General features: G+C 39.7%; 8 protein-coding genes across 8 annotated transcripts; all 8 read left to right on the forward strand.

Moving 5' to 3' along the window:
- Positions 1–21384: 21384 nt before the first annotated feature.
- LOC102391172 (olfactory receptor 7A17-like) lies at positions 21385–22308 on the forward strand. Its single transcript, XM_006073532.2, has one exon. The coding sequence runs from the start codon at positions 21385–21387 to the stop codon at positions 22306–22308; it is 924 nt and encodes a 307-aa protein (XP_006073594.2).
- A 5999-nt stretch (positions 22309–28307) lies between these two features.
- LOC123335176 (olfactory receptor 7A17-like) lies at positions 28308–29267 on the forward strand. The gene has a single exon (XM_044948255.2). The coding sequence runs from the start codon at positions 28335–28337 to the stop codon at positions 29265–29267; it is 933 nt and encodes a 310-aa protein (XP_044804190.2). The 5' UTR covers positions 28308–28334.
- An 8691-nt stretch (positions 29268–37958) lies between these two features.
- LOC123335295 (olfactory receptor 7A17-like) lies at positions 37959–38992 on the forward strand. Its single transcript, XM_044948737.1, has one exon. It carries the CDS (start codon positions 37991–37993, stop codon positions 38990–38992), a length of 1002 nt encoding a protein of 333 aa, XP_044804672.1. The 5' UTR covers positions 37959–37990.
- A 5081-nt stretch (positions 38993–44073) lies between these two features.
- LOC123335259 (olfactory receptor 7A17-like) lies at positions 44074–45030 on the forward strand. Its single transcript, XM_044948695.1, has one exon. The coding sequence runs from the start codon at positions 44098–44100 to the stop codon at positions 45028–45030; it is 933 nt and encodes a 310-aa protein (XP_044804630.1). The 5' UTR covers positions 44074–44097.
- Positions 45031–58079: 13049 nt separating this feature from the next.
- LOC102391845 (olfactory receptor 7A17-like) lies at positions 58080–59012 on the forward strand. Its single transcript, XM_006073533.3, has one exon. It carries the CDS (start codon positions 58080–58082, stop codon positions 59010–59012), a length of 933 nt encoding a protein of 310 aa, XP_006073595.3.
- A 12753-nt stretch (positions 59013–71765) lies between these two features.
- Positions 71766–72698, forward strand: LOC102392166 (olfactory receptor 7A17-like). Its single transcript, XM_025293699.2, has one exon. It carries the CDS (start codon positions 71766–71768, stop codon positions 72696–72698), a length of 933 nt encoding a protein of 310 aa, XP_025149484.2.
- A 28653-nt stretch (positions 72699–101351) lies between these two features.
- Positions 101352–102305, forward strand: LOC102392499 (olfactory receptor 7A17-like). Its single transcript, XM_006073534.3, has one exon. The coding sequence runs from the start codon at positions 101352–101354 to the stop codon at positions 102303–102305; it is 954 nt and encodes a 317-aa protein (XP_006073596.2).
- A 30882-nt stretch (positions 102306–133187) lies between these two features.
- LOC102392823 (olfactory receptor-like protein OLF4) lies at positions 133188–134174 on the forward strand. The gene has a single exon (XM_006073535.2). The coding sequence runs from the start codon at positions 133221–133223 to the stop codon at positions 134172–134174; it is 954 nt and encodes a 317-aa protein (XP_006073597.2). The 5' UTR covers positions 133188–133220.
- The last annotated feature ends 10005 nt before the right edge of the window (positions 134175–144179 follow it).

Raw genomic sequence — 144179 nt, forward strand, 5'->3', positions numbered from 1 at the left:
TTATTTATTTCTGTTTCACTTACATTTTTTTTTTAATTTATACAGACGCTTTTTCTTGCTCTTTCAAATGAGAATGCTGCTATTTAGTAACTTCAGGCACATGTAACTCTGTGCGTGTATTGGACCTATGGACTATGGACTGTAGCCCACAAGCCTCCACTTTCTATGGAATTCTCCAGGAAAGAGTACTGGAATGGGTTTCCATTCCCTTCTCCAGGGGATCTTACCAACCCAAGGATTGAACTCAGATCTCCTGCATTGCAGGCAGATTCTTTACCACTGACCCACCAGGGAAGTGGAGAAGGCAATGGCACCCCATTCCAGTACTCTTGCCTGGAAAATCCCATGGACGGAGGACCCTGGTAGGCTGCAGTCCATGGGGTTGCTAAGAGTCGGACACGACAGAGCGACATCACTTTCCACTTTCATGCATTGGAGAAGGAAATGGCAACCCACTCCAGTATTCTTGTCTGGAGAATCCCAGGGATGGGAGAGCCTAGAGGGCTGCTGTCTATGGGGTCGCACAGAGTTGGACACGACTGAGGTGACTTAGCAGCAGCAGCAGGACCAGAGAAGCCCTCATGAGAATTGTTCCTACTTATTTTCATTTTACTTAACTTTCTCTCTGTCTGTAATGAATTTCGGTGAAACAGTTACCTATTATAATCTTAAAGGGCTTTTCTTATTTAGCAGTGTCTCTATGTAGATTGCTTATGTCCAATACCTTTGGTGGGATGGCTAGATTTGACATGGATGACAGTCATATTTTTCCATAGGCAGTGCTGGCTGCTATAGCCTTGGTGATGGTAGAGCTAGAGCCTGGTGTAGAGTGTGACATGGGTCTTCCTCTCTGCTTAGTGGCCATCACCATCCTGTTAGTGTCACATTGCTCCCAAGTTGATAGAGCAGAAGGCTTGTTCATCAGGCTAGGGCTGGCTCTGTTCTCTTTAAGTGTAAGTTTTCCTTCTTCACACACTGGGGCCTTTGTCTCAATAAAGGGGAATACTGAAACAATAAGGGTTTGTGTGCTTATGGAGGTCCAATACTCTGCCTGTGTAGGCATCTTTGGATCCTCTCAGATGCAAGTCACAGTCACATCCTCTGCTTCAGCCACCCCAGATCTGTGCTAGGCTGTAGCATGGAGCAGTTGGGGCCAGAGCATTCACACAGCTTGGGTTGGGGTACACAGTGAAGTATTCATGGGAATTCACAACCAATATTATCAAATAACTTAAAGGGAGCATAATCTATAAAATTTTGAATCATTGTTTATATGCCAGAAGCTAATATGATATTGTAAGTTAACTATACTTCAATAAAAAATTTTAAACATGCAAATAAAAATACAGTGAAATAATTTGTCACAGTAATTATCTGATTGGTAATGGTATGATGAATGATTTTGTCTTTTTTTTTTAATACTTTAAAAAATTCTATTAAAACATGTTTACTTTTTGCTATCAGATTAACAATATAGGGACTTGCCTGGTGATTCAGTGGTTGAGAATCAGCCTTCCAATACAGGGGACACAGATTCAGTCCCTGATCTGAAAGCTAAGATCCCATGCACCACAACTAGAGAGCTACACACCACAACTACTGAACCCATGTGTTCTAGAGCCCGTGCTCTGCAACAAGGGAAATCTCTGCACACTGCAATGACAGAGAAGCCTGTGTGCCCCCAGGAAGACCCAGCACAGCCAAAAGGGGGGGAAAAGTAATTATATATGTTATGAATTAAATGAAACTAACAAAACATAAGGCATCACAAAAAAATGAATTGAGAAACTTAAATTCGATTTCTAAAAAAATTATTGAATAATTGTCCATATTACATGTATTAATACATTCATAGCTATGGTAAAAAATTACCACAATAGGGATTGAAATAAAAAAATATTTTGCTCTTACAATTGAAGATCAGAAGGCAAATATCTCAGTGAGCTAAAGTCAACATGCCTGCATGGTCTCTGAGGAGAATCTGATTCATTTCCTTTTCTAGTTTCTAGTGGCCACAAGAATTTCTTGACTCATAGGCCTTTCTCCAGCTTCAAAGACAGCTGCTGCTGCTAAGTCACTTCAGTCATGTCTGACTCTGTGCAGCCCCATACATGGCAGCCACCAGGCTCCCCTGTCCCTGGGATTCTCCAGACAAGAATACTGGAGTGGGTTGCCATTGCCTTCTCTGCAAAGTCAGCAATGTAACATTTTCAAATCTTTCTCTGATTTCAACCTTTTTGTCTTCCTCTTCTACAGAAACAGGTTCATTGTGATTACATTAGTCTCTTCCAGATAATAATAATCAATCTTCTTATCTTAAAGTCACTGATTAGCAACCTTCCTCCATCTGCTACAATAATTCCTTCTTGCTATGTAAAATAATATAATCAAAGGTTCTGGGGATTAGGATGTAGTCATCATTTGGAGGCCATTACTCTGATCATCAAAAGTAGGAGAGGGTGGGAAGATTTGGGAGAATGGCATTGAAACATGTAAAATATCATGTATGTAATGAGTTGCCAGTCCAGGTTCGATGCACGATACTGGATGCTTGGGGCTGGTGCACTGGGACGACCCAGAGGGATGGAATGGGGAGGGAGGAGGGAGGAGGGTTCAGGATGGGGAACACATGTATACCTGTGGCGGATTCATTTTGATATTTGGCAAAACTAATACAGTTATGTAAAGTTTAAAAATAAAATAAAATTTAAAAAAAAAAAAAAGTAATTTTCATAGGCCTTTTATTTGCTGTCACTTAAGGACCACGCTGGTTTTAGAAAAGGCAGAGGAACCAGAGATCCAATTGCCAACATCTGCTAGATCATCAAAAAAGCAAGAGTGTTCCAGAAAAACATCTATTTCTGCTTTATTGACTATGCCAAAGCCTTTGACTATGTGGATCACAATAAACTGTGGAAAATTCTGAAAGAGATGGGAATACCAGACCACCTGACCTGCCTCTTGAGAAATCCATATGCAGGTCAGGAAGCAACAGTTAGAACTAGACATGGAACAACAGACTGGTTCCAAATAGGAAAAGGAGCATGTCGAGTCTGTATATTGTCACCCTGCTTATTTAACTTATATGCAGAATACATCATGAGAAATGCTGGGGTGGAAGAAGCACAAGCTGGAATCAAGATTGCCGGGAGAAGTTTCAATAACCTCAGATATGCAGATGACACCACCATTATGGCAGAAAGTGAAGAAGCACTAAAGAGCCTCTTGATGAAAGTGAAAGAGGAGAGTGAAAAAGTTGGCTTAAAGCTCAACATTCAGAAAACGAAGATCATGGCATCTGGTCCCATCACTTAATGGCAAATAGATGGTAAAACAGTGGAAACAGTGGCTGACTTGATTTTTCTGGGCTCCAAAATCAAAGCAAATGGTGACTGCAGCCATGAAATTAAAAGACACTTACTCCTTGGAAGGAAAGTTATGACCAACCCAGATAGCATATTAAAAAACAGAGACATTACTTTGCCAACATAGATCTGTCTAGTCAAGGCTATGGTTTTTCCAGTAGTCATGTATGGATGTGAGAGTTGGACTATAAGAAAGCTGAGCACCAAAGAATTGATGCTTTTGAACTGTGGTGTTGGAGAAAACTCTTGTAAGTCCCTTGGACTGCAAGGAGATCCAACCAGTCCATCCAAAAGGAAATCAGTCCTGAATATTCATTGTAAGAACTGATGTTAAAGCTGCAACTCCAATACTTTGGCCACCTGATGCAAAGAGTTGACTCACTGGAAAAGACCCTGATGCTAGGAAGATTGAAGGCAGGAGGCGAAGGGAACGACAGAGGATAAGTTGTTTGGACAGCATCACCGACTCAATGAACATGAGTTTGAGTAAACTCCAGGAGTTGGTGATGGACAGGGAGGCCTGGTGTGCTGCAGTCCATGGGGTCGCAAAGCGTTGGACACGACTGAGCAAGTAACAGTTACTTACTTATTTACTTAAGGACCATAAGGGGTTTCCCAGGTGGCTAAGTGGGAAAGAATCCACCTGCAATGCAGGAGATAATAGATGTGTGTGCCATTTCTGGGCCAGAAAGATGCCCTGGAGAAGGAAATGGCAATCCACTTCGGTATCCCATGGACAGAGGAGCCTGGCAGGTTACAGTCGATAGGGTCCCAAAAGAGTCGGACATGACTTAGCAACTAAACAATAATGGATTGTAAATAAAAAGAAACACAAAATGTATTATAGCCTCTTAATGATGAAAAACATTCTTTTGAAATTGCATGGCAAGACAATTTTTGGTGCAAAGGAATCTACAACTACCTAGTCCAGACTTTAATACAGGACCACAGCCTTGCTAGTCAAAGAATAATCCACAGACCAAGACATGCATGCATTAGCAACGTTACCCAGAACCTTGTTGAAAATTCAGAACCTCAGGACAACCAGGACCTGTTGAATCAGGATCTGATTTAGTACTATAATCCTAGGGGATTCTTATGTACAATGTGTAGAAGTGTTGGCCTAGAATAGGCTTTCTCATCTTCTCACTGTTGGCATTTGTGGCATGATAATTATTTGTATTTGGTGCTATCCTGTACATCGTAGATGTTTGGGTGAAAGTGAAAGTGTTAGTTGCTCAGTCATTTCCAACTCTTTGCAGTCTCATGGACTGTGACCAACCAGGCTCCTCTGTCCATGGGATTTCCCAGTCAAGAATACTGAAGTAGGTTGCCATTTCCTTCTACAGGGAATCTTCCCAACCCAGGAATAGAACTTGCATCTCCTGCTTGGTAGGTAGATTTGTTACCACTAAGCCACCTGGGAAAGCCCCCCTCCCCACAATGGTGTTCTAGCAAGAGAACACAGTTTTCTTGAAGAAGAAATAGTAATCTCCTGGATATATCAGGTGCTGTATTCTTATAGCATGGCAGTTATGTTATGGCTCTTGAGACTCAAAGGATCTAGTCAAGACAAATTCCTCAGGCTTAGATTTGGAAGAAATATTGAGGGTTGTAAAAACTTTCAATGTTAGAATTCTGGGAGATAGGAGAGTTAGTAGAGTAGTAACAAGAATTGAATACACCTGATGTTTAACCTGGACTCTTGGGAACAGCGAATCAGCAGGTGGCGGGGGCAGGGGGTTGGGGGGGTGGGGGGAATCCATTGTGTCCAAACAGGTTCCCCTGAGGAAATGATGTCGTCAGCATTCAAGCAATAATGGAAAATGTGATAAAGAGATATAATGAGCAGATTATATACATATACAGAGCTATAAATATCTCCACTACTGCAAGATCTAAGCATGTTAAACCTTGAGCTGCAGCAGGGATGCTTTTTGCATTTGGACTCCTAAGTCTGGCTCAGGGACCAATGTATCACTCCTTCCTTCTTTCTTGTGAGGAGACAGAGCTTCGGCCTCCACCATCCACCATCCAGGGAGGAATTTTGAACTTCCACACAGAGACCTTTCAATCTGCCTTTCCATCCAGGTGAGTCCAAGAGCCCCACAGACACTGGAGGAAAAAGCTGGAGAGAATGAAACACAAGACGTACCTGAGGTCACCTGAGAACACAAAGAGTTGACCCAGGGCTGAGAAAACTCCATGTTTGTTTTCTTGTTTGATTTATTAATTTATAATCAATTTATTAAATATTTTTAAATGACAAATATCTGTTGGATTCAGCAATTCAAGGATTGCTGTTGACAACTAAGTAATGGGAATGAAAATCTAGTTGAATGAGATTCAGGAAAAAAATGGGGAGCCTAGTGGTATCATTAAAATTTGAACATTTCCAAGAAGTTTAGTTGCAGTTTAGGGGAGTAGGAAAATAAACTATTTGGTAGGGAGAGATTTGCAGTGAAGTGATTATTTTTTCTGAAATTTTTAAGATGGGGTGTATTTAAGCTTGTTCTATATTCATTAGGAAGATCTAGATCAATAGAAGTATCTACTACCTGAAAACTACACTTCTTGAGACACATATATCACTGAATCTTCTTTCATACTGAGTATTCATTAGGGGAAAATGCATTTAAAATACAAACTGACATATGATAAACAGTTTATCTTTGCAATTATTTCATTACCTGAAAGGCTAAATTTATCTGGGAAGAGAATCTGGGGTTTTTATTAGCCAATTGCTATCTCTATTGCAAATTGTCTATGCATGTTTGCTTTACCTCTGGTGTCTGAGTGTTTTTTTTCTTTTTTGTTTTGCTATATCATTTTCTTTACAATTTATTTCATCTCCAGCTCAGAAAGGAAAGGCCAGGAATTGCACTACAGCATGTGGAAGACCAGGAGAATGAGATGCGTTTTAAATACTTTGTCAATTCTTCTTGCTGAAAATAGAGAAATATGTAGCTTTTTTCTCCCTATTTTTCCCCTCCCCTACACAAGTGTGTCAGCCACTATTTCCATGGCACTATTTCACCCAAACTGCTCTTAGCTATAAATAGTTCAACTAATCTGGATTCCCTATTCCAGTCTCTATATTCATGGCGGGGTGGAGTAGGGTCAGGGAGGGGGGAACTGTTTGCATTCTTCTAAACAAAGAATTACATTTTTTTAAAGAAGCTTCCTATTAATATTTGCCATTTACATCTTGTATGTATGTAGTGTATAATGTATTTGTTGCGTTATGTGAGAGTGTTAGAACTGTGAGTGATCAAAGTTATCAGTTGGTCACATTTTGTCCTCCCTCTCATTGCTTTTCACACACAGAAAGTTCTTCAACATCCTTAGAAATAAGAAACCACCTTTTCTATAAATTGCCATCTTATTTCCCATTTTTGCCTAGTACTATAATTGCCTTTTGTGACTAGATCAATTTTTTAAATAATATTTTCTGCCCCCTTGTGGAATATGTGCTTCTGCACTCAAATATTTCTTCTTTTTCATAAGGATGGTTGAATCTATTTATGCTTTAAAAAAACAAGAAAAGTGAAAGTCACTCAGTCATTTTTGAGTCTTTGCAGCCCCATGGACTGTAGCCCACAAGGTTCCTCTGTTCATGGCATTTCCCAGGCAAGAATACTTGATCAGGTTGCCATATCCTATCCTACTCCAGGGGACCTTCTTGACTGAGGGACCAAACCTGCATCTCCTGCATGGCAGGCAGATTATCACTGTGCTACCTGGCAAGACCATTAATAGTGAACAAAGCATGAAGTCCCTGTCCATTTAGATCTAACATTTTAATGGAGAAATAGTACAGTAAAACAAATTCATATATGACCAAGTGTCCTCAGATATAAATTAAATGAAGGAAAAAGTAGGTTTTTGTGGTATGTAGGACTTTATAGAGCATATTGTGGGGAGGTCTTTGCATGTGGGAATAGAATCTGAAACAGGAGTAGTGTGGACCCACTGGATTTGTCAAAAGGAGATCAAAACTGAAAGGCCAAGAATAACAAAGAAAGATGCCACATAAGAAAAGTAAGAAAAGGACCAGTCTTACTCACTCATAAAAATTGAGTCAGTGGTCTGATGTGGATACAATAATTAAGAAAGTGGAGGAAAAAAGTGCAGTCAGTGTGAGGTCCCTTGAGTCTGAACACACTGTAGCCTGTTCTCTCTGCAACTTGCCTCTTTTGTTGAACTCTTTATTCACATTATTCTTCCATCAGCAGAAACTGATCTTCTTCAAAAACAATTTTTCCATTTAATGCAATGGATTAAAAAAATTTCAGATTGTGTCCCAGAGCACAGCATGCTTTTTACATGTGATCCAGCATATGTACACAGGCAAGCAAGAAATTCACATGCATGCACACTGCATGCACATTCAAACACACACGTACAGACATATGTGAACAAAAAGAACAACAACAACAAAAAAAAAACCTTACTATGTATGATGCACTCTGATATTTTCTTTTGTGTTTTATATATTCTATTCTATCTTATTCTTACAAACCACATAGTTGAGAAACTGATCATATTACTTTTTGTCTCCTGGCAGTCACCTCTTCCACATGGAACCAGAGAATGCTACACGAATTTCAGAATTTCTTCTTCTGGCAATTTCAAAAGAACCAGACGGCAGCCTCTCTTATTTTGGACATTTCCTCTCCATGTATCTGATCACTGTATTTGGAAACCTGCTCATCATCCTAGCTGTCAGCCCAGACTTCCACCTCCACACCCTCATGTACTTCTTCCCCTCCAACCTGTCCTTTGTAGACATCTGTGTCACTTCCACCACCATCCCAAAGTTGCTGTAGAACATCCAGAACCAGAGCAAAGTTATAGCCTATGAAGGCTGCATCACCCAGATGTATTTTTTCATGCTCTTTGCAGGGTTGGATATCTTTCTCCTGACAGTGATGGCCTATGACTGCTTCATGGCCATCTGTCACCCCCTGAACTACACAGTCATCATGAACTCTCAGCTCTGTGGATTGCTGGTCCTGGTATCCTGGATGATGAGTGTCCTGAATTCCTTGCTACTAAGCTTACTGATGTTGTGGCTGTCCTTCTGTAGAATCCTGGAGACCCCCCATTTTTTTCTGTGAACTCAATCAGGTGGTCCTACTTGTCTGTTCTGACATGTATCTCAATGACATAGTGATGTATTTTGCAGCTGCCATTTTGGATGGTGTTTCCCTCACTGGTATCCTGTACTCTTACTCTAAGATAGTTTCTGCCATACATGGAATCTCATCAGCTCAGGGGAAGTATAAGGCATTTTCCACCTGTGCATCTCACCTCTCAGTAGCCTCCTTATTTTATTGTACAGCCTTAGGAGCATACCTTAGCTCTGCTGCTACAAACAGCTCACATTCAAGTACAATTGTACACTGTGGTTACATCCATACTGAATCCCTTCATCTACAGCCTGAGGAACAAAGACATAAACAGGGCTCTGAAAAGAAGCATTGGGATGGCTGCTATAAAAGGGGCAATTGTCCTTGGGCCCAAGAAGTGCCCATGACTGTAGGGTTCAAAGCCTTAGAGCCAAATTCTTTGATCAGATTGTTAAAGAGTAGGACTTACTCCCTATATTTATTTTTTAGAATTTCCATTTATCTGAATTCAAATCTTCCACACAATTAAAGTGTGCTCATCCACCCTTCCCTGGTGGCTCAGATAGCAAAGAATCTGCCTACAATATAGGAGACCCAGGTTTGATCCCTGATTCAGGTAGATGCCCTGGAAAAGGGAATGGCAACCCACTTCAGTATTCTTGCCTGGAGAATCCCATAGACAGAGGAGCCTGGTGGGCTACAGTCCATGGGGCCGCAAAGAGTTGGACATGATTGAGTGACTGAACAAAGGGGAAATAAGTTCACAAGTTCTCTTTATCCAGGGGGTAAATCTAAAAGAGCCTTCATGGTTGGGGCGGGGGCAGGGGCAGTAGGGTATGTCACTGGATCCAAGTCTAGTAGCTGTGTTACATAGCTGCTGGCAATATATTTATTTGCCATAATTGTCTTTGAAGTGAATGCCTCAGAAATCAAAAGCTAAGTTTCTAGCACTCACATTACAAACATGTGCTTTATAATTGCTCTCCTGGTTTTATTCAATTATTCACCTTGGTGTCCAAATGCTTATCACAGTCACTGGCAAAAAAATTGATTATCAAATACGTGTCTTCTAGTTCAAATCTACATGGAAAGACAAATTGGAATAAATTGAACTTATATGATCATAGCATCAAGATGACCCATGAGGAGGCAAAATGTCAAGTCACACATTTGGTGACTATGCACGATGTTTCTTTATCATGCTGTACATCTATTTATTAAAGCCTTATACAGAGAAAGTGAGAAATACATTTAAGGGAATAGATCTGATAGACAGAGTGCCTGATGAACTATGGACATAGGTTCATGACATTGTACAGCAGACAAGAATCAAGACCATCCCCATTGAAAAGAAATGCAAAAAAGCAAAATGGCTATCTGAGGAAGCCTTAAAAATAGCTGTGAAAAGAAGAGAAGTGAAAAGCAAAGGAGAAAAAGAAAGATATTCCCATTTGAATGCAGTTCCAAAGAATAGCAAGGAGCGATAAGAAAGCCTTCCTTAGCGATCAATGCAAAGAAATAGATAAAACAACAGAATGGGAAAGACTAGACATCTCTTTGAGAAAATTTGAGATACCAAGGGAAAATTTCATGCAAAGATGGGCTTGATAAAGGACAGAAATGGTATGGACCTAAAAGAAGCAGAAGATATGAAGAAGAGGTGGCAAGAATACACAGAGGAACTGTACAAAAAAAGAGCTTCACGATGAAGATAATCACGATGGTGTGATCACTGACCTAGAGCCAGACATCCTGGAATGTGAAGTCAAGTGGGCCTTAGAAAGCATCACTAAAAACAAAGCTAGTGGTGGTGATGGAATTCCAGTTAAGCTATTTCAAATCCTGAAAGATGATGCTGTGAAAGTGCTGCACTCAAAATGCCAGCAAATTTGGAAAACTCAGCAGTGGCCACAAGACCGGAAAAGATGAGTTTTCATTCCAATCCCAAAGAAAGGCAATGCCAAAGAATGCTCAAACTACCACACAATTACACTCATCTCACATGCTAGTAAAGTAATGCTCAAAATTCCGCAAGCCAGGCTTCAGCAATATGTGAACTGTGGACGTCCAGATGTTTAAGCTAGTTTTAGGAAAGGCAGAGGAGCCAGAGATCAAATTGCCAACATCTGCTGGATCATCGAAAAAGCAAGAGAGTTCCAGAAAAACATCGATTTCTGCTTTATTGATTATACCAAAGCCTTTGACTGTGTGGATCACAATAAACTGTGGAAAATTCTGAAAGAGATGGGAATACCAGACCACCTGACCTGCCTCTTGAGAAACCTATATGCAGGTCAGGAAGCAACAGTTAGAACTGGACATGGAACAACAGACTGGTTCCAAATAGGAAAAGGAGTACTTCAAGACTGTATATTGTCATCATGCTTATTTAACTTCTATGCAGAGTACATCATGAGAAACACTAGGCTGGAAAAAGACACAAGCTGGAATCAAGATTGCCAGGAGAAATATCAATAACCTCAGATATGCAGATGACACCACACTTATGGCAGAAAGTGAAGAGGAACTAAAAAACCTCTTGATGAAAGTGAAAGAGGAGAGTGAAAAAGTTGGCTTAAAGCTCAACATTCAGAAAACGAAGATCATGGCATCTGGTCCCATCACTTCATGGGAAATAGATAGGGAAACAGTGGAAACAGTGTCAGACTTTATTTTTTGGGGCTCCAAAATCCCTGCAGATGGTGATTGCAGCCATGAAATTAAAAGATGCTTAGTCCTTGGAAGGAAAGCTATGAACAACCTAAATAGCATATTCAAAAGCAGAGGCATTACTTTGCCAACAAAGGTCCACCTAGTCAAGGCTATGGTTTTTCCAGTGGTCATGTATGGATGTGAGAGTTGGATTATGAAGAAAGCTGAGCGCCAAAGAATTAATCTTTTTGAACTGTGGTTTTGGAGAAGACTCTTGCGAGTCCCTTGGACTGCAAGGAGATCCAACCAGTCCATTCTAAAGCAGACCAGTCCTGAATGTTCATTGGAAGGACTGATGCTGAGGCTGAAACTCCAATACTTTGGCCACTTTATGCAAAGAGTTGACTCATTGGAAAAGACCCTGATGCTGGGAGGGATTGGAGGCAGAAGGAGAAAGGGACGACAGAGGACGAGATGGCTGGATGGCATCACCGACTCAACGGACAAGAGTTTGGGTAGACTCTGGGAGTTGGTTATGAAAAGGGAGGCCTGGCGTGCTGCGATTCATGTGTTCTCAAAGAGTCGGAGACAATTGAGTGACTGAACTGAACAGAACTGATAAGATGTCTCCCCACAAGTGAGAGGTTTTATTAATTGAGGTGAAGGGTGGGTCACTGTATTTTACATTTTGTCACTTTATTTTTGTTCTGTCTGTACTTGGAAACTCCTACTGCTACCTACTAACATGACTCTTTCTGTTGTTTTTTGAAATATCTCCTCTTTCCTGATGTGTCACAAGTACACAAAGATGGTGAGTGAACAACATCAATTCATCCATTTCCCATGTCTTTCAAACTCAGGAGTCTCTTCTTTCCTCATGATCAGAGGATGATAGACAAGAGAGGCTGACATCCTGCTCAGTCATAGGATTCAGATCCACCAGTTTTTCTGTAGCAACAGGAATGTCTGTCCACCTCTCCTAGTTTCCTAGAAAATAGTCACTTGTTACTATAGTTACCTGAAATAAGTTTGGGTAATGGAAGGACCATGGATGTTCTCCTCAAATATAAGAGCATATGCCAAAAATAAAATGCTGTAGATTATTATAATTGCTCTCGGTTCTGTTCATTTGGATTATTGTATCAGTTAGCTGTTGCTGCATAACAAGCCATTCTATGTCAATTTGGGTACCATAATATCCTTACTATCCAATGAAGTTTTATTCTGGGGAGTTGTATTGATTTCTTTGTGTAGCTCATGAGTGTGTAGTCAGCTGTCAGTCTCTATACTGTGGTTTTTTTTTTTTAAACTTTACATAATTGTATTAGTTTTGCCAAATATCAAAATGAATCCACCACAGGTATACATGTGTTCCCCATCCTGAACCCTCCTCCCTCCTCCCTCCCCATTCCATCCCTCTGGGTCGTCCCAGTGCACCAGCCCCAAGCATCCAGTATCGTGCATCGAACCTGGACTGGCAACTCGTTTCATACATGATATCTTACATGTTTCAATGCCATTCTCCCAAATCTTCCCACCCTCTCCCTCTCTCACAGAGTCCATAAGACTGTTCTATACATCAGTGTCTCTTTTGCTGTCTTGTGTACAGGGTTATTGTTACCATCTTTCTAAATTCCATATATATGCATTAGTATACTGTATTGGTGTTTTTCTTTCTGGCTTACTTCACTCTGTATAATAGGCTTCAGTTTCATCCCCCTCATTAGAACTGATTCAAATGTATTCTTTTTAATGGCTGAGTAATACTCCATTGTGTATATGTACCACTGCTTTCTTATCCATTCATCTGCTGATGGACATCTAGGTTGCTTCCATGTCCTGGCTATTATAAACAGTGCTGTGATGAACATTGGGGTACACGTGTCTCTTTCCCTTCTGGTTTCCTCAGTGTGTATGCCCAGCAGTGGGATTGCTGGATCATAAGGCGGTTCTATTTTCAGTTTTTTAAGGAATCTCCACACTGTTCTCCATAGTGGCTGTAGTAGTTTGCATTCCCACCAACAGTGTAAGAGGGTTCCCTTTTCTCCACACTCTCTCCATCATTTATTACTTGTAGACTTTTGGATTGCAGCCATTCTGACTGGTGTGTAATGGTACCTCATAGTGGTTCTGATTTGCATTTCTCTGATAATGAGTGATGTTAAAGAAACTAAAGACCTATATATAGAAAATTATAAAACACTGGTGAAAGAAATCAAAGAGGACACTAACAGATGGAGAAATATACCATGTTCATGGATTGGAAGAATCAATATAGTGAAAATGAGTATACTACCCAAAGCAATCTATAGATTCAATGCAATCCCTATCAAGCTACCAACAGCATTCTTCACAGAGCTAGAACAAATAATTTCACAATTTGTATGGAAATACAAAAAACCTCGAATAGCCAAAGTGATCTTGAGAAAGAAGAATGGAACTGGAGGAATCAACCTACCTGACTTCAGGCTCTACTATACTGTATTTTTAAGGCTCATCCATGATGTTAGTAAGGTTGTAGTGCTTTTTTGTCTTGAATTAATTTATCTTCAGTTTTCTATAGTTCTGTTAAGACTAGTCATATATTTACAGAAAAGAATGAATTTACCATGTGAATTACTTAAATTTAGTTTCACTGTCCCTACAACTATAAATAATACTTGGCTTTCTTCCCTGTTAGATGACATATCTCCTACCTTTGTTAAATGAGAACCAGCAATCTATGCTTACATCCTACCCTTAGCCATACACCATTGAATTCTTTAAATTTAATTAAATAATCAGAGTATAATTGCACACACAAAACTGCATACTTAGAGTGTACAATTTGATAAATTAAAGGAGTTATACAAAAATTAAAGAGCATATTGCATGTTTCCAATTCTGTATAATTGGATAGTATAATTTAAAGCATATCTTTAAATGCTTTGTTACATAAGTATGAGAAATTTCAGTTCCTTGAGCCTCAGTTTGCATATTTCTGAAGGTATTGTGGGGATACTAAGCCAAACTTCACGTGGATGCTCTGAGAAATACATGAAAGGTGTAGTTCATTTTTCAGTCCAAAGAACACAAGGGTAAATGTTGTATATGATTATCTGTGTGCTTGTATACATTTTTCTTTCAAATAAACACAATCATACACACACATATACACACATGGACACAACTGTTAATTCCTCTGTGTTAAAAGGAAACCTGAGAGAAATAGAAATGGAAACAATGAACATTTTGGGTTTTCACTGGTGATCAGATGGTTAAGAATCCGCCTTTCAATGCAGGGGACATGGGTTCAATCCCTAGTCAGGGAAGTAAGATCCCACATACCACGGGGCAACTAAACCCATGCACCACAACTAGAGCCTACATGCTGCAACTAGAGAAACCTACAAGCGACAACTACTGAGATTGCTTGATCTCGAGTTCATGCACAGCAAATAGAGAAGCTTGCACACCACTACAAAGAGCCTGTACACTGTAGAGACCCCCCCCCAAAAAAAAGGTTGAACATTAGAATTATCATGAAGCAGAAGAATGTAGAAATATAGACACAAAATTTTAAAGTACAATAGGTGACCTCAACTTGCATAATGGGTTCATTTTATACCATAATATCACAAGGCATCCTGGTCAGGCAATATTTACAATTATGTAATGCAGCCAAAGATGGAGAAGCTCTATACAGTCAGCAAAAACAAGACCAGGAGCTGACTGTGGCTCAGACCATAAACTCCTTATGGTCAAATTCAGACTGAAATTGAGGAAAGTAGGGGAAAACCACTAGACCATTCAGGTATGACCTAAATCAAATCCCTTATGATTATACAGTAGAAGTGAGAAATAGATTTAAGGGCCTAGATCTGATAGATAGAGTGCCTGATGAGCTACGGAATGAGATTCATGACACTGTAGAGGAGACAGGGATCAAGACCATCCCCATGGAAAAGAAATGCAAAAAAGCAAAATGGCTGTCTGCGGAGGCCTTAAAAATAGCTGTGAAAAGAAGAGAAGCTAAAAGCAAAGAAGAAAAGGAAAGATATAAACATCTGAATGCAGAGTTCCAAAGAATAGCAAGAAGAGATAAGAAAGCCTTCTTCAGTGATCAATGCAAAGAAATAGAGGAAAACAACAGAATGGCAAAGACTAGAGATCTCTTCAAGAAAATCAGAGATACCAAAGGAACATTTCATGCAAAGATGGGCTCGATAAAGGACAGAAATGGTATGGACCTAACAGAAGCAGAAGATATTAAGAAGAGATGGCAAGAATACACAGAAGAACTGTACAAAAAAGATCTTCACGACCCAGATAATCACGATGGTGTGATCACTGACCTAGAGCCAGACATCCTGGAATGTGAAGTCAAGTGGGCCTTAGAAAGCATCACTACGAACAAAGCTAGTGGAGGTGATGGAATTCCAGTTGAGCTATTTCAAATCCTGAAAGATGATGCTGTGAAAGTGCTGCACTCAATATGCCAGCAAATTTGGAAAACTCAGCAGTGGCCACAGGACTGGAAAAGGTCCGTTTTCATTCCAATCCCAAAAAAAGGCAATGCCAAAGAATGCTCAAACTACAGCACAATTGCACTGACCTCACACGCTAGTAAAGTAATGCTTAAAATTCTGCAAGCCAGGTTTCAGCAATATGTGAACCGTGAACTTCCTGATGTTCAAGCTGGTTTTAGAAAAGGCAGAGGAACCAGAGATCAAATTGCCAACATCCGCTGGATCATGGAAAAGGCAAGAGAGTTCCAGAAAAACATCTATTTCTGCTTTATTGACCATGCCAAAGTATTTGACTGTGTGGATCACAATAAACTGTGGAAAATTCTGAAAGAGATGGGAATATCAGAACACCTGATCTGCCTCTTGAGAAATGTGTATGCAGGTCAAGAAGCAACAGTTAGAACTGGACATGGAACAACAGACTTGTTCCAAATAGGAAAAGGAGTTCATCAAGGCTGTATATTGTCACTCTGTTTATTTAACTTCTATGTAGAGTACATCATGAGAAACGGTGAACTGGAAGAAGCACAAGCTGGAATCAAGATTGCCGGGAGAAATATCAATAACCTCAGATATGCAGATGACACCACCCTGATGGCAGAAAGTGAAGAGGAACTCAAAAGCCTCCTGATGAAGGTGAAAGTGGAGAGTGAAAAAGTTGGCTTAAAGCTCAACATTCAGAAAACGAAGATCACGGCATCCAGTCCCATCACTTCATGGGAAATAGATGGGGAAACAGTGGAAACAGTGTCAGACTTTATTTTTCTGGGCTCCAAAATCACTGCAGATGGTGACTGCAGCCATAAAATTAAAAGACGCTTACTCCTTGGAAGGAAAGTTATGACCAACCTAGATAGCGTATTCAAAAACAGAGACATTACTTTGCCAACAGAGGTTCATCTAGTCAAGGCTATGGTTTTTCCTGTGGTCATGTATGGATGTGAGTTGGACTGTGAAGAAGGCTGAGCGCCAAAGAATTGATGCTTTTGAACTGTGGTGTTGGAGAAGACTCTTGAGAGTCCCTTGGACTGCAAGGAGATCCAACCAGTCCATTCTGAAGGAGATCAGCCCTGGGATTTCTTTGGAAGAACTGATGCTAAAGGTGAAACTCCAGTACTTTGGCCACCTGATGCGAAGAGTTGACTCATTGGAAAAGACTCTGATGCTGGGAGGGATTGGGGACAAGAGGAGAAGGGGACGCCAGAGGATGAGATGGCTCGATGGCATTAATGACTCGATGGACATGAGTCTGGGTGAACTCCAGGTGTTGTTGATGGACAGGGAGGGCTGGCATGCTGCGATTCATGGGGTCTCAAAGAGTCAGACACAACTGAGCGACTGATCTAATCTGAATGAGGAGTTCACTGTATCAGCTAATGAAGTGGAAGACCTTGAAATTGATTTAAATGATTTTTTTTTCCTATGTATGCTTTTCCACATAAAATGTCCTTATCCAGTCAGCTAGCTAATGAATAAATTGAGAAGTTTATAATCAATTCTTGTAAACAAATTTTATTGAATAAATGTCTATATTAGATTCATGTTGCTGTTGTAAAATAATGCCAAATAAGTTGCTTAAAATAAGCCAATATATGCTTTTATAGTTCGGGTGTCAAAAGCTTTAAATGAGTCTTGCTGGTCTAATATCAAATGTTGGGGTGGCAGTACAAGATGGCAGCATAAAAAGATCCTAAACTCACCACAACCCATGGACACCCCAAATCTACAGCTACATGTGGATAAATTTCCTCAGAAAACTAGCTGAATATCTGTGCTGCTGTGCTGTGCTTAGTCACTCAGTTGTGCCCAACTCTTTGTGACCCCCATGGACTGTAACCTACCAGGCTTCTCTGTCCATGGGGATACTCCAGGCAAGAATACTGAAGTTGGTTGCATGCCCTCCTCCAGGGGATCTTCTCAACACAGGGTCAAACCGAGGTCTCCTGCATTCGAGGAAGATTCTTTACCATCTGAGCCACCAGAGAAGCCCATGAATACTGGAGTGGATAGCCTATCCCTTTCCTAAGGGATCTTCCTGACCCTGAAATCAAACTGGTGTCTCCTGCATTGCAGGCAGATTCTTTACCAGCTGACCTATCAGGGAAGCCCCAGCTGGACATCTGCTCCACAACAAAGGATAATAGGACCACATCAACATGGCAGAAGAGGCAGAGAAGTAGTCTCTTCAAAAACCCCACCCCCAGCATAGTAACCCACAAATGGGCTGGATTTCACATTTACAGGGATCTTTTCCTGGTGACTCAAGATGGTAAAGAGTCTGCCTGCAGTGCGGAAGACCCAGGTTCAATCCCTGGACTGGGAAGATCCCCTGGAGAAAGAAATGGCAACCCACTCAAGTATTCTTGCCTGGGAAATCCCATGGACAGAGGAGCCTGGCAGACTACAGTCCATGGGGTCACGAAGAGTTGGACATGACTGAGTGACTTCACTTTTTCAAGACGATAAGTTTGTGCAGTACATTTTATGTGTCAACCCTTGGAACCTGCACCAGAAAGACAAGTCACCAAAATATGTGACAATAGGGTTATTTCCAGAAGACCCCAAAGTCAGTGTGGAAGGGAAAACTTGGGATAAAATGCTAGAAGTTTGGAACTCAAGAAGGCAGAAGAGTTCGTGGAGAAGGATTAGTATAAACAGGATTCACCTGTCTTCTAACTTGGTCTCTGGGGAACAGAAAATCATTACGAGAAACTTCTCTCTAGACCAGTTCACTGGGAGAAATCACGTGCTTAAGGATGGAATAACAAGAGGGAAATGTCCCTAATGACCAAATCTAGGCATCCATAAATATCTCACATGCTGCAGTCCTTCTGCTTCTGCCACCTCAGAGTAGAGGAGACATGCTCATTGCTTTTGGAGTCCTGCATCTGCAAAGGGGCTTTAGTTCCTCTTACTGTCTTGTCTGAGAACACAGCTTCAGACTCCATCATAAACCATCCTTAAGGAATTCAGACTTCCACACAAGATCTTCCTTTTAAAGAACCTAACTAGGTGGGTCTAAGGACTCACAGATACTTCAGGTAAGATTCAGAGACAATGGAAGATGAAAAGTTTTACCCAAGGTCACAAGAGATTCTCAGGAGACTAGTTCAGAGCCAAGACTTGGACATGTCTCTTTGTTGGTTGGCTAATTTATTTATAAGTACTTTATTAATGGCTTTTCAGGTGGCACAGTGGTAAAGAATCTGCCTGCCAGACTTTAATTATATTTCACTTATTTTTTTAATACTGCCATATTTAACCTAGTTTTGTTTCCAGCTCATTTTCAATTTTTTCCATATATGTGCACACATTTATAAAAACCAAAATGTGAACCAAGCAGAAGAGATTCTTGCTCATGTGAATATTATAATAGAGAAAACAGAACACAATAAAATAAATGCATGAATAACATAACATCCTCAGGGATAATCCATCTGAAGAATAGAGACAGATAGTTGCGGCAAATGCAGTATATTACAGAGTATAAGCTGGGGAGAACTTTGCACAAGGTATAAGGAGCAGAACCTGGACTAGTGTCAAAAAGGAAACTTACTGGATATGTCCAAAAGGAAAAAAAAAATTACAGCCCAAGAGTAACAAAGAAGAATTACACAGAGAAAAATAAGAGAAAGGCCAACCTCATTCACTATTGGACCATATGAAAACTAGTGTGGTAAATAAATAGGAATAGGTACAGGATTAAAAACTAGATCAGGGACCTGACACTGATGACATGATGAAGCAAGTGGAGCAATAAAGGTCCAGTGGTCTGTGCTCCCTTGAATCCAAGGTACTTCAGCACCCAAACAGCTGCCTCTTCTCTCTGAAACCTGGCTCCTCTGTTGGGCTCTTTATTCATATTGATTTTCCCTCATTAGCAGGAACTGCCCTTTTAAAAGTTTTCTTGCCTTTACTGCAGTGCACTTCAGACTTTTTGACTAAGTCCCAAAGTAAGATATGCATTTTACATCATGATCCTGGGGTGATCGCAAAGATTCAGACTCCACAACTGCACATGCACACTGGCATGTCTGTATAGACAAACATAGACAAACACACATATACACACACAGACAGGTACCTACCCATGCATATGACTGAGCAAAGAGGGTCAGAAATGATTTTGTGTGTATCCTTACTAGTTATGATACACTCTGATACTTTTTGTGGGTTTCATTTATTATTTTCTATTTAATTTTTGCAAATCATAGTTCAAACCCCCAATGGGACCTAATCTGAGAACATGAAAACATTCCTCTTGCTTGTTCTCCATGCCTAGTCTAGTATTCCCCTGCATCTTTTCTGTCTCTCATTGTCTTTTATTAGCAGCAATTTTTGTGAGGCCATATTCTTTCAAGTCCATGCAATATATATTGAATTAGTTACAGTTCACCAGTAAATCTGCTTGGAATGGGGTAGGGAAAAGGTACTGAATGTGTATAACATTGCTCCATGTGTCAAGGTTCTCACAGTCTAGCAGGGGAAAAAGACACGGGATTAAATAAAAGTTACAGAGAGGAGAATAGCCCCACCACAGTGCTCTGTGTGTGTGTGTGTGTGTGTGTGTGTGTGTGTGTGAACTTGTGTACACCAAAATGTTCCCCTGAAAATACAGATGACAGAATGTCAACCAAATATGAAAACAAAAAGTGGATTTATTTTTGTGCTCAGGATTCCTTGGAAATAAAATTAATAAGGTGCAAAGAACAACTTGTGAATTACAGACTCCCTGTACCTTAGGGTCAGAGAAGGCAATAGCACCCCTCTCCAGTACTCTTGCCTGGACAATCTCATGCATGGAGGAGCCTGGTAGGCTGCAGTCCATGGGGTCACTACGAGTCAGACGCGACTGAGCGACTTCACTTTCACTTTTCACTTTTCACTTTCATGCATTGGAGAAGGAAATGGCAACCCACTCCAGTACTCTTGCCTGGAGAATCCCAGGGACGGGGAAGCCTGGTGGGCTGCCGTCTATGGGGTCGCACAGAGTCGGACACGACTGAAGCGACTTAGCAGCAGCAGCAGCAGTACCTTAAGGTTGAGTAGCAGCAGGAAGGTCACTTCATTTCTTAGCATCCTCTGGCCCCCTCTCTCATCACCCTCCCTCTTGTATCTTCCCCTTGGGAAACTGGCTTCTTTGGAACCTGAATATCTGAAACAGGTGTCTCCTTCAGGGCCTTTGCAGCGGCCATTCCTTCTACCAGGCAGGCCTCTCTTCCTTGAGATCTCTGTTCAAATGTTACCGACTTTGCCAGCCTACCTGAACACCTAGTAAAGAATAATACCCCAGCCTCTCTCCCTTATGCCCCCTTTTCCTTCATTTTACCTGTCACCATTTAACATGTTATATGATTTTATATGATTTTGCTAACATTATTTCTCCATCATCCAATTATAGGAACTTTTGTCTCTCAGCACTCTACCTCTTGCCTTGAAGCTGGTAAGTACTCAATTTATGAGCCCCAAAGGATTGACAGAAATCTCATTAAAAGTATGCAATACCTGAACTCTTGGGGAAATGGCTGCAAAAGAACAGGAATTTGTAATCAGAGATGGAATAGGGAATGCCCTGAAGGGGAAAGATTTCACCCCAAAATTCTAGGCATTGATTTCATGACTGCAAAATATAAATTGTATCATTTGACTATGCCAGTAATGCTCATTTTTGTGAAAAGTGGTCATATCATTTTGGGGGATTTAATTCCAGGTCATTCCCTCTACCACATGGAGCCAGAGAATGATACACATATTTCAGAATTTCTTCTTCTTGGACTATCAAATGAACCAGAACTTCAGCCCCTCATATTTGGGCTTTTCCTCACCATGTACCTGATCACTGTGTTTGGAAACCTGCTCATCATCCTGGCCATCAGCTCAGACTCCCACCTCCACACCCCCATGTACTTCTTCCTCTTCAACCTGTCCTTTGTAGACATCTACTTCACCTCCACCACCATCCCAAAGATGATGTGGAATATCCAGATGCAGAGCAAAGTTATCACCTATGAAGGCTGCATCAACCAGATATACTTTCTACTACTCTTTGCAGGGTTGGATGACTTCCTCCTGACTGTGATGGCCTATGACCGGTTTGTGGCCATCTGCCACCCCCTGCACTACACAGTCATCATGAACTCCCGGCTCTGTGGACTGCTGGTTCTAGTGTCATGGATGATGAGTGCCCTGAATTCCTTGATACAAATCTTAATGATGTTGCGGCTGTCCTTCTGTAGAGTCCCGGAGATCCCCAACTTTTTCTGTGAACTCAATCAGGTAGTCCGAAGTGCCTGTTCTGACACCTTTCTTAATGACATGATGGTGTATGTTGCAGCTGGGCTGCTGAGTGGTGGTCCTTTCATTGGTATCCTTTACTCTTACTCTAAGATAGTTGCCTCCATACGAGGAATCTCATCGGCTCGGGGGAAGTACAGAGCATTTTCCACCTGTGCATCTCACCTCTCAGTTGTCTCCTTATTTTATTGTACAATCCTAGGAGTGTACCTTAACCCTGCTGATGCCCACAACTCACACTCAAGTGCAATAGCCTCAGTGATGTACACTGTGGTCACCCCGATGCTGAACCCCTTCATCTACAGTCTTCGGAATAAAGACATAAAAGAGGCTCTGAAAAGATTCATTGAGCGATAAAAGGACAAACTCTTCTACAGCTAATAAGTGGATCCAGAAATTGCCATTCTTCCATTAGACTGTGAATATATAATTTCTCTTTTCTATTGCTTCCTTAATTTTACATTTTTTGACTTCAACTTCTGTTTATATGTAAATAATGCAATTTGTTAATCTTTCCCATTTATTTCATTTTCCTGCTTTCACATATTTTCTTCCAAACTTATATCAGAAATATTTGCAAATTCCCTTTTATTTCTTGAGTCTATGTGAATTTCTTAAGAACAGTATCTTTTCAAGTGACATATATCATTTCAAGTTTTTTTTCTTTTATTTTACTAAAAGAATAGTTAGAAGTTGTATTACTCATATTGAATAAGCTCTACTTGGCACCTTCACTATGTAATTTAAGTAACTCACTTTATCAGGCCTTTTCTTCTATCTCATACAGAAAAATGACTGAGAACCACAGACCTACAGCAAGAGAACTAGAAATTTTTCATGTTCTAATCACCACACACACCTTACTCACTTCATAGCTTTGTTTTTTTTTAATTTAATTTATTTATTTTAATTGGAGGCTAATTACAATATTGTAGTGGTTTTTGCCATACACTGATATGAATCAGCTATGGGTGTACCTGTGTTCCCCATCCTGAACCCCCCTCCCACCTCCCTCCCCATCCCATCCCACTGGGTTATCCCAGTGCACCAGCCGTGAGCACCCTGTTTCATGCATTGAACCTGGACTGGTGATCTATTTCACATATGATAATATACATGTGTCACTGCTATTCTCTCAAATCATCCAACCCTCGCCTTCTTCCACAGAGTCCAAAAGTCTGTTCTTCACATCTGTGTCTCTTTTGCTGTCTCGCATACAGGGTTATCATTACCATCTTTCTAAATTCCATATATATGCATTAGTATACTGTATTGGTGTTTTCCTTTCTGGCTTACTTCACTCTGTATAATAGGCTCCACTTTCATCCACCTCATTAGAACTGATTCAAATGTATTCTTTTTAATGGCTGAGAAATATTCCATTGTGTATATGTACCACAGCTTTCTTATCCATTCATCTGCTGATGGACATCTAGGTTGCGTCCATGTCCTGACTATTATAAACAGTGCTGCGATGAACTTTGGGGTACACATGTCTCTTTCAATTCTGGTTTCCTCAGTGTGTATGCCCAGCAGTGGGATTGCTGGGTCATAAGGCAGTTCTATTTCCAGTTTTTTAAGGAATCTCCACACTGTTCTCCATAGTGGCTGTACTAGTTTGCATTCCCACCAACAGTGTAAGAGGGTTCCCTTTTCTCCACACCCTCTCCAGCATATATTGTTTGTAGATTTTTGGATAGGAGCCATTCTGACCAGTGTGCGATGATACCTCATTGTGGTTTTGATTTGCATTTCCCTGATAATCGGTTTAATCACCTCACCCTTCTGAACCACAATTTTGCAAGTTTAGAATGAAGCTTATAATTGTATATCCTCATAAGATGTTCTGTTGCAAAGTAACAAATGAGACAACAGATATAAGATGCTATGTTCAGTCCATGGTGCATTAAAAGATCTATGTGGATCTCTTATCATTACCAAGTTTTTTTATGATTAAAGGACTGAACCCTAGCTTTTCACTTGTGTTAAAACAGAAAACACCTCATTGATGTGTCAAAAGTGTTTTGAAGTCAGGGATTATTTTACCTATGGTTTCAGAGCAAAGGAACACAGCTTTATCCCTTATTGAAGAGGAAATAATAATTTTCTGGAGATATCAGGAGCTGCATTCCCATCACAAAATAGTGCTTTTGAAACCCAAGGAACCTAGTCGAGACAGGTTCCTCAGACTTAGATTTGGAGGACACTTTGACTCAGGGTTGCAAAACGTGTCACTGTTAGAACTCTGGGATACAGGATTGTTCATGGAGTAGTAATAAGAATTTGGATAGACTTGACTTCTAACGTGGTCTCCTGGGAATGACCAATCAGCTGAAAAAATTCCATTCTGTCCAGACAAGTTCCCCTGAGGAAATGATGTATTTGAAGATTGAGGTAATAGTGGAAAATGTGCTGAACACGTATAATGAGCAGATAAAGCAAATACACAGAGCTATAAATATCTCCACTGCTGCAGTGTCTGAGCAGCTCCACCTTGAGCTGAACGGGGCATTCTTAAGTATGATTCAGAGACCCATGCTTCACTCTTTCCTTCTTTCCTGTCTGGATTCAGAGCTTCAGTCTCCACCATCAACCCTTCAGGAGGAATTTGGACTTCCACACACAGACCTTCCGCTCAGACTTCCTATCTGGGTGAGTCTGAAAGGCCAGCAGGAGAAAGTCAGAGAGCATGAAACCCAAAAACATTTACCTGAGGTCACAAGAAAGCCCAAACTGCTGGTCCAGAGACAAGGTTGTCTTAATAATCTGTAATCAATTTGTTTAATATGTAAAAAAGACAAGTGCCTATTGCATTCAGCAACTCAAGAATTGTTGATAATTATGTGATGGGGATGGAAACCTAGTTAGGGGAGACTCAAGAAGAAATGGCAGGAACAGTGGTGTCAGTAAAATTCGAACATTTCCAAGGAGATTTGCAGTTTAAGAAAGTAGGGAAACATACTATTTGGTCGAGTGGCATGCAGTGAAGTGATGACATCTTATGTATTTATTTTTGATTTTTGAGATGGGGTATATTTGAGCATGTTCTATATAAATAAGAAAGATACAGATCAATGGAATAGCTACTACTTGGAAGCTTACAGTTCTTAAGACACACATTTCATAGAATCTTTTCTCACATTGAGTATTCACTTGAAAAAAATGTATTTAGTATACAGAGTCACATTATGCTAAAAGGCTTAATTTTGCATTAGGTTCATTACCTGGGAGGCTGAATATATTTGGGGGATGATTAATCATTTGCTTCTCTATTACATATTATCTATACACATTGTTTCATATACTGGCATTTGAGTGTTATTGTTCCTTTCTTTTTTGCTCTATCATTTCCTCTGTAATTTTATTCATACCTCTATGAAGGCAATAGAATGTATAAAGCAGGTGAGGTCTTCGATGATTTGGATCTACCATTTTAATGGAGAAATATTTCAGAATAAAATAAACGCATATATTGCAAAGTGTCATCAGATACAAATCACATGAAGGAAGGGATGGGTTCTGTGGTGTTTATAGGATTTTTTAGGGTATATTATGAGGAGTTTATCACAGGTGGGACAAGTCTCAGAAACAGAGGTAGAGTGTGACCAAGGGGTTTTCCACCCAAAAAAAAAAATCAAAGCACAGGATTAAAAAAGAAAAATGTATACCTGTGGTGGATTCATTTTGATATTTGGCAAATCTAATACAGTTATGTAAAGTTTAAAAATAAAATAAAATTTAAAAAAATAAAAAAAAAAAAGAAATGTAAAAAAGAAAAATGATAGGGGACTTACATATTGGCTCAGTAGTGAAGAATCCACCTGCCAGTGTAGGAGACATGGTCCAATCCCTGATCCAGGAAGATCCCACATGCTGTGGAGCAACTAGGCCTGTGCACCACAACTATTGAGACCATGATCTAGAGCCCAGGAGGTGCAACTACTCAAGCCCACACACACTAGAGCCTGGACTCTGCAACGGGAAGTCACAGCAATGAGAAAGCCGCACCACAACTAGAGAGTAGCCCCTGCTCGTTGCATCTAGAGAAAAATCCGCACAACAATGTAGACCCAACACAATCAAAGTTAAATAAATAAAAGTGTTAATATATGACAAAACCAATACAATATTGTAAAGTTAAAAAATAAAATTAAATTAAAAAAAGAAAAATAGGAAAAAGCAGAAAAATAAATAAATAAAATAAAAAGAAAGAAAGGCAATAGAAGGGAAAGTCTCATTCCCTACTGGACCATATGAAAATAAGTGTGGACAAATACACAGGAATAAATATGGAATAAAGAATTGACCGAGGGCCTGATGTGGACACGGTAGTGAGGCACTGGAGGAATAGAAGTGCAGTCAGTGTGTGGGCCCTTGAGTCTGAGGTCACTTCAGCCTCACACTGCTGTCTGGTCCTTCTGCAACCTGCTCTTGCCTTGGCCTCCATTTATACTCCTTCTCCCTTGGCAGGGACTGGTCTCTTACCAGTGTCTTCTTGCATTTATTGCAGTGGGTAAGAAACTTTTTTGACTCTGCCCCAGCTAAGATATGCCTTTTATACGTGATCCAACCATACCTGCATGCATGGGCATGAGCATACACAAACACAGGCATCTGAACAAAGAGAATCAGAAAAATCCTACTGTATATGATGCAGTCTGACATTTTAATTTTGCATTTTATTTTTTCTACCCTATTTTATTCTTACAAACTACATAGTCTGAACCTCCAATAGGTGTGAATCTCAGAATATGGGAAATGTTTCTCCAGCATGTCTTTTAAAGCTCTGTTAATGTTCCCCTGGTCCTTTTTGGTGATTTCTGTGAGAACATGTCTTTTTCATTCCTTCATGCAGTATGTATTTATTCAGGTACTGCTCACAACTAAACAAAATCTAAGGGGTTGAAGAGTATGGCACGTATAGTCTAGCAGAGAATAACAGATGCAGAATTAATTAAAACCTCATAATGATAACCCTGTAGCTAAATGACTGTAAGTGAAATTCCCTGTTTTCTGTACACATGTTTTAAAAAGAGAAGAATTCATGAAAGAAATGATCTGAAAAAGAAGATGGTGTTTTGGAGATAGGGAGGGGTGGAAATTCCAAATAGAGTGGTTGATTCTCTAAGGAGGTGCATATCAGCTCTGAGGCTTGAGCCTGTGGCATCAAGTGAAGCTGTGACTCAAGTTGAATACTCATGAGATTGATGTGAGTGAAGGCAGCACAAGGCTGAAGTGGTGGCTCAGTCACATAGAGTCAAGGCTAGGATTTGAAGCTGTGGAGTTTGGGGCTGGTTTCACAGTGGGGAGTCACTGGGAGAGAAGGAAGTCAGGGAGTTGGTTGTTTTGAAACACAGCTGTTCCCTCTGACTAGCACACACTTCTACCCAGAGAGACTCATGTCTCCTTCTTTCTCTTTCTTGAAGTCTCTGATCAAATGTTTTCCAGGCTACCTGAATACCCAGTAAAAAAAAAATAATACCCTCATCAACTGTCTTCTTTATATTTGATCTATTTTCCTTTACAGCACCTGTCAACATATGATCATTTGTATGAGTTTTTAAATTTTTTTCTTATATGTTTTCTCCACCATTGAACTACATGACCTGTTGTCTCTCAGCACCCTCTCCTCTTTCTCCAGAATTTGGTAGGTCTTAAATTTGTATTCCCTCAAATGCATGACAAAATCCCTCATTACAAATGTAGAATACCTGACCACTGGGGGAAAACGCTGACTGTAAGATAGGCTTTCCTATTTTGAGATGGCACAAGAGATTGGCTTGAAGGGGAAATTTCTATACAAAGTCATGAATTTTTTTTTAATTTTATTTTATTTTTAAACTTTATATAATTGCATTAGTTTTGCCAAACATCAAAATGAATTCGCCACAAAACCACTATGAGGTACCATTTCACACCAGTCAGAATGGCTGCAATCTAAAAGTCTACAAGTAATAAATGCTGGAGAGGGTGTGGAGAAAAGGGAACCTTCTTACACTGTTGGTGGGAATGCAAACTAGTACAGCCACTATGTAGAACAGTGTGGAGATTCCTTAAAAAACTGGAAATAGAACTGCCTTATCATCCAGCAATCCCACTGCTGGGCATACACACTGAGGAAACCAGAAGGGAAAGAGACACGTGTACCCCAATGTTCATCGCAGCACTGTTTATAATAGCCAGGACATGGAAGCAACCTAGATGTCCATCAGCAGATGAATGGATAAGAAAGCTATGGTACATATACACAATGGAGTATTACTCAGCCATGAATATTTTTTGAATGCAAAATATAAATGTTAGAGTTCACCTATGTTTGCAATGTCAATTTTTGAAAAACTAGTCATGCTATTTTTTTGTTTCCAGGAAGTCATTTGCATCACATGGAACCCAGGAATGAGACACCAATTTCAGAATTTATTCTCCTGGGATTATCAAATGAACCAGAACTGCAGCCCCTCATATTTGGACTTTTCCTCTCCATGTACCTGATCACTGTGATTGGAAACCTGCTCATCATCCTGGCTGTCACCTCAGACTCCCACCTCCACACCCCCATGTACTTCTTTCTCTCCAATCTGTCCTTTGTAGACATCTGCTTTATCTCCACCACTGTCCCAAAGATGTTGAAGAACATAAGGACACAGAACAAAGTAATAACCTATGAAGGCTGCATCATCCAGATGTATTTTTTCATACTTTTTGCTACATTGGACATGTTCCTCTTGACCGTGATGGCCTATGACCGCTTTGTGGCCATCTGCCACCCCCTCCACTACACAGTCATCATGAAACCCCGGGTCTGTGGCCTGCTGGTTCTGCTCTCCTGGATCATGAGTGCTCTGAATTCCTTGATACAAAGCATAATGGTGTTGTGGCTAGCTTTCTGTACAGACTTGGAAATCCCCCACTTTTTCTGTGAAGTTAATCAAGTGGTTCAACTTGCTTGTTCTGACACTTTTCTTAATGACTTGTTGATGTATTTTGCAACTGGGGTGTATGGTGGCATTTCCCTCACTGGAATACTTTACTCATATTCTAAGGTAGTTTCCTCTATACTAGGAATTTCATCTGCTCGGGGGAAGTATAAAGCATTTTCTACCTGTGCCTCTCACCTCTCAGTTGTCTCTTTATTCTACTGTACAGTCCTGGGAGTATATCTTAGCTCTGCCGCTATTCACAGCTCACAATCAGGTGCTGTTTCCTCGGTGATGTACACTGTGGTCACACCCATGCTGAACCCCTTCATCTACAGTCTAAGGAATAAAGATATAAAGAGGGCTCTAAAAAGGATCATTGGGATGGCAGCTATATAAGGACCAGTTTTACTGGGGCTGGAGAAATGCCTGTGATTTTAGGGCTCAAAACCTCAGAGCCCAATTCTTTGATCAGGTTGCTGAAGTAGAACTTGATCTTTCTATTTATTTTCCCAAATTTCCATTTTTTTGAATTCAAGGCCTCTACATTATATTACCAAATGAAATTACATACTGGGGAATTGTACCAACTTCTATTGTGCTCCCCATGAGTGTGTAGTCAGCTGTAAATCTCTCTATATAAGCCTCTGAATGCAGAGTTCCAAAGAATAGCAAGAAGAGATAAGAAAGCCTTGCTCAGCGATCAATGCAAAGAAATACAGGAAAACAACAGAATGGGAAAGACTAGACATCTCTTCAAGAAAATTAGAGATACCAAGGGAACATTTCATGCAAAGATGGGCTCGATAAAGGACAGAAATTTTATGGACCTAAAAGAAGCAGAAGATACTAAGAAGAGGTGGCAAGAATACACAGAAGAACTGTACAAAAAAGAGCTTCACGACCCAGATAATCACGATGATGTGATCACTGACCTAGAGCCAGACATCCTGGAATGTGAAGTCAAGTGGGCCTTAGAAAGCATCACTATGGACAAAGCTAGTGGAGGTGATGGAATTCCAGTTGAGCTATTTCAAATCCTGAAAGATGATGCTGTGAAAGTGCTGTACTCAATATGCCAGCAAATTTGGAAAACTCAGCAGTGGCCACAGGACTGGAAAAGGTCAGTTTTCATTCCAATCCCAAAGAAAGGCAATGCCACAGAATGCTCAAACTACCACACAATTGCACTCATCTCGCATGCTAGTAAAGTAATGCTCAAAATTCTCCAAGCCAGGCTTCAGCAATATGTGAACCGTGAACTTCCAGATGTTCAAGCTAGTTTTAGAAAAGACAGAGGAATCAGAGATCAAATTGCCAACATTGCTGGATCATGGAAAAAGCAAGAGAGTTCCAGAAAAACATCTATTTCTGCTGTATTGACTATGCCAAAGCCTTTGACTGTATGGATCACAGTAAACTGTGGAAAATTCTGAAAGAGATGGGAATACCAGACCACCTGACCCGCCTCTTGAAAACTCTGTATGCAGGTCAGGAAGGAACAGTTAGAACTGAACATGGAACAACAGACTGGTTGCAAATAGGAAAAGGAGTACATCAAGGCTGTATATTGTCACCCTGCTTATTTAACTTATGTGCAGAGTACATCACGAGAAACGCTGGACTGGAGGAAGCGCAAGCTGGAATCAAGATTGCCAGGAGAAATATCAATAACCTCATATATGCAAATGACATCACCCTTATGGCAGAAACTGAAGAGGAACTAAAAAGTCTCTTGATGAAGGTGAAAGTGGAGAGTGAAAAAGTTGGTTTAAAGCTCAACATTCAGAAAACGAAGATCATGGCATCTGGTGCCATCTCTTCATGGGAAATAGATGGGGAAACAGTGGAAACCGTGTCAGACTTTATTTTGGGGGGCTCCAAAATCACTGCAGATGGTGACTGCAGCCATGAAATTAAAAGACGCTTCCTCCTTGGAAGGAAAGTTATGACCAACCTAGATAGCATATTCAAAAGCAAAGACATTACTTTGCCAACAAACATCCGTCTAGTCAAGGCTATGGTTTTTCCAGTGGTCATGTATGGATGTCAGAGTTGGACTGTGAAGAAAGCTGAGTGCTGAAGAATTGATGCTTTTGAACTCTGGTGTTGGAGAAGACTCTTGAGAGTCCCTTGGACTGCAAGGAGATTCAAGCAGTCCATTCTAAAGCAGACCAGTCTTGGGTGTTCATTGGAAGGACTGATGCTAAGGCTGAAACTCCAATAATTTGGCCACCTCATCTAAAGAGTTGACTCATTGGGAAAGACCCTGATGCTGAGATGGACTGGGGGCAGGAGGAGAAGGGGACAGAAGAGGATGAGATCACTGGATGGCATCACCGACTCGATGGACATGAGTTTGGGTAGACTCCGGGAGTTGGTGATGGACAAGGAGGCCTGGCGTGCTGCGATTTGTGGGGTCACAAAGAGTCAGACACAACTGAGTGACTGAACTGAACAGAACTGATAAGATGTCTCCCCACAAGTGAGAGGTTTTATTAATTGAGATGAAGGGTTGGTTACTGTATTTTACGTTTTGTCACTTTTTTTTTTGTCCTGTTTGTGCTTGAAAACTTCTAATGCTACCTACTAACATGACTCTTTCTGTTGTTTTATGAAATATCTCCTCTTTCCTGATGTGTCACAAGTACACAAAGATGGTGAGTGAACAACATCAATTCATCCATTTCCCATGTCTTTCAAACTCAGGAGTCTCTTCTTTCCTCATGATCAGAGGATGATCCACAAGAGAGGCTGACATCCTGTGCAGTCATATGAATCAGATTCACCAGTTTTTCTGTTACAGCAGGCATGTCTGTCCACCTCTCCTAGTTTCCTATAAAATAGTCACTTGTAACTATAGTTACCTGAAATAAGCTTGGGTAATGGAATGGCCATGGATGTTCTCCTCAAATATAAGACCATACCCCCCCCCCAAAAAAAATGCTGTAGGTTATTATAATTGCTCTCAGTTCTGTTCATTTGGATTATTGTATCAGTTAGCTGTTGCTGCATAACAAGCCATTCTATGTCAATTTGGGTACCATAATATCCTTACTTTCCAATGAAGTTTTATGCTGGGAAGTTGTATTGATTTCTTTGTGTAGCTCATTAGTGTGTAGTCAGCTGTCAGTCTCTATACTGTGTTTTTAAGGCTCATCCATGATGTTAGTAAGGCTGTAGTGCTTTTCTGTCTTGAATCAATTTATCTTCGGTTTACTATAGTTCTGTTAAGACTAGTCATATATTTACAGAAAAGAACGAGTTTACCATGCAAATAACTTAAATTTAGTTCCACTGTTCCTACACCCATAAATAATACTTGGCTTTCTTCCCTGTTAGATGACATATCTCCTACCTTTGTTAAATGAGAACCAGCTACCAATGCTTACATCCTACCCTTAGCCATACACCACTGAATTCTTTAAATTTAATTAAATAATCAGAGTATGCTGCTGCTGCTGCTAAGTCACTTCAGTTGTGTCCAACTCTGTGCAACCCCATAGACGGCAGCCCACCAGGCTCCCCCATCCCTGGGATCTCCAGGCAAGAATACTGCAGTGGGTTGCCATTTCCTTGTCCAATGCATGAAAGTGAAAAGTGAAAGTGAAGTCGCTCAGTCGTGTCCAACTCTTAGTGACCCCATGGACTGCAGCCTACCAGGCTCCTCTATCCATGGGATTTTCCAGGCAAGAGTACTGGAGTGGGGAGCCATTGCCTTTTCCAATCAGAGTATAATTGCACACAAAAATACTGCATACTTAGAGTGTACAATTTGATAAATTAAAGGAGTTATACAAAAATTAAAGAGCATATTGCACGTTTCCACTTCTGTGTAATTTGATAGTATAATTTAAAGCATATCTTTAAATGCTTTGTTATATAATTATGAGAAATTTCAGTTCCTTGAGCCTCAGTTTGCATATTTCTGAACGTATTGTGGGGGATGCTAAACAAAACTTCATATGGATGCTCTGAAAAATAAATGAAAGGTGTAGAAGTTCATTTTTCAGTCCAAAGAACACAAGGGTAAATGTTGTATCTGATTATCTGTGTGCTTGTATACATTTTTCTTTCAAATAAACACAATCATACACATACATATACACACGTGGACACAATTATTAATTCCTCTGTGTTAAAAGGAAACCTGAGGGAAATAGAAATGAAAACAATGAATATTTTGGGAGTTCACTGGTGATCAGGTGGTTTAGAATCCGCCTTTCAATGCAGGGGACATGGGTTCAATCCCTAGTCAGGAAAGTAAGATACCACATACCACGGGACAACTAAACCCATGCACAACTAGAGCCCACATGCTACAACTAGAGAAACCTACAAGCAACAACTTCTGAGATTGCTTGCTCTCGAGTTCATGCACAGCAAATAGAGAAGCTTGCACACCACAACAAAGAGCCTGTACACTGTAGAGACCCAAAAAAAGGTTGAACATTTGAATTATCATGAAGCATAAGAATGTAGAACTATAAACACAAAATTTTAAAGTACAATAGGTGACCTCAACTTGCATAATGGGTTCGTTTTCTACGATAATATCACAAGGCATCTTGGTCAGGCAATATTTACAATTATGTAATGAGGAGTTCATTGTATCAGCTAATGAAGTGGAATATCTTCAAATTGATTTAAATGATTTTTTTTCCTACATACGCTTTTCCACATAAAATGCCTTATCCAAGGTCAGCTAGCTAATGAATAAATTGAGAAGTTTAAAATCAATTCTTGTAAACAAATTTTATTGAATAAATGTCTATATTAGATTCATGTTGCTGTTGTAAAATAATGCCAAATAAGTTGCTTAAAATAAGAAAATATATGCTTTTATAGTTTGGGCGTCAAAAGCTTTAAATGAGTCTTGTTGGGCTAATATCAAATGTTGGGGTGGCAGTACAAAATTGAAGCATAGAAAGATCCTAAACTCACCACAACCCATGGACATGCCAAATCTACAGCTACATGTGGATTAATTTCCTCAGAAAACTAGCTGAATATTTGTGCTGCTGTGCTGTGCTTAGTCTCTCAGTTGTGTCCAACTCTTTGTGACCCCCATGGAATGTAACCTGCCAGGCTTCTCTGTCCATGGGGATACTCCAGGCAAGAATACTGAAGTTGGTTGCATGCCCTTCTACAAGGGATCTTCTCAACACAGAGTCAAACCGAGGTCTCCTGCATTCGAGGAAGATTCTTTACTATCTGAGCCACCAGGGAAGCCCATGAATACTGGAATGGATAGCCTATCCCTTTCCTAGGGGATCTTCCTGACCCTGGAATCAAACTCGTGTCTCCTGCATTGCAGACAGATTCTTTACCAGCTGAGCTATCAGGGAAGCCCCAGCTGAACATCTGCTCCAAAACAAAGGATAATAGGACCACATCAACATGGCAGAAGAGGCAGAGAAGTAGTTTCTTCAAAAACCCCACCCCCAGCATAGTAACCCACAAATGGGCTGGATTTTACATTTACAGGGATCTTTTCCTGGTGACTCAAGATGGTAAAGAGTCTGCCTGCAGTGCGGGAGACCCAGGTTCAATCCCTGGACCGGGAAGATCCCCTGGAGAAAGAAATGGCAACCCACTCAAGTATTCTTGCCTGGGAAATCCCATGGACAGAGGAGCCTGGCAGACTACAGTCCATGGGGGTCACGAAGAGTTGGGCACGACTGAGCGATTTCACTTTTTCCTTAAAGACGATAGGTTTGTGCGGTACATTTTATGTGTCAACCCTTGGAACCTGCACCAGAAAGACAAGACACCAAAATATGTGACAATAGGATTATTTCAAGAAGACCCCAAAGTCAGTGTGGAAGGGAAAACTTGGGATAACTGTGCTAGAAGTTTGGAACTCTAGAAGGCAGAAGAGTCATGGTCCATGCACGATACTGGATGCTTGGGGCTGGTGCACTGGGACGACCCAGAGGGATGGAATGGGGAGGGAGGAGGGAGGAGGGTTCAGGATGGGGAACACATGTATACCTGTGGCGGATTCATTTTGATATTTGGCAAAACTAATACAGTTATGTAAAGTTTAAAAATAAAATAAAATTTAAAAAAAAAAAAAAGAAGAGTCGTGGAGAAGGACTAGTACAAACAGGATTCACCTGACTTCTAACTTGGTCTCTGGGGAACAGAAAATCATTACAAGAAACTTCTCTCTAGACCAGTTCACTGGGAGAAATCACGTGCTTAAGGATGGAGTAACAAGAGGGAAATGTCCCTAATGACCAAATCTAGGCATCCATAAATATCTCACATGCTGCAGTCCTTCTGCTTCTGCCGCCTCAGAGTAGAGGAGACATGCTCATTGCTTTTGGAGTCCTGCATCTGCAAAGGGGCTTTAGTTCCTCTTGCTGTCTTGTCTGAGAACACAGCTTCAGACTCCATCATAAACCATCTTTAAGGAATTCAGACTTCCACACAAGATCTTCCTTTCAAAGAACCTAACTAGGTGGGTCTAAGGACTCACAGATACTTCAGGTAAGATTCAGAGACAATGGAAGATGAAAAGTTTTACCCAAGGTCACAAAAGATTCTCAGGAGACTAGTTCAGAGCCAAGACTTGGACATGTTTGTTTGTTGGTTGACTAATTTATTTATAAGTACTTTATTAGTGGATTTTCAGGTGGCACAGTGGTAAAGAATCTGCCTGCCAGACTTTAATTATATTTCACTTAATTATTTTTGATACTGCCATATTTACCTAGTTTTGTTTCCACCTCATTTTCCATTTTTTTCTGTATGTGTGCACACATTTATGAAAACAAAAATGTGAACCAAGCAGAGGAGATTCTTGCTCATGTGGATATTATAATAGAGAAAACAGAACACAATAAAATAAATGCATGAATAACATAACATCCTCAGGGATAATCCATCTGAAGAATGGAGACAGACAGTTGCGGCAAACACAGTATATTACAGAGTATGAGCTGGGGAGAACTTTGCACAAGGTATAAGGAGCAGAACCCGGACTAGTGTCAAAAAGGAAGCCTACTGGATGTGTCCAAAAGGAAAAAAAAAAAATTTACATCCCAAGAGTAACAAAGAAGAATTACATAGAGAAAAATAAGAGAAAGGCCAACCTCATTCACTATTGGACCATATGAAAACTAGTGTGGTAAATAAATAGGAATAGGTACAGGATTAAAAACTAGATCAGGGACCTGACACTGATGACATGATGAAGCAAGTGGAGCAATAAAGGTCCAGTGGTCTGTGCTCCCTTGAATCCAAGGTACTTCAGCACCCAAACAGCTGCCTCTTCTCTCTGAAACCTGGCTCCTCTGTTGGGCTCTTTATTCATATTGATTTTCCCTCATTAGCAGGAACTGCCCTTTTAAAAGTTTTCTTGCCTTTACTGCAGTGCACTTCAGACTTTTTGACTAAGTCCCAAAGTAAGATACGCCTTTCACATCCTGATCCTGGGTTGATTGCAAAGAATCAGACGTGACTCCACAACTGCACATGCACACTGGCATGTCTGTATAGACAAACATAGACAAACACACATATACACACACAGACAGGTACCTACCCATGCATATGACTGAGCAAAGAGGGTCAGAAATGATTTTGTGTGTATCCTTACTAGTTATGATACACTCTGATACTTTTTGTGGGTTTCATTTATTATTTTCTATTTAATTTTTGCAAACCATAGTTCAAACCCCCAATGGGACCTAATCTGAGAACATGAAAAAACATTCCTCTTGCTTGTTCTCCATGCCTAGTCTAGTAAGTCCCCTGCATCTTTTCTATCTCTTATTGTCTTTTATTAGCAGCAATTTTTGTGAGGCCATATTCTTTCAAGTCCATGCAATATATATTGAATTAGTTACAGTTTCCCACTAAATCTGCTCAGATTGGGGTAGGGAAAAGGTAGTGAATGTGTATAACATTGCTCCATGTGTCAAGGTTCTCACAGTCTAGCAGGGAAAAAAGACGTGGGATTAAATAAAAGTCACACAGAGAAGAATAGCCCCACCACAGTGTTGTGTGTGTGTGTGTTGTAGGCCATGAAAGTCCTCAAAGGAAGGATACATGAACTGGTCTACACCAAAATGTTCCCCTGAAAATACAGATGACAAAATGTCAGCCAAATATGAAAACAAAAAGTGGATTGATTTTTGTGCTCAGGATTCCTTGGAAATAAAATTAATAAGGTGCAAAGAACAACTTGTGAATTACAGACTCCCTGTATCTTAGGTCGGAGAAGGCGATGGCTCCCCACTCCAGTACTCTTGCCTGGAAAATCCCATGGATGGAGGAGCCTGGTAGGCTGCAGTCCATGGCGTCACTACGAGTCAGACGCGACTGAGCGACTTCACTTTCACTTTTCACTTTCATGTATTGAAAAAGGAAATGGCAACCCACTCCAGTGTTCTTGCCTGGAGAATTCCAGGGATGGGGGAGCCTGGTGGGCTGCTGTCTATGGGGTCGCACAGAGTCGGACACAACTGAAGCGACTTAGCAGCAGCAGCAGCAGCAGTACCTTAAGGTAGAGTAGCAGCAGGAGGGTCACTTCATTCCTTAGCATCCTCTGGCCCCCTCTCTCATCACCCTCCCTCTTGTATCTTCCCCTTGGAAAACTGGCTTCTTTGGAACCTGAATACCTGAAACAGGTGTCTCCTTCAGGGCCTTTGCACCGGCCATTCCTTCTACCAGGCAGGCCTCTCTTCCTTGAGATCTCTGTTCAAATGTTACCTACTTTTCCAGCCTACCTGAACACCCAGTAAAGAATAATACCCCAGCCTCTCTCCCTTATGCCCCCTTTTTCTTCATTTTACCTGTCACCATTTAACATGTTATATGATTTTATATTTGCTAACATTATTTTTCCATCATCCAATTATAGGAACTTTTGTCTCTCAGCACACTCTACCTCTTGCCTTGAAGCTGGTAAGTACTCAATTTATGAGCCCCAAAGGATTGACAGAAATCTCATTAAAAGTATGTAATACCTCACCTCTTGGGGAAATGGCTGCAAAGGAATAGGAATTTGTAATCAGACATGGAACAGGGAATGCCCTGAAGGAGACAGATTTCACACCAAAATTCTAGGCATTGATTTCATGACTGCAAAATATAAATTGTATCATTTGACTATGCCAGTAATGCTCATTTTTGTGAAAAGTGGTCGTATCATTTTGGGGGATTTAATTCCAGGTCATTCCCTCTACCACATGGAGCCAGAGAATGATACACATATTTCAGAATTTCTTCTTCTTGGAATATCAAATGAACCAGAACTTCAGCCCCTCATATTTGGGCTTTTCCTCACCATGTACCTGATCACTGTGTTTGGAAACCTGCTCATCTTCCTGGCCGTCAGCTCAGACTCCCACCTCCACACCCCCATGTACTTCTTCCTCTCCAACCTGTCCTTTGTAGACATCTGCTTCACCTCCACCACCATCCCAAAGACGATGTGGAATATCCAGATGCAGAGTAAAGTTATCACCTATGAAGGCTGCATCAACCAGATATACTTTCTACTACTCTTTGCAGGGTTGGATGACTTCCTCCTGACTGTGATGGCCTATGACCGGTTTGTGGCCATCTGCCACCCCCTGCACTACACAGTCATCATGAACTCCCGGCTCTGTGGACTGCTGGTTCTAGTGTCATGGATGATGAGTGCCCTGAATTCCTTGATACAAATCTTAATGATGTTGCGGCTGTCCTTCTGTAGAGTCCCGGAGATCCCCAACTTTTTCTGTGAACTCAATCAGGTAGTCCGAAGTGCCTGTTCTGACACCTTTCTTAATGACATGATGGTGTATGTTGCAGCTGGGCTGCTGAGTGGTGGTCCTTTCATTGGTATCCTTTACTCTTACTCTAAGATAGTTTCCTCCATACAAGGAATCTCATCGGCTCGGGGGAAGTACAGAGCATTTTCCACCTGTGCATCTCACCTCTCAGTTGTCTCCTTATTTTATTGTACAATCCTAGGAGTGTACCTTAACCCTGCTGATGCCCACAACTCACACTCAAGTGCAATAGCCTCAGTGATGTACACTGTGGTCACCCCAATGCTGAACCCCTTCATCTACAGTCTTCGGAATAAAGACATAAAAGAGGCTCTGAAAAGATTCATTGAGCGATAAAAGGACATACTCTTCTGCGGCTAATAAGCGGATCCAAAAATTGCCATTCTTTCATAAGACTGTGAATATACAATTTGTCTTTTCTAGTGCTTCCTTAATTTTACATTTTTTGACTTCAACTTCTGTTTATATGTAAATAATGCAGTTTGTTAATTTTTCCCATTTATTTCATTTTCCTGCTTTCACATATTTTCTTCCAAACTTATATCAGAAATATTTGCAAATTCCCTTTTATTTCTTGAGTCTGTGTGAATTTCTTAAGAATAATATCTTTTGTTTTTTTATTTAATTATTTATTTTATTTTTTAACTTTACAATATTGAATGGTTTTGCCATATATCAAAATGAATCCACCACAGGTATACATGTGTTCCCCATCTTGAACCCTCTTCCCTCCTCCCACCCCATACCATCCCTCTGGGTCGTCCCAGTGCACCAGCCCCAAGCATCCAGGATCATGCATCGAACCTGGACTGGCGACTCATTTCATATATGATATAATACATGTTTCAATGCCATTCTCCCAAATCATCCCACCCTCTCCCTCTCCCACAGAGTCCAAAAGACTGTTCTATACATCAGTGTCTCTTTTGCTGTCTTGTGTACAGGGTTATTGTTACCAACTTTATAAATTCCATATATATGCTTTAGTATACTGTATTGGTGTTTTGCTTTCTGGCTTACTTCACTCTGTATAATAGGCTCCAGTTTCATCCACCTCATTAGAACTGATTCAAATGCATTCTTTTTAATGGCCGAGTAATACTCCATTGTGTATATGTACCACAGCTTTCTTAGCCATTTGTCTGCTGATGGACATCTCGGTTGCTTCCATGTCCTGGCTATTATAAACACTGCAGTGATGAACACTGGGGTACACGTGTCTCTTTCCCTTCTGGTTTCCTCAATGTGTATGCCCAGCAGTGGGATTGCTGGGTCATAAGGCAGTTCTATTTCCAGTTTTTTAAGGAATCTCCACATTGTTCTCCATAGTGGCTGTACTAGTTTGCATTCCCACCAACAGTGTAAGAGGGTTCCCTTTTCTCCACACCCTCTCCAGCATATATTGTTTGTAGATTTTTGGATCGCAGCCATTCTGACCGGTGTGAGATGGTACCTCATTGTGGTTTTGATTTGCATTTCCCTGATAATCAGTTTAATCACCTCACCCTTCTGAACCACAATTTTACAGATTTAGAATGTGGCTTATAATTGTACATCCTCATAAGATGTTCTGTTGCAAAGTAACAAATGAGACAACAGATATAAGATGCTAAGCTCAGTCCATTGTGCATTAAAAGATCTATGTGGATCTCTTATCATTACCAAGTTTTTTTATGATTAAAGGATTAAATCCTAGCTTTTTACTTGTGTTAAAACAGAAAACACCTAATTGACGTGTCAAAAGCGTTTTGAAGTCAGGGATTATTTTACCTATGGTTTCATAGCAAAGGAACACAGCTCTATCCATTATGGAGGAGGAAATAATAATTTTCCGGAGATATCAAGAGCTGCATTCCCCATCACAAGATAGTGCTTTTGAAACCAAGGGACCTAGTCCAGACAGGTTCCTCAGACTTAGATTTGGAGGACACTTTGACTCACGGTTGCAAAAAGTTTCAGTGTTAGAACTCTGGGATACAGGCGTGTTCATGGAGTAGTAATAAGAATGGGATACACTTGACTTCTAACCTGGTCTCCTGGGAATGACCAATCAGCTGAAAAAATTCCATTCTGTCCAGACAAGTTCCCCTGAGGAAATGATGTGTTTGAAGATTGAGGTAATAGTGGAAAATGTGCTGAACATGTATAATGAGCAGATAAAGCAAATACACAGAGCTATAAATATCTCCACTGCTGCAGTGTCTGAGTAGCTCCACCTTGAGCTGAATGGGGCATGGTTTTGCATTTGGATTCTTAAGTATGGTTCAGAGACCCACGCTTCACTCTTTCCTTCTTTCTTGTCTGGATTCAGAGCTTCAGTCTCCACCATCAACCCTTCAGGAGGAATTTAGACTTCCTCTCAGACTTCCTATCTGGGTGAGTCTGAAAGCCCAGCAGGAGAAAGTCAGAGAGGATGAAACCCAAAAACATTTACCTGAGGTCACCTGAAAGCCCAAACTGCTGGTCCAGAGCCAAGGTTGTCTTAATAATTTATAATCAATTTGTTTAATATGTAAAAAAGACAAGTGCCTATTGCATTCAGCAATTCAAGAATTGTTGATAATTATGTGATGGGGATGAAAACCTAGTTAGGGGAGACTCAAGAAGAAATGGCAGGCACAGTGGTGTCAGTAAAATTTGAACATTTCCAAGGAGATTTGCAGTTTAAGAGAGTAGGGAAACATACTATTTGGTCAAGAGTGGCTTGCAGTGAAGAGATGACATCATATGTATTTATTTTTGATTTTTGAGATGGGGTATATTTGAGCATGTTTTATATTCATAAAGAAGATCCAGATCAATGGAATAGCTACTACCCAGAAGCTTACAGTTCTTAAGACACACATTTCATAGAATCTTTTCTCACATTGAGTATTCACTTGAAAAAATTGAATTTAGTATACAGAGTCACATTATGCTAAAAGGCTTAATTTTTCATTAGGCTTGTTACCTGGGAGGCTGAATATATTTGGGGGGGGGTGATTAATCATTTGCTTCTCTATTACATATTATCTATGCACATTGTTTAATATACTGGCATTTGAGTGTTATTGTTTCTTTCTTTTTTGCTCTATCATTTCCTCTGTAATTTTATTCATACCTCTATGAAGACAACAGAATGTATAAAACAGGTGAGGTCACTGATTATTTGGATCTAATGTTTTAATGGAGAAATATTTCAGAATAAAATAAACGCATATATTACCAAGAGTCATCAGATACAAATGACATGAAGGAAGGGATAGGTTCTGTGGTGTTTATAGGATTTTGTAGGGTACATTATGAGGAGTTTAACACAGGTGGGACAAAAGTACAGAAGTAGACTGTAACCAAGGGGTTTGCCACCAAAAAAAAAAAAATCAGAGCACAGGAATAACAAAAATGCCACTTAAGAAAAGTGATAGGGGACTTACGTACTGGCCCAGTAGTGAAGAATCCACCTGCCAGTGTAGGAGACATGGTCCAATCCCTGATCCAGGAAGATCCCACATGTTGTGGAGCAACCAAGCCTGTTCACCACAACTATTGAGACCGTGATCTAGAGCCCAGGAGGTGCAACTACTCAAGCCCACACACCCTAGAGCCTGGACTCTGCAACGGGAAGTCACAGCAATGAGAAAGCCGCACCACAGCTAGAGAGTAGTCCCTGCTCATTGCATCTAGAGCAAAGTCCGCACAGCAATGTAGACCCAACACAACCAAAGTTAAATAAATAAAATATTTTTTAAAAAGAAAGAAAAGCAATACAAGGGAAAGTCTCATTCACTACTGCACCATATGAAAATAAGTGTGGACAACTACACAGGAATAAATATGGAATAAAGAATTGACGAAGGGCCTCATGTGGACACTGCAGTGAGGCACTGGAGGAATAGAAGTGCAGTCAGTGTGTGGGCCCTTGAGTCTGAGGTCACTTCAGCCCCACACTGCCGTCTGGTCCTTCTGCAACCTGCTCTTGCCTTGGCCTCAATTTATACTCCTTCTCCCTTGGCAGGGACTGGTCTCTTACCAGTGTCTTCTTGCATTTATTGCAGTGGGTAAGAAACTTTTTTGACTCTGTCCCAGCTAAGACATGCCTTTTATATGTGATCCAACCATACCTGCATGCATGGGCATGAGCATACACAAACACAGGCATCTGAACAAAGAGAATCAGAAAAATCCTACTGTATTTGATGCAGTCTGACATTTTAATTTTGCATTTTATTTTTTCTACCCTATTTTATTCTTACAAGCTACATAGTCTGAACCTCCAATAGGTGTGAATCTCAGAATATGGGAAATGTTTCTCCAGCATGTCTTTTAAAGCTCTGTTAATGTTTCCCTGGTCCTTTTTGGTGATTTCTGTGAGAACATGTCTTTTTCATTCCTTCATGCAGTATGTATTTATTCAGGTACTGCTCACAACTAAACAAAATCTAAGGGGTTGAAGAGTATGGCACGTATAGTCTAGCAGAGAATAACAGATGCAGAATTAATTAAAACCTCATAATGATAACCCTGTAGCTAAATGACTGTAAGTGAAATTCCCTGTTTTCTGTGCACATGTTTTAAAAAGAGAAGAATTCATGAAAGAAATGATCTGAAAAAAGAAGATGGTGTTTTGGAGATAGGGAGGGGTGGAAATTCCAAATAGAGTGGTTGATTCTCTAAGGAGGTGCATATCAGCTCTGAGGCTTGAGCCTGTGGCATCAAGTGAAGCTGTGACTCAAGTTGAATACTCATGAGATTGATGTGAGTGAAGGCAGCACAAGGCTGAAATGGTGGTTCAGTCACGGAGAGTCAAGGCTAGGATTTGAAGCTGTGGAATTTGGGGCTCGTTTCACAGTGGGGAGTCACTGGGAGAGAAGGAAGTCAGAAAGTCGGTTGTTTTGAAACACAGCTGTTCCCTCTGACTAGCACACACTTCTACCCAGAGAGACTCATGTCTCCTTCTTTCTCTTTCTTGAAGTCTCTGATCAAATGTTTTCCAGGCTACCTGAACACCCAGTAAAAAATAATACCCTCATCAACTCTCTTCTTTATATTTGATCTATTTTCCTTTACATCACCTGTCAACATATGATCATTTGTATGAGTTTTTAAATTTTTTCCTTATATGTTTTCTCCACCATTGAACTACATGACCTGTTGTCTCTCAGCACCCTCTCCTCTTTCTCCAGAATTTGGTAGGTCTTAAATTTGTATTCCCTCAAATGCATGACAAAATCCCTCATTACAAATGTAGAAATCCTGACCACTGGGGGAAAAAGCTGACTGTAAGATAGGCTTTCCTATTTTGAGATGGCACAGAGATTGGATTGAAGGGGAAATTTCTATACAGAGTCATGAATATTTTTTGAATGCAAAATATAAATGTTAGAGTTCACCTATGTTTGCAATGCCAATTTTTGAAAAACTAGTCATGCTATTTTTTGTTTCCAGGAAGTCATTTGCATCACATGGACCCCGGAAATGAGACACCAATTTCAGAATTTATTCTCCTGGGATTATCAAATGAACCAGAACTGCAGCCCCTCATATTTGGGCTTTTCCTCTCCATGTACCTGATCACTGTGATTGGAAACCTGCTCATCATCCTGGCTGTCAGCTCAGACTCCCACCTCCACACCCCCATGTACTTCTTCCTCTCCAATCTGTCCTTTGTAGACATCTGCTTTATCTCCACCACCGTCCCAAAGATGTTGAAGAACATAAGGACACAGAACAAAGTAATAACCTATGAAGGCTGCATCATCCAGATGCATTTTTTCATACTTTTTGCGACATTGGACGTGTTCCTCTTGACCGTGATGGCCTATGACCGCTTTGTGGCCATCTGCCACCCCCTCCACTACACAGTCATCATGAAACCCCGGGTCTGTGGCCTGCTGGTTCTGCTCTCCTGGATCATGAGTGCTCTGAATTCCTTGATACAAAGCATAATGGTGTTGTGGCTAGCTTTCTGTACAGACTTGGAAATCCCCCACTTTTTCTGTGAAGTTAATCAAGTGGTTCAACTTGCTTGTTCTGACACTTTTCTTAATGACTTGTTGATGTATTTTGCAACTGGGGTGTATGGTGGCATTTCCCTCACTGGAATACTTTACTCATATTCTAAGGTAGTTGCCTCTATACTAGGAATTTCATCTGCTCGGGGGAAGTATAAAGCATTTTCTACCTGTGCCTCTCACCTCTCTGTTGTCTCTTTATTCTACTGTACAGTCCTGGGAGTATATCTTAGCTCTGCCGCTATTCACAGCTCACAATCAGGTGCTGTTTCCTCGGTGATGTACACTGTGGTCACACCCATGCTGAACCCCTTCATCTACAGTCTGAGGAATAAAGACATAAAGAGGGCTCTGAAAACGATCGTTGGGATGGCAGCTATATAAGGACCATTTTTCTTGGGGCTGAAGAAATACCTGTGATTTTAGGGCTCAAAACCTCAGAGCCCAATTCTTTGATCAGGTTGCTCAAGTAGAACTTGATCCTTCTACTTACTTCCCCAAATTTCCATTTTTTTGAATTCAAGGCCTCTACATTTTATTACCAAATGAAATTATATACTGGGGAATTGTACCAACTTCTATTGCGCTCCCCATGAGTGTGTAGTCAGCTGTAAATCTCTCTATATAAGCATCCGAATGCAGAGTTCCAAAGAATAGAAAGAAGAGATAAGAAAGCCTTGCTCAGCGATCAATGCAAAGAAATAGAGGAAAACAACAGAATGGGAAAGACTAGACATCTCTTCAAGAAAATTTGAGATACCAAAGGAACATTTCATGCAAAGATGGGCTCGATAAAGGACAGAAATGCTATGGACCTAACAGAAGCAGAAGATATTAAGAAGACGTGTCAAGAATACACAGAAGAACTATACAAAAAAGATTTCATGACCCAGATAATCACAATGGTGTGATCACTGACCTAGAGCCAGACATCCTGGAATGTGAAGTCAAGTGGGCCTTAGAAAGCATCACTATGAACAAAGCTAGTGCAAGTGATGGAATTCCAGTTGAGCTATTTCAAATCCTGAAAGATGATGCTGTGAAAGTGCTGCACTCAATATGCCAGCAAATTTGGAAAACTCAGCAGTGGCCACAGGACTGGAAAAGGTCAGTTTTCATTCCAATCCCAAAGAAAGGCAATGCCAAAGAATGCTCAAACTACCACACAATTGCACTCATCTCACAAGCTAGTAAAGTAATGCTCAAAATTCTCCAAGCCAGGCTTCAGCAATACGTGAACTGTAAACTTCCAGATGTTCAAGCTGGTTTTAGAAAAGGCAGAGGAATCAGAGATCAAATTGCCAACATCTGCTGGATCATGGAAAAAGCAAGAGAGTTCCAGAAAAACATCTATTTCTGCTTTATTGACTATGCCAATGTATTTGACTGTGTGGATCACAATAAACTGTGGAAAATTCTGAAAGAGATGGGAATACCAGACCACCTGACCTGCCTCTTGAGAAATCTGTATGCAGGTCAGGAAGGAACAGTTAGAACTGGACATGGAACAACAGACTGGTTGCAAATAGGAAAAGGAGTTCATCAATGCTGTATAGTGTCACCCTGCTTATTTAACTTATATGCAGAGTACATCATGAGAAACACTGGACTGGAAGAAGCACAAGCTGGAATCAAGATTACTGGGAGAAATATCAATAACCTCAGCTATGCAGATGACACCACCCTTATGGCAGAAAGTGAAAAGGAACTAAAAAGCCTCTTGATGAAAGTGAAAGAGGAGAGTGAGAAAGTTGGCTTAAAGCTCAACATTCAGAAAACGAAGATCATGGCATCCGGCCCCATCACTTCATGGCAAATAGATGAGGAAACAGTGGAAACAGTGTCAGACTTTATTTTGGGGGGCTCCAAAATCACTGAAATTAAAAGACACTTACTCCTTGGAAGGAAAGTTATGACCAACCTAGATAGCATATTCAAAAGCAGAGACATTACTTTGCCAACAAAGGTCTGTCTAGTCAAGGCAATTTCCTGTGATCATGTATGGATGTGAGAGTTGGACTGTGAAGAAGGCTGAGTGCTGAAGCACTGATGCTTTTGAACTGTGGTGTTGGAGAAGACTCTTGAGAGTCCCTTGGACTGCAAGGAGATCCAACCAGTCCATTCTGAAGGATATCAGCCCTGGGATTTCTTTGGAAGGAATAATGCTAAAGGTGAAACTCCAGTACTTTGGCCACCTCATGCGAAGAGTTGACTCATTGTAAAAGACTCTGATGCTTGGAGGGATTGGGGGCAGGAGGAGAAGGGGACGACAGAGGATGAGATGGCTGGATGGCATCACTGGCTCGATGGCGTGAGTCTGAGTGAACTCCAGAAGTTGGTGATGGACAGGGAGGCCTGGCGTGCTGTGATTCATGGGGTCGCGAAGAGTCGGACACGATTGAGCGACTGAACTGAACTGAATGTTTGTTTATGATAAAAGCGCTCAACCGAATGCGTACAGAGGAAGCATATCACCACATAATATAGGCTATATATACAAGTCCACAGATAACATTATACCCAGTGGTGAGAAGATGAAAACCTTTCCTCTAAGATCAAAAAAAAGAAAAGGATGCTCACTCAGGCCACTTTCATTCAACATAGTATTGGAAATCCTAGCCACCGTAATTAGACAATAAAACGTAATAAAAGAGTCCAAATTAGAAAGGAAGAAGTAAAACTGTCACTATTTCACTTTTCACTTTCATGCATTGGAAAAGGAAATGGCAACCCATTCCAGTGTTCTTGCCTGGAGAATCCCAGGGACAGGGGAGCCTGGTGGGCTGCCGTCTATGGGATCACACAGAGTTGGACACAACTGAAGCGACTTAGCAGCAGCAGCATTTACAGATAAAATGATACTATATATATATATTTATTTATTTAAAAATTCTAACAAAGAACTTTTTGAACTAATAAATAAATTTCATGAAACTATGAGATACAAAATCAACATACAGATACCTCTCGTGTTTCTAGACTCTAATAATGAATTATCAGAAAAAGAAATGTAGAGAACAATCCCATTTAAAACTGCATAAAAAATAAAGTAACGGCACAATTTATGAAAGAGGGAAAAGACTTATACACTGAAATCTAAAAAACATGGAGGAAAGAAATTGAAGAAGTCACAAATAAATGGAAATATACCTTAAGTTCATGGATTGAAGTCATTAATATTCTTAAAATGACCTAGATATTTTTCCAAAAAGGCATACAAGTGGCAAACAGACACATAAACAGATGTTTCAACATCATTAATTACCAGGAAAATGCAAATCAAAACAGAAAGAAATCATGTCACATTCTTTAGAATGGCTATTATAAGAAAGATGAGAGCCTGAGAGCTTATTCATCCTGTAACTGAAAGATTTTACTACACTCTCCCTATTATCTCCACCCCCTACAACTTTTCTATGTAGTTACAAATATTTAGTCACACAGTCGTGCCCAACTCTTTGTGACCCCTTAGTGGAGAAGGCAATGGCACTCCACTCCAGCACTCTTGCCTGGAAAGTCCCATGGATGGAATAGCCTGGAAGGCTGCAGTCCATGGGGTCGCTGAGGGTGGGACATGACTGGGCAACTTCACTTTCACTTTTCACTTTCATGCATTGGAGAAGGAAATGGCAACCCACTCCATTGTTCTTGCCTGGAGAATCCCAGGGACGGGGCATCCTGGTGGGCTGCCGTCTATGCAGTGGCACAGAGTCGGACACGACTGAAGTGACTCAGCAGCAGCAGAATATAGCCTCCAAGGGCTTCTGTCCATGGGATTCTCAGGGCAAGAATATTGTAGTGGGTTGCCTTTCCCTTCTCCAGGGGATCTTCCTGACTCCGGGGTCGAACCTGAGTCTCCCACATTGCAGGCAGATTCTTTACCATCTGAGCCATGAGGGAAGCCCAGAGTTACAAGTATACCACCTGACATTTTTTTTCTTTTTCTTTTTCTTTTATTCTATTTTTTAACTTTACAATATTGTATTGGTTTTGCCATATATCAACATGAATCCTCCACAGGTATACAAGTGTTCCCCATCTTGAACCCTCTTCCCTCCTCCCTTCCCATACCATCCCTCTGGGTCATCCCAGTGCACTAGCCCCAAGCATCCAGTATCGTGCATCGAACCTGGACTGGTGACTCATTTCATATATGATATTATACATGTTTCAATGCCATTCTCCCCAATCATCCCACCCTCTGCCTCTCCTACAGAGTCCAAAAGACTGTTCTATACATCTGTGTCTCTTTTGCTATCTCGTATGCAAGGTTATTGTTACCATCTTTCTAAATTCCATATATATGCATTAGTATACTGTTTTGGTGTTTTTCTTTCTGGCTTACTTCACTCTGTATAATCGGCTCCAGTTTCATCCACCTCATTAGAACTGATTCAAATGTATTCTTTTTAATGGCTGAGTAATACTCCATTGTGTATATGTACCACTGCTTTCTTATCCATTCATCTGCTGATGGACATCTAGGTTGCTTCCATGTCCTGGCTATTATAAACAGTGCTGCGATGAACATTGGGGTACACGTGTCTCTTTCAATTCTGGTTTCCTCAGTGTGTATGCCCAGCAGTGGGATTGCTGGGTCATAAGGCAGTTCTATTTCCAGTTTTTTAAGGAATCTCCACACTGTTCTCCATAGTGGCTGTACTAGTTTGCATTCCCACCAACAGTGTAAGAGGGTTCCCTTTTCTCCACACCCTCTCCAGCATTTATTACTTGTAGACTTTTGGATTGCAGCCATTCTGACTGGCGTGAAATGGTACCTCATAGTGGTTTTGATTTGCATTTCTCTGATAATGAGTGATGTTGAGCATCTTTTCATGTGTTTGACATTTTTTCTTATTTGAGGTTAATTGCTTTACAATGTTGTGGTGGTCTCTGCCATATGTCAATGTGAATAAGTCATAATTATATATATATACACACATATATTTATATCCATAAATGTATATACATATATTTATTATACCCTTCCTCTTGAATCTCCCTCCCACTCCCCCCTTCCACCCATCTAGGTCATCACAGAGTGCCAGGCTGGTCTCCCTGTGTTATACAGAAGCTTCCCACTAGTTGCCTATTTTACATATGATAGTGTTTATATATCAGTACTGTTTTTTCAGTGGGTTCTATCCTCTCCTTCCCCCACAGTGCCCACAAGTCTGTTCTCTAACCTACATCCCCATTTCTTCTCTCTAAATAGGTTCATCAGTACTATTTTTTCTAGATTCCATGTATATGCATTAATAAATGATATTTGTTTTTCTCTTTCTGGCTTACTTCACTCTGTATAACTGGCTCTATGTTCATCCACCCCACTACAACTGACTCAATGCTTTCCTTTTTATAGCTGAGCTATATTCCATTGCATATATGTACCATATCTTCTTTTTCCATTCATCTGGGTAGTCTAATATTAATCTAAATTTATATGCATACACACACACACACCCCATAATATCATACAGAAAACCCAAATGAACTTTTTGGCCAACCAAATAAATCATGATGACTATTTAGACAACACTGCATTGTGCAATTGAAATTTGCTAAGACAGTAGCATATTTGCCATCCCTTCATGGTGAATAGATGGAGAAACAGTGGAAACAGTGGCAGACTTTATTTTGGGGGGCTCCAAAATCACTGCAGATAATGATTTCAGCCATGAAATTAAAAGATGCTTACTCCTTGGAAGGAAAGTTATAACCAACCTAGACAGCATATTAAAAAGCAGAGACATTACTTTGCCAACAAAGGTCCATCTAGTCAAGGGTATGGTTTTTCCAGTAGTCATGTATGGATGTGAGAGTTGGACTATAAAGAAAGCTGAGCAGCCAAGAATTGATACTTTTGAACTGAGAGTTTCTTGGACTACAAGGAGATCCAACAAGTCCATCCTTAAGGAAATGAGCCCTGAATATTCATTGGGAGGACTGATGTTGAAGTTGAAACTCCAATACTTTGGCCACCTGATGCAAAGAGTTGACTCATTTAAAAAGACCCTGAGGCTGGGAAAGACTGAAAATGGAAGAAGGGGATGACAGAGGATGAGATGGTTGGATGGCATCACCGACTTAGTGGACATGAGTTTGAGTAAACTCCAGGAGTTGGTGATGGACAGGGAGGCCTGGCGTGCTGCAGTTCATGGGGTAGCAAAGAGTCAGACACGACTCAGTGACTGAACTGAACTGAAGAGAGTAGAACTTAAATTTTCTCACACATACACACACACAAAAAAAAAAAAAAACAAGATAAGTGTGTAAAGTAATCAGTGTGTAAGTTAAAGGAGAATTCCTTTCACAAAGTATACATAAATCAAATCATCATGATGTACACTTCAAGTATCTTAGAATTATAAATATTAACTATACCTTAATAAAGCTAATTTTTTAAAGCTTCTTAAAAAATGAAAAAGGAGAAATAACAAATGTTGGTGAGGATGTGGAGAAAAGGAAACCTTAGTGCACTGTTGGTAGAAATGTGAATGTGTACAGCCATTATGGAGAGCAGTATGGAGATTCCTCAAAAATTATAAATAGAACTACTATATTATCTAGCTATTCAACTTCTGGGTATTTCTCTGAATAAAATGAGAGCAGTAATTTGAAAAGATATATGCAACCCTGTATTCATTGCAGCATTATTTACATGGACGAAGACATGAAAGCTACCTACATGTCCATTAATGGATGAATGGATAATGATGTGAAATACACACACACACACACACAATGGCATACTACTCAGCCATAAAAAATAAAAATCTGGCCATTTGTGACAATGTGGATGGACCTTCCAGGTATTATGCCATACTAAATAAGCCAGACAGAAAAAGATAAATACAAGTATGATTTCACTTGCACATGAAGTCTAAAAAACAAAACAAATGAAAAATGGACCAAAACTTATAGATGCAAAGAACGGATTGATGTTTATCAGAGAGGAAGGGGATTGGGGTAGTTGGGCAAACTGGGTGAAGGCAGTCAATTGTAATATGACACACATTAGCTGGCTTATTATGCTGATTGGGCTTCCAGGTGACTCAGTGGTAAAGAATCTGTCTGACAAGCAGGAGACACAGATTCCATCCCTGGGTCAGAAAGATCCCCTAGAGGAGGAAATGGCAACACACTCCAATATTCTTGCCTGGGAAAACCCATGGACAGAGGAGCCTGGCGCACTGCAGTCCATGGGGTCACAAAGAGTTGACATGACTTAGCCACTAAACAACATTCTGCCTACTATACAGTCATTTTTGTAAGTGTATCATTTTGTATCATTCAAGAACCCTTCTATAAAAGAAACAGACACAGAATTAACCACAGCCTCTGAAATGAGTGAATACACTATCTTTGGGGAAGAAGACCTAAAACTATCTACAACTAATTGTATCATGGGATCACAGCCTTGCTACTCAAAGAGTGTCCACAGACCAGGACCTGTAGAGTCAGCATCATCCAGCAGCTTGTTAGAAATGCAGTCTTTGGACCCACCGGGACCAGATTCTGAACTTGTAGTAGGATTGTTGTTGATTTGTAGCTACAATGAAGTTAGAAAAGGGCTGACTTAGAATAACTTTGCTACCCTTTATTGTTGCATTTTGAGGAAGCATGCTATTCTGGGGATGCTTTCCCACAGATTTTAGATGTTTGGCTGCATCATTTCCGATGTTGTCAAACATCCCAGGAGAAAATCCCCTATGATTCAGAACTACTGGTGTACAGTTTGGAAACTAAACACACCCTGACAGGTTTACAATCAAGGACCATCAAATACTCATATATTAACTTTGGCCGTATCATTAAACACCTCCAAGCTCCATTTCTGCAGTGGAGAATGGAGTTCTTAAATGTACTTCCTCACAGATGACACATCTGTAAATATTCGATCAAGCAATTCTTATCAGGCACTAAGATCAAGCTTTAGCACAAAATATTCAAGTATATTTACTATCATCAACAAATATTTTATAATGAAGAATTACATGAAAGCTCAGAACTAGAGATGTAAGTATGAAGTTCCTAAATGTTATGGCAAAAGTGTCATGAAGACAACATATGTAGTACCCCAAGGTTGATTAACAAAAGAACTCAGTTCTTCCCCTTATTGAAAAAGAGAATAGAAATTTCCTGGAGATTTAGAGTCTATATCCCCATCATAAATCAAAACTTTGAAAAAAAAAAAAAAAAAACTTTGGATATACAAGAGACCTAATTCAGACACTCAGTCTTAGACTTGGAGAAAACTTTAACTTAGGGTTGAAACAAGGCGCTAGGATATTTAGAGACCTGAAAGGGAGGAAATTTTATGGAGAAGGAGTAAAAAAACAAGAAAAAAAAAGTGGATTCTCTTGACTTCTACCCTGATCCCTTGTGAATAGAGAATCTTTAGGGAAAATTTCCTTCCTTCCTGAACAGGTTTCCACAGGGGAATTATGTGCTTAGAGGTTGAAATAACAAGAAATGTGCCTAATGAGCAGGTAGAGGGACCTATAGACACTAACATCTGCAGTCTCTCAGTGTGTGTAATCTTGAGCTGGATGGACACTTTATTTCCTTTGTTTGGAGTCCTAATCCTGACTGGGGTTGGGAGTGGGCTGTAGCTTCATCCCTTCCTGCTGTTTTGTCTGGGGACAGAGCCTTTGTCTCCATCATTAGCCTTCCAGAGAAGAATTCAGACTCCCCCCTAGGAGACCTTTCTCCCAGAGTTCCCCCATCCAGGTGAGTCTCCAATCTAGATGATGGTACATGAGGTCAGAAAGAAAAGAAGCCAGCTCAACTCAGCCCAGAGGCAAAAGATCACTGTGTCTGTTTGTTTGCTTGATTAATTAAAGTATTTGTGTCAGTGGCTAGGTAATATTTCAGTGTGGCTATGCTATTCACACTTTTGGTGAATGGCCTTTCATACTCTTTATCATTAAAGTGCTATATCATTCATGCCACAGAAATATGTTGAGATTTTAAGCTCAAACTGTGGTTCACATCAAGAAGGATTTTTCTCATGCAGAAGATTCTGAGCAATGTCCAGGAACATTTTGACTGTCTCACTGGAGAGGGTTGGGTGGAGGCCACAGAGGCTTTCAACATCTTTCAATGCATAGGACAAACAGAGCAACAGAGACTGATCTGACTGGGAATGTCAGTAGTGTTGAGACTCAGAAAACTTGAGTTAGAGAATATCTGCATGATAACATTTATAGCTGTCTTCAGGTTGTTTCCCAAATCTGTAAGACTTTAGTTTTCTGGCAGCAAAATTAGCAACACTGCTTTTGCTACTGGTTTAAAAGTTCAAACCCCAAGCAGTGTGACAGGTCTTTACACTTATTTCTCAAGCTAATGGTTATGAAAGACATTTTTTTGTTTTCATAAACTGTGGCTCAGCTTCAGCAAACTTTACATATTTGATCCTCATTTTGACTTGCCTGTTATTACTATGTCATATATCATTTATCCAGTTTTATCCAGTCATCAGCATTTCAAAAATTTTTATGGCAGAACCACTACAACTTGTAAAGTAGCCTCCAATTAAAATAAATAAATTTATATTTAAAAATAAATAAATTTATGGATTATTATTTCTCAATTGACTTTTGGAGGATATTTTCATGATAAAATATTTATTTTATTTCAAAATATCTATCTTCCGACTTCTGAGTTTTTTGGTTTTCATTTTGCCACAAGTAAATTTTATGTATACTTTTCTAGAATGTTCATCTGAAATGTATTGGTCACTTTACACTAACATTGTAATACCTCATTTTTTGTAAAATGAGTGAGCTAGGACACCAACTTCATAATCTTTCAGATAACTAGTCATTCATGATTGATCTTTTTTTTTTTTTTTGGTAAGTATTTGTTTTGTTTTGTTTTTTTACTTTTAATTAAATGGTAGTTGCTTTACAGTATTCTTTGGTTTCTATTAAACATCACATGAATCAGCTTCAGGCCAGATCTTATTTGACAATATAATCTTTTGCAACTAAATGGAAACATGACCTTGCTATTTGCTAACTATTCAAAACTATTATGACTTAATTCCTGATCATTCAAAAATAAATAATGGAACATCCACTATATGCCAGGAAGTCCTCAGTACATTACACGTTATATTCTCTTCTATCAGGCCTTTGCTGCATTAAATATCAGCACATATTCATGCCATTAAATTATTGCTATTTTATATCACATTTCATTTAGTCTGATTCTTCATTCAATTTTGCTCACTACAGTTTTTAGAAACTTTTCACTCTAACCTGGTTTCAGTTCAGTTCAGTTCAGTTGCTCAGTCGTGTCCGACTCTTTGCAACCCCATGAATCGCAGCACGCCAGGCCTCCCTGTCCATCACCAACTCCTGGAGTCCACCCAAACCCATGTCCATTGAGTCGATGATGCCATCCAACCATCTCATCCTCTGTCATCCCCTTCTCCTCCTGCCCTCAATCTTTCCCAGCATCAGGGTAATTTCAAATGAGTCAACTATTCATATCAGGTGGCCAAAGTATTGGACTTTCAGTTTCAACATCAGTCCTTCCAATGAATATTCAGGACTGATTTCCTTTAGGATGGACTGGTTGGATCTCCTTGCAGTCCAAGGGACTCTCAAGAGTCTTCTCCAACACCACAGTTTAAAACCATCAATTCTTCAATGCTCAGCTTTCTTTATAGTCCAACTCTCACATTCATAAAGGACCACTGGAAAAACCATAGCCTTGACTAGACGGACCTTTGTTGACAAAGTAATGTCTCTGCTTTTGAATACGCTATCTAGGTTGGTTATAACCTTCCTTCCAAGGAGTAAGTGTCTTTTAATTTCATGGCTGCAGTCACCATCTGCAGTGATTTTGGAGCCCAGAAAAATAAAGTCTGACACTGTTTCCACTGTTTTCCCATCTATTTGCCATGAAGTGATGGGACCATATGCCATGATCTTAGTTTTCTGAATGTTGAGCTTTAAGCCAACTTTTTCACTCTCCTCTTTCACTTTCATTAAGATACTCTTTAGTTCTTCACTTTCTGCCATAAGGGTGGTGTCATCTGCATATCTGAGGTTATTGATATTTCTCCCAGAAATCTTGATTCCAGCCTGTGCTTCCTCCAGCCCAACGTTTCTCATGATGTACTCTGCCTATAAGTTAAATAAGCAGGGTAACAATATACAGCCTTGACGTACTATCCTTTATTCTTTCATTATATAGCTTTTCACACTCTTCTGTGTTTTTCTGGATAAGCATATATTCATATACCTTTCTGAAAAGTACAAAAGTGAACAAAGCAGGTAAGGTCCCTGCCTTTTTGGGTCACACAGTCTAACAATAAGGTCAGAGTACAATGAAATAAATGTGTCATGATGTAATGTCCTTAGACTTGATTATATGAAGGAAGTTATTTAGCATAAAAATACAGAATTGTCATGGTGTAGGACGCCATGGATTTACAAAGCATGGCCCAAGGAGGCCTCTGCAAGTTGGATGAAGTTCAGAACCAGGATCAGAGTATGCCCATTGGGTTTCTCAAAAACCAAAGTCCAAGAACAGCTAAGGAAAGATGCTACATGAGAAAAGTGAGAAAGGAGCTAACCTCATCCCTTATCAGACCATACAAAAACTAACTGGTCAAGTAATTATGAAACAGGACCAGGAGAAACAAGTCTTCTATGGCTTGATATTAAAATGCCCAGTTTTGTTATAGTTTGTATATTTTGTTTTATGAAGTGTTGGTTTCTCCCTTTGCTCATTTTCTCTTAGGGGGAACAATAAGTAAAATGTCTTTTGATATCTTTTGACATCATAGAGGTATCACTACTATTGTCTTTCAGACAAGTTCATTTTGGATCTCTTATTATTTTTCTGGGCATCAAAGGAAAATAATTAAGGTTGGAATGCTGCCAGGACCAAGGAAGATTATTCTTTCTCACAGGCTCTCAGGGACCAACTGACCTTGTTAAGATATTTTTCTCATCATTACTCTCTCTCTCTCCCTCCCTACCTCCCTCTCTTTGCTCTCTGCTTATTGAAAAGGCAATTTAATGTTTGTTTAAATACACAAAATGGCCATCTCAGTGTGGAACCCCAGGTTTATTTGTCCATAGGAAACTTGAGAATTGGAATTTCAGGGAATCACTTCTATGTTATATAGTGTAAGGTTCATTGATCTGCCCAGCTTGGGTTGCACACATTCCTAGTGTACTCAGTAATGCTGCAGCTGAGAAAGAAATGAAAATAACACAGTGAAGAAAGACACAGTGTGTTCTGTGTCTGTTTGCTACTGGTGGGGTGTCAGAAATCTTCAGAACAAGGGTACCAGTTCTCATATATTCCAAGATGACACTTAGGGTAGTGGGGCCAGAATTCAATCAAGGGAGGTACTAAAGAGGTGGGCTGTTTCAATTCACAGGATCCCTTTGCAACAAGATTAATAAAGGGCAAGATATAGTACAGAACAGGAAGTCCCTTGCCCTGGGATTTCAGCAGTAGCCAAGAGACCACGTCCCTCCTCAACAGGTGTGACACCATCTCTCATCACTCTTTGTCGTCTTCATTCACTTGCAGGACTGGCTTTACTTTCTTTGACTTGAGCCCTGGAAACAAGCACATTCTTCACGGCCTTTCACTGGACATTTCCTCTGCCAGGGACATACTTCATTACATAAACTGCATCTCCCTCCCTCTCTTGCTTGAGGTCACTGTTCAAATGTCACCTCGTTTGCAGGTCTTACCTAAACACCCACGCAAAATATAAAGCCTAATTCACCCTTTCCTTTACATGAGCTTACCCTTTCTATATAGCACTTGTCACCATCTGAAATGTAATGATCTCTATTATTTGCTTAGATTTTCTATCTCCATCATTGAATGTGTGTATATGCTGAGTGATGTCTATCTTTCTGTGACCCCATGGACTATAACCCACTGGGCTCCTCTGTCCATGGGATTATCCAGGCAAGAATACTGGAGTGGGCTGCCATTTCTTTCTCCAGGGGATCTTCCTGACCCAGGGATCAAACCCTAGTCTCTTGCATCTCCTGCATGGGCAGGTGGATTCTTTACCACTGCACCACATGGGAAGTACTCCCATCATTTAATAGTAGGGTCCTATTTTGTTCTTCAGCAAACTATACTTGTTGCCTAGACACTGGTAACATGGTCAGCTCTCAGTTTTACTACTGAAATGCATGAAAAAATTTCTAATGAAAATTATAGGATGCATAATCCCTCAGGGAAAGAGTTGACAAGGTCAAAAATTCCGTATCAATGGTGGCATGAGGGAATCTAAAGGAGACCATATTCATACACAAAATATATTTTATTGAATTACATGATGGAAATATGTAAATGCCAGCATTTAAAATGTGGGAGTAAACCATGTAGTTATGAAAATTAGTCATGTCTCTTTCCTCTTTCTGTGAAGCCACTTCCATCATATGGAACGAGGTAATGATACACGAATTTCAGAATTTCTTCTTCTGGGATTTTCAGAGGATCCAGAACTACAGCCCATCATATTTGGGTTTTTCCTCTCTATGTACCTGATCACTGTGTTTGGAAACCTGCTCATCATCTTGGCCATCACTTCAGACTCCCACCTGCACACCCCCATGTACTTCTTCCTCTCCAACCTGTCCTTTGTAGACATCTGCTTCACTTCCACCACCATCCCAAAGATGCTGTGGAACATCCAAACACAGAGTAAAGTGATCACCTATGAAGGCTGCATCACCCAGATTTATTTTCTCATCCTCTTTGCAGTGTTGGACATTTTCCTCCTGACTGTGATGGCCTATGACCGCTTTGTGGCCATCTGCCACCCCCTGCACTACACAGTCATCATGAACCCAAGACTTTGTGGACGGCTGGTGTTGATGTCCTGGATCATAAATATTCTTAATTCCTCATTACAAAGCTTAATGATGCTGCAGCTGTCCTTCTGCACAAACATTGAAATTCCCCACTTTTTCTGTGAACTCAATCATATGGTCCAACTTGCCTGTTCTGACACCTTTCTTAATAACATAGTGATGTATTTTGCAGCTGTCCTGCTGGGTGGTGGTCCCTTTGTTGGTATCCTTTACTCTTATTCTAAGATAGTCTCCTCTATACTCAGAATCTCATCAGCTCAGGGGAAATATAAAGCATTTTCGACCTGTGCATCTCACCTCACCGTTGTCTCCTTATTTTATTGTACGATGCTTGGAGTGTACCTTAGCTCTGCAGCTACCCACAATGCACACTCAAGTGCAACAGCCTCGGTGATGTACACAGTCATCACACCCATGCTGAACCCCTTCATCTACAGCCTGAGGAATAAAGACATGAAGAGGGCTCTGAAAGTATTCTTTGTGAGAGGAACTGTATAAGAGCTAGTTGTCTTAAAACTGAAAAAGCACTTGAGATTGCAGAGGTCAAAGCCTCAGAGTCAGAAATTGTGACTATTTGATCAGACAATGATATTAGAACTTGCTCTTTTTATTTTTTTTAATTTTATTTTATTTTTAAACTTGACATAATTGTATTAGTTTTGCCAAATATCAAAATGAATCCGCCACAGTTATACATGTGTTCCCCATCCTGAACCCTCCTCCCTCCTCCCTCCCCATACCATCCCTCTAGGTCGTCCCAGTGCACCAGCCCCAAGCACCCAGTATCGTGCATCGAACCTGGACTGGCAACTCGTTTCATACATGATATTTTACATGTTTCAATGCCATTCTCCCAAATCTTCCCACCCTCTCCCTCTCTCACAGAGTCCATAAGACTGTTCTATACATCAGTGTCTCTTTTGCTGTCTCGTACACAGGGTTATTGTTACCATCTTTCTAAATTCCATATATATGCATTAGTATACTGTTTTGGTGTTTTTCTTTCTGGCTTACTTCACTCTGTATAATAGGCTCCAGTTTTATCCACCTCATTAGAACTGATTCAAATGTATTCTTTTTAATGGCTGAATGATACTCCATTGTGTAAATGTACCATAGCTTTCTTATCCATTCATCTGCTGATGGACATCTAGGTTGTTTCCATGTCCTGGCTATTATGAACAGTGCTGCGATGAACAGTGGGGCACACGTGTCTCTTTCCCTTCTGGTTTCCTCAGTGTGTATGCCCAGCAGTGGGATTGCTGGATCATAAGGCAGGTCTATTTCCAGTTTTTTAAGGAATCTCCACACTGTTCTCCATAGTGGCTGTACTAGTTTGCATTCCCACCAACAGTGTAAGAGGGTTCCCTTTTCTCCACACCCTCTCCAGCATTTATTACTTGTAGACTTTTGGATCGCAGCCATTCTGACTGGTGTGAAATGGTACCTCATAGTGGTTTTGATTTGCATTTCTCTGATAATGAGTGATGTTGAGCATCTTTTCATGTGTTTGTTAGCCATCTGTATGTCTTCTTTGGAGAAATGTCTATTTAGTTCTTTGGCCCATTTTTTGATTGGGTCATTTATTTTTCTGGAGTTGAGCTGTAGGAGTTGCTTGTATATTCTCGAGATTAGTTGTTTGTCAGTTGCTTCATTTGCTATTATCTTCTCCCATTCTGAAGGCTGTCTTTTCACCTTGCTAATAGTTTCCTTTGATGTGCAGAAGATTTTAAGGTTAATTAGGTCCCAGAACTTGCTCTTTTTAAATAAATACATTCATGGAATTTGCATTTATTTGACTAACTTTTCTATTCAATTTGTGTAAATCACTTTATTAAGCTTCCTTTTCTGACATCCATCTGCTTTCTCTTTGTTTTATTCCCACTTTCACAAATTTACTTCATCAATGTTGGGAAATTCCCACTGACTAAATGAGACAACATAGATTTTTTTTTTTTTTTTGTAGAATAACTTTTCACAAATGACATACCTGCTTAGTCGCTCAGTCACGTCTGGCTCTATGCAACCCTATGGACTGTAGTCCACCAGGCTCCTCTGTCCATGGAATTTTTCTGGCAAGGATACTGGTGTGGGTTGCCATTTCCTCCTCCAGGGATCAAACTTGTGTCTCTTTCACCTGCATTGGCAGGCACATTCTTTACCCCTAGTGCAACCTGGGAAGCCCCACAAATGACATTTGTCTTACCAGATATTTTTCTTCTGTTTCTCTAAAAGAAGTGTCATGAGTTGTACTCTTCCTACCAAAAAACATATGTTTGATCATGAAGACAATTTATATAATTTTATAACAGAGGAAAACCTGAGACACTATTTTCACCTTTATATCCAATATTCTCATGTACATCACTATCTTATCTGCCTTTTCTCGCCATTGAGACTGTAACATACTATTGTGATTTGTGACAAGTCATTGATTTTTATTCTTCTCATTTGGATCCTGTTCTTGGCATCCATATTGCCCACAATAGCCACTGTCAACATTATCAGATACATGTCTGCAAAAGGAGTCCCCACTGAAAGACACATTTTAATCAACAGATTGACCTAATATGGCTTTAGAATCACAGATGAATATCAATATTTCAGTTCATTTGCTCAGTTGTGTCCAACTCTTTGCAACCCCATGGACTGCAGCATGCCAGGCTTCCCTGTCCATCACCAACTCTCAGAGCTTGCTCAAACTCATGTCCATCCAACCATCTTATTCTCTGTCGTCCCCTTCTCCTCCTGCCTTCAATCTTTCCCAGCATCAGGGTCTTTTTCAATGCGTCAGCTCTTCGCATCAGATGGCCAAAGTATTGGAGTTGCAGCTTCAGCATCAGTCCTTCCAATGAATATTCAGGACTGACTTGTTTTAGGATTTAGGTTTGATCTCCTTGCAGTCCAAAGGACCTTCAACACAATGAAACAAAATTGTGATTCATACATTGTATTACTTTGAAAAATACTCATTTTCCATGCTGTATATCTACTCATTGGAGAATGGAGGATTGGTGTCCATGTGTTAAGGGGAGGTTTATACATATTAGTGAAAGATTGATTAACATTTTTTTCTTTTTTTATTCAATTATCTTCCTGTTTCTGCTTGAAAACTTTCAGGGCTACCTGTAATATGATTCATGTCATTGATTTAATGAAACTGTATCTCCACTGCATTTTGTCATAACCCAAGAAGGATGGTGAATGATCACTATCATCCTCCATAACTCTGTTATACGCATGATTCTATTCACATTTTATGATCAAAGAGTGACTCAACAGACATCTTGAATTGCTGTCCAGTCATGTGAATCAGAGTTACCAGTCTTTCTTCCTACATAGACATACCCGTCCTTTCAACCTCTTCTGGTTACTGAGAAATGAACCGCAGTGAGAGATTTCAATTACAGTTATCTGAAATGAACTGAAATGACAGGGTAACCACGAAAGCTATCCTGAAATATAAGAACAAATGATGGCAGTTCAGGATTGGGAACACGTGTATACATGGCAGATTCATGTTGATGTATGGCAAAACCAATACAATATTGTAAAGTATAAAAAAAAAATCCCTTACAAAAAAACAACAACAACAAAAAAAAAAGAACAAATGACAAGAATAATCAGGAGCAATTATAACTGTCCTCATTCTGTTCACTTTGATTATTGTATCAGTTAGATATTGTTGCATAACAAGCCATCCTAAAGCTAATGCTGTAATATACTGTCTTTGTTACCAGATGAGATTATAAGGTAGAGTTGTTCTGAGCTCTGCTGATCTCCTAATGAGTGTAAACTCAGCTGTGAGTCTCTACATTGCTTTTCTTAGGTTTATCCATGATACGATGTGTGAGATGATACCTTTTTCACTTGACCCAATGTGATCAGTTTGTTTCTCTGGTTGTATCTTGAATTTTACCAAGAGAGTACCAAGAGTGAATTGCTTTAATTTACTTCTATTTCTATACCCATATATGACACTTTTCTTTTCACCTGGGTAATGAGATATCTCTCATCACTGCTCAGTGTGCATCAGCTATCTGTGCTCTAGATCCTACTCCGATCCACACACCTTTAGACTTCAAAGTGATGCACTGGAAAATAATTGCATACCATAAACTGCATATTTTGAAATGATAAATAAAATGATCTGTACCAAATTTACAATGCATACTGTATATTTCCATTGCACATAATTCATGACAGTGCACAATAACTTTAAAGGCTTTTAAAAGTGTTTAAATATGTTAATCTCCCTGAGCCTAAATCAGTATCTATGTAGGTAATGTGGGATAATAAACATAACTTCAGAGGAAGATTTCAAGAAATTAATGATGTAAGTGGATGTATTTTTGTGGAATCCTAATAAAATGTTCAAATGTAAACTTGTGTTTATTTATTTATATAAATTTATCTTTCAAATGAGCATAAGCATACCTATGTATGTACACACAGAAATGCATCTGTGGTTCTATGTTTTATATAGAAAGAAAGCTTGAGAGAAAGTTGGAGAGGATACACTACTGGGCATATATACTGAGAAAACCATAATTCAAAAAGATAATTCAAAGCACATGTACCCCAATGTTCATTGCAGCACTATTTACAATAGCCATGATATGATATGGAAGCAACCTAGATGTCCATCAACAGATGAGTGGATAAAGAAGATGTAGTACATATATACAATGGAATATTACTCAACCATAAAAAGGAATGAAATTGAATCAGTTGTAGTGATATGGATGAACCTAGAGCCTACCATACAGAGTGAAGTAAGCCAGAAAAACAAATATCATATATTAATGCATACATACAGAATCTAGAAAACTGGTGCTGATGAGCCATTTGCAGGAGAAGAACAGAGATTTAAATGTAGAGAATAGACCTGTGAACACAAAGGAGAAAAAAGAGGGGGAACAAACTGAGAGAGTGGCATTGACATATATATACCACCATGACTAAAATAGATAGCTGGCAGGAAGCTGTTGTATAACACAGGGAGCTCAGTTCAGGGTGCTCTGTGATGACCTGAGATAGGGGGTGGGGTGGGAAGGAGACTCAAGAGGATAGGAATATATGCATACATATAGCTGATTCACTTTGTTGTACAGCAAAAATTGACATAACATTGTAAAGCAATTATATTCCAATAAAAATTTTAAAAACAGTATGAGCAAAAAAAAAAAGAAGAAGACTGTAAAAAGTCTACAGCTACACGTGGATCAAGTCCCTCTGAAAAAGACCTGAAAACTAGCTGAAATGTTCCTTTGTATCAAGTGAGAAAAGACTACATTGAGGCAGATAGGAGAGACTGAGATGATCTCTTGCCAAAACCCCCAACCTTGATGCAGCAACCCAAATTCAGAAGGGGTTTTACAAATCTGGAGCCTCTTCTTGAGGATTAAAATGTTCATAGCCTATATTAAGACCTGCTCTTAATACTAAGACCCCAACTCTTAAGACCTGCATGTGGGAGATGAGCCATCAAAATACTATCTTTGAAAACCATCAGGATTTATGTCTATGAGATGCAAAGAGACATAGCAAATGGAGACACTGCTTTTAAAAGATTCACACATAGACTCAATCACCACATAAACTCAAGGCTCACTGCTGAAGCAAAAGTTTGAAAAGTGCCTAGACTATATGTGAGGGACTGTTGCTGTTTATTTAGTCGTTAAGTTGTGTTCAACTCTTCACGATCCCATGGACTATAGCCCACTAGTTCCTCTGTCCATGGGATTTCCCAAGCAAGAATACTGGAGTGGGTTGCCATTTCCTGCTACAGGGGATCTTCCCCACCCGGGGATCAAACCCACGTCTAGTGCATTGGCAGACAGATTCTTTACCACTGAGCCACCTGGGGGATATTGAGTTGCTAATCTAACTACGCCCACCAAAAGGCCAGAAGCCTATTGAAATTCTCTCTTGGCATGGAGGCATTGGTGGGAGCCATCTCACACTGTCATTCTGCATCACTAAAGTCAGCAGATATAATTCCTTGGCTCATCCTTTGTTAAGTTCCACACTACTATTATCTCCTAGAGGGGAGATTTGCACATGTCTGGTCCTCTATGATTTTTTTTTCTTTATGTGCAGCATCCCAGTTTCTCTGGCAGCATTCCAGAGGACATTCTTTGTGTCCCTGGCTCTAGAGGCCAGGATACTTGCATTCCAAGGTCTGACTGGATTGCAAAATCAAAAAGACAGTTCTTGACAGCCTACCACCTCCAGGACATTGCACAGGTAGCAGACTGAATCACACTCCAGCCTTTCTGGAATAGAGGCCCCCGCTTGCTTGTCCAGGAGCTTTGGCCTGAGGGGCAGGCTTCTGTTCTGGTGTGCTCCTAGAGGTCTGTGGCTATGATCTCAGGGAACAGAGATGAGCCTGGTGGATAAGTCTTTGTGCTCTGCCTCTGCTCTGTTTCAACTTGATACTGAGCTTATACCCTTGTCTGGCCTCCTGATTTTTGCAGCTGCTTCCTGGGACAACGTTCCCCTTCCCAGGAAGACAGTGGAGCTTGTACTCTCAAGAACTGCAGGACTATAACCAAGGGAGGAAGAGTTCTTAAACTGCTACCACTTTCAGGACACAGGAAATAACAGACCTAGATACTCAATCTTTCTGTGAAATAAGCTTACAACATTATCATCAATTGTAGCTGCAGCCTTAGAGACAGGCTTCTCATTTAACACATACCTACAGGCTTCCCTGGTGGTTCAGTGGTAAAGAATCCACCTGCCAATGCAACATGGGTTCAATCCCTGGTCCGGGAAGATACCCTGGAGAAGGAAATGGCAGCCCACTCCAGTATTCTTGCCTGGGAAATCCCATGGACAGAAGAGCCTGGCAGATTACAGTCCAGGGGGTTTGCAAGAGTCAGACACAACTTAATGACTTTACAATACAAGGACATGGTCTGACTATAAACCTTTCCAGTTACCTTGAAAGGTGGATATTATCTTCATGCTGTCTCTTTACCATGCCCCAGACCCCCAGTATGCCTTGGAGTGGAATTCTCATATGTGTCTGGTGCCCCAGTTTTTACATCCAATGGCCTGGATTTTGTATCTACTTCACAAGGAATCATTCTCAATTGCCTGGCTCTGGAGGCTGGAGGTGGGGAGGCTTGTATGTAGTGCCCAAGGTTCACTAACAAAAAAACTCAGTTCCTCCCCCTGTTGAAAAGGGGAACAGAACTTTTCTGGAGGTTCGGAATCTGTGTCCCCATCATAAATCAAAGCTTTGAAGACACAAGAGACCCAATCCAGACAGGTTCCTCAGTTTTTGACTTGGGAGAAAATTCTAATTGAGAGCTGAGATAAGATGCTAAGAGATTTAGAGATACGAAAGGGGGGCAATTTAATGGAGAAAGAGTAAAAAGAAAACAAAACTGGATTCAATTGACTTCTACACTGGCCTCTTGTGACCAGAAAATCATTAGGAAAAATTTCCTTTCTTCCAGAAGAGCTTTCCACAGGGGAATTATGTACTTAGAGGTTGAAATAACAAGAGAGAAGTGTGCTTACTGAGCAGATACAGGGAGCTATAAATATCTCCACGTCTGAAGTCTCCTCGGTGTTTGCAAACCTTGCCTAGAAGGGCCTTTATTTTGTTTTGTTTGATTTGAGTCCTAATCCTGGCTGGGGGGCTGTAGATTCACTCTTTCCTGCTGCTCGTCTGGGGACAGAACCTTAGTCTCCATCATTAACCGTCCAAGGAGGGGTTCAGACTCCTCCTCGGAGACCTTCCTCTCAGTTCCCATCCAGGTGAGTCCAACAACCCAGATGATGGTGTATGAGATGGTCAGAGAGAATGGAAGCCAATTCAACTCAGCCCAGAGGCAAGAGACTGCTGCTCTTGTTCCTTTGTTTGATTAATTAATGTGTTTATTTCTGTGATTACATATTTCACAATGCAAGAGTGCTATTTACACCTTTGACCATCTTTCACGTTCTTTATCATTAAATTGCTGTTATGTCAGTGCTAGAAAAATATGTTGAGATTGTTAATTTAAAACTGTGCTTCTAGTCAGGGGATTAGATTTTTCCCCGGGGAACAATTGAACAATGTCCAAGGACATTTTTAGCTGTCACACTGGAGAGGGATGAGTGGAGACCATGGATGCTGTAAACGTCTTTCAATGCACAGGACAGAGCACACAATAGAGATATTCACAGCACTTGGGGTTGAGAAAGCCTGAGTTAAAAAAACAACATTTATTGCAATATTTATAGTTGTCTTGAGAGTCCCTTGGACTGCAAGGAGATCCAACCAGTCCATCCTAAAGGAGATCAGTCCTGGGTGTTCATTGGAAGCACTGATGTTGAAGCTGAAACTCTAATACTCTGGCCACCTGATGCGAAGAGCTGACTCATTTGAAAAGACCATGATGCTGGGAAAGATTGAGGGCAGGAGGAGAAGGGGATGATAGAGGATGAGATGGTTGGATGGCATCATCGACTCAATGGACATGGGTTTGGGTATACTCCGGGAGTTGGTGATGGCGTGCTGTGGTTCATTGGGTTGCAAAGAGTCGGACACTGCTGAATGACTGAACTGAACTTACAGTTGTCTTCAGGTTTCTTTCCAATCTTGTAACATTTTATGTTTCTAACAGCAAAGTTAGAGAACTGCTTTTGCTGCCAGTTTAAAAGATCTAATCACAATCAACGTGACAGTTCTTTAAGGGTTCCCCCCACTCCACCAGGCTGATGGGTATGAAAGACACTTCTTGTTTCTTAAGCTATAGCTCAGATTCAACACACTTTACGTATTTGATCACCATTTTGATCTACCTATTATGCTGCTGTTGTTGTTTCATGGCTAAGTCATGTCCAACTCTTTTGTGATCCCATGGACAGTAGCCCTCCAGGCTCCTCTGTCCATAGGATTTCGCAGGCAAGAACACTAGAGTGGGCTTCCATTTCCTGCTCCAGGGGATCTTCCCAACCCAAGAATCAAACTCCCAACTCCTGCATTGGCCTATATAATAATTACCTATTTTTATACAGTTTTTAGCATTTCAAAAAATTTCTACTGATCATAGCTTTTCAATTGACTTTTGCAGGATATTTTTGGCCATAAAAAGTTTTATTTTATTGAAATATATCTATATTCTTAGTTTTGAATTTCTTGTTTTATTGGATGGTTTTGCCCCCTGCAAATTGAATATGTCATTTTCTAGATGTTCATCTAAAATGTATTGGTTACCCCTACACAGAGCGTGGATGCAATATGTTTCTTTTGTATGAAGTTTGAGGGAGCAGAACTGTCATAGTGGGGACAGGACTTATAGAACATGCCCCATGGCAGCCTCTGCATGTTGGATGAAGTCCAGAATCATGATTAGAATGTGCCCACTGAGAGTCTCAAAAAAGAGATGAAATATTACAGAACGGGAATGGTAAAAGAAAGATACCACATGAGAAATTTGAGGAAAAGGCTAATCTCATCCATTATTGGGCCATACAAAAACTGTATGGTCAGGGACCTCCCTGGTGGTCCAGTGGTTAAGAATTCGCCTTCCAATGCAGGGGGTGTAAGTTCAATCCCTGGTACTGGACTCCACATGCCTGATGGCCAAAAAACTAAAATATTAAAAAAAAGAAGAAGCAATATTGTAACAGTAAAGACTTTAAAAATTCAGTAAAGACTTTAAAAATGGTTCACATCAAAACAATCTTAAAAAAAAAAAAACCTAATTGGTCAAGTAATTATGGAATAGGCGCAGGAAAAGTAAATCTACTGCATCATACTAACAATGTCCAACTTTTGTTATACTGTATGCATTTTCTCTGGGGAAATGTTGGTTTATCCCTTTGTTCATTTTTTGGTGGATGTACCATATATAAAGTGCTTGACACCTTAAAAGAAAATCACTGCTGCTGCTGCTAAATCGCTTCAGTTGTGTCCGATTCTGTGTGACCCCATAGACGGCAGCCCACCAGGCCCCACAGTCCCTGGGATTCTCTAGGCAAGAACACTGGAGTACTTCTGTCTTTTAGACAAGTTTTTTTTTGTTTTTTTGTTTTTTGGTTTTTGTTTTTTGTTTTGTTCTCTTATTATTTTCTCTGGGCATCAAGGGAATGTAATCAGGGTTGGAATGCTGCCAGAACCAAGGGAGATTATTCTTCCTCACAATCTCTCTGGGACCAGCTGAGCTTATTAGATCTTTTCCTCCTGACCCACTTTATTTTTTCTCTCTTTCTGTTAATTGAACAGATTCTTTTTTGATTAAAAAAAATCAACCAAAAATGGCTCTATCAGTATGGAGTCCCAGGTTTATATGTCCATGGGAAGTTGAAGAATTGGAATATCTGAGGACCATTTCTGCATTCTACAGGGGAAAGATCACTGATTGGGCCAGTTTGGGTTTTATGCATTTCTAGTGCAAAGCTCAACATTCAGAAAACTAAGATCATGGCATCTGGTCCCATCACTTCATGGGAAATAGATGGGGAAACAATGGAAACAGTGTCAGACTTTATTTTGGGGGCTCCAAAATCACTGCAGATGGTGATTGCAGCCATGAAATTAAAGGATGCTTACTCCTTGGAAGGAAAGTTATGACCAACCTAGATAATACATTGAAAAGCAGAGATATCACTTTGCCAACAAAGGTCCGTCTAGTCAAGGCTATGGTTTTTACAGTGGTCATATATGGATGTGAGAGTTGGACTGTGAAGAAAGCTGAGTGCCAAAGAATTGATGCTTTTGAACTGTGGTGTTGGCGAAGACTCTTGAGAGTCCCTTGGACTGCAAGGAGATCCAATCAGTCCATCCTAAAGGAGATCAGTCATTGGAAGGACTGATGCTGAAGCTGAAACTCCAATACTTTGGCCACCTCATGAGAAAAGTTGACTCATTGGAAAAGACTCTGATGCTGGGAGGGATTGGGGGCAGGAGGAGAAGGGAACGACAAAGGATGAGATGGCTGGATGGCATCACCGACTCGATGGATGTGAGTTTGAGTGAACTCCGGGAGTTGGTGATGGACAGGGAGGCCTAGCGTGCTGCGATTCATGGGGTCGCAAAGAGTCAGACACGACTGAGTGACTGAACTGAACTGAGTGCAATTAGTAAAGGAAATCAAAGCTGAATATACACTGGAAGGACTATTGCTGAAGCTGAAGCTCCAATACTTTAGCTACTTGAAGACCTGAAGACCCAACTCATTGGAAAAGACCCTGATCTCAGGAAAAATTAAAGGCAAAAGGAGAAGAGGGCACCAGAGGATAAGATGGCTAGATAACTGACTCAATGGATATGAAATTCAGCGAACTCTAGGAGATAGTGAAGGACAGGGAGCCTGGCATGCTGCAGTCCATGGGGTTGCAAAGAGTCAGACAGGGCTTAGCAACTGAAAATCAACAACAACAAAGTGTAATCAGAAAGGCGGTGGCTGAGAAAGACATGGAAATACTACAGTGCTGGAGGCCACTGTGTGTGTGTGTGAGAGACACTTGTGGAGTGTGACCAGTCTTCAGAACAAGAATACAAGGACTCATACATTCCAAGATGATTCTAAAGTCCTGGGACCAGAACTCAAACAGAGGAGGTACTAAGGAGGGGAGCTGTTTCTTTTTTAAAATATTGACTGATTGACTTGGCTGTGCAGAATCTTCGTTGCAGCCTATGAGATCTTTAATTGCGGAATGTGAACTCTTAGTCTTCTCATGTGGGATCTAGTTCTCTGAGAAGGCATCAAACCCTGGCCCCCCTGCATTGTAAGCAAGAGTCTTAGCCACTGGATCACCAGAAGAGTCCCCTGGGGACCCTTTAGCAACAAGATGAATAAAATTCAAGTTGTAGTATGGAACAGGAAATACCTGTACCCTGGAGTTTCAGCAGTGGCAGAGAGACCACCTCCCTCCTTAACATGTGTGACACCACCTCTTCTCAGTCTTTCAGGTCCATTCACTTGCAACACTGCTTCTCTGTATTTTAATTGAGCACAGGAAACAAGCACCTTCTTTAGGGCCTTTGCCCTGGCTGTTCCCTCTGCTGGACACACATGTCCCCACATAGACCCAATCTCTCCTTTGTGCCTGTCGTTAGTTTCATGACAGAATCTGTCACCATAAGATGATATATAATTTTACTGTTTAAATAGTCATTCTCTGTTTTTATGTCCTGATTCATTTTTTCAATTTATTTTTAATTGGAGGATAATAATTACTTTATGATGTTGTGCTGGTTTCTGCTATACAATAATGTGAATCAGCCAGAAGTATACACGTATCACCTCCCTCTTGAGCCTCCCTCTCACCCCACCCTGTCCCACCCCTCTAGGTCATCACCAAGGACAAGGCAGGACTCCCTATGTTACGTATCAGCTTCTCACTAGCTATCGATTCTACACATGATAATATATAGATGTCAATGTTATTTTCTCAATCCGTCCCCCTGCTTCCCCTGATGTGTTCACAAGTCGATTCTCTACATCTGCATCTCTATTCCTACACCTCAGATAGGTTCATCTGTATCATTTTTCTAGATTCCATATATATGCATTAATGTGCAATATTTATTTTTCTCCTTCTAACTTACTTCACTCTGTATAACAGGCTGTAGATTTGTCCACCACCCTTCAGTTGAATCAAATTAGTTCCTTTTTATGGCTGAATGATATTCCATTGTGTATATATACCACAACTTCTTTATCCATTCATCTATCCATCTAGGACATCTAGGTTGCTTCCATGTCTTAGCTACTGTAATACTGCTGCCCATAAACTTTGGGGTACATGTGTTGTTTTGATTTATAGCTTTCTCAGATTATATACCCAGTTGTGGGATTGTGGAATCATATGGTAGTTTTATTTCCAGGTTTTTTTAAGGCATCTCTACACTATTTTCCATAGTGGCTATATCAACTTACATTCCCACTATATATTCATTCTCTATAATTGAAATGAGACTTTGGGGACTTTTGCTTTTTAGCACCTTTTACTCAGTGCTTAAAAACGATAGACTGTATTACATTCTTGAATTACACTATGAAATTCTCATTAAAAATGCAAAACTCATGACCCTTATGGTAAAAGCTGGTTGGGGAAAAAATTCCACATTATGTGGGGCACAAAGATACCTTCCATGGGGCTATACAAAATACACAAAATATCAAATTAATATTTGACAACAAAATATAAATTTGAAACACCATTTTGAATATGTGAGTAATACAAGTTTGTGTGAAAATTAACCATGTTATAGCCTTTCTTTTCCAGAAGTCACCTTCCTGCATGGAACCAGACAATGATACACAAATTCTAGAATTTCTCCTTCTGGGACTTTCAGAGGAAGTAAAAGCACAGCCCCTCATATTTGGGCTTTTCCTCTCCACGTACCTGATCACTGCCTTTGGAAACCTGCTCATCATCTTGGCCATCACTTCAGACGCCCACCTGCACACACCCATGTACTTCTTCCTCTCCAACCTGTCCTTTGTAGACATCTGTTTCACCTCCACCACCATCCCAAAGATGCTATGGAATATCTGGACACAAAGCAAAGTTATCAGCTATAAAGAATGCATCACACAGATTTATTTTCTCATCCTCTTTGCAGTGTTGGACATCCTCCTCCTGACCATGATGGCCTATGACCGTTTTGTGGCCATTTGTCAACCTCTCCACTACACAGTCATCATGAACCCCCAGCTCTGTGGACTACTGGTGCTGATATCCTGGATCATAAGTGTCCTGAATTCCTTATTACAAAGCTTAATGGTGTTGCAACTGTCCTTCTGCACAAACATTGAAATTCCCCACTTTTTCTGTGAACTCAATCATATGGTCCAACTTGCCTGTTCTGACACCTTTCTTAATAACATAGTAATGTATTTTGCAGCTGTCCTGCTGTGTGGTGGTCCCTTCTTTGGTATTCTTTGTTCATATTCTAAAATAGTTTCCTCGATATGCAGAATCTCATCTGCTCAGGGGAAATATAAAGCATTTTCCACCTGTGCATCTCACCTCACCATTGTCTCCTTATTTTATTGTACGATGCTTGGAGTGTACCTTAGCTCTGCAGCTACCCACAATGCACACTCAAGTGCAACAGCCTCGGTGATGTACACAGTCATCACACCCATGCTGAACCCCTTCATCTATAGCCTGAGGAATAAAGACATGAAGAGGGCTCTGAAAGCATTGTTTGTGAAGGGAAATATATAAAGGCCAATTACTGTAAAACTGAAGAAGTACCCAAGATTGAAGAGGTCAAAGCCTCAGAGTCAGATCTTGTGACTGTTTGATCAGACTATGAAAGCAGAACTTGCTACTTTTATTTTCTTGAATTTCCATTTCTTTGATTTCAACTTTTCTATCTTAACTTGTAGCTCATTTTATTTTTTTAATTTTATTTTTAAACTTTACATAACTGTATTAGTTTTGCCAAATATCGAAATGAATCCACCACAGGTATACATGTGTTCCCCATCCCGAACCCCCCTCCCTCCTCCCTCCCCATTCCATCCCTCTGGGTCGTCCCAGTGCACCAGCCCCAAGCATCCAGTATCGTGCATCGAACCTGGACTGGCAACTCGTTTCATACATGATATTTTACATGTTTCAATGCCATTCTCCCAAATCTTCCCACCCTCTCCCTCTCTCACAGAGTCCATAAGACTGTTCTATAAGCTTTCTTCTTCCTTTGATATCCAGCAAATTTCCCCTTGTTTTATATTTTTTAATTTATTTTTTTTATTTAAGGATAATTGCTTTAGAGAATTTTATTGTATTCTCAACATGAATCAGCCATAGGTATACATATATCTCCTCCCTTTTGAACCTCTCTCCCATTTCCCAGCCCATTCCACCCCTCTAGGTTGATACAGAGCCCCTGAGCTATACAGCAAATTCCCATTGGCTATCTATTTTACATATGACAGAGTAAGTTTCCATGTTACTCTTTCCATGCATCTCACTCTGTCCTCCCCTCTCTCTATGTCCGTAAGTCCATTCTCTATGTCTGTTTCTCCATTGCTGCCCTGTAAATAAATGCTTCAGTACCATTTTTCTAGATTCCGTATATATGTGTTAGAACATAAAATTTATCTTTCTCTTTCTGACTCACTTTATTCTGTATAATAGGTTCTAGGTTCACCCACCTCATCAAAACTGACTCAAATGCATTCCTTTTTATGGCTGAGTAACATTCCATTGTGTATATGTACCACAACTTCTTCATCCAATCATCTGTCAATGGACATCTAGGTTGCTTCCACGTTCTAGCTATTATAAATACTGCTGCAATGAACAATGGGATACATGTGTCTTTTTCCATTTTTGTCTCCTCAGGGTATATTCCTAGAAGTGGTATTGCTGGATCATAAGGTGGTTTTATTTCTAGCTTTTAAGGAATCTCCATACCGTCTTCCATAGAGGTTGTATCAATTTACATGCCCACCAACAGTGCAAGAGCATTCCTTTTTCTCCACACCCTCTCCAGCATTTATTGTTTGTAGACTTTTTAATGATGGCCATTCTGACCAGTGTGAGGTGATATCTCTTTGTAGTTTTGATTTTCATTTCTGTAATAATGAGTAATGTAGAGCATCTTTTCATGTATTTGTTAGCCATCTCTATGTCTTCTTTGGAGAAATGTCTGTTTAAGTACGTTTTGCACTTTTTGATTGAGTTGTTTGTTTTTCTGGCATTGAGTTGTATGAACTATTTGTATATTTTGGAAATTAATCCTTTGTCAGTTGTTTCATTTGCAATTATTTTCTCCCATTCTGACAGCTGTCTTTTCACCTTGTTTATAGTTTCCTTTGCCATGCAAAAGCTTTTAAGCTTAATCAGGTCCCATTTGTTTACTTTTGTTTCTATTTCCATTACTCTAGGATGTGGGTCATATAGGATCTTGCTTTGATTTATGTCATTGAGTGTTCTGCCTATGTTTTCCTCCAAGAGTTTTATAGTTTCCGGTCTTACATTTAGGCCTTTAATCCATTTTGAGTTTATCTTTGTGTTTAATGTTAGGAACTGTTCTAATTTCATTCTTTTACATGCAACTGTCCAGTTTTCCCAGAACGATTTATTGAAAAGGCTGTCTTTGCCCCATTTCTCCTTTGTCAAAAATAGGGTACCCATCGGTGCATGGGTTTATTTCTGGGCTTTCTATCTTGTTCCATTGGTTTGTGTTTCTGTTTTTATGCCAGTACCATGCTGTCTTGATGACTGTAGCTTTGTAGTATAATCTGAAGTCAGGAAGATTGATTCCTCCAGCTCTGCTCTATTTCTCGGGACTGCTTTGGCTATTTGGGATCTTTTGTGTTTCCATATGAATTGTGAAATTTTTGTTCTAGTTCTGCGAAAAATGCCATTGGTAATTTCATAGGGATCACATTGAATCTGTAGATTGTATTTGGTAGTGTAGTCATTTTCACAATATTGATTCCTCCTACCCAGGAGCATAGAATATCTCTCCATCTCTTTATGTTGTCTTTATTTAATTCATTAGTGTCTTATAATTTTCTTTGTACAGTTCTTTTGTCTGCTTCGGTAAGTTTATTCCTAGATATTTAATTCTTTTTGTTGCAATGGTGAATGGAATTGATTCCTTAATTTCTCTTTCTGATTTTTCATTGTTAGTATATAGAAATGCATGTGATTTCTGTGTATTGATTTTGTATTCTGCAACTTTGCTAAATTCACTGATTAGCTCTAGTAATTATCTGATACTATTTTTAAGGCTTTCTATGTACAGTATCATGTCATCTGAAAACAGTGAGAGCTTTACTTCTTGTTTTCCAATATGGATTCCTTTTACTTCTTTTTCTTCTCTGATTGCCGTAGCTAGGACGTCCAAAACTGTGTTTAATAATAGTGGTGAAAGTGAACATCCTTGTCTTGCTCCTGATCTTAAGGGGAATGCTTTCAATTTTTCACCATTGAGAATAATGTTTGCGGTGGGCTTATCATATATGGCTTTTACTATGCTGAGGTAGGTTCCTTCTATGCCCATTTTTTGAAGAGTTTTGATCATAAATGGGTGCTTAATTTTGTCAAAGGTTTTTTTTCTACATCTATTGAGATGATCATATGGTTTTTATCTTTCAATTTGTTAATATGGTGTGTCACATTTGATTGATTTAGATATATTGAAGAATCCTTGCATGCCTGGAATAAACCCAACTTGATCATGTTGATGTGTTGTTGAATTCTGTTTGCTAAAATTTGTTGAGGATATTTGTATCTATTTCATCTGTCATATTGGCCTGCAGTTTCCTTTTTTGTGTTGTCTTTGTCTAGTTTTGGTATCGGGGTAATGGTGGTCTTGTAGAATGAGTTTGGAAGTGTTCCTTCCTCTGCAGTTTTCTGAAAGGGTTTTAGAAGGATAGGCATTAGCTCTTCTCTAAATGTTTGATAGAATTCTGTGAAGCCATGTGGTCCTGGGCTTCCGTTTTGGGGGAGATTTTTTATCACAGTTTCAATTTTAGTGATTGTAATTGGGTTATTCATAATTTCTATTTCTTCTTTGTTCAATCTTGAAAGATTAAACTGTTCTAAGAATCTGTCCATTTCTTCCAGGTCCATTTTATTGCCACATAGCTGTTCATAATAATGTCTTATAGTCCTTTATATTTCTGCATTGTCTGTTGTAACCTCTCCTTTTTCATTTCTAATTTGTTGGTTTTATTCTTCTCTCTTTTTTTTCTTGATTAGTGTGGCTAAAGTCTTGTCAATTTTCTTTGTCTTCTCAAAGAACCAGATTTTAGTTGTATTAATCTTTACTATTGTTTCTTTCCTTCTTCATTTATTTCTTTCTTTCTTCACTTTTTTTTTATTTATTTCCTTCTACTAATTTTGAACTGCAATGATGGAGAAGACTCTTGAGAGTCCCTTGGACTGCAAGGAGATCCAACCAGTCCATCCTAAGGGAGATGAGTCCTGGGTGTTCATTGGAAGGACTGATGCTGAAGCTGAAACTCCAATACTTTGGCCACCTCATGCAAAGAGCTGACTCACTGGAAAAGACCCTAATGCTGGGAGGGACTCGGGGCAGGAGGAGAAGGGGACGACAGAGGATGAGATGGCTGGATGGCATCACCAACTTGATGGACATGAGTTTGGGTAAACTCCGGGAGTTGGTAATGAACAGGGAGTCCTGGCATGCTGCGATTCATGGGGTCGCAAAGAGTCGGACACGACTGAGAGACTGAACTGACTGACTGAACTGACTAATTTGGGGGATTTTTTTGTTCTTCTTTTTCCAGCTGTTTTAGGTGTAGAGTTGGTTGTCTATTCGATGTTTTTTCTTGTTTCTTGAGGTAAGGTTGTATTGCTATGTACTTCCCTCTTAGAACTGTTTTTGCTGCATCCCATAGGTTTTGAGTTGCCATGTTTTCATTGTCGTTTGTTTCTAGAAATATTTTTTATTTCCCTTTTTATTTCTTCAGTAACATGTTGGTTATTTAGAAACATGTTGTTTAATCTCCATGTGTTTGTGTTTTTTATAGTTTTTTTCCTGTAATTGCTGTCTAATCTCATAGTGTTGTGTTCAGAGAAGATGCTTGATATGATTTCAGTTTTCTTAAATTTACTAAGGTTTGATTTGTGACCCATGATGTGATCTATCCTGGAGAATGGTCCATGTGCTTTTGAGAAGGTGTATTCTTCTACATTTGTATGGAATGTATTGATATCAAAGAGATCCATCTCATCTAATGTATCATTTAAGACTTGTGTTTCCTTATTAATTTTCTTTTTTGATGACCTATCCATTGGTGTGACAGGTGTTAAAGTCTCCTACTATTATTGTGTTACTGTCAATTTCTCCTTTTATTTCTGTTAGTGTTTGTCTTATGTATTGAGGTGCTCCTATGTTGGGTGCATAGATATTTACAATTGTTATGTCTTCCTCTTGGATTGATTCCTTCATCATGATGTAGTGTCCTTCCTTATCTCTTGTAATCTTCTTTATTTAATGGTCTATTTTGTCTGATATTAGGATTGCTACTGCAGCTTTCTTTTGCTTCCCATTTGCATGGAATATATTTTTCTATCCTCTCACTTTCAGTCTATATGTATCTTTAGGTCTGAAATGAGTTTCCTGTAGACAGCATGTATATGGGTCTTGTTTTTGTATCCAATCAGCCAGTCTCTGTCTTTTGGTTGGAGCACTTAATCCATTTACATTTAAAGTAATTATTGATATATATGTTCCTATTGCCATTTTCTTAATTGTTAGGGGTTGATTTTGCAGATCTTTTTTCTTCTCTTCTATTTCTTGACTATATAAGTTCCTTTATCCTTTGTTGTAAAGCTGGTTTGGTGGTACTGAATTCTCTTAATTTCTGCTTGTCTGAAAAGCTTTTTATTTCTCCATCAATTTTAAATGAGATCCTTACCAGGTACTGTAATCTTGGTTGTAGATTTTTTCTCTTTCAATACTTTAAATATATCCTGCCATTCCCTTCTGGCCTGCTGAGTTTCTGCTGAAAGGTCAGCTGTTAAGCGTATGGGGTTTCCCTTGTATGTTACTTGTTGCTTCCCCTTACTGTTTTTAATACTCTTTCTTTGTGTTTAGTCTTTGTTAGTTTGATTAGTATGTGCCTTGGTGTGTTTCTCCTTGGATTTAATCCTGTATGAGACTCTTTGTTTCTCTTGGACTTGATTGACTATTTCCTTTTCCATGTTGGAAATTTTCCACTGTAATCTCTTCAAAATTTTTCTCATGCTCTTTCTTTTTCTCTTCTTCTTCTGGGACCCCTATAATTCAAATGTTGGTGTGTTTGATGTTGTCCCAGAGGTCTCTGAAACCATCCTCAGTTCTTCTCCTTCTTTTTACTTTATTCTGCTTTTCAGAAGTTATTTCCACCATTTTACCTTCCAGCTCACTGATTCATTCTTCTGCTTCAAATATTCTGCTATTGATTCCTTCTAGAGTATTTTTAATTTCAATAATTGTTTGTCTCTGTATGTTTATTCTTTAATTCTTCTAGGTCTTTGTAAATTGATTCTTGCATTTTCTCTATGTTGTTTTCAAAGTTTTTGATCATCTTTATTATCATTATTCTGAACAATTTTTTTTTTGGATAGTTGGCCTATTTCCTCTTCGTTTATTTGGACTTCTGTGCTTCTAGTTTGTTCCTTAAATGGTTTAGTATTTCTCTGCCTTTTCATTATTTTTTTTTAAACTTAAAAAAAATACCTTGTGTTTAAGATTTCCTTTTCCCAGGCTTCAGGGTTCAATTCTTTCTTCCTTTTGGTTTCCGCCCTCCTAAGGTTGGTCCAGTGGTTTGTGTGAGCTTCCTATAGAGTGAGATTTGCGCTGAGTTTTTGTTTGTTTGTTTTTCCTCTGATCAGCAAAGCTGAGTGAGGTGGTAATCCTGTTTGCTGATGATTGGGTTTGTATTTTTGTTTTGTTTGTTGTTTAGATGAGACATGGCAACCCATTCCAGTAAGTACTCTTGCCTGGAAAATTCCGTGGACTGAGGAGCCTGGTAGGCCCCAGTCCATGGGGTCGCAAAGAGTGAGACACGACTAGCAACTTCACTTCACTTCACTTCCTGCACAGGGTGCTACTGGTAGTTGGGTGATGCCAGGTCTTGTATTCAAGTAGTTTCCTTTGTGTGAGTTCTCACTATTTGATACTCCTAGGGTTAATTCTCTGGTAATCTAGAGTCTATGAGTCAGTGCTCCCACTCCAAAGGCTCAGGGCTTGATCTCAGATCAGGAATGAAGATTCCACAAGTCGTTTGATATGACATTAAGTGAGATTAAAACAAATATCCAAAAATGAGAAACCAAAGATGAATCCCAGACAAACGGCAGTTACAAAATCAGGCAAATACTAATTAAAATAATGAAATATAGATATACACATATACACTCATGAGCAAAGTGAAAACAGTCCAACAAAAATAAAGTGCAGTACATTGACCCAGCAAACAAAGTAAATCAAAAATTATATTTAGCAGTTAAGAACAAAGCTAACTAAAGCACAAACTTGAAAACAAAACTAAAGCAAAGTTCCAAGTGGGGGATAAAGCAATGAAAACAAAACTAACAAATACTTTTAGAGGAAAGGAAAGAAAGAATAGATATGCAAAGTTAATAGAGGTAGATGAAGAAGATTTATATTCATTAAAGATTAATGCAAGGGGAAAAGAATAGTAGGAAAGGAAAACAAAGGAATACGTTTAGAAAAAATATAATAGGTTTTTTAAAAATTAAAACTATAAAAATGAGAAAAGAAAAAAAAATGGAAGAAGAAAGAAAAAAGGGAAAAAAGAAAAGGAAAACTCCACAGAACTGTAAAAGCCCAACAAAGAGGCAGAGATTTATAGCAACAGTAAAATGTGTGACTGAATACACACACACACACACACACACACACATATATATATACACACACACCCATAAGCAAAATCAAAACAGTCCAGCAAAAATAAAGTACAATAGATTGACCCAAAAAACAAAGGCAACCAAAAATATCTATACCAGAACAAAACTAGTTAAAGCACAAACTGGAAAACAAAACTAGAGCAAGTTGCCAATTGGGGGAAAAAAGCAATGAAAATAAAACTAACAAATATGTAGAGAGGAAAGGAAAGAAAGAAAAGAAAGAAAGAATAAATATGCAAAGTTTAATAGAGATAGATAAAGAAGATTTATATACATTAAAGATTAACTGCAAGGGGAATAGAACAGTAGAAAAAGCAAAGGAATAAATGTAGAAAATAATAATAATAATAGGTTTTAAAAATTAAAATTGCTAAAAAAGAAAAAAAAAAAAAAAGGAAAACTCCACAGAACTACAAAAGCCCAACATAGAGGCAGAGGTTTATAACAGCAATAAAAATGTGACTGAGGGGAAAAAAAAGAAAAAAAGGTCAAAAGCTTGTAGTCCCAATAAAATTGACAACTACAACAGAGGTGGGAAATGGGGCAGGTGGGGGGTGGGGGGGCAGATCCAAAAGCATCTACAGAGTAAGTCGAAACATAAGAATAATAAATGTTTTTCTTGAGTCACTGCTGTCAGAATCCTTTCCCTCAGGAGTCACAGTCCACCTCACCTCCCTAGGATGCCCTCCAACACTGTGGTGATCTCTGGACCTGCTGTGGGGGCAGCGCAGATTCTAATCAGGTCCTATTCCTCTGTGTTCTTGCCTCCAACGTCCACAGCTATCAAAACTAGTGCATTTTCTTTTGGGGGAGCTCTCAATGGCCTTGTATATATTCCATAGACACAGAGTCTGCCTAGTTGATCATGTGGATTTAATGTGCAGCTCATACAGATGGTGGGAGGGTTTTGGATCTTCTTCCTTAACAACACTGCCCCTGGGTTTCATTTGCGGGTTTATTTCCACCTCTGCATGTGGGTCGTCCACTGGGGTTTGCTCCTGAGGCTGCCCTGGAGGACTTGGGTTTGCCCCTGTGAAGGCCAAGTGTGGAGGTGGTGCAGCTGCTTAGGTTGCTGAGGTTCTGGCAGCACAAGGTACTCAGGAGAGTTGGCTTCTAGGACAGCAGGAAATATAGTGCTCTAGAATGGTATGGCAACCAGTATTGGCCAATAGGCACCAGTATTCTTGCCTTGAGAACCCTCTTCCCTGACAGAAAAGCCTGCCAGCCCACAGTCCATGGGGTCGCAAAGAATTGGACACTACCAAAGCAACCTGCACACATAGAAGCAAGACTTTTTTTGTTTGTGGCAGCTCTGCCCCAGTAAGAGTTGAGCATGAAGGTGGTGCAGCTGCTTGGCTTGCGGGGACCCTGGCGGTGCCAAGTGTGCAGGGCATGGACTGCCTCCACTACAGGAGTTATGGCCCTATCCGAGTCTTTCTTCGAACCTCTTGTAGCTGGCAATCAGAAGGCCTCTTCGGCCAGCTTTCTCCGTAGTTCCACCCATTCAGGCACTTAGAGGGCTCCCTTCTCTGCCTGGGGTCCTTCTCTGTTGTTTGGCACATCAGGCACTTAAAGGGGCACCCTGGGTGGAGTCCTACTCTGTAGTTTAATGTGTCAGGGGCTTGATGGGCCAGCCTTTCTGTTGTTCAGCTGCTGATATATTGTGCATGGTTCTATATACTCTTTTCCTCTGGTCAGATACTCCTGTCCACTCTCAGCTGATGTTCTGCATGCCCTTCTGTGTCTGAAGGTATATTCCTTATGTATCCATGAAGAGATACGTACTCCATGTCCAGCTACTCCTCCACCATCTTGTTCTCCCCTCAGGCAATTACTTTTCAGCACAGAGCAAGCAGCTTAAAATGAAACACAAAACATCCTTGCCTTTGAACATCCTCTGGCCATTGGTGACACATAGCCTTCCCGCAGATTGTCAGCTTCCTTTTTTTTTTTTTTTTTAATATGACAGAGGAGCCTGGTGGACTAAAGTCCATGGGGTTGCAGAGTCAGACATGACTGAGCGACTTCATTGATTGATTGATGTATTTATTTATGTGGCTGTTCCAGGCCTTCATTGAGGCATGTGAACTCTTACTTGTGGCATGTGGGATCTAGCTCCCTGACCAGGGATCAAACTAGGCCCCCTAAACTGGCAGCACAAAGTATCAGACCCAGGGATTGAACCTTGGTCTCCCACATTGCAGGGAGGTGCTTTACCGTCTGAGCCACCAAGGAAGTTCCTCCTTTGTTTTTTTCCTACTTTTTCAAATTTATTTCAACAATATATCAAAAATGTTTGGAAATTCCCCTTTGCCTAATGAGACAATAGAGATCTTTTGAAGAGGAAGAGGCAGTAAATTTATTCATATGCCTATTTGACAACATAGCAGCATAATTTCTCCAACAGTGAAAATGGCAAACAGACAGGGTAATTTCCATTTTTAAAAAATACTTTTTCTCAAATGGCCTATAACACACCAAATATTTTTCTTTTGTTTTACTAAAAGAATTTTCATTAGTTGTATTAACCCTATCAAAAAAAGTACACTGGATGACCAAGGAAATTTATAATAGAGAAAAATCTAAGACACAATATTCACTTTCATACCTAATATCCCTTGTACATCACTATCTTGACTGTTCTTTCTCACCACTTAGACTGTAACATAGCACTGTGAGTTTAGCAGGCCATTGATTTTTATATTGGCTTCCCTGGTGGTTCAGATGGTAAAGCATCTGCCTGCAACACAGGAGATCTGAGTTCCATCCCTGGGTCGGGAAGATCCCCCGGAAAAGGAAATGGCAACCCACTCTAGTACTCTTGCCTGGAAAGATCCCATTGATGGAAGAGCCTGGTGGGCTACAGTCCAAGGGGTTGCAAAGAGTCAGATATGACTGAGCAACTTCATTGATTTTTATACTCCTCTTTAGGATCCAGTTCTCTCTTAGATGGGTGACCACCATGCTCATCATAGCCACTGGCAAAACGATTATCAAATACATGTCTGAAAGGGAAGTCTTCATTGATAGACAGGTTTTATCTAACAGGTTGACCTAAGATGGCCTTAGAATTATAGCCTTCAATATGATGAAGCAGAATTACAATTCATACATTGTATCAAATTGCAAATTATTTATTATGCTGTGTAACTACTCATTGGCGTATGAAGGATTGGTGTTTATGTGTCAGGGAAGGTTTTTACACAGTCATGAAGAATTGTTTGGCCTTTTTCGATTTGTACTTAATTATCTTCTTATTTCTGCTTGACAGCTTTCACTGCTACCTGTAATATGATTTCTCTCATTGCTATAGTGGAGATAAACACCATTCCTTCATTTTCTGATAACCATGAATGGGTTATGATATGTGTTGTAGACATTTGTTTTACCTCCACCGCCATCCCCAAAATGCTAGTGAATATACAGACCCAGAACCAAGTTATAATCTTTGAACTCTGCATCACTCAGATGTACTGTTTCATATCCTTTATAGAATTGGAAAGCTTCCTCCTGAACGTGATGGCCTGTGACTAGTTTGTAGCAATCTGTCACCCTTTCACTACATGGCCACCATGAAACCCCAGCTCCCTGAACTGCTGGTTCTGGTGTCCTGGAACATCAGAGTCCTATATTCCTTGTTGGAAAGCTTAATGGTGTTATGACTGCCATTCTCTAGAGTTGAACATTCCCACTTTTTCTGTAAAATTAATCCAGTGATCCAACTTGCTTATTCTAGCAACTTTCTTAATGACTTCTTGAGATATTTTGCAGCTCAACCTCTGGGTGGAGGTCTTCTGGCTGGTGTCTGACTTCTACTCTAAGAAAGTCTCTTCCATTTGTGAAACCTCACCAGCTAGCTGGTGGCTCGGATGGTAAAGGATCTGCCTGCAATGATAGAGACTCAGTTTCCATCCCCGAGTTGGGAAGATTCCCCTGCAGAGGGGAATGGCTACCCACTCCAGTCTTCTTGCCTAGATAATTCCACAGAAGGAGAAGGGCTACAGTCCATGGGATCGCAGAGTTGGACACAACTGAGAGACTAACACACACACACACACACACACACCAGCTACCTAAAGCTGCATAACAAGCTTTCACAAATGGCATGGTTTACATAATGACTTAATTACCAGATGAGATTTTATGTTTCGGAGTCATTTTGATCTATGCTTCGATATTCACAGTCTATAGTCAGCTGTGAGCCACTACATCATCTTTTTATAGTTCATATATAATATTTTGTGAGACTGTTGTATATACCACTGTGCTAAGTCACTTCAGTCGTGTCCGACTCTTTGTGACCTCATGGACTGTAGCCTACCAGGCTGCTCTGTCCATGGGATTCTCCAGCCAAAAACCCTGGAGTGGGTTGCCATCTCCTCCTCCAGGATATACCACTGGCTTGAGCCAAATTATGTCAATGTACTCCATGTATAGGGACTTCCCGGGTGGCACTAGTGGTAAAGGACCCACAAGCCAGTGCAGGAGATGTAAACGACATGGTCCATCCCTGGGCCAGGAAGATTCCCTGGAGGAGGGCATGGCAACCCACTTTAGTATTCTTGCCTGGAGAATCCCATGGACAGAGAAGCCTGGTGGGCTACAGTTCATGGGGTCGCAAAGAACTGGACATGACTGAAGTCACTTAGCATAGCACAGCAGAGCACTCTATGTATAGGTTAATCTAGTTTACAAAAAGATAAGTTTACCAAATTTGATTTGCCTCAAGTCAGTGTCACTTGCATCCACATATGACATTTTGCTTTCTATCTAGTGATATGTCTCCTTAACTCTGTTATTAAAACGTGACTCAGCTACCTGGTTCCAGGTCCTACCTTGAGCCATGCATCATTAGATATTTTTTTCCCTTTAATTTAACTGATTGAAGTATAATGCAAACATATACAGCACACGTGTAAGGTGTACAATTTGCTGAATTAAAGGAACCATATGAAAATTGAGTACATACTGCCTAGGTTTATTTATGTATTTATATAATTAGAGGAGGTGTACAAAAGCTTTAAATTCATTGTTAAATAATTATAAAAATAAAAGTTGAATATCCCTTAGCCTCAGGTTCTTTATTTCTGATGTTCATGTGGAACAATAAGCCTAATTCAGAAGAATGTGATGAGGAATAAATTAAATGTGTGAAAACCTTTTTGAGTATAAGAGCTATTTCATGAATTAGTAGTGTTTATGTGTATGTGTATTTATATAAGATTTTCTTATAAATAAACACACATATATGTACATGGGCTGCAAGTGGGCTAAGTCCCTTCAGTCATGCCCAACTTTTTGCGACCCTATGGACTGTAGCCCTCCAGGCTCCTCTGTCCATTGGATTCTCTAGGCAAGAATACTGGAGTGGGTTGCCATGCCCTCCTCCAGGGGACATTCCCAACCCAGGGATCAAACCCACATCTCTTATGTCTCCTGTATTGGCAGGGTTCTTTACCACTAATGCCACCTTGGAAGCCATATATGTACACAGAGAGATTCCATGATCTCATCATTTATGTTGAAAAGTTTTTAATCAAGAATTGAAGAAGATAGAAATAAAAATTGTTATAGGTGAATTAACAGGAAATTACTCAAGTGTAGAAAGTTAGACAAAAAGTTTTGAAGTAGAAAAGTTTTCCTAATTTTTAATAACAAATTATTTTTCCTACCTTAATGTTCAAACTCAAAGTCAGGACCACATTTGCATTTATAAAATGAGAAATCCTCGGTATCACATTTGTAGAATGGCCAAATTAACTTTAGATTTTTTTTTCTTCCACATACACTCGGTTTTCAATACAAAATGTTCTTACTCAGGGGAAAAAAAAGAAATGAAACTGAAAAGTTTAAATTTAGTCACCTCCAAAAACATTTTATTGGATAAATGTCTGTGTAATATTGTTGTTGATGCTATAACAAATTACCACACTAGAGCTTTAAAAGAAACAAATATATCTGCTTTTAGTTCTGGAAGTCAGAAGCCCAATTAGAATGCTAACGTCAAGATTCTGTAGGACTGGATTCCTTCTGGGTTTTCCAGGAGAGACTCCATTTCCCTCCATATTCCAGTTTCTTGAGCACACACATTCCTTGGTTCATGGCCCATCTGCCATCTTCAAGGTCAGCAGCATATACAAATCTCCCTCTGATTTCAACGATTTTGCTTTTTCCACATTCAAAGGACCATGCTGACTACACCAGTTTGTACATGAATAATCGTGGCCAATCTTTTATCTTTGGGCCACCTGATTAGCAAACATATCATCAGTTCAGTTCAGTCACTCAGTCGTGTCTGACTGTTTGTGATCCCATGAATCACAGCATGCCAGACCTCCCTGTCCATCACCAACTCCCGGAGTTCACACAGACTCATGTCCATCGAGTCGGTGATGCCATCCAGCCATCTCATCCTCTGTCGTCCCCTTCTCCTCCTGCCCCCGTTGCCTCCCAGCATCAGGGTCTTTTCCAATGAGTCAACTCTTCACATGAGGTGGCCAAAGTATTGGAGTTTCAGCTTCAGCATCAGTCCTTCCAATGAACACCCAGGACTAATTTCCTTTAGGATGGACTTGCTGGATCTCCTTGCACTCCAATGGACTCTCAAGAGTCTTCTCCAACACCACAGTTCAAAAGCATCAATCCTTCGGCGCTCAGATATCCGCTACCTTAATCCTCCCTTGCTCTGAAAACACAATATTGCAAGTTTCTGAGGACCAAGATGTGGGTTATGTTTTAGAGGATCTTATTGAGCCTACTATAAAATCTTTTTCAGAGATATGTTACTTGGTGACATTCAAGAGCCTTTATGATGGGAATACCAAACCACCTTATCTGCCTCCTGAGAAATCTGTATGCAAGTCAAAAAGCAACAGTTAGAACTAGACATGGAACAACAGACTGGTTCCAAATTGGGAAAGGAGTACTTCAAGGCTGTATACTGTCCCCTTGCTTATTTAACTTCTATGCAGAGTACATCATGAGAAACACTGGGCTGGAAGAAGCACAAGCTGGAATCAAGATTGCCGGGAGAAATATCAATAACCTCAGATATACAGATGACACCACCCTTATGGCAGAAATCGAAGAACTAAAGAGCCTCTTGATGAAAGTGAAAGAGGAGAGTTTAAAAGCTGGCTTAAAACTCAACATTCGAGACATCCGGTCCCACCACTTCATGGCAAACAGATGGGGAAACAGGGGAAACAGTGACAGATTTTATTTTCTTGGGGCTCCAAAATCACTGCAGATGGTGACTGTGGCCATGAAATTAAAAGATGCTTGCTCCTTGGAAGAAAAGCTATGAACAATCTAGACAACATATTAAAAAACAGAGACACTACTTTGCCAACAAAGATCCATCAAGTCAAAGCTATGGTTTTTTCCAGTAGTCATGTATGGATGCGAGGATTGGACTATAAAGAAAGCTGAGCAGTGAAGAATTAATGCTTTTGAACTGTGGTGTTGGAGAAGACTCTAGAGAGTCCCTTGGACTGCAAGGACATCCAGCTAGTCCATCCTAAAGGAAATCAGTCCCGAATATTCATTGGAAGGACTGATGCTAAAGCTGAAACTCCAATACTTTGACCACCTGATGCAAAGAACTGACTCATTGGAAAAGGCCCTGATGCTGGGAAAGATTGAAGGCAGGAGGAGAAGGGGATGACAGAGAACAAGATGGTTGGATGGCATCACCAATTTGATGGACATGAGTTTGAGTGAACTCTGGGGGCTGGCGATGGACAGGGAAGCCTGGCCTGCTGCAGTCCATGGGGTCGCAAAGAGTCGGACATGACTGAGCGACTGAACTAAATTGGAGGATAATTGTTTTACAGTGTTCTGTTGGTTTCTACTACACAACAGTGTGAATCAGCCATAATTACACATATGCCCCCTCCATCTTGAACCTCCCTCCCACTCCCGACCCCTCTAGATTGTTACAAAGAACCAGGTTCTTTGCCACTAGCGCCACCTGGCTCATTTATTTTTGTTTTTATTTCCATTATTCTAGGAGGTGAGTCATAGAGGATCTTGCTGCAATTTATGTCAAAGAGCATTGTGCCTGTTTTCCTCTAAAAGTTTTACAGTTTCAGATCTTAAATCCATTTTGAGTTTGTTTTTGTGTATAGTGCTATAATTGATATATAGTTGGCATACAATCTTGAGAGTCCCTTGGACTGCAAGGAGATCCAACCAGTCCATTCTGAAGGAGATCAGCCCTGGGATTTCTTTGGAAGCAATGATGCTAAAGCTGAAACTCCAGTACTTTGGCCACCTCATGCGAAGAGTTGACTCATTGGAAAAGACTCTGATGCTGGGAGGGATTGAGGGCAGGAGAAGAAGGGGAAAACAGAGGATGAGGTGGCTGGATAGCATCACTGACTTGATGGAACATGAGTCTGAGTGAACTCCGGGAGTTGGTGATGGACAGGGAGGCCTGGCGTGCTGCAATTCATGGGGTCGCAAAGAGTCGGACATGACTGAGCGACTGAACTGAACTGAACTGAGTGTTAGTTTCAGGTGTAATATATAGTGAGCTGACATTTGCATACATTATGAATTGATCTACTGGTTCAGTTCAATAACCATCTGTCCCCAAAGTTATGACAATATTATTGACCATATTCCCTATACTGTTTATTACATCCCTGTGGCTTACTTATTTTATAACTGGATATTTGTATCTCTTAATCCCCACCACCTATTTTGCTCCATCATCACCCTCCCCCCTGTCAAACATTCATTTGTTGTCTGTATCTATGAGTCCGCTTTTTTTTTTTTTCACTCATGTGTTTTGTGTTTTTTACTCCAAATAAAAGTGATATTCCACATATAAGTGAGTCTTTCTCCATCTGACTTTTTTCACTTAGCAAAGTACTATCTGGAGCCATCATATTGTCTCAAATAGCAAGATTTAATTTTGCTCTCATCAGGAACATAAAAACAGATTTTTCAAGCTTAACAGTGAACTCAGAGTTGGGCTAAAGTACTGGGACCTTAAGGTTTATTGTTCTGGAAGACAAGAGATATCATGGAAGATGTAATAATCACTGAATTAATCTGGCTTGTAACAGTGTCTCCTAGACATGGAGAATGAGCAGGAAAATTCTGTTATTTGTCCAGACCAGTGTCCCAGAAGGAAACCAGTTATTAGAGATTGGCATAACAAGAGGGCAATATGCTAATGAGCAGACATAGGGAGTTATAAATATCTCCTCTGTTTCATCCCTCAGCCTGTGCAACCTTTGGATGAACAGGACATGGTTGTTGCTTATGGACTCATAACTCTGGCTGGGGGAACCAGTGCTTGACTTCCATCCTGCTGTCTTGTCTGGAAACAGAGCTTCTATCTCCACCATCAACCATCCAAGAAGAATTTGGACCTCTATGATAAGATCTTCTTCTCAGAGACTCCACCCAGGTGAGCCCAAGAGTCCAGTAAATACTGCAGAAGGTCAGAGGGAATGGCAGGCAATAACATTTACCTGAGTTCACCTGATAGGCAACCCAGACTAATCTAGGGCCAAGATCACTGTGGTCATTTGCTTGACTAATTAATTAATGCCTTATTTTATGATGCCACAAATAAAAAGGAATATTGAATTCAACAATGCAAGGAGCAATGCTGACCATAAAACAGCGGACATGGAAGCCCAATTAGAAGAGGAAATGGGAGGTGTAAAGTGCTTCCAGTAAAACCTTGAACCTAAGTCCAAGCACTTCTACAATTCACTTGAGTAGAGACAAAGGGTATTAGCTGTGGAGGTTTGTACAGAGATGCAGGGTAGTTTTCTTAAGAAGGAGCATATTTGACTATGATAAGTAAGATCCAGACCAACAGCAGTTCATGAAACATACACTTCATAGTATCTTCCTTCTCTTAGTATTCAAGTGAAAATAATTATTCATTATGTGCAAATAGGTGTGCAAATTAGCTTTCTTTGCAATGAACAAATGCCCTGCAAATCTGAATACATTTGTTAGGTTAGTTAATTACTTCCTCTACTTGAAATTGCCTGCCAGCTCCTTTCCTTTCAAATAGTGAATTCAGCACATTTTTATTCCTGTTTTTCACTGTATTCTTCCAAACTAAAAATTGAATTTTTTTTTCATAAAGTTTGCTGTTTGCCACTTAGATATGTACGTATACAATTATGTTTGCAGAATGTCTGAGGGTTTATAATTATTATAAAGTCTGTGTCAGTCATTTTATGTTCTCTCTATTTTTTAAGGGATGGAATTGAATCTTTGCCTTAAACAAAAGCAAAGATTACAGAACATTTGTTTTTTAGCACCCTACACTCCCTGCATAGACAATACATGGAACGTAGTCACATTTCAATTTATATTTTATACAGGCATGAAGGAATGTATCATTAAAACCGTGGAATTCACGACATGTTGAGGGGAAATCACTATTAGAGATGATACAGAGGATTCTCTAAAGAGGACCAAATCCATAAACAAAATATTGAAAAGTTGAGAATCTTTGCCTTAAACAAAAGTGAAAATGAATGGTCTTCTTACTTCATCTTACCCTGTCGCCAACACTAAGTTTTTTAATTATAATAAGTTTGTTAAAACATAATTGCATATAATGTGCTAGTTGCTTCAGTCATGTCTGACTCTTTGCGACTGAAAGCCCTCCAAGCTCCTCTGTTCATGGGATTCTCCAGACAAGAATACTAGAGTGGGTTGCCATTTCCTTCTCTAATATGGCCTCCCAAGTGATTCAGTGGTAAGGAATCCACCTGCCAAAGCAGGAGACACAGGTTCAATGCCTGGGTAGGAAAGATAGATCCCCTGGAGAAGGAAATGGCAAGCCACTCCAGTATTCTTGCCTGGAGAACCCCATGGACAGAGGTGCATGGCAGGCTACAGTCCATGGGGTCAGAAAAGAGAGCTGGACACGTTTTGGAAACTAAACAACAACATGTAATATACTGTATCCATTGAATGTGTAAAAATTGAAGAAATTAAAATGTCATTTAAAAATTAAGACTATATTCTGTTAGTTTCCGTTGTATGCAACTTGAGAAAGTCTAAAATAAGTTTTACTGCTTTGTTATGAATTTGTTTTAAATGGTTCATAGCAATACAGGCATACCTCAAGAAACAAGAAAAAAGTCAAATAAATAACCTAACTCTACACCTAAAGCAACTAGAAAAGGAAGAAATGAAGAACCCCAGGGTTAGTAGAAGGAAAGAAATCTTAAAAAATAGGGCAGAAATATGTGCAAAAGAAACAAAAGAGACCATAGCAAAAACCAACAAAGCCAAAAGCTGGTTCTTTGAAAGGGTAAATAAAATTGATGAACCATTAGCCAGACTCATCAAGAAACAAGGGAGAAAAATCAAATCGATAAAATTAGAAATGAAAATGGAGAGATCACAACAGACAACACAGAAATACAAAGATCATAAGAGACTACTATCAGCAATTATATGGCAATAAAATGGACAACGTGGAAGAAATGGACAAATTCTTCGAAAAGTACAACTTTCCAAAACTGGACTAGGAAGAAATAGAAAATCTTAACAGACACATCACAAGCACGGAAACTGAAACTGTAATCAGAATGTAAAATTTAAAAATAAAATAAAATTAAAAAAAAAAAAAAGAAATCTTCCAGCAAACAAAAGCCCAGGTCCAGATGGCTTCACAGCCGAATTCTACCAAAAAAACTTAAAGAAGAGCTGACACCTATCCTGCTCAAACTCTTCCAGAAAATTGCAGAGGAAGGTAAACTTTCAAACTCATTCTATGAGGCCACCATCACCCCAATACCAAAACCTGACAAAGATGCCACAAAAAAAGAAAACTACAGGCCAATATCACTGATGAACATAGATGCAAAAATCCTTAACAAAATTCTAGCAATCAGAATCCAACAACACATTAAAAAGATCATACATCATGACCAAGTGGGCTTTATCCCAGGGATGCAAGGATTCTTCAATATCCGCAAATCAATCAATGTAATACACCACATTAACAAATTGAAAAATAAAAACCATATGATTATCTCAATAGATGCAGAGAAAGCCTTTGACAAAATTCAACATCCATTTATGATCAAAACTCTCCAGAAAGCAGGAATAGAAGGAACATACCTCAACATAATAAAAGCTATATATGACAAACCCACAGCAAACATTATCCTCAATGGTGAAAAATTGAAAGCATTTCCCCTAAAGTCAGGAACAAGACATGGGTGCCCACTCTCACCATTACTATTCAACATAGTTTTTGAAGTTTAGGCCACAGCAATCAGAGCAGAAAAAGAAATCAAAGGAATCCAAATTGGAAAAGAAGAAGTAAAACTCTCACTGTTTGCAGATGACATGATCCTCTACATAGAAAACCCTAAAGACTCCACCAGAATATTACTAGAACTAATCAATGAATATAGTAAAGTTGCAGGATATAAAATCAACATACAGAAATCCCTTGCATTCCTATACACCCATAATGAGAAAATAGAAAGAGAAATTAAGGGAACAATTCCATGCACCATTGCAACGAAAAGAATAAAATACTTAGGAATATATCTACCTAAAGAAATTAAATTTCTATATATATAAAACTATAAAACACTGGTGAAAGAAATCAAATAGGACACTAATAGATGGAGAAATATACCATGTTCATGGATTGGAAGAATCAATATAGTGAAAATGAGTATACTATCCAAAGCAATTTATAGATTCAATGCAATCCCTATCAAGCTACCAATGGTATTTTTCACAGAGCTAGAACAAATAATCTCACAATTTGTATGGAAATACAAAAAAACCTTGAATATCCAAAGCAATCTTGAGAAAGAAGAATGGAACTGGAGGAATCAACCTGCCTGACTTCAGGCTCTACTACAAAGCCACAGTCATCAAGACAGTATGGTACTGGCACAAAGACAAAAATATAGATCAATGGAACAAAATAGAAAGCTCACAGATAAAGCCACACACCTATGAACACCTTATCTTTGACAAAGGAGGCAAGAATATACAATGGATTAAAGACAATCTTTAACAAGTGGTGCTGGGAAAACTGGTCAACCACTTGTAAAGTAATGAAACTAGAACACTTTCTAATTCCATACACAAAAATAAACTCAAAATGGATTAAGGATCTAAACATAAGACCAAAAACTATAAAACTCCTAGAGGAGAACATAGGTAAAACACTCTCCGACATACATCACAGCAGGATCCTCTATGACCCACCTCCCAGAATATTGGAAATAAAACCAAAAATGAACAAATGGGACCTAATTAAACTTAAAAGCTTCTGCACAACAAAGGAAGCTATAAGCATGGTGAAAAGACAGCCTTCAGAATGGGAGAAAATAATAGCAAATGAAGCAACTGACTAAGAATTAATCTCAAAAATATACAAGGAACTCCTGCAGCTCAATTCCAGAAAAATAAACGACTCAATCAAAAAATGGGCCAAAGAACTAAACAGACATTTCTCCAAAGAAGACATACAGATGGTAACAAACACATGAAAAGATGCTCAACATCACTCATTATCAGAGAAATGCAAATCAAAACCACAATGAGGTACCATTTCACGCCAGTCAGAATGGCTGCGATCCAAAAGTCTACAAGCAATAAATGCTGGAGAGGGTGTGGAGAAAAGGGAACCCTCATACACTGTTGATGGAAATGCAAACTCATACAGCCACTATGGAGAACAGTGTGGAGATTCCTTAAAAAACTGGAAATAGAACTGCCATACGATCTAGCAATCCCACTGCTGGGCATACACACTGAGGAAACCAGAAGGGAAAGAGACACGTGTACCCCACTGTTCATCGCAGCACTGTTCATAATAGCCAGGACATGGAAGCAACCTAGATGTCCATCAGCAGATGAATGGCTAAGAAAGCTGTGGTACATATACACAATGGAGTATTACTCAGCCATTAAAAAGAATACATTTGAATCAGTTCTAATGAGGTGGATGAAACTGGAGCCTATTATACAGAGTGAAATAAGCCAGAAAGAAAAACACCAATACAGTATACTAATGCATATATATGGAATTTAGAAAGATGGTAACAATAACCCTGTATACGAGACAGCAAAAGAGACACTGATGTTTAGAACAGTTTTTTGGACTCTATGGGAGAGGGAGAGGGTGGGAAGATTTGGGAGAATGGCATTGAAACATGTATAATATCATATATGAAATGAGTCGCCAGTCCAGATTTGATGCACGATACTGGATGCTTGGGGCTGGTGCATTGGGATGACCCAGAGGGATGGTACGGGGAGGGAGGAGGGAGGAGGGTTCAGGATGGGGATCAAGTGTATACCTGTGGCGGATTCATGTTGATATACGGCAAAACCAATACAATATTGTAAAGTTAAAGAATTTAAAAAAAAAAGCATTAATTCTTCAGTGCTCAGCTTTCTTTATGGGCCAACTCTCACAAAAAAAAAAAAAAAAAAATGTGATTACCTGACATCAGTTTTCTTATTTCATAAGGTAATGTGGGATAGGAAACTTCTGAGGGATGTGGTGAGAAAAAATGAAATCTGTAAAACTATTTGTGTAGACCAAAGAAGATATTCAAGGGTATGGTGTGTGTATGTCTGTGTGTTCTTTGTATATATTTTTCTCTCAAATAAACCCATTCACATACATGTGTATAAATGCACACAGATTCATTTATAATCCCATATAGTATGTTGAGGGAAACATTTAAAGAGAGTTGGATGGTAAAGAAATGAAAAGAATGAATGTTAGACTTAAGATAAAAGTCAAAGATTGTATAAATGTTGACAAAAAGACACAAAGAGAATGTGTGACTTTACTTTTGATATGAATTATCTACCTTAAGGCCTCAAAGTCAGAACTACATCTATATTTAAGGAATTTGTAACTCAATTCATCAGAAATGGGGCAAAATATCCCTTAATTGACTTTGATTTTCTTCTTCTTTTAATGTGGGACTTCAACACAAAATACCTTGATCTAGGGGAAACTAAATGGCTAAACTGAGAAGCTTAAAACCATTTCCGATGAGCCATATGTTATTGGATAAATGTGTATATTACATTCCTATTGCAACTATAACAAATTACTATACTAATGGGTGCAGAATTAAAGCTCTGGAGAACAGAAGTTGCTCTCCCTCTCACTGGACTCAAGGCAAATGTGTGTGAAAGCCGAGATGCCTTTGGACACTCCAAGAAAGAATGAACAGCCTTACTAGATTAACTTCTAGTGGCCTCCTGCATTCCTTATGTCATAGTCCTTTCAGCATCTTCAAAGCCAGCAGCACGGCATCTTCAAAGCTCTCCCTGGCTACAATTCTTCCTCTCTCCTCCACATTTAGAATACCATTGCCATTACTTATGTTGTTCAGTCGCTAGGTTGTATCTGACTCTTCAAGACTCTTCATGGACTGGAGCATGCCAGGCCTCCCTATCTTTCACTATATCCCAGAGCTTGTTCAAATTCATGTCCACTGAGTCAGTGACTCTATCTAACCATCTCATCCTCTGCCACCCTCTTCTCCTTTTGCCTTCAGTCTTTGCCTTTGCATTACCAACCTGGATAATCCAAGCTAATCTTCTCAGCAGAGAATGAATGATCAGAAAGTTTTTTATCTGCTATATTTATTCCCCCCTATACAAGCTAACATATTTAAAAGTTCTTGTGATTAGGATGTGGACAGCTTTTTTGGACCATTATTCTGCCTACTACAAAGGGTTTTCCTGATGTATATAATGTGATGTCATTCAAGAGCTGTTATATGAAGACATGAACACAGAATGCATTACAGCTATGACAGTGAGTAAAATCTTTTTCTTATAAAATTATATACAAAAATGATATTGGGTACAGAAGATGTAAAGTATCACCTATACCCTATTGTAACACAGTGTGTGCTAAGTTGTCTCAGTAGTTCACCAGGCTCCTCTGTCCAGAGGATTCTCCAGGCAAGAATACTGGAGTGGGTTGCCGTACCTCCTCCAGGGGATCTTCCCAACCCAGGGATCAAATCCACATCTCTTACATCTCTTGCATTGGCAGGCAGGTTCTTTACCACTATCACCACCCGGGAAGCCCATATTGTAACAAAGGACCTTAGCCTTATTAAAGTGTGCCCACAGACCAGGACCTGCAGCATCACTCGGGAGCTTGTTAGAAATGCAAGGTCCTAGGGCTCACTGCAGAGCTAGCTGGTCAGATTTTGTACTTGAATTAGAATCCCTGATGATCTGTATGTGCAAGGACATAAAAGAAGTGCTGGTATAAAATGGGTTTTCTCACCTTCTCAGGGTTAACATTTGTGGCAGGATAATTATTTGTGTCAAGTGCTATACTGTTTATTATGGGGTTTTAGCAGCATCCCTTAAAACACTGCCAAATATCCCCAGGAGCAAAATCATCCCTGATGGAAAACCACAACCCAAAGTTTGAGAACTGGAAACATTCTGATGGAATTCCATTCATGACTCCAACCTGAAATAGGCTTGCAATTTTCAGTAGAAAATAACATACAGCAGAACTTTACATACTTCTGAATTCTATACCTGAAATGGAGGATGGAGTTATAATAGTGCTACCTCACAGAAAGTGGTTCTCTGAAAATTAAATCAGATAATCCCTCTAGTGTGCTACGGTAGGTTATGGTGCTTGAAAATACCAAAATATGCATCATAACTTACAAATATTTTTAATTAGGAACTAATCAATTCCCCTTAACTTCAGAAATAAGTATGAAGTCCTATCTTCCTGACCCAGGGATCAAAGGCAATCTCCTTCATTGCATGCAGATTCTTTACTGTTGGAGCCACCAGGAAAGCCCACTTAGCATACTCAATTCCCCTTCACTTCAGGAATAGGTCTGAAATTCCTAGTAGAGTTAGTAAAAGTGTCAGGAAGAGGGGAAGTGCACTGCTCAATATTTTACATCAAAGGAGCAAAGTTGGTCCTCTAATAAACAGGGCAGTAATAATTTCCTAAGGGTATCTTGGGCCATGCCCACACCACAAGTCAGTGCTTTGAAGAACCAAGGAACCTATGCAAGAGATTGCCTCATTCTCATAGGGCTGATAACCTGCTCTCCTGAGAAACAGAAAATCACCAGGAAAAAAATTTTTCTTTCTGTCCAGACCAAGTTCCACAGGGAAATCCAGTGTTTATACGTTATTGTAACGCAAGGGAAATGCTTCTAATGAGCAGATTGTTGTTTAGTCACTAAATCATGCCCAACTATTGTTAGGACCCCATGAACTGTAGCCCACCAGGCTCCTCTGTCCATGGGATTTCCCAGGCAACAATGCCGGGGGTGGGTTGCCATTTCCTTTTCCAGAGGATGTTCCAGATCCAGGGATCAAACCCATGTCTCCTGCATGGGCAGGTGGATTTTTTTACCACTGAGTCACCTGGGAAACCCAACGAGCAGATATTGAGCTGTAAATATCTCCTCCGCTGCATTCCCTGAGTCTGTGTAACCTGAACATGAATGAGACACAGCTGTAGTTTTGGAGTCCTATGTCTGACTAAAGGATCAATGAGTGACCCCTTCCTGCTGTCTTACTGGGGAAAGAGTTTCAGACTTCATCATCAGACATCTGGGAAGAGATTCAGATTTCCACACAAAAAAACTGTCTCAGAGTTCCCATGCAGGTGAGTCCAAGAGCCCAAAAGACACTGATGGAAAAGGTCAGAGGAAGGAAATTCTAGAATGCTTACTTGACATCACCTGAACAGCTGCTTAGCCCAGACCAGAGCCCAGAGACCACTGTGGTTGTTAGCTTGCTTGATTAAATATCAAGGCTTCTTTATGATGCTAAAAAGAAAAGTGAACACTGAATTCAATAAGACAATGCTCAGTGATACCCACCAAATGATAGGAATGAAAGCCCAATTATGAGAGGCATAAAGTGCTTCCAGTAAAAGTAGAACATATGTCCAAGCATCTTCCTAATTAACTGGAGTAGAGAAATAGGGTATCAGCTGTGCAGTGTATAAAATAAAGCGAAGGCATTTCTTTCTAACTTTTAAGATTGAATTTTTTACCATATTTCCAAATTAATGAGAAGGATCCACACCAAGGCATACCTGCAAATACATCCTTGCAACTACAGTACATATATTTAACAGTATAGGAAACATATGTCAGAGTGTCTTCTGTGAATACATGAAAAAAATTAAGATATAAAAAGGAGTATGCTAATGAGGTTAAAGTGAAGTGTGAAAGTTGCTCAGTCGTGTCCGACTCTTTGCGACCTCATGGACTATACAGTCCATGGAATCCTCCAGGCCAGAATACTGGAATGGTAGCCTTTCCCTTCTCCAGGGGATCTTCCCAACCCAGGAATTGAACTAGGGTCTCCTGCATTGCAGACAGATTCTTTACCAACTGAGCTATCATGGAAGCCCTAAAATACTGTAACACTTTGTATTTCTGCAGAAAACTTAGAGACTCAAGAAAACCCTTGCTACTCTTTTGACAGTTCTCACCCCAAAATATGACAGATCTTTAAGGTTTTCCCAGGTCTATGATATGAAAGAGATTTCCTATGGCTTTCTTAAATTATACACTGAGTTAGAGAAAAGATTTATATATTTGGTCACCTTTTTATTTATCCATTTTTTAATTTTCAACCTTTCAAATAATTTTTACAAATGACTTTTGTTCAATTGACTTTTGGGCATATTTTTGGCCATAATATTTTAAATTTATTTACTTAAATATGTTTATTATCTTACTTCTGAGTTCCTTTCCTTATTTAAGGTGCTTGTGCCCACCCTTGGTTATTGTTCAGTCACTCAGTCGTGTCCTACTCTTTGTGACCCAGTGGACTGCAGCATGCCAGGCTTCCCTGTCCTTTACCATCTCCCAGAGCTTGCTCAAACTCATGTCCATTGAGTTGGTGATGCCATCCAACTATCTCATCCTCTGTCAACCCCTTCTCCTCCTGCCTTCAATCTTTCCCAGCATCAGGTCTTTTCTAATGAGTTGTCTCTTCGCATCAGGTAGCCAAAGTCTTGGAGCTTCAGCTTCAGCATCAGTCCTCCCAATGAATATTCAGGATTGATTTCCTAAACAGTATGAAAAGGCAAAGAGATATGCCCACCCTTATATTTTATATATTTAGATATCAAGGCATTATTCTTATGCTGAAGTTGTAATCTCTTTAATTTTTTGTAAAATGTTAGAAGGAGGAAAAGAGGCAAAGTTTTTTTGCAAACAGTTCTTCAAATAAATATGAAATATGCACAGGAAAACCATGTTCTTCTATCTGATTTTTAAAATGACAAATTTCATTTTATATTCATTGTATGTTTTAAACATCCTCTTTTTGAAGCTTTGGTTTTTTCCCATTCTTTATTTTTCTCTTGGGCTACAGATTTCATACATCTATCAAACCATAAAGATAATATTATTTTATTCTTTCTTTGGATTAATTTATTTTTTCTTTTTAATCATTTTTCTGGGCATTAAGCAAATATAAGAGAACATGAAATTTCACCATAACCAAAGAAGTTTTTCTTCACCACAGTCTCTCAATGGATCATTTGAGCTTATTAGATCTTTATACCCTCTGACGTCCATTTTCTCTATATGTGTGTGTCTCTATTTCTCTGCCTCTCCTTCTCTGTCTCTCTCTTTCTCCCTCTGTCTCTGTCTCTGCTTCTCTCTCTCTCCGTGTGTGTGTGTGTGTGTGTGTGTGTGCGCACGCGCGCGTGTGCATGCTTAATCACTTCAGTCATGTCCAACTCTGCAACCCCATGGACTGTAGCTGACCAGACTCCTCTGTCCGTGGGATTTTCCAGGCAAGAATACAGGAGTGGGTTGACATTTCCTCCTCCAGGGAATCTTCCTGACCCAGGTGCAAGCCCATGTCTCTTGAGTCTCCTGCATTGTCAGGCAGATTCTTGACTATTACACTGAGAAGCCCAAATATATATACATACATATTTCTTAAAATCCAGGTTTTGAGAAAGAATATAGATTCATATACAGACACATATTCACTTAACAACTCTTTATGTATGTTTAATACATGGCATAAAAAAGCAATGCTAATTTCAAAGCACAAGTTTATTGAACCTGGGAAGTTTGACACTGGACGTTCTGGGTGCCTTTTGTGTATAACCTGATCTGATTAATTTGAGCTATTTTGACCTCTAACTTAATCAGGATAGTTAGGGGTGAAAAGGATATGTTAGTAACAGCCTATGAAGCCAGGATGTACTCTGTGTGTGTGTATGTGTGTGTGTGTTTCTGTCCCTGACTTGTGGAGTGTGAGATGTCCTCAAAGCAAGGATACTGAGCTCACATATTCCAAAGTGACTCTTACACAAAAAGACCAGAATTCAGTCAAAAGAAGGGATTCATTTAAAGATACAGGTCACCTTTGCAACAATTTCATAAAGTGCTAGGGGAAAATAGTGTGGATGAGGGGATCCTTGTGCCTTGAAAAGTTAGCATCAGCTAGAAGGCCACCTTTTTTTTTTAATATCCTCTGACTTCATTTCTCCTCACTCTCCCTCCTGTCCATTAATCTCCCCAAATTGGCTTTCTTTTTTTAAAAAACATAAATGTTATGAACAAATACACTAGAGGCTTCTGCAATGAATGTATATCCTGCCTACATTACAGTTCTACTGATATATTCATAGTTTTTTTTTCTTCCTTTAGGTCTCTAACCAAATATACTGTATTTTCAAGTTTTTCTTGAAGCCACAAAAAATAGCACACCCTCTTTGCTTTGTCCCTTAAACCTACTGCAGCCATCTGACATGCTACATATATTGCATATATTTTTAATTAGCTTATATTATTTTTTTATAACTGGAATTTAGGAGCTTTTTGTTTCTCAGAACCCTGTACTTGTTGCCTTGATGGCACCTGGACATTGCCCAAGTCAATTTATATTCCCCAAAAGAATGAAAGAATTTCTCATTAAAACTATGGAATAGTAAAACAATTGTACTATAATAAAAATTAATTTAAAATAAAAAATCAATTTAGAAAAATTAACTTGAAAAGTTAAGAATATGAAACAGAAAAAAAAAACTGTGGAATACATGACATCTTGAGTAAAAAGATAAAAGCACTAGTTTGCTAGTTAGAGAAGGCACAGACAATTCCCTAAAGAGGATCAAATCCATGAACAAAATATTGGCAATCTATTGTGACAGAAAATTATATTGTGCTTAGTCATGTCCAACTTTTTTTGACTCCTTGGACAGTAGCTGCCAGGCTCCTCTGTCCATGGGATTCCCAGGCAAGAATACTAGACTGGGTCACCATGCCCTCCTCCAGGGGAACTTCCTAACCCAGGTCTCCCACATTGCAGGCAGATTCTTTGCCATCTGAGCCATCAGGAAAGTCCTCAGAAAGTTATAAATGGTAGCATTTCAACTGTGTGGTTAATGTCATTTGGTGCAAAAAAAAATCACAATATTAATGTTTTCCTTGTAGTCACCTCTATCACATGGCACCAAGAAACATAACAAGAGATTCAGAATTTTTGCTTCTGGGACTTTCGGAGAAACCAGAACTGCAGCATCTCATATTTGGACTTTTCCTCTCCATGTATCTGATCACTGTGTTTGGAAACATGCTCATAATCCTAACTGTCAGCTCAGACCCCCACCTCCACACCCCCATGTACTTCTTCCTCTTCAACCTGTCCTTTGTAGACATTTGTTTCACCTCCACCACCATCCCAAAGATGCTGTGGAACATCCAGACACAGAGCCAAGTTATAACTTATGAAGACTGCATCACCCAGATGTTTTTTTTCATGCTATTTGCAGGGTTGGACATCTTCCTCCTGACAGTGATGGCCTATGACCGTTTTGTGGCCATCTGTCACCCGCTGCATTACACAGTCATCATGAACTCCAAAATATGTGGAATTTTGGTTCTGGTTAGCTGGATCATCAGTGTCCTGGATTCCTTGTTACAAACCTTAATGGTCTTAAGGCTGTCCTTTTGCAAAGAGGTGAAAATCCCTCACTATTACTGTGAAGTCAAGTTGTTGATCCAACTTGCCTGTTCTGACAACTTTCTTAATGACATGGTGATGTACTTTGCAGCTGGACTGCTAGGAGTTGGTCCCTTTGCTGGCATCCTTTACTCATATTCTAAGATAGCTTCTTCCATACATAGAATCTCATCAGCTCAGGGGAAGTATAAAGCATTTTCCACCTGTGCATCTCACCTCTCAGTTGTCTCCTTATTTTATTGCACAGGCTTAGGAGTGTACCTCAGCTCTGCTGCTACCCACAGCTCACATTCAACTGCAACAATGTCAGTGATGTACATTGTGGTCACACCCATGCTGAACCCCTTCATCTACAGTCTGAGGAACAAAGACATAAAGAGGGCTCTGAACACTTTCTTTAGAACGCCATCTAGAAAAGGATTACTTGTCTTCCACTGAGGAAGGGCACATGATTGAAGGCTTCAAAGCCTCAGAGCCAGAAATTGCAGATCTTTAATGAGATTCTTTGATCAGATTGTGGGATTCAAACTTGCTCCTTCTATTTATTTCCTGGAGTTTCCACTTATTTGACTTCAACGCCTCCCTACAATTTCTGTAACTAGCTTGATTAAGCTTGTGAGCTCCCTCATATCTAAAAGATTTTCCCCTTTCTGTTTTTTCCAACTCTCAAATTTATCCTCACCCTTGGATCTGAAAAATTGGGGAATTCACATTTATCATAGGATTTATCACATTTATCATAGAGGGGTTTCTTTTTTTAATTGAAGAAGAGTAGTTTACAATGTTGTTAGTTTCAGATATATAGCAAAGTGACTCAGTTATACATATACATAAATTTTTTCAGGTTATTTTCTCTTGTACTTTATTACAAAACGTTGAGTATAATTCCCTGTGGTATATAGTACATCTCTATTTGTTATCTATTTTATATATAGTAGAGAAGGCAATGGCAACCCTCTCCAGTACTCTTGCCTGGAAAATCCCGTGAACGGAGGAGCCTGGTGGGCTGCAGTCCATGGGGTCGCTAAGAGTCAGACACGACTGAGCGACTTCACTTTCACTCTTCACTTTCATGCATTGGAGAAGGAAATGGCAACCCACTCCAGTATTCTTGCCTGGAGAATCCCAGGGACAGAGGAGCCTGGTGGGCTGCCATCTATGGGGTCGCACAGAGTCGGACATGACTGAAGCAACTTAGCAGCAGCAGCAGCAGCATTGTGGATATGTTAATCCCTAACTCTTAAATTATTCCACCCCCTACCATTTTTCTTTGGTAATCATAAGTTTGTTTTCTATCTGTGGTATATTTCTGTTTGGTACATAGGTTCACTTGTATCATTTTTTTAGATTTTACATATAAATGATACCATGTGATATTTTTCTTTGTCTTAGTGTGATAATCTCTAGGTCAATCCATGCTGCTGTGAATGTCATTATTTTATTCTTTTATGGATGAGTAATATTCCTCTATATCTGTACCACATACATATGTTCAATGAGTTTTATTCTCCTCATTAAGATTCCACTGTGTTCTTCAGCTCTGTGTCCATAATGCCTACCACAGCCGCAGCCACTGGCAAAAATAGATCATTGAATATACCTGTCTTCATGTAGATTCCAAAAGTGAAAGTGGAGTCTCTTAGTCATGTCCGACTCTTTGTGACCCCATGGACTGTAGCCTACCAGGCTCCTCCGTCCATGTGATTCTCCAGGCAAGAGTACTGGGGTGGTTGCCACTTCCTTCTCCAGGGGATCTTCCCAACCCAGAGATCGAACCTGGATCTCCCTCATTGGAGGCAGACGCTTTAACCTCTGAGCTACCAGGGAAGCCCCAGAAGATTCTGAAGGTAACTCAAATTTGAGTAGTTTGTCAATAAATACATGAAACATAATGAATTTTTAAATATACTTTACACTATTGTGCAAAATATTTCTTTTTCAAGCTGTACATCTACTCTTCATATTATGGAAGATCAACATTCATGTGAAGTGGATTTTATATATTGGAATGAAACAGTTGATGACTTATCTATGGGTTTGTATTGTATTATTTTCCTGTTTCTGCTTGAAAACTTCCAGTACTTGCCTATACATGAATCTTTCATTACTCTACATGTAATCTCTCTGTCTTTTTGTGTGTGTGCTTGTTGTTGTTATTTTTTTAGTTGGAGTATAATCACTTTACAATGTTGTGTTAGTTTCTGCTGTACAACAATGTGAATCAACTATACATATATCCCCTCCCTCTTGAGCTCTCCCCCATTCTTCCCATCTCAACCCCTTTAGGGCATCACAGGGCACCAAGCTGAGCTCCCTGTGTTATAAAGCAGCTTCCCACTAGCTATTTTACATATGATAGCATATATATGTCAATGCTACTCTCTCAATTATTCCCACCTTTTCTTCTCCCTCAGTGTCCACAAGTCTGTTCTCTACATCTGCATCTCTTTCTTACCCTGTAAGTAGATTCACTGTAACATTTTCTAGATTACATATATATGCGTTGCTGTGTAGTTGCTATGTTGTGTCCAACTCTTTTGCGACCCCGTGGACTGTAGGCCACCAGGCTCCTCTTCCATGGGATTTCCCAGGCAACAATACTGGAGTGGGTTGCCATTTCCTTCTTCAGGGGATCTTCCCAACCCAGGGGTCAAACCCATCTAAAAATAAACAAATGGGACCTAAGTAAGTTTAAAAGTTTTTACACACCAAAAGAAATCATAAACACGATGAAAATATAACCTCCAACTTTTTCTCAATGGGAAAAGATGTTTGCAAACAAAGTATGGAAAAATGATTAATCTTCAAATTATAGAGACAGCTTATTAAACTCAGTATCAAAAAAAAAAAAAAAGAAACAACTCAAGCAAAAAATGGGTGGAAGACTGAGATAGATTTCTCTCCAAAGAAGACATACAGGTGGCCAAGAGGCACATGAAAAGATGGTCAACATCACTCATTATTAGAAAAATGCAAATCAAAGCTCAATGAAGTATCACCTCACACCAGTCAGAATGACCGTCTTCAAAATATCTACAAACAATAAATGCTAACGAGGGTGTGGAGAAAAGGGAACCCTTTTACACTGTTGGTGGGAATGTAAATTGATACAGCCACTGTAGAGAACAGTATGGAAGTTCCTTAAAAAACTAGCATACGATACAACAATCCCACTACTGGACATATATCCTGAGAAAGCCATAAATCAAAAAACACATGGAGCACAATGCTCATTGCAGTACTATTTCAATAGGATGTGGAAGCAACCTAGATGTCCATTGACAGATGAATGGATAAAGAAGTGTGGCACATGAATACAATGGGATATTATTCAGCCATAAAAGAGAATGAAGTTGAATCAATTGTAAGTGATGTGGATGAACTTAGAGTTGTCATACAGAGTGAAGTAATCAAAATATAAAGAGAAATATATATTAACACTTATATGGGGGCTTCCCTGGTGGTTCAGTGGTAAAGAATCCACCTGTTATGGTATGGGGAGGGAGTCTCAGTCTTCCACCCATTTTTTGCTTGAGTTGTTTCTTTTTTTTTTTTTTTTTTTTTTTTTTGATACTGAGTTTAATAAGCTGTCTCTATAATTTGAAGATTAATCATTTTTCCATACTTTGTTTGCAAACATCTTTTCCCATTGAGAAAAAGTTGGAGGTTATATTTTCATCTTGTTTATGATTTCTTTTGGTATGTAAAAACTTTTAAACTTACTTAGGTCCCATTTGTTTATTTTTGTTTTTAATTTCATTACTCTAGGAGGTAGATCAAAAGAATATTTTGCTGTGGTTTATGTCAAAGAACATTCTGTCTATGTTTTCCTCTAAGAGTTTTGTAGTGTCTGGTCTTTAAGTCTTTAATCCATTTAGAGTTTATTTCTGTATATGGTGTTAGAAAGTGTTCTAATTTTATTCTTTTACATGTAACTGTACAGATTTCCCAGCACCACTTATTGAAGAGGCTGTCTTTTCTCCTTTGTATATTCCTGACCCCTTTGTCATAGATTAAATGACCTATGGGTTTATCTTTGTACATGGGTTTGTCTTTGGACTTTCCATCCTGTATCATTGGTCTATATTTCTTTTTTTGTTCAACTGCCATACCATATTGATTACTGTACCTTTGTATAGCTTGAAGTCAGGGAGACTGATTCCTCCAGTTCCATTTTTCTTTCTCAAGATTGCTTTGGCTCTTTGGGGTCTTCTGTGTTTCCACACAAATTGTAAGATTTTTTTTGTTCTAATTCTGTGAAGAATGCCATTGGCAATTTGATAGGAGTTTCTGTACTGAATCTGTAGATTGCTTTGGATAATATATTCCTTTTCACAATATTGATTCTTCCAGTCCAAGAACATGGTATATTTCTCCATATGTTTGTATCATCTTTGGTTTCTTTCATCAATATTTTATAATTTTTTGATTACAGGTCTTTGCTTCCTTAGGTAGGATTTTTTTGCTAGGTGTTTTATTATTTTTGTTTCAATGGTAAATGGTATTATTTCCTTAATTTCTCTTTCTGCTCTTTTGTTGTAGTGCATAGGAATGCAAGAAATTTCTGTGCATTAATTTTGTATCCTGTATCTTTACTAGATTCATTGATTAGCTCCAGTAGTTTTCTGGTGGCATCTCTAGGATTTTCTATGTATAGTAACACATCATATACAAATAGTCTCAGTTTTACTTCTTCTTTTCAAATTTGTACTATTTAATTTCCTTTTCTTCTCTGATTGCCATGGCCAGGACTTCCAGACTATGTTGAAAGTGGTGAAAGTGTACATTCTTGTCTTGTACCCAATCTTACGGGAAATAGTTTTTCACCATTGAGAATGTTTCCTGTGGGTTTGTTGTATATGACCTTTATTATGTTAAGGTTCATTCCCTCTATGCCCACTTTCTGGAGTTTTTGTTTTTTTTTTTATCACAAATGAGTGGTGAATGTTATCAAAAGATTTTTCTACATTATTGATCTTTACCTTTGTTTTCTTTGCTTCTATTACATTTATTTCTACTCTGATCTTTATTGTTTAGTCCCTTCTAATGACTTTGGGTTTTCTTTTTTTCTACTTTTGCTAGTTGCTTTAGGTATAAAAAGTTAGATAGTTTACTGGAGATGATTCTTGTTTCTTGAGGTGAGATTGGACTGCTATAAACTTCCCTTTTAGAACTGCCTTTGGTACATCCCATTGTTTGGGGCTTTCATTGTCATTTGCTTCTAGGTATTTTTGAATGTCCTCTTTAGTTTCATCAGTGATTTCTTGGTTATTTAGCAGTGTAGTTTAGCCTCCACGGGTTTGTGTTTTTTACAGTTTTTTCCTGTAATTGATTTCTAATCTCAGCATTGTGATCAGAAAAGGCTCTTGATAAGATTTCAATTTTCTTAAAATTTCTAAGGCTTGATTTGTGACCTCAGATATGTCTATGCTGGAGAATGTTCCATGTGCACTTGAGAAGAAAGTGTGTATTCTGCCTCTTGCAGGTGGAATGTCTTATAAATATCAATTAAACCTATCTGGTGTATTGTATCATTTAAAACTTGTGTTTCCTTATTTATTTTCTGTCTAGATGGTCTGTCCTTTGGTATAAGTCAGGTGTTAAAGTCCCCCACTGTTATCATGGTACTGTCAATTTCCCCTTTTACAATTGTTAACATTTGTTTTGAGGTGCTCCTATATTGGGTGCATAAATTCTGACTTTTCTAAATTTTGTCATAATAATAAAAGGAGCAATGTATTGAAAAGTTATCATTGAGCCATGAAAGACGCCAGGATTCTTGGCCTTTGGAGGAGAGGAATTCAATGTGGGGCCAGTGACGAGGCTTGATCACTCAGAGCTTTTGTGTGACAAAGTTTTATTAAAGTATAAAAGAGATAGACAAAGTTTCTGACATAGATCAGAAGGGGGCAGAAAGAGTGCCCCCTTTTCTAGTTTTAGCAAGCTGTCTTATGTCTGTTAAAAGGCTATTATTCAGAGGCGGTCCTAAGATGGCGGAGGAATAGGACGGGGAGATCACTTTCTCCCCCACAAATTCATCAAAAGAACACTTAAACGCTGAGTAAAATCCACAAAACAACTTCTGAATGCCGGCAGAGGACATCAGGCACCCAGAAAAGCAACCCATTGTCTTCGAAAGGAGGTAGGAAAAATATAAAAGACAAAAAAAGAGACAAAAGAGGTAGGGACGGAGCTCCGTCCCGGGAAGGGAGTCTTAAAAAAAGAGAAGTTTCCAAACACCAGGAAACACTCTCACTGCTGAGTCTGTGCCGAGCCTTAGAAGCACAGAGGGCAACATAATAGGGAGGAAAAATAAGTAAATAAAACCCACAGTTTACGAGCCCAACGGTAACTCCCCCAGCGGAGAAGCATCACAGATGCCTGCACCCGCCACTAGCAAGCAGGGGCTGGGCAGGGAGGCGTGGGCTGCATTGCTTAGACTAAGGATAGGGCCTGAATGCCCCCAAGGCTAATCAGAGTGAACTAATTTGGGCTAACAAACCAGACTGTTGGATAGCTACCACACGAGAAGCCCTAAGACACCACCAGGCCCGTGCACAAAACAAAGGGCGGAACAAAACTAGCTGGCTGCAGACCTTCCCCCTCCGGTGACAGGCAGCCAGAGCCAGAAGGGGGCAATCGCAGCCCCAGAAAGACATTATCTACCAAACTGCAAGCAGGCTTCTTTGCTTACTAAGACTTCTTGGGGTTCTGGACAGTCATCCGCCGGAGAAGGTGCGCCGGTTGTACACCCAGAAAACCAAGCGGCAGGGACAGGAGAGGCAATAAGTCGCAGTGACCGCGCTCGCCAAACACCTCATCACCCGAGCTGCTCGAAGCTGGGAAAGGCACAAAACGCAGGCCCAACAGAGTCCACCTCTGAGGACTACCCAAGAGCCTGAACCTAAGAAGCTTAGATCTGGGAGGTGCATGCAGCCCATGGCCGGCCTCAGACAGTTCCCAACGGAGCAACCTAGAGGCTGAGCTGTGTGGGCAGGGGGGTGCATGCGCCGTGAGCGGGGGCAGGCCCAGTGTGGCTGAGACACTATGAGCACACGCCAGTGTTATTTGTTTGCAGCGTCCCTCCCTCCCCACAGCGCGACTGAACAAGTGAGCCTAAAAGAAAGTGTCCACCACCGCCCCTTTGTGTCAGGTCGGAAAACAGACACTGAAGAGACCAGCAAACAGAAGCTAAAACCTAGGGAACCGCCTGGGAAGTGACAGGTGCAATAGATTAAAATCCTGTAGTTAGTACCAACTACATAGGAAGGGGCCTATAGATCTTGAGAAATATAAGCTGGATCAAGAAACTATCTGAAAATGAACTGACCCCACACTGCCTACAACACCAGAGAAAGTCCTAGATATATTTTTACTATTTTTACAATCATTCTTTTCTTTTCTTTTTTTTCTTCTTCTTATTTTTTCTTTTTCTTTTTCTTTTCTTTTTCTTCTTTTTTTAACTTTTTTTTTTATTTTGAAGTTGTCTATTACTCCTTTAATTTTCATTTTTATAAGCTACTATTACTTTTCAAAAAAAAGTATTTTTTAAAGCAAACTCCATATATATATATATATATATATATTTAAATAACTTTTGTGACTTTGTTTTTTTATTCTTCTTTTCTTTAATATTGTATTTTTGAAAATCTAACCTCTACTCTAGAATTTTAATCTTTGCTTTTTGGTATTTGTTATCAATTTTGTACCTTTAAGAACCCAATCTTCAGTACCTATTTTTACTTGGGAGCGAGATTACTGGCTTGACTGCTATCTCATCCTTTGGACTCTCCTTTCTCTCCACTAGGTCGCCTCTGTCTCCTCCCTCCCCCTTCTCTTCTCTACCCAACTCTCTGAATCTTTGTGTATTCCAGACGGTGGAGGACACTTAGGAAACTGATTACCGGCTGGATCTGTCTCTCTCCTTTTCATTCCCCACTTTTATCCTCCTGGCCACCTCTGTCTCCTTCCTCCCTCTTCTCTTCTCTTTATAACTCCATGAACATCTCTGAGCAGTCCAGACTGTGGAGCTCACATAAGGAAGTGATTACTGGCTAGCTTGCACTCTCCTCTTTTGATTCCACCTCATCTCATTCAGGTCACCTCTAACTCCCTCCTCCCTCTTCTCTTCTCTTCTCCATGTAACTCTGTGAACCTCTCTGGGTGTCCCTCACTGTGGAGAAACTTTTCATCTTTAACCTAGATGGTTTATCAACGGTGCTGTATAGAAGGCGAAGTCTTGAGACTACTGTAAAAATAAGACTGAAAACCAGAAGCAGGAGGCTTAAGTCCAAATCCTGAGAATATCATAGAACACCTGACTCCAGGGAACATTAAGCGATAGGAGCTCATCAAACGCCTCCATACCTACACTGAAACCAAGCACCACCCAAGGGCCAACAAGTTCCAGAGTAACACATACCACGCAAATTCTCCAGCAACAAAGGAACACAGCCCTGAACTTCAATATCAGGCTGCCCAAAGTTACCCCAAATCCATTGACATCTCATAACTCATTACTAGATACTTCATTGCACTCCAGAGAAAAGAAATACAGCTCCACCCACCAGAACACCGACACAAGCTTCCCTAACTAAGAAACCTTGACAAACTATCCATACAATCCACCCACAGTGAGGAAACTCCATAATAAAGAGAACTCCACAAACTTCCAGAATACAGAAAGGCCACCCCAAACTCAGCAATATAAACAAGGTGAAGAGACAGAGGAATAGCCAGCAAGTAAAGGATCAGGATAAATGCCCACCAAACCAAACAAAAGAGGAAGAGATAGGGAATCTACCTGATAAAGAATTCCAAATAATGATGGTGAAAATGATCCAAAATCTTGAAATCAAAATGGAATCAGAGATAAATAGCCTGGAGACAAGGATTGAGAAGATGCAAGAAAGGTTTAACAAGGACCTAGAAGAAATAAAAAAGAGTCACTATATAATGAATAATGCAATTAATGAGATCAAAAACACTCTGGAGGCAACAAATAGTAGACTAACGGAGGCAGAAGATAGGAATAGTGAAATAGAAGATAGAATGGTAGAAATAAATGAATCAGAGAGGAAAAAAGAAAAACAAATTAAAAGAAATGAGGACAATCTCAGAGACCTCCAGGACAATATTAGACGCCCCAGCATTCAAATCACAGGAGTCCCAGAAGAACAACACAAAAAGAAAGACCATGAGAAAATACTTGATGAGCTAATAGTTGAAAAATTCCCTAAAACGGGGAAGGAAATAACCACCCAAGTCCAAGAAACCCAGAGCGTCCCAAACAGCGTAAACCCAAGGCAAAACACCCCGAGACACAAGTTAATCAAACTAACAAAGATCAAACATTAAAAGCAGCAAGGGAAAAACAACAAAAAACACACAAGGGGATCCCCATAAGGATAACAGCTGATCTTTCAATAGAAACTCTTCAGGCCAGGAGGGAATGGCAAGACATACTTAAAGTGATGAAAGAAAATAACCTACAGCCTAGATTACTGTACCCAGCCAGGATCTCATTCAAATATGAAGGAGAAATCAAAAGCTTTACAGACAAGCAAAAGCTGAGAGAATTCAGCATTACCAAACCAGCTCTCCAACAAATGCTAAAGGATATTCTCTAGACAGGAGACACAAAAACGGTGTATAAACACAAACCCAAAACAATAAAGTAAATGGCAACGGGGTCATATTTATCAATAATTACCTTAAATGTAAATGGGTTGAATGCCCCAACCAAAAGACAAAGACTGGCTGAATGGATACAAAAACAAGACCCCTATATATATTGTCTACAAGAGACCCACCTCAAAACAGGGGACACATACAGACTGAAAGTGAAGGGCTGGAAAAAGATATTCCATTCAAATAGAGATCAAAAGAAAGCAGAAGTAGCGATACTCATATCAGATAAAATAGACTTTAAAACAAAGGCTGTAAAAAGAGACAAAGAAGGTCACTACATAATGATCAAAGGATCAATCCAAGAAGAAGATATAACAATTATAAATATATATGCACCCAACATAGGAGCACTGCAATATGTAAGACAAATGCTAACAAGTATGAAAGGGGAAGTTAACAATAACACATTAATAGTGGGAGACTTTAATACCCCACTCACACCTATGGATAGATCAACTAAACAGAATATTAACAAGGAAACACAAACTTTAAATGATACAATAGACCAGTTAGACCTAATTGATATTATAGGACATTTCACCCCAAAACAATGAATTTCACCTTTTTCTCAAGCACACATGGAACTTTCTCTGGGATAGATCACATTCTGGGCCATAAATCTAGCCTTGGTAAATTCAAAAAAATTGAAATCATTCCAAGCATCTTTTCTGACCATAATGTAGTAAGATTACATCTCAATTACAGGAGAAAAAATATTAAAAATTCCAACATATGGAGGCTGAACAACACACTGCTGAATAACCAACAAATCACAGAAGAAATCAAAAAAGAAATCAAAATTTGCATAGAAATGAATGAAAATGAAAACACAACAACTCAAAACCATGGGACACTGTAAAAGCAGTGCTAAGGGGAAAGTTCATAGCAATACAGGCATACCTCAAGAAACAAGAAAAATGTCAAATAAATAACCTAACTCTACACCTAAAGCAACTAGAAAAGGAAGAAATGAGGAACCCCAGGGTTAGTAGAAGGAAAGAAATCTTTAAAATTAGGGCAGAAATAAATGCAAAAGAAACAAAGGAGACCATAGCAAAAATCAACAAAGCCAAAAGCTGGTTCTTTAAAAGGATAAATAAAATTGACAAACCATTAGCCAGACGCATCAAGAAACAAAGGGAGAAAAATCAAATCAATAAAATTAGAAATGAAAATGGAGAGATCACAACAGACAACACACAAAGGCTCATAAGAGACTACTATCAGCAATTATATGGCAATAAAATGGACAACGTGGAAGAAATGGACAAATTCTTAGAAAAGTACAACTTTCCAAAACTGAACCAGGAAGAAATAGAAAATCTTAACAGACCCATCACAAGCACAGAAATTGAAACTGTTTTCAGAAATCTTCCAGCAAATAAAAGCCCAGGTCCAGACGGCTTCACAGCTGAATTCTACCAAAAATTTAGAGAAGAGCTAACACCTATCCTACTCAAACTCTTCCAGAAAATTGCAGAGGAAGGTAAACTTCCAAACTCATTCTATGAGGCCACCATCACCCCAATACCAAAACCTGACAAAGATGCCACAAAAAAAGAAAACTACAGGCCAATATCACTGATGAACATAGATGCAAAAATCCTTAACAAAATTCTAGCAATCAGAATCCAACAACACATTAAAAAGATCATACACCATGACCAAGTGGGCTTTATCCCAGGGATGCAAGGATTCTTCAATATCTGCAAACCAATCAATGTAATACACCACATTAACAAATTGAAAAATAAAAACCATATGATTATCACAATAGATGCAGAGAAAGCCTTTAATAAAATTCAACATCCATTTATGATAAAAACCCTACAGAAAGCAGGAATAGAAGGAACATACCTCAATATAATAAAAAGCTATATATGACAAATCCACAGCAAACATTATCCTCAATGGTGAAAAATTGAAAGCATTTTCCCTAAAGTCAGGAACAAGACATGGGTGCTCACTCTCACCATTACTATTCAACATAGTTTTGGAAGTTTAGGCCACAGCAATCAGAGCAGAAAAAGAAATCAAAGGAATCCAAATTGGAAAAGAAGAAGTAAAACTCTGACTGTTTGCAGATGACATGATCTTCTACATAGAAAACCCTAAAGACTCCACCAGAAAATTACTAGAGCTAATCATGAATATAGTAAAGTTGCAGGATATAAAATCAACATACAGAAATCCCTTGCATTCCTATACACTAATAATGAGAAAATAGAGAAATTAAGGAAACAATTCCATTCACCATGCAACAAAAAGAATAAAATACTTAGGAATATATCTACCTAAAGAAACTAAAGACCTATATATAGAAAACTATAAAACACTGATGAAAGAAATCAGAGAGGACACTAATAGATGGAGAAATATACTATGTTCATGTCAATGTATGGCAAAACCAATAAAATATTGTAAAGTTAAAAAAAAATAAACAAATGGGACCTAATTAAAATTAAAAGCTTCTGCACAATGAAGGAAACTTAAGCAAGATGAAAAGATAGCCTTCAGAACAGGAGAAAATAATAGTAAATGACGCAACTGGCAAAGAATTAATCTCAAACATATACAAGCAACTCCTGCAGCTCAATTCCAGAAAAATAAACGACTCAATCAAAAACTGGGCCAAAGAACTAAACAGACATTTCTCCAAAGAAGCCATACAGATGGCTAACAAACACATGAAAAGATGCTCAACATCACTCATTATCAGAGAAATGCAATCAAAACCACAATGAGGTACCATCTCAAGCCGGTCAGAATGGCTGCTATCCAAAAGTCTACAAACAATAAATGCTGGAGAGGGTGTGGAGAAAAGGGAACCCTCTTGTACTTGGTGGGAATGCAAACTAGTACAGCCACTATGGAGAACAGTGTGGAGATTCCTTAAATAACTGGAAATAGAACTGCCATATGGCCCAGAAATCCCACTGCTGGGCATACACACTGAGTAAACCAGAAGGGAAAGAGACACATGTACCCCAATGTTCATCGCAGCACTGTTTATAATAGCCAGGTCATGGAAGCAACCTAGATGTCCATCAGCAGACGAATGGATAAGAAAGCTGTGGTACATATACACAATGGAATATTACTCAGCCATTAAAAAGAATGCATTTGAATCAGTTCTAATGAGGTGGATCATTGAATCAGTTCTAATAATCAGTTCTATTATACAGAGTGAAGTAAGTCAGAAACAAAAACACCAGTGCAGTATAGTAACACATATATATGGAATTTAGAAAGATGGTAACAATAACCCTATATGAAAGACAGCAAAAGAGACACAGATGTATAGAACAGTCTTTTGGACTCTGTGGGAGAAGCCGAGGGTGGGATGATTTGAGAGAATAGCATTGAAACATGTATATTATCATATGTGAAACAGATCGCCAGTCCTGGTTCGATGCATGAAACAGGTTGCTCACGGCTGGTGCACTGGGATGACCTGAGGGATGGGATGGGGAGGGAGTGGGATGGGGGTTCAGAAAAAGAAACACATGTACACCTATGGCTGATTCATGTCAATGTATGGCTGATTCATGTCAATGTATGGCAAAAATCACTACAATTTATAAAGTAATTAGCCTCCAATTAACATTTTAAAAAATAAAAATAACTATTACAACTTTAAAAATAATCAAATTAGTAAAGCAGGAAAGGACTCACATAGATCATTTGAGAGAGAGAAAGCTGATGGCTAACATATCCACATACATAGTCAGCCTCTTGGGAAATGAAATAATAGCAATGTAAGATCATTAGGATTCCTGTTTTCTCATCCTAAATTTTTTTCATTTTCTTCACAAAGAATATGTGAAATAGATATCTCAGATACTATGAAATATGTGTGCTATTGTTTCACAGGTGTATTTGCAAGCCTCCTTTGGTGGGGATCTTTCTCCTCTCAATATTAAAACATGATCAAATAAGACCCATCATAAAAATTAAAAATATCTTCACTTTAGGTTATACCCCTCTGCAGCTAATACCCTATTTCTGTACCCCATTTAATTAATAAGATATTTGGACACATGTTCTACTTTTACAGGAAGCATTTTATGCCTCTCATCCCTGTTCTAATTGGGCTTCCATTCCTATCACTGACTCTTGAGAGTCCCTAGAACTGCAAAGGGATCAAACCAGTCAATCCTAAAGGAAATCAGTCCCAAATATTCATTAAAAGGACCGATGCTGAAGCTGAAATTCCAATCCTTTGGCCACCTGATGGGAAGAACTGACTCACTGGAAAAGTCCCTGATGCTGGGAAAGATTGAAGGCAGGAGGAGAAGGGGATGACAGAGGACAAGATGGTTGGATGGCATCACCGACTAGATAGATGGACATGAGTTTGAGTAAGCTCCAGGAGTTGTTGAAAGACAGAGAAGCCTGATGTGCTGCAGTCCGTGGGGTTGTAAAGAGTCAGACACAACTGAGTGACTGAACTGATTTCTGTCATTTAGTTGGCATCACAGAACACTGCCTTTCTGAGTTCAATATTCACTTCTTCTTTTCATATCATAACAATATTAATACATTGATATTTAATTAAGCAAACAAAACAACCACAGTGGGCTCTGGGCTCTGGGCTGGGCTGAGCTGGTACTCAAACAACCTCAGGTAAACATCTGGGATATCCTTCTCTCTAATCTTTACCTGCAGTGTCCTTTGGGCTCTTGGACTCTCCTGCATGGGAACTCTGAAAAGAAGGTCTTCCTGTGACAGGCTAAATCCTTTTATGGATGGTTGATGTTGGACACTGAGGCTTTGTCCCCAGACAAGACAGCAGGAAGGAGACAAGCACTGGTCCCTTAGTCGGACTTTGGACTCAAAAAGCACCAACCATGTCTCATCTATGCCCAGGTGATACAAACTCAAGGATGCAGCAGAGGAGATATTTACAGCTCTGTTTGTTTGCTCATTTGGAGAAGGCAATGGCTCATTAGGTTTATTTCCCTAATGTTGTAATGACCATGAATTCCCACAGGGAATTCTGGACAGAATCTTTGACAGAAAGGATTTTTCTCCCCCCCCCCACCCCCCCACCCCCCCGCTGATTCTCTATACCCAGGATAGCATTAACAAGCCAGGTGAATTCAATGCTTTTTAATCCTTCTATATTAACTCTTGCTTTCCAAAGGTCTAAACTGCCAACACCTTAACTCAACCCTTAATTTTAATTTTCTCCAATGAGACTGAGGCAATTATCTTGAATACTTCCATTGACTCATTAAATAATTGACTTGTGATGGCTACATACCCCGTTAAACCTATACAAAATTGTAATTCCCCTCTTTATAAGGAGGCTTCCCAGGTGACACAGTAGTGAAAGAATTGCTTGCCAGCACAGGGGACACAAGAGAGGCAGGTTTGATCCCTGGGTTGGGGTGATTCAGTGGAGTAGGAAATGGCAACCACTCCAGTATCCTTGCCTGAAAAATTCCATGGACAGAGGAACCTGGTAGGCTATAGTCCATGGGGTCACAAAGAGTCAGACTCACTAAGCGACTGGGAACACACACACAATCTTTATATGAGGGACAATTTTGTTTCTTTAATGTAAAATATTGGATAGTGCACTCTTCCAATTCCTGATACTTTTGCTAAAATCATTAGGAATTTCATATTTATATCTAAAGTTGAGAGCTGTCCTTTTGCTTCTCATTATAAAATGTAAGTTTGGGGATATATTTAGATTTTTTTTAAGTACCATAATTTGCCTTAGTACAGTGTATGTATGTATGTGTTAGTCACTCAGTTGTGTCCATCTCTACAATCCCATGGTTGTAGCCCATGAGTCTTCTCTGTCCATGAGATTAACCAGGCAAGAATACTGGAGTGGGTTGTCATTTCCTCCTCTAGGAGATCTTCCCAAGCCAGGGATAAAACCTGTGTCACCTGCATTGCAGGCAGATTCTTTACCATCTGCACTGCCAAGGAAACCTACCCTAGTACATTATAGCAAGTTAATTTTTAGAGAAGCCCTTTTTGTGAGGTAGTGCTGTTATAACTCCCTCCTCCGTTTCAGGAATGGGTCTGGGATATATTTAATGTTCTGCTGAAAATTGCAAACTGATTTTGGGATGGAGTCTTGATTGGAATTATTTCAGGATGCTTCCAGTTCTCAGGCTTTGGTTAGTGGTTCTCAATCAGAGATCGTTTGGCTCCTGGGGTTGTTTGACAATTAAAAGTCAAATGCTGCAAAACACCACAATACACAGGATAGCAGGGAACACAAGTATCCTGTCCCAAAGTTAACACTTAAGATGTGAAAAGCCATTTACACCAGCACTTCTCCAATGCCACTGTGCATACAAGTCACCAGGAACTGTAATTCAGGGCAAATTCTCATTGAGCAGGTGTCCAGTGGGCCTGGGGACTCTGCATTTCTAACAACATCGTGGCAGTGTGAAATTGCAGGTCCTAATCTCTGGGTAATATTTTGAGTAACAAGGCTCTCGGCCTGTGTTAGAGTCAGGTACAGGAATATTTATGTGTTCTGTAACAAAACTAATTTTTTTTATACAATTTTGAAAGAAAGGTTGTTGTTGAATCATGCAAAGACACCGGGATTCTTGGCCCCGGGAGGAGAAGAATTCAATCCAGGGCCAGAGATAAGGCTTGATCGCTCAGAGCTTTTGTGTAATAAAGTTTATTAAAATATAAAGGAGATAGAGAAAGCTTCTGACATAGGTATCAGAAGGGGGCAGAAAGAGTGATTCAACAACAACCTTTCATCTTGGGGGCTCATCTGGGATCCTTCAGGTCAAGGAGCTGTGGCTGCGCAGGCGCAGGAGGGCCTAGAGGAGCTATCCCACGTTGATGGTCAGGAAGGGTGGCTGTGAGGAGATACCCCTCGTCCAAGGTAAGGAGCAGTGGCTGCACTTTGCTGGAGCAGCCGTGAAGAGATACCCCGTGCACAAGGTAAGAAAAACCCAAATAAGACGGTAAGTGTTGCAAGAGGGCATCAGAGGGCAGACACACTGAAACCAAACTCACAGAAAACTAGTTAATCTAATCACACTAGGACCACAGCCTTGTCTAACTCAATGAAACTAAGCCATGCCTGTGGGGCAACCCAAGATGGGCGGGTCATGGTGGAGAGATCTGACAGAATGTGGTCCACTGGAGAAGAGAATGGAAAAATCACTTCAGTATTTTTGCCTTGAGAACCCCATGAACAGTATGAAAAGGCAAAATGATAGGATACTGAAAGAGGAACTCCCCAGGTCAGTAGCTGCCAATATGCTACTGGAGATGAGTGGAGAAATAACTCCAGAAAGAATGAAGGGATGGAGCCAAAGCAAAAAGAATACCCAGCTATGGATGTGACTGGTGATAGAAGCAAGGTCCGATGCTGCAAAGAGCAATATTGCATAGAAACCTGGAATGTGAGGTCCATGAATCAAGGCAAATTGAAGTGGTCAAACAAGAGATGGCAAGAGTGAATGTCGACATTCTAGGAATCAGCAAACTAAAATGGACTGGAATGGGTGAATTTAACTCATATGACCATTATATCTACTACTGCTGGCAGGAATCCCTCAGAAGAAATGGAGGAGCCATCATGGTCAACAAAAGAGTCCGAAATGCAGTAATTGGATGCAATCTCGAAAAAGACAGAATGATCTCTGTTTGTTTCCAAGGCAAACCATTCAATATCACAGTAATCCAAGTCTATGCCCCAACCAGTAATGCTGAGGAAGCTGAAGTTGAACGGTTCTATGAAGACCTACAATACCTTTTAGAACTAACACCCAAAAAAGATGTCCTTTTCATTATAGGGGACTGGAATGTAAAAGTAGGAAGTCAAGAAACACCGGGAGTAACAGGCAAATTTGGCCTTGGAATACGGAATGAAGCAGGGCAAAGGCTAATAGAGTTTTGCCAAGAAAATGCACTGGTCATAGCAAACACCCTCTTCCAACATCACAAGAGAAGACTCTATACATGGACATCACCAGATGGTCAACACCGAAATCAGATTGATTGTATTCTTTGCAGCCAAAGATGGAGAAGCTCTATACAGTCAGCAAAAACAAGACCAGGAGCTGACTGTGGCTCAGACCATGAACTCCTTATTGCCAAATTCAGACTTAAATTGAAGAAAGTAGGGAAAACCACTAGACCATTGAGGTATGACCTAAATCAAATCCCTTATGATTATACAGTGGAAGTAAGAAATAGATTTAAGGGCCTAGATCTGATAGATAGAGTGCCTGAAGGACTATGGAATGAGGTTCATGACATTGTACAGGAGACAGGGATTAAGACCATCCCCATGGAAAAGAAATGCAAAAAAGCAAAATGGCTGCCTGGGGAGGCCTTACAAATAGCTGTGAAAAGAAGAGAAGCAAAAAGCAAAGGAGAAAAGGAAAGATATAAGCATCTGAATGCAGAGTTCCAAAGAATAGCAAGGAGAGATAAGAAAGCCTTCCTCAGCGATCAATGCAAAGAAATAGAGGAAAACAACAGAATGGGAAAGACTAGAGATCTCTTCAAGAAAATTAGAGATACCAAGGGAACATTTCATACAAAGATGGGCTCGATAAAGGACAGAAATGGTATGGACCTAACAGAAGCAGAAGATATTAAGAAGAGGTGGTAAGAATACACAGAAGAACTGTACAAAAAAGATCTTCATGACCCAGATAATCATGATGGTGTGATCACTAACCTAGAGCCAGACATCCTGGAATGTGAAGTCAAGTGGGCCTTAGAAAGCATCACTATGAGCAAAGCTAGTGGAGGTGATGGAATTCCAGTTGAGCTATTTCAAATCCTGAAAGATGATGCTGTGAAAATGCTGCACTCAATATGCCAGCAAATTTGGAAAATTCAGCAGTGGCCACAGGACTGGAAAAGATCAGTTTTTATTCTGATCCCAAAGAAAGGCAATGCCAAAGAATGCTCAAACTACCACACAATTGCACTCATCTCACATGCTAGTAAAGTAATGCTCAAATTTTCCAAGCCAGGCTTCAGCAATATGTGAACCATGAACTTCCTGATATTCAAGCTGGTTTTAGAAAAGGCAGAGGAACCAGAGATCAAATTGCCAACATCCGCTGGATCATGGAAAAAGCAAGAGAGTTCCAGAAAAATATCTACTTCTGCTTTATTGACTATGCCAAAGCCTTTGACTGTGTGGATCACAATAAACTGTGGAAAATTCTGAAAGAGATGGGAATACCAGACCACCTGATCTGCCTCTTGAGAAATCTGTATGCAGGTCAGGAAGCAACAGTTAGAACTGGACATGGAACAACAGACTGATTCCAAATAGGAAAAGGAGAACGTCAAGGCTATATATTGTCACCCTGCTTATTTAACTTATATGCAGGGTACATCATGAGAAACGCTGGACTGGGGGAAACACAAGCTGGAATCAAGCTTGCCGGGAGAAATATCAATAACCTCAGATATGCAGATGACACCACCCTTATGGCAGAAAGTGAAGAGGAACTAAAAAGCCTCTTGATGAAAGTGAAAGTGGAGAGTGAAAAAGTTGGTTTAAAGCTCAACATTCAGAAGACTAAGATCATGGCATCTGGTGCCATCACTTCATGGGAAATAGATGGGGAAACAGTGGAAACAGTTTCAGACTTTATTTTTGTGGGCTCCAAAATCACTGCAGATGGTGACTGCAGCCATGAAATTAAAAGACGCTTACTCCTTGGAAGGAAAGTTATGACCAACCTAGATAGCATATTCAAAAGCAGAGACATTACTTTGCCAACAAAGGTCCGTCTAGTCAAGGCTATGGTATTTCCTGTGGTCATGTATGGATGTGAGAGTTGGACTGTGAAGAAGGCTGAGCGCCGAAGAATTGATGCTTTTGAACTGTGGTGTTGGAGAAGACTCTTGAGAGTCCCTTGGACTGCAAGGAGGTCCAACCAGTCCATTCTGAAGGAGATCAGCCCTGGGATTTCTTTGGAAGGAATGATGCTAAAGCTGAAACTCCAGTACTTTGGCCACCTGATGCGAAGAGTTGACTCATTGGAAAAGACTCTGATGCTGGGAGGGATTGGGGGCAGGAGGAGAAGGGGACGACAGAGGATGAGGTGGCTGGATGGCATCACTGACTCGATGGACATGAGTCTGAGTGAACTCCAGGAGTTGGTGATGGACAGGGAGGCCTGGCGTGGAGTCAGACACAACTGAGCGCCTGAACTGAACTGAACTGAACTTGAAAGAAAGTGTTTCACCCACTGCACAGGTTGATTCTTTTATATAAATGCTTTTGATAGTAAATAATATATGTCAGGAAAAGACAGAATACAGGCCTCAAAATAATGTGCACATCCTAATCCCAGGCACTTTTAATATGTCACCTTATATAATGGGGGATAAAGCTAGTAGATAAAATAAATTTGCTAATCATTGACCTTAAAATGGGCTTCCCTGGTGGCTCAGATGGTAAAGAATCTTCCTGAAAGGCAGGAGAACCAGGTTTGATCCCTGGGTCTGGAAGATCCCCTGAAGAAGGGAATGGCTACCCACTCCAGTATTCTTCCTTGGAGAATTCCAGGGACAGAGGAGACTGGCAGGCTATATAGTCCATGGGGTCACAAGAGTCAAGCACGACTGAATGACTAACACAGACAGACAAGACTCATCAATCCCACTACTGGGCATATACCATGAGAAAACCACAATTCATAAAGACGCATAAACCCCAATGTTCATTGCAACACTAATTACAATAGCCAGGACATGGAAGCAACCTAGATATCCATCAATAGGTGAATGGATAAGTTGTGGTACATATATATAATGGAATATTACTTCATCATAAAAAGGAACAAATTTGAGTCAGTTTGAAGTGGATGAACCTAGAGCCTGTTATACAGAGCAGAGTCTGAAAGAGAAAAACAAATATCATATATTCATTTCAATTCAGTCACTTGGTCATGTCCGAATTTGTGTGACCCCATGGACTGCAGCACGCCAGGCTTCCCTGTCCATCACCAACTCCCAGAACTTGTGGAAACTCATGTCCATTGAGTCAGTGATGCCATCCAGCCATCTCATCCTCTGTCGTCCCCTTCTCCTCCTGCCTTCAATCTTTCCCAGCATCAGGGTCTTTTCCAATGACTCAGTTCTTTGCATCAAGCAGACAAGTATTGGAGTTTCAGCTTCAGCATCAATCCTTCCAACGAATATTCAGAACTTATTTCCTTTAGGATTGACTGATTGGATCTCCTTGCAGTCCAAGGAACTCTCAAGAGTCTTCTCCAACACCACAATTCAAAAGCATCAATTAAAACAATTTTTTTTACTTTCTTTTTTTTAATTTTATTTTATTTTTAAATTTTACATAATTGTATTAGTTTTGCCAAATATCAAAATGAATCCGCCACAGGTATACATGTGTTCCCCATCCTGAACCCTCCTCCCTCCTCCCTCCCCATACCATCCCTCTGGGTCGTCCCAGTGCACCAGCCCCAAGCATCCAAATAAATAAATTTTTAAAAGCATCAATTATTTGGTGCTCAGCTTTCTCTATAGTCCAACTCTCACATCCATACATGACTACTGGAAAAACCATAGCTTTGACTACAGGGACATTTCTTGGCAAAGTAATGTCTCTGTTTTTAATATGCTGTCTAGGTTGGTCATAGCTTTCCTTCCAAGAAGCAAGAGCCTTTTAATTTCATGGCTGCAATCACCATCTGCAGTGATTTTGCAGCCCAAGAAAATAAAGTCTCCCACTGCTTCCATCATTTCCCCATCTATTTGCCATAAAGTGATGGGACCGGATGCCATGATCTTAGTTTTTTGGATGTTGAGTTTTAAACCAACTTTCTCACTCTCTTCTTTCACTTTCTTTTTTTTTTTTTTTTTTTTTTTTTGGTCCAAAAATGTCATTAGGTGATTTTATTTTTTTTAATTTAAATTTATTTATTTTAATTAGAGGCTAATTACTTTACAATATTGTATTGGTTTTGCCATACATCAACATGAATCTGCCATGGGTGTACACATGTTCCCAATTCTGAACCCCCCTCCCACCTCCGTCCCCATACCATCCCTCTGGGTCATCCCAGTGCACCAGCCCCAAGCTTCCTGTATCCTACATCGAACCTGGACTGGCGATTCGTTTCTTATACGATATTATACATGTTTCAATGCCATTCTCCCAATCATCCCCCACACACACACACACAGAGTTCAAAAGACTGTTCTATACATCTGTGTCTCTTTTGCTGTCTCACATACAGGGTTATCATTACCATCTTTCTAAATTCCATATGTATGCATTAGTATACTGTATTGGTGTTTTTCTTTCTGGCTTACTTCACTCTGTATAATAGGCTCCAGTTTCATCCACCTCATTAGAACTGATTCAAATGTATTCTATTGAATGGCTGAGTAATACTCCATTGTGTATATGCACCACAGCTTTCTTATCCATTCATCTGCTGATGGACATCTAGGTTGTTTCCATGACCTGGCTATTATAAACAGTGCTGTGATGAACATTGGGGTACACTTTTCTCTTTCAATTCTGGTTTCCTCAGTGTGTATGCCCAGCAGTGGGATTGCTGGGTCATAAGGCAGTTCTATTTCCAGTTTTTTAAGGAATCTCCACACTGTTCTCCATAGTGGCTGTACTAGTTTGCATTCCCACCAACAGTGTAAGAGGCTTCCCTTTTCTCCACACCCTCTGCAGCATTTATTGCTTATAGGCTTTTGGATCGCAGCCATTCTGACTGGCATGAAATGATACCTCATTGTGGTTCTGATTTGCATTTCTCTGATGAGTGATATTGAGCATCTTTTCATGTGCTTGTTAGCCATCTGTATGTCTTCTTTGGAGAAATGTCTATTTAGTTCTTTGGCCCATTTTTTGATTGGGTCATTTATTTGTCTAGACTTGAGCTGCAGGAGTTGCTTGTATATTTTTGAGATTAATTCTTTGTCAGTTGCTTCGTTTGCTATTATTTTCTCCCATTCTGAAGGCTGTCTTTTCACCTTGCTTATTGTTTCCTTCGTTGTGCAGAAGCTTTTAAGTTTAATTAGGTCCCATTTGTTTATTTTTGGTTTTATTTCCAATATTCTGGGAGGTGGGTCATAGAGGATCCTGCTGTGATGTATGTCGGACAGTGTTTTGCTTATGTTTTCCTCTGGAAGTTTTATAGTTTCTGGTCTTACGTTTAGATCTTTAATCCATTTTGAGTTTATTTTTGTGTATGGTGTTAGAAAGTGTTCTAGTTTCATTCTTTTACAAGTGGTTTACCAGTTTTCCCAGCACCACTTGTTAAAGAGATTGTCTTTAATCCATTGTATATTCTTGCCTCCTTTGTCAAAGATAAGGTGTCCATAGGTGCGTGGGTTTATCTCTGGGCTTTCTGTTTTGTTCCATTGATCTATATTTCTGTCTTTGTGCCAGTACCATACTGTCTTGATGACTGTGGCTTTGTAGTAGAGCCTGAAGTCAGGCAGGTTGATTCCTCCAGCTCCATTCTTCTTTCTCAAGATTGCTTTGGCTATTCAAGGTTTTTTTGTATTTCCATACAAATTGTGAGATTATTTGTTCTAGCTCTGTGAAAAATACTGTTGGTAGCTTGATAGGGATTGCATTGAATCTGTAGATTGCTTTGGGTAGTATACTCATTTTCACTATATTGAATCTTCCAATCCATGAACATGATATATTTCTCCATCTATTAGTGTCCTCTTTGATTTCTTTCACCAGTGTTTTATAGTTTTATATATATAGATCTTTAGTTTCTGTAGGTAGATATATTCCTAAGTATTTTATTCTTTCCATTGCAATGGTGAATGGAATTGTTTCCTTAATTTATCTTTCTATTTTCTCATTATGAGTGTATAGGAATGCAAGGGATTTCTGTGTGTTGATTTTATATCCTGCAACTTTACTATATTCATTGATTAGCTCTAGTAATTTTCTGGTGGAGTCTTTAGGGTTTTCTATGTAGAAGATCATGTCATCTGCAAACAGGGAGAGTTTTACTTCTTCTTTTCCAATCTGGATTCCTTTTATTTCTTTTTCTGCTCTGATTGCTGTGGCCTAAACTTCCAAAACTATGTTGAATACTCGTGGTGAAAATGGGCACCCTTGTCTTGTTCCTGACTTTAGGGGAAATGCTTTCAATTTTTCACCATTGAGGATAATGTTTGCTGTGAGTTTGACATATATAGCTTTTATTATGTTGAGGTATGTTCCTTCTATTCCTGCTTTCCGGAGAGTTTTATCATAAATGGATGTTGAATTTTGTCAAAGGCTTTTTCTGCATCTACTGAGATAATCATATGGCTTTTATTTTTCAATTTGTTAATGTGGTGTATTACATTGATTGATTTGCAGATATTGAAGAATCCTTGCATCCCTGGGATAAAGCCCACTTGGTCATGGTGTATGGTTCTTTGAAAGGATAAATAAAATTGACAAATCATTAGCCAGACTCATCAAGAAACAAAGGGAGAAAAATCAAATCAATAAAATTAGAAATGAAAATGGAGAGATCACAACAGACAACACACAAATACAAAGGATCATAAGAGACTACTATCAGCAATTATATGTCAATAAGATGGACAACGTGGAAGAAATGGACAAATTCTTAGAAAAGTACAACTTTCCCAAACTGAACCAAGAAGAAATAGAAAATCTTAACAGACCCATCACAAGCACGGAAATTGAAACTGTAATCAGAAATCTTCCAGCAAACAAAAGCCCAGGTCCAGACGGCTTCACAGCTGAATTCTACCAAAAATTTAGAGAAGAGTTAACACCTATCCTACTCAAAGTCTTCCAGAAAATTGCAGAGGAAGGTAAACTTCCAAACTCATTCTATGAGGCCACCATCACCCTAATACTAAAACCTGTCAAAGATGCCACAAAAAAAGAAAGCTACAGGCCAATATCACTGATGGACATAGATGCAAAAATCCTTAACAAAATTCTAGCAATCAGAATCTTCTTTCACTTTCATCAAGAGGCTCTTTAGTTCTACTTCACTTTCTGCCATAAGGGTGGTGTCATCTGCACATCTGAGATTATTGATATTTCTTCCAGCAATCTTGATTCCAGCTTGTGCTTCATCCAGCCCAGGATTTTGCATGATGTGCTCTACATATAAGTTAAATAAGCAGGATGACAGTATGCAGCCTTGACATACTCCTTTCCCAATTTGGAACCAGTCTGTTGTTCCACGTCCAGTTCTAACTGTTGCTTCTTGACCTGCATACAAATTTCTCAGGAGACAGGTAAGGTGGTCTGTCAGTCCCATCTCTTTAAGAATTTTCCACAGTTTGTGGTGATCCACACAGTCAAAGGTTTAGGTGTAGTCAATAAAGCAGAAGTAGATGTTTTTCTGGAACTCTCTTGCATTCTCAATGATCCAACAGATGTTGGCAATTTGATCTCTGATTCTTCCTCTGCCTCTTTTAAATCCAGCTTGAACATCTGGAAGTTCATGGTTCACGTATTGTTGAAGCCTGGCTTGGATAATTTTGAGCATTACTTTGCTAGCGTATGAGATGAGTACAATTGTGTGGTAGGTTGAACATTCTTTGGCATTGCCTTTCATTGGGATTGGAATGAAAACTGACATTTTCCAGTCCTGTGGCCACTGCTGAGTTTTCCAAATTTGCTGGCATATTGAGTGCAGCATTTTCACAGCATCATCTTTCAGGATTTGAAATAGCTCAACTGGAATTCCATCACCTCCACTAGCTTTGTTCATAGTGATGCTTCCTGATGCCCACTTGATTTTGCATTCCAGGATGTCTGACTCTAGGTCAGTGATCACACCATCATGATTATCTGGGTCGTGAATATCTTTTTTGTACAGTTCTTCTGTATTTTGTTGCCACCTCTTCTTAATATCTTCTGCTTCTTTTAGGTCCATATCATTTCTGTCCATTATTGTGCCCATCTTTGCATGAAATGTTCCCTTGGTATCTCTAATTTTCTTGAAGAGATCTCCAGTCTTTCCCATTCTATTGTTTTTCTCTATTTAATATCATGTATTAACACATATATATGGAACTAGAAAAATGGTATTGATGAACCTATTTGCAAGGCAGGAATAGAGACACAGATGTAGAAGATGGACTTGTGGACACAGCTGGAGAGGGTGGGACAAATTGAGAGGATAGCAATGACATACCATTGACACTACCATGTATAAAATAGCTAGCTAGTGGGAAGCTGCTGTATAATGCAGGGAGCCCAGCCCGAAGCTCTGTGATGACCTAAAGGTGTGGGATAGGGAGAGGGTGGGGGGGGGGGGGTAAAGAAGGAGGAGATATATGTATAAAAATAAAAATAAAATGAAATTATATACAAAAAATGATTTGGGGTACAGACCTAAATATTCCTATACCTGACTCTAGCGAGGCCAAGAGCCTTGTTATGCAAAGTGTGACCCTCAAGACCAGAATCTGCAGCTTCATACCCCTACACAGCTATTAGAAATGCAGAGTCCTTGGACCCAATGGAGACCTGTTCAATGAGAATTTGCCCTGAATTACAGTTCCTGGTGACTTGTATCCACAATGGAATTGGGGAAGTGCTGGTGTAAGTGGGTTTCCTCTCCTGTAGACATTAACATTTGGGACAGGATAATTATTGGTGTTGAGTGTTATCCTGTTAATTGTGAGTGTTTTACAGCATCCCACCTTACATTGCCGAATAACCCCAGGAGCAATACCATCTCTAGATGAGAACCACAAATGAAAGCCTGAGAACTGGAAGCATCCTGATAGAATTCCAATCAAGATTCCATGAAAAAATCAATTTGTAATTTTCTGCAGAACATTAAATTCCTCTGAGCCCCATTTCTGAAACAGAGGATGAAGTTATAATAGTGCTACCTCACAGAAGGAACTTCTCTACAAAATAAATCAGATCATCCCTATAATGTGCTAAGGTTGGTCATGGTGCTTGAAAATATATAAATATATCTCATAACTTACATATACTTTATAATGAAGGGAAAAATGACAGCTCTCAACTTCAAGTATAATATGAAGTTCCTAATGGTTTTAGCAAGTGTCAGGAAGCCAAAGATTTCCCAGGTGGTACAGTGGTAAAGAATCCTCCTTCAATACAGGAGATGTGGGTTCAATCCCTGGGTTGGGAACACACCCTGGAGGAGGAAATGACAACCCACTCCAGTATTATTGCCAGCAAAATCTCATAGACAGAGGATCCTGGCAGGTTGCTGTCTGTAGGGTTGCAAAGAGTGGGACAGACTGAGAATGCATGAAAAAAAAAGAAAGTCAGGAAGACAAAAGGTGCACTGATGAATGTTTTGCATTTGAGAAACAAAACTGTCCCTCTTATAATGAAGGGAATAATTATTTTCTAAGGGTTTCATGGGCTGTTAGCCATCACAAGTCAATGCTTTAATGATTCAAGGGAACAAGTCAAGACAGTTGCCTTAGACTCAGATGTTGAAGAAAACTTAAATTCAGGATTGAGATAGAGTACTGGGAGTTTAGACCTCTGGAAAAGAAGAGAGTTAATGGAGAATGATTAATAAACATTGAAATCTCTTGACTTATAGCTAGTATCCTGGGAACAGAGAATCAGAAGACAAAAATCCTTTTTGTCCAGACCAGCATCCACAGGGAAATCACGTAGTAACAAGGGCGGGTTACTACTACGAGGCTTAGTAACAAGAGGGAAATGAACCTACTTAGCAGACAGAGGGAGCTGTAAATATCTCCTCTGCTGCATCCCTGAGCTTGTACAACCTTGGCACGGACTAGACCTGGTTGTTCCTTTTGGAGTCCTAAGTCTGACTAAAGGACCAATACTTGAACCCTACATGCTCTCTCATCTGGGGACAGAGCTCCAGTCTCCATCATCAACCATCCAGGAAGGGATTCAGACTTCCACAGGGAGACCTTTCTTTCAGAGTTCCCATGCAAGAGATTTCAAAAACCCAAAAGACACTGCAACAAAAGGTCAGAGAGAATGTTCACTAGCAGTCACCTGAGAACCATTTCAGCCTAACCCAGAGCCCAGAGATCACTATGGTTGGTTGCTTGCTTGATTAAATATCAATTCATTTTTATGATGCTAGAAAGAGAAGTGAGCATTCAATTCAGTATGGTAATATTCAACAATGTCAATTAAATGATATCAATGTAAGCCCAAATAGAACAGGGGTAAGAAGCATAAAGTGCTTCCAGTAGAAGTAAAACAAATGTCCAATATCTTGTTCATTTACTGGAGTAGAGAAATTGGATATTCGCAATGGATGGATATAAGACATAGTGAGGGCATTTCTTTTTCATCTGTTTTTAATTGGAGGATAATTGGAGGATAATACTGTACTGGTTTCTGCCATACATCAAAATGAATCGGTCAGAGGTATATATATGTCTCCTCCCTCTTGAGCCTCCCTCCCACCTCCCCCATCCCACACCTCTAGGTTGTCACAGAGTACTGGTTTGAGCTTCCTGCATCATACAGCAAATTCCCACTGGCTATCTTTTTTTATCTTATTTTATATGTGGCATTTCTTTCTAATTTTATGACAGGATATTTGATCATGTTTCAGTGTTGATTAGAAAGGTCCATACTAAGGAATGACTGCAAATACATCCTTGAAACAGCAGTTGCCAAAGACATAAACTTCGCAGTTTTCTTCTGTGAAAGAAATGAAAAAAAAAATTATGATGTTAAAAGGGGTGTGCTAATGAACTCAGTTTCCAATTATTTCATTACCTCTGAGGATGAATGTATATGTGGATTTGTTAACCCTTTACTTTCTCTCTTATTGGCATGAGTCTTCTGATTTTGTGTAATAGGATCTGTGAGCTTTTATTCCTATTTTTTAGTGCAGTCTCTCAAACAAAGAATTGGAGTTTTTCACAAATTGGCTATTTTAGTTGCTTCAAGTAAGTAATTGTATTTGAGAGGGACTGTGAGTGTATGTAAATTTTGTGTAGTCACATCTACCATCAGTTATATTGTGTTCTCTCCTTTGCTCTTCAATTTTAATTTTTTCCTGAAAGAATTGGGCCAGGATATTACTACTCTTCACCTGCAAATCATAGTTTTAAACAAAATGAGTAGTGAAAATTCTACCAGTTTAGTGCTAATACTTCAGTCTTTATAAGTTCCCAGCAAGTCTGACATCTATTTATCCCTTAATGTTCTTTCTGACATTTTGTGATTAGTGTGTGTTGTGTGTGTTAGTTGCTCAGTCATGTCCAACTGTGTGTGACCTCATGGCTCCTCTGTCCATGGGATTCTCTGGGCAAGAATACTGGAGTGGTTGCCATTCCCTTCTCCAGGGGATCTTCCCGACCCAGGGATCGAACCTGGGTCTCCTGCATTTGTGATTAGATCTATATCTAAATGTTGCCTCACATTCAGCCATCATGAGGAAAACATCATTTTTTGCCATTTGACTAAAGATCACTTATACCTTCCTTTAAGCATATTGAAAGCCACAAATCTCCATAAACATGAAATTGCAACTGGGATACTGCTTTCTCCTTACATTCTATTTTTTAATTAATGTTTATCGGAGTTTAGTTGCTTTACAAGGTTGTATTAGTTTCTACTGTACAGCAAAATGAATCAGCCATACATATACATATACATATACATATACACCCTCCCTTTTGTAACTCTTTCCACTCAAGTCCCCACCAGGCATGAAGTAGAGTTCCCTATGCTATACAATAGGTTTTCATTAGTTATCTATTTTAAGTAGTGTACACTTTAAATAGTGTACATGTGTCAATCTCAACCTCCCAATTCCTCCCACCTCCTCTTATCCCCTTGGCATCCATACATTTGTTCTCTATGTCTGCATCTCTATTTCTGTTTTTCATATGACCCAGCAATCTCACTCCTAGGCATATACCCAGAGAAAATCATAATTCAAAAATATACATGCACCCCCAAGTTTCATTGCAGCACTATTTACAATAGCCAGGACATGGAAGAAATCTAAATGTCCAACAACAGAGAAATGGATAAAGAAAAAAAGGCTGGAATTGTTTCTATGTCTGAAGGTTTTGTGTGTGTTTGGACTGCAGATGTCATTGATGGTTGGGCAAAGATCAGAACTAGGACTAGAGTATGCCCATAGAACTTATCAGAAAGGCAATCAAAACCCAAGAAGAACAAAGAGAAGATGCCACATGTGAAAATGGAGATAGAGGTTTGCCGATAGGAGAGTATCATATAAAACCAGTAGCACAAATAAATATTAAATAGTCTCAGGAAAAACAAGATTTGTTGCATGAGACTAAAAATGGCCAACATTCAATTCATATTCATCGTGCCTTATATACATCGTTTTGTAAAATGTTGGTTTTTCCCCTTTGCTCATTTTTCTCTTTTACTGTACAATTTGTGTTTCAGATTAGAGGAGGATTATAGATATATATACAGGCATCTTTGCTCACTTAAAAGAGCAAATAATGTATGCTTAACACAAGGAGGACAATGACCATATCAAAATAAAACTCAAGTTTATTGGTATCTGAGATTATTGCTAGATGGCAGTTGTAAATAATTTGATCTAATTGACTTGAGTTGTATCAACTAAGTCAATCAAGGTAGTTAAGGGTGAAAATCACATGGAAGTAATATAGCTTAGGAAGCCAGGGTCTACTGTGTGTATGTGAGAGAGACTTGGTGCCTTGTGTAGTGTGAGAAGTCCTGAGACCAGGGGTGCTGAACTGATATATTCCAAGGTGACTGATACAGAGGCCATAACTTAGTCAACAGAAGGATTTATTTAAACATACAGGACAGTCTTGCAACAATTTCAGAAAGTGCTAGAGGAACACAGTACAGATGAAAGACTCCCATGACTTACAATTTCAGCAGCATCAGGAGGCCACCTTGGTCCTCAACATCCTCTGACACCACCAGTCCTCACTCTACCTCTTGTCCATTACCCTCCCCACACTGGCTTCCTTTCTTTAAATTGCTGCTACTGCTGCTGCTAAGTCGCTTCGGTCGTGTCCGACTCTGTGCGACCCCATAGACGGCAGCCCACCAGGCTTCCCCATCCCTGGGATTCTCCAGGCAAGAACACTGGAGTGGGCTGCCATTTCCATCTCCAATGCATGAAAGTGGAAAGTAAAAAGTGAAAGTGAAGTCGCTCAGTCGTGTCCGACTCTAGCGACCCCATGAACTGCAGCCCACCAGGCTCCTCCGTCCATGGGATTTTCCAGGCAAAAGTGCTGGAGTGGGGTGCCATTGCTTTCTCCTAAACTAGAACATCTTAAACAAGCACCAGCCAGGGCCTTTGCACTGGCTGTTCTCCCTGCCAAGCACACACTTGATATATTCAAGGCTCCTGCTCTTTCTTCATTGAGGTCTCTGCTCAAAGTCACCCTATCTGCATGCCTTGCCTGAACACCTATAAAAAGTAGCACCCCCTCTTTACTCTTTCCCCTTACACTTGCTTTCATTTATTCATAGTCTCTGTCACCGACATGCTGTACTTTTTTATTTCCTATATTCTCTCTCCATGACTGGATTTTAGGAGAATTGGTTTTTCAAGACTGTATACTCTGCCAAATCCAAGAACAAAATACTTAAATTAATTTTTAACCACAAAATATAAATGGTAGCATTTCAGTAATGTGAGGATGCAAGTTAAACATGTCATTTTCCCCTTTCTTTGTAGTCATCTCCAAAACATGGCACAAAGGAATTTAACAAGACCTTCAGAATTTCTTCTCCTGGGATTCTCAGAGGAATCAGAACTACAACCCCTCGTATTTGGGCTTTTTGTCTCCATGTACCTGATCACTGTGTTTGGAAACATGCTCATCATCTTGGCCATCAGCTCAGACTCCCACCTCCACACCCCCATGTACTTCTTCCTCTCCAACCTGTCCTTTGTAGACATCTGCTTCACCTCCACCACCATCCCCAAAATGCTATGGAACATCTACATCCAAAGCCAAGTTATAACCTATGAAGCCTGCATCACTCAGGTGTATTTTTTAATGCTGTTTGCAGGGTTGGATGACTTCCTCCTGACAGTAATGGCCTATGACCGCTTTGCAGCCATCTGTCACCCCCTGTACTACACGGTCATCATGAATCCAAAAGTCTGTAGAATTTTGGTTCTGGTTAGCTGGGCCATCAGTGTCCTGCATTCATTGTTACAGACCTTAATGGTGTTGAGACTGTCCTTCTGTGAAGAGTTGGAAATCCCTCACTATTTCTGTGAACTCAATCAGATGATCCAACTTGCCTGTTCTGACAGCTTTCCTAATGACTTGGTGATATACATCACAGCTGTGCTGCTAGCTGGTGGTCCCCTCACTGGAATCTTTTACTCTTACACTAAGATAGCGTCTTCCATCCACAGAATCTCATCTGCTCAGGGGAAGCATAAAGCATTTTCCACCTGTGTATCTCACCTCTCAGTTGTCTCCTTATTTTACTGTACAAGCCTAGGAGTGTATGTTAGCTCCGCTGCTACCCACAGCTCCCAGTCAAGTGCAACAGCATCAATGATGTACACTGTGGTCACACCCATGCTGAATCCTTTCATCTATAGTCTAAGGAACAGAGACATAAAGAGGGCTCTGAAGGCATTCTTCAGAATGGCAGCTATAAAAAGGACACTTGTCCTGAGATAAAGAAAGGCACATAATTGAAGGATTCAGAGATCCAGGGCTTGAAATTGCAAATCTTTGATCAGATTCTTTGATCTGGCTGTGAAAGTAGAACTTGCTCCTTCTATTTATTTCCTGGAATTTTCATTTCTTTTATTTCAACATGTCCATACAGTTTATGTCACTCAATTTATTGAAGTGTGTGCTCACTCTCTCTTTCATATACAAGAGTTTTTCTGTTTTATGGTTTTCCCACTTTCTCAGATTTATTCTCAACCTTGGATCTGAACAATTGGGAAATTCCCACTATCCTATGAAGAGATGTGTTTCTTAAGAACAATTTGTTCTCAAATAAAATATAAAGTGTCTTGCATATGTTGTCACATGTGTGCCTCCTCTACAAGTGGTTGTGCTTTTGTGTACTTTACAGTACAGTGTTGTATAGGGTACAGTAACTCTCTTTATTTCAATCTCAGGATGTCCAGAAGCAAGCATAAAAGCAGTGGTGATGTTGTTGGTACTGCTAAGAAGCACGAAGTAAAAATGATGGAAACGAAAATGAAAATAACTAAGAGACTGGAGAGAGGAATTGAAGGAATTGGAGGACCAGAGAAACGACTAAGACAAGAGAATGAAGATGTAACTGAAGAACCAGAGGGAATCATGACACAAAAAATAGCAAGGGGATTTTCTTTATTTGAGAGGGCATTTGATGCAAAGAGTCAACTCATTGGAAAAGACTCCAATGCTAGGAAAGATAGAGGGCAGGAGGAGAAGGGGCGACAGGATGAGATGGTTGGATGGCATCACCGACTCAATGGACGTGAGTCTGAATAAACTCTGGGAAATGGTGATGGACAGGAAAGCCTGTTCAAGAAGGAGAGAATATATGTATGCTGCTGCTGCTGCTGCTAAGTCGCCTCAGTCATGTCCGACTCTGTGTGACCCCATAGAGGGCAGCCCACTAGGCTCCTCTGTCCCTGGGATTCTCCAGGCAAGAATACTGGAGTGGGTTGCCATTCCCTTCTCCAATGCATGAAAGTGAAAAGTGAAAGTGAAGTCACTCAGTCGTACCCGACTCTTAGCGACCCCATGGACTGGAGCCTACCAGGCTCCTCCATCCGTGGGATTTTACAGGCAAGAGGACTGGAGTGGGGTGCCATTGCCTTCTCTGGAATATATGTATACAAGTAGCTAATTTACTATGTCATACAGCAGAAACTGGGCTTTTCTTGTGGCTCAGATGGTAAAGAATCCACCTGCAATGCGGGAGACCTGGGTTCAATCCCTGAGTTGGGAAGATGCCCTGGAGAAAGGAAAGGCTACCTACTCCAGTATTCTGGCCTAGGGGATTCCATGGACTCTCCAGGGGGGTCTCACAGAGTCAGACATGACTGAGTGACTGAACAACAAGAACAAATTAGTTTTTGAGGTGTAGGACCTGAATGTAGAATGGTACACGAAGGTTGCAGCAGCCATTCAGAATGCAATCCAGTGCTGCCGTGTCATCTCTGATGGCAGAAAAAGCTACACCAAGACATCAGCAGATTGTTTTTTCAAGTGCTAGCTGTGTCCGACTCTTTGTGACCCCAAGGACTATAGTCACCAGCCTCCTCTGTCCATGGAATTCTCCAAGCAAGAATACTGGAGTGGGTTGCCATGCCCTTCTCCAGAGGCTCTTCCCAAGCTGGGATCAAACTCAGGTCTCCTGCATTGCAGGTATGTTTTTTTACCATCTGAACCACCAGAGAAAGCAGAGAATATTGGAGTGGGTAACCTATCGCTTCTCCTGGGGAACTTCCCGACCTGGGAATTGAACCAGGGTCTCCTGCATTGCAGGCAGATTCTTTACAAACTGAGCGACCAGAGTAGCCTGGGAGCTATGAGGGAACTTTTTTTCAAAAGGATAGATCAAATGAATCCAGCAAGGAATCAGAACCTGTGCCATCAGCATCAGGTATGAGTGAAATTTCAGCTTCCATCTCCTACTGCTAATGATCCTTCAGCTCTACCATCTCCAATCTCCTCTCCCTCCTCCAGTTAATAATTATTGTCTGTTCACTCAAAGCCAAAGCCTATATGCCAGCTGCTGTACTCTACTACTACTTCTCAAGGCACTATACAGTAAGCTTAAGATGGTTTTCTTTATGTTTTGTACTTGTTTTTCATATGTTATTTGTGTGAAAAGTAGTATGAACCTATTATAGTGATGGTGGTGGTTTAGTTACTCAGTTGTGTTTGACTCTTTGTGACTCCATCAACTGTAGCCTACCAGGCTCTTCTGTCCATGGGATTTCCCAGACAAGAATACTGGAGTGGGTTGCCATTTCTCCAGGGAAACTGATTGTGTTCATTGGGTACGCTAATTGTGTTGGACTTCTGAACAAATTGGACTTATGGACACACTCTTGGAAAGGAACTCATTCATATCTAGGAAACTTACTGTATTATATTCCTGTTTCCCCTTGAAAATTTCCAGTGCTGCCCACTCACGAGTCATTCCATAGCTCTAAATTAAACACCTCACTCTTTTCTAAAGTTAGCCATAATAGAAAAAAAATCAATGAATGTGAATATCATCCATTATAAGTCCTCATTATGATCAGAAATTTCTTCAATTGTTATGATCAAAGGGCAAGTGACAAAGAGAGGTTGAATTCCTGCCTAGTCTGCAATTCAGACTCACCAATTTTTCTCCCCAAGAATTTATTTTATTCCAATCTCCCTCTGGTTTCCTAGAAAGTAACCTCAATGGAATCACATTTTAATACAGTTTTTTGAAGTAAACCTGAAAAACAGAATGATCATGAATACTGTCTTAAATATTGATGCAAATGCCAGAAATAAGAAATATCAGATGTTTACAATTCACATTTGTTTACTTTGATTGTTGTATCAATAAGCTCTCCAGTAAGTTGTCTCCTCATGGTGAATGGCTTTCTGTGCTTTGCAAAAGCTTTCAAGTCTAAGTAGGTCACATTTGTTTATTTTTTAATTTTATTTCCTTTGCTTTAGAAGACAGATACAAAAAAATATTGCTATGATTTAGGTCAAAGACTGTTCTACCTATGCTTTCTTCTATGATTTTTATGGTTTCCAGTCTTACCTTTAAGTCTTTAATACATTTGTGTTTATTTTTGTATATGGTGTGAGAAATATTTTAATCTAATTCTTTACATGTAGCTGTCCAATTTTCCCAGGACCACTTGTTGAAAGACTTTTTTTTTTTTTTTAATATCCTTACCTACTTTGTCATAGGTTAATTGACCATAAGTGTGTGGTTTATTTCTCAGCTCTCTATTCTGTTCCATTGATTGTATGTGACTGTACCGTGCCATTTTGATGACTGTAGCTTTGCAGTACAGCCTGAAGTTTAGGAGAATGATAAACCCAATTTCGTTGTCATGGGGATTTTTTTTTTTTTTTGGTTGGTTGGTTGATTGGCTTTGTTTTGCAATTGCTTTGACAATTCAGATTCTTTTGTGGTTCCATATGAATTTTAGCCATGTATGTGTTTTAATCCCTCAGTTGTGTCCAACTCTTTGCAACCCAATGGACTGTAACCCACCAAAGCCCCTCTGTCCATGGGATTCTCCAGGCAATAATACTGGAGTGGGTTGCCATTTCCTTCTCCAGAGGATCTTCCTGACCAAGGGATCAAACCTGGGTCTCCTGTACTGCAGGCCAATTCTATACCATCTGAGTCACCAGGGAAGCCTTGAATTTTAGGAATATTTATTGCCTTTCTGTGGGAAATGTCATAAGTATTTTGAAGTATTAGGAGTGGATACTAGAAGTAGAGAGAGTGGGCATCCTTGTCTTGTTCCTGAATTTAGAGGAAAGACTCTAAGCTTTTCACTGTAGAATACAAGCTTGGCTGTGTTTAGGTCATAAATGCCATTTTTCTGAGATATGTTCCCTCTCTACCCACTTTAGATATGCAGATGACACCACCCTTATGGCAGAAATTGAAGAAGAACTAAAGAGCCTCTTGATGAAAGTGAAAGAGGAGAGTGAAAAAGTTGGCTTAAAGCTCAACATTCAGAAAACTAAGATGATGGCATCCGGTCCCATCACTTCATGGCAAATAGATGGGGAAACAGTGGCTGACTTTACTTTTCTGGGCTCCAAAATCACTGCAGATGTTGATTGCAGCCATGAAATTAAAAGACACTTACTCCTTGGAAGGAAAGTTATGACCAACCTAGAGAGCATATTGAAAAGCAGAGACATTACTTTGTCAACAAAGGTCCATCTAGTCAAGGCTATGGTTTTTCCAGTGGTCATGTATGGATGTGAGAGTTGGACTATAAAGAAAGCTGAGTGCTGAAGAATTGATGCTTTTTTTTTATTTTATTTTTAAACTTTACAATATTGTATTGGTTTTGCCAAATATCGAAATGAATCCGCCACAGGTATACATGTGTTCCCCATCCTGAACCCTCCTCTCTCCTCCCTCCCCATACCATCCCTCTGGGTCGTCCCATTGCACCAGCCCCAAGCGTCCAGTATCGTGCATCGAACCTGGACTGGTGACTCGTTTCATACATGATATTATACATGTTTCAATGCCATTCTCCCAAATCTTCCCACCCTCTCCCTCTCCCACAGAGTCCATAAGACTGTTCTATACATCAGTGTCTCTTTTGCTGTCTCGTATACAGGATTATTGTTACCATCTTTCTAAATTCCATATATATGCATTAGTATACTGTATTGGTGTTTTTCTTTCTGGCTTACTTCACTCTGTATAATAGGTTCCAGTTTCATCCACCTCATTAGAACTGATTCAAATGTATTCTTTTTAATGGCTGAGTAACACTCCATTGTGTATATGCTTTTGAACTGTGGTGTTGGAGAAGACTCTTGAGAGTCTCTTGGACTGCAAGGAGATCCAATCAGTCCATCCTAAAGGAGATCAGTCCTGGGTGTTCATTGGTAGGACTGATGCTGAAGCTGAAACTCCAATACTTTGGCCACCTGATGTGAAGAGCTGACTCATCTGAAAAGACCCTAATGCTGGGAAAGATTGAAGGCAGGAGGAGAAGGGGACGACAGAGGATGAGATGGTTGGATGTCATCACCGACTCAATGGACATGGGTTTGAGTGAACTCCGGGAACAGGTACTGGACAGGGAGGCCTGGCATGCTGCAGTTCATGGGGTCACAAAGAGTCTGACATGACTGAGCAACTGAACTGAACTGATACCCACTTTGATGAAGATTGTTATCATGAATGGATGTTGAATTTTATCACGAGTTTTTTTAATGCACCTACTTTTTAAAAATTTTTACTGTGATATAATTGATTTACAGATTTCCCTAGTGGCTCAGATGGTAAAGCATCTGTCTACAATGCGGGAGACCCGGGTTCGATCCCTGAGTTGGGAAGATCCCCTGGAGAAGGAAATGGAAATCCACTCCAGTACTATTGCCTGAAAAATCCCATGGACAGAGGAGCCTGGTAGGCTACAGTCCATGGGGTCGCAAATAGTTGGACACGACTGAGCGACTTCTCTTAATTGATTTACAACACTGTGTTAGTTTCGGGGGTACAGAAAACTGAATCTGTTATACATGTATGCATATATACTCTTTCTAGCTTTTTTCTCATGTAAGCGATTACAGAGTATTGAAAAGAGTTCCTCGTGCTATACAGTAGGTCCTTATTAGTTATCTATTTTAAATATGTGTGTGTGTTAGTCGCTCAGTTGTGTCCAACTTTTTGCGACCCTATAGATTGTAGCCTGCCAGGCTCCTCTGTCCATAGGATTCTCCAGGCAAGAATACTGGAATGGGTTGCTATTTCCTTCTCCAGTTTTAAATATAGTTGTGTATATATGTAATATGTAGATTATTTTTTATGTGTTTGTGGGCAAGGTGGAGTCCACATCCTCTTACTCTGCCATCTTAATCTCCTCCTCCAAGATTTCATCATTATATAACTGAGTAGAATTACATTTTACATACATATGTGCCTTCTTCTTTATCCATTCATCCAATAATGGGCACTTAAGTTGTTTCCATATATGGCTATCAAAAATAATGTTGTGATGGACCTAGGGGCACATATATCTTTTCCAATTTGTGATTTCATATTTTTAGGATAAATAATCAAATTGGAATAGCTGGATCATAAGGTAATTTTATGCTTAATTTTTTGAGCATCTCCCTACTCTTTTCTATAGTAGCTGCACCAATTTACAGTCCCATTAAGAGCATGGATATAAATGGAGAATAAATTTACAAGAAAGAAGTAACCCACTGCAGTATTCTTGCCTTGGAAAGCCCATGAACAGAGGAGCATGACAGGCTACAGTCCATGGGGTTGCAAAGTGTCAGAAATGACTTAGCCACTAAACAACAATAATACCTTTTAATTTGTTGAATACCTTTCAATTTGTCTTGATTATATACATATACATATATATATATATATCTTCTTTGAATATATCAATTCAAACTTTTTCAGAAGTATATTATTTGATGTGATTCATGGGTCCTTGCATTGAAAAGATAGAATTGATTATGCATATGAAATGAACTCATATACCTCTCATTCAAAAGTTCAGGTGAAGACAATTCGGTGTGCAGAAAATGTAAAACTATATCCTCTGTATCCTAGACACAGAGTATAGGCAGGAAAAGTAGAGATATAGGGAATTAGCTGGTGGAGGGATGTACCGTGATGTAGGATGTTTTTCTAAGGAGAAGCATATTTGACTATGATGAATGAGATCCAGACCTAGAATGCTGGCAAACATTTCCCTGCAACAGCCCTTGATGAGGCATACATTTCAGTGTCTCCTCCCTCTTAATATTCAAATAAAAAAGTTTTATTAAATCAAAATTGTATGCCAAAGAGCTTAACCTGCAATTATTTCATTACCTATAAGATTAAACATATGCATAGAACCGTTTGGTTCAGTTCTGTTCTGTTCAATTCAGTCACTCAGTCATGTCCGACTCTGTGACCCCATGGACTGCAGCATGCCAGGCTTCCCTGTCTTCCACCAACTCCCAGAGCTTGCTCATACTCACATCCATCTAGTCGATGATGCCATCCAACCATCTTATCCTCTATCATCCCCTTTTCCTCCTGCCTTCAATCTTTCCTAGCATCAGGGTCTTTTCCAATGAGTCAGTTCTTTGCATCAAGTGGCCAAAGTATTGGAGCTTCAGCTTCAGCATCAGTCCTTCTAATGAATATTAAGGACTGATTTCCTTTGGATTGACTGATTTGATCTGGTAGAATCATTAACCCATTACTTCCTCCTTTTAAACCTGACTGTTCAAGTTCTTTGCTTTCATATAGGAAATTCAGCAAGTTTTTGTTCCTGTTTTTTTTAATATATGCTTTCAAACTAGAAATTGGATTTTTATGATCAATATTGCTGTTCGCCCTTAGATATGTCATGTATGTATACAATTATTTGTGTAGAACTTCTGAGAATTCAATTTTGCGTGGTAAAACCTGCATCAGTCATCTTATGCTCTCTCCAATTTTTTTTAACTGATGGAATTGAGCCATCACTTAAATATTCTTCACTGGCAAATCCTTGCCTTAAACAAAAATGAAAAGGGATGTTCTTCGTATGTGGTACAGATAAATCACACTTTTGCATAATTTGAACTCCTTTCCACATCTCTTACTCTTTATGGTCCTTTCGTTCTAGACCTACTCTAAAAGTTGCATCATGTTCAGCCTCCATTTGAAAACTTCTCTTCTTTACATTTGAATAAATATCACCCTTATCTTCCATATGCATATTGAAATCCATATGTTTCTAAGTAAGAGGAAATTCTAACTTAGTGCTTCCATCTCATAACAACTTGCTGTTGTATTATCTCTTTCAATGTCTTATTATAAAAAATTCAATTAGTGATATTGTTATAATTATCATAACCTTTTCTTTAGAATTTGGTTTTGGATTTTCCATTAATTGTCTCTCATATGGCTTTATTAATATTGAATTTCACAAAGTGCAGAAGGTAAAAAACATGTATGAAAAACCCCTTGTGACTTGAAGTTTCAGCAGCAGGAGGGAGCCCACCTCGTTCCTCAACATTCTCTGACACCATCTCTCCTCACTCTCCCTCCTGCTCATGTCCCTCACCAGACTGGCTTTCTTTTTTGGACTGGAACATCTTAAACAAGCATCTTCTTCAGGACCTTCAAATTAGCTGCTCCCTTGCCAAGATGCACTGCCCCAGGTGTGCTCATGGCCCTAGTTCTGTCATCCTTGAGGTCTCTGTTCTAATAGCACCTTGTTCACAGGTCTTACCTAAACGTACATGAAAAATCACACTCCCTTTCGACTCTGTACATCATACCTCCTTTCTTTTTCTTCATACTACCCACCACCAGCTGCCATGCTACATAATTTTTGCTGGCTTATATTCTTGGACTATTAAGAAAGCTGAGCACGGAAGAATTGATGCTTTTGAACTGAGGTGTTGGAGAAGACTCTTGAGAGTCCCTTGGACTACAAGGAGATCCAACCAGTCCATCCTAAAGGAAATCAGTCCTATATTCATTGGAAGAACTGATGCTGAAGCTGAAACTCCAATACTTTGGCCACCTGATTCAAAGAACTGATTCATTGGGAAAGACCCTGATGCTTGGAAAGACTTAAGGCAGGAGAAGGGGACAAGAGAGGATGAGATGGTTGGATGGCATCACTGACTCGATGGACATGAGTTTGAGCAAGCTCTAGAAGCTGGTGATGGACAGGGAAGCCTGGCGTGCTGCAGTCCGTGGAGTCACAAGAAGTCAGACATGACTGAGCAACTAAACTAATTACATAGAATGGAGTTTTTTAAATATTAAGTTATGCAGTCCCTATATAGTACTAAAATCCATGCAACTCTTATAACAAACATTTTCTAATGAAGGAAATCCTGGCAGCTCTTAGCTGGTGCTGTAAGTGTGAAGCTCCTGTTTTGGCAAAACTGTCATAAATCCAAGCACAACACTGCCCAGAGTTTTATATTTAAGATAAAATTATCCCACTTTTGAAGGTGGGAATGCTAATTTTCTCTAGATATGAAGGACTGTGGCTCACCAGGAGTGAAGTCAATGCCTTGATTAGGGATCTAACCAAGACAGAGTCCTCAAGCTTAGACTCTGGAGAAAATTTGAACTCAGAGACGGGATGAGGTGTTGAGACCTTAAGGCTTATTCCTTTGGAAGACTGGTGAATTTATTAAAGAAGTAATAAACACTGAATACTGAATTCATCTGGCTTGTAACATTGAGTCCCAGACACAGAGTATGAGCAGGAAACTTTTTCTATCTGACCAGACCACTGTCCCACAGGGAAATCAATTATTAGAGGTGGTAGTTACAAAACGGAAACATGCTAACCATCAGACATAAGGAGCCATAAATATTTCCTTTGCTGTAGTCCCTCTGCCTATGCAACCTTGGACTAGATTGGTTGGTGCTTGCAGAGTCAGAACTCTAGTTGGGGGACCAATACCTGACTCCACAATCTAGTCTGTAGACAGAGTCTCTGTCTCCATTAAGATGAGTTGGGCCATGTATGTTGAGATCTTGCTGTCAGAAACTCCACCCAGGTGAGTTCAAGAGACCAGTAAATACTACAAGAGACAGTCAAATGGAATGACAGCCACGAATATTGACCTGAATTCACCTGAGCACCAATGTATACTAAACACAGAGTCATGATCACTGCAGTTGTTTGTTGTTTTGACTGATAAATTAATGGATTATTTCACTATGCATAGAAGTGAATACTGAACTCAATAATCCAGGGGTCAACATTGACCATTAAATGATGGACATGGAAGCCCAATAAGAACAGGGAATGAGAGGTACAAAGTGTTTTCAGTAAAAGTGGGGCATAAGTACAAGGACCTTTGTAATTAATTGAAATACAGATATAGGTTATAGCTATGGGGGGATGTACAGTGAAGTAGGATATTTTTCAAAGAAGTGTATTTCACTATAATGAATAGATCCAGAACAAGGAATACTGGCAAACAATTTTTTGCAACAGCAGTTCT

This window comes from Bubalus bubalis, chromosome 9, assembly GCF_019923935.1.
Source record: "Bubalus bubalis isolate 160015118507 breed Murrah chromosome 9, NDDB_SH_1, whole genome shotgun sequence".
In the NCBI taxonomy this organism is placed as follows: Eukaryota; Metazoa; Chordata; class Mammalia; order Artiodactyla; family Bovidae; genus Bubalus; species Bubalus bubalis.

Bases quoted from the DNA above. Each gene is read 5' to 3' on its own strand.
- LOC102391172 (XM_006073532.2), top strand. From the start codon at position 21,385: ATGGAGCCAGAGAATGATACACATATTTCAGAATTTCTTCTTCTTGGA.
- LOC123335176 (XM_044948255.2), top strand. From the start codon at position 28,335: ATGGAACCCAGGAATGAGACACCAATTTCAGAATTTATTCTCCTGGGA.
- LOC123335295 (XM_044948737.1), top strand. From the start codon at position 37,991: ATGCCAGTAATGCTCATTTTTGTGAAAAGTGGTCGTATCATTTTGGGG.
- LOC123335259 (XM_044948695.1), top strand. From the start codon at position 44,098: ATGGACCCCGGAAATGAGACACCAATTTCAGAATTTATTCTCCTGGGA.
- LOC102391845 (XM_006073533.3), top strand. From the start codon at position 58,080: ATGGAACGAGGTAATGATACACGAATTTCAGAATTTCTTCTTCTGGGA.
- LOC102392166 (XM_025293699.2), top strand. From the start codon at position 71,766: ATGGAACCAGACAATGATACACAAATTCTAGAATTTCTCCTTCTGGGA.
- LOC102392499 (XM_006073534.3), top strand. From the start codon at position 101,352: ATGGCACCAAGAAACATAACAAGAGATTCAGAATTTTTGCTTCTGGGA.
- LOC102392823 (XM_006073535.2), top strand. From the start codon at position 133,221: ATGGCACAAAGGAATTTAACAAGACCTTCAGAATTTCTTCTCCTGGGA.